Source organism: Nelumbo lutea, chromosome 2, assembly GCF_056320005.1.
Source record: "Nelumbo lutea isolate HS-2025 chromosome 2, American lotus-T2T, whole genome shotgun sequence".
Lineage (NCBI taxonomy): Eukaryota > Viridiplantae > Streptophyta > Magnoliopsida > Proteales > Nelumbonaceae > Nelumbo > Nelumbo lutea.
Genome location: NC_142685.1, coordinates 26,651,303 through 26,795,481, shown reverse-complemented (window position 1 = coordinate 26,795,481; position 144,179 = coordinate 26,651,303). Strand labels below are relative to the sequence as shown.

At 35.9% G+C, this 144,179-nt stretch overlaps 9 protein-coding genes and 3 pseudogenes across 12 annotated transcripts in view; 10 read left to right on the top strand and 2 right to left on the bottom strand.

Annotated features, from left to right (window-relative positions):
* The window catches only part of LOC148869393 (uncharacterized), an 8,711-nt gene extending 3,390 nt beyond the window's left edge, over window positions 1-5,321 (top strand). Inside the window, exons 4-6 of the mRNA XM_088969415.1 lie at window positions 1,867-1,946; window positions 2,185-2,309; window positions 4,972-5,321. Of these exons, the coding sequence (XP_088825541.1) occupies window positions 1,867-1,946; window positions 2,185-2,309; window positions 4,972-5,043 (277 nt within the window). The 3' untranslated portion in view covers window positions 5,044-5,321. The remainder of the gene's footprint in view (window positions 1-1,866; window positions 1,947-2,184; window positions 2,310-4,971) is intronic.
* Window positions 5,322-6,103: 782 nt separating this feature from the next.
* On the bottom strand, window positions 6,104-22,065 carry LOC148869392 (RNA-dependent RNA polymerase 6-like). The gene is made up of 3 exons (XM_088969414.1): window positions 21,930-22,065; window positions 18,298-21,107; window positions 6,104-7,139 (listed from the first exon to the last, which is right to left on the bottom strand). Exons 2-3 carry the CDS (start codon window positions 21,007-21,009, stop codon window positions 6,270-6,272), a joined length of 3,582 nt encoding a protein of 1,193 aa, XP_088825540.1. The 5' UTR covers window positions 21,010-21,107; window positions 21,930-22,065; the 3' UTR covers window positions 6,104-6,269.
* LOC148869391 (CBS domain-containing protein CBSX5-like) lies at window positions 21,857-29,069 on the top strand (annotated as a pseudogene).
* A 20,453-nt stretch (window positions 29,070-49,522) lies between these two features.
* On the top strand, window positions 49,523-50,921 carry LOC148869390 (heme oxygenase 1, chloroplastic-like; annotated as a pseudogene).
* Window positions 50,922-54,466: 3,545 nt separating this feature from the next.
* On the top strand, window positions 54,467-55,749 carry LOC148869389 (embryo-specific protein ATS3A-like). The gene is made up of 3 exons (XM_088968356.1): window positions 54,467-54,935; window positions 55,028-55,135; window positions 55,284-55,749. Exons 1-3 carry the CDS (start codon window positions 54,792-54,794, stop codon window positions 55,548-55,550), a joined length of 519 nt encoding a protein of 172 aa, XP_088824482.1. The 5' UTR covers window positions 54,467-54,791; the 3' UTR covers window positions 55,551-55,749.
* Window positions 55,750-63,715: 7,966 nt separating this feature from the next.
* LOC148869388 (putative carboxylesterase 17) lies at window positions 63,716-64,975 on the top strand. Its single transcript, XM_088968351.1, has one exon. It carries the CDS (start codon window positions 63,934-63,936, stop codon window positions 64,891-64,893), a length of 960 nt encoding a protein of 319 aa, XP_088824477.1. The 5' UTR covers window positions 63,716-63,933; the 3' UTR covers window positions 64,894-64,975.
* A 22-nt stretch (window positions 64,976-64,997) lies between these two features.
* On the bottom strand, window positions 64,998-67,912 carry LOC148869387 (protein BUNDLE SHEATH DEFECTIVE 2, chloroplastic-like). Of its 2 annotated transcripts, none has more exons than XM_088968354.1 (5): window positions 67,643-67,912; window positions 67,437-67,534; window positions 67,135-67,201; window positions 65,937-66,086; window positions 64,998-65,233 (listed from the first exon to the last, which is right to left on the bottom strand). In XM_088968354.1, exons 1-5 carry the CDS (start codon window positions 67,698-67,700, stop codon window positions 65,172-65,174), a joined length of 435 nt encoding a protein of 144 aa, XP_088824480.1. In that variant the 5' UTR covers window positions 67,701-67,912; the 3' UTR covers window positions 64,998-65,171. The 2 variants fall into 2 exon arrangements, with proteins under 2 accessions (XP_088824480.1, XP_088824481.1); XM_088968355.1 differs by having other exon boundaries at window positions 65,990-66,086.
* Window positions 67,913-67,960: 48 nt separating this feature from the next.
* LOC148869386 (uncharacterized) lies at window positions 67,961-72,933 on the top strand. 2 transcript variants are annotated; one of them, XM_088968352.1, is made up of 9 exons: window positions 67,961-68,096; window positions 68,372-68,499; window positions 68,687-68,759; window positions 69,960-70,042; window positions 70,387-70,425; window positions 71,046-71,116; window positions 71,190-71,304; window positions 71,462-71,538; window positions 72,677-72,933. In XM_088968352.1, the coding sequence occupies exons 1-8, from the start codon at window positions 68,051-68,053 to the stop codon at window positions 71,534-71,536; spliced, it is 630 nt and encodes a 209-aa protein (XP_088824478.1). In that variant the 5' UTR covers window positions 67,961-68,050; the 3' UTR covers window positions 71,537-71,538; window positions 72,677-72,933. The 2 variants fall into 2 exon arrangements, with proteins under 2 accessions (XP_088824478.1, XP_088824479.1); XM_088968353.1 differs by lacking the exon at window positions 70,387-70,425.
* A 9,091-nt stretch (window positions 72,934-82,024) lies between these two features.
* On the top strand, window positions 82,025-90,995 carry LOC148869385 (DEAD-box ATP-dependent RNA helicase 15-like). Of its 2 annotated transcripts, none has more exons than XM_088968349.1 (12): window positions 82,025-82,289; window positions 82,373-82,490; window positions 83,421-83,521; window positions 85,848-86,020; window positions 86,154-86,385; window positions 86,489-86,607; window positions 87,153-87,209; window positions 87,301-87,485; window positions 89,223-89,367; window positions 89,466-89,549; window positions 89,663-89,726; window positions 90,623-90,995. In XM_088968349.1, the coding sequence occupies exons 2-12, from the start codon at window positions 82,375-82,377 to the stop codon at window positions 90,631-90,633; spliced, it is 1,287 nt and encodes a 428-aa protein (XP_088824475.1). In that variant the 5' UTR covers window positions 82,025-82,289; window positions 82,373-82,374; the 3' UTR covers window positions 90,634-90,995. The 2 variants fall into 2 exon arrangements, with proteins under 2 accessions (XP_088824475.1, XP_088824476.1); XM_088968350.1 differs by having other exon boundaries at window positions 82,099-82,289; window positions 85,717-86,020.
* A 6,948-nt stretch (window positions 90,996-97,943) lies between these two features.
* LOC148869384 (putative polygalacturonase At3g15720) lies at window positions 97,944-103,894 on the top strand. The gene is made up of 11 exons (XM_088968347.1): window positions 97,944-98,136; window positions 98,225-98,322; window positions 98,437-98,571; window positions 98,795-98,935; window positions 99,625-99,792; window positions 99,959-99,982; window positions 102,108-102,315; window positions 102,448-102,529; window positions 102,970-103,078; window positions 103,297-103,413; window positions 103,495-103,894. The coding sequence occupies exons 2-11, from the start codon at window positions 98,320-98,322 to the stop codon at window positions 103,798-103,800; spliced, it is 1,293 nt and encodes a 430-aa protein (XP_088824473.1). The 5' UTR covers window positions 97,944-98,136; window positions 98,225-98,319; the 3' UTR covers window positions 103,801-103,894.
* Window positions 103,895-119,853: 15,959 nt separating this feature from the next.
* LOC148869383 (putative polygalacturonase At3g15720) lies at window positions 119,854-134,847 on the top strand. Its single transcript, XM_088969908.1, has 11 exons — window positions 119,854-119,928; window positions 120,012-120,035; window positions 125,462-125,596; window positions 126,366-126,512; window positions 132,003-132,173; window positions 132,261-132,371; window positions 133,022-133,229; window positions 133,336-133,417; window positions 134,176-134,284; window positions 134,380-134,493; window positions 134,623-134,847. The coding sequence occupies exons 1-11, from the start codon at window positions 119,854-119,856 to the stop codon at window positions 134,845-134,847; spliced, it is 1,401 nt and encodes a 466-aa protein (XP_088826034.1).
* Window positions 134,848-137,221: 2,374 nt separating this feature from the next.
* LOC148869382 (putative polygalacturonase At3g15720) overlaps window positions 137,222-144,179 on the top strand; it is an 11,627-nt pseudogene continuing 4,669 nt past the window's right edge.

Below are 144,179 nucleotides of genomic sequence, written 5' to 3'. Positions count from 1 at the left end.
CAGATTCAAGTTGATATTTTGGAATAACTCAAGGATATTGCCATGGCCTTAAGATGTTTATACTGTGAAGTCCAGAGTCTGTCGGTCATTTCTTTATACACTGTAAGGTTTCTTATACCCTTTAGCCTTTGGGTCAAATTTGCTAGTTATTTCAATTTCATTTTTAAATATAGTTATATATATTATTTAAAAAAATGGGTTCCTGAAAACACCTATAAACAGGTGTATCGGGACCCCAAAGATACAATACAATACACCTGATACGGGTTGTATCGTATTGAAATTTTGATCCTTGATTGAACCCTCAAAGATTTGAAAACCTGAACCAATAAGCAAGGGAAGAACATAAAATTTTGTCTAATCAACACATTTTCTTTTCTTCTTTTCCTATAACAAAAGTAGGGTTCAGCCCCTATATTTTTTGAATTTTCTTTCCTTTCTTCTTTTTCTCTCATAAAATGTTGATTTTTCTAGACTTAAACATGAAATTTATACTTCCCTTATGAAAATTATGGATAATTATTAAGGAAAGATGGTTATGGAACCTAGGGAACTACCCTAGGATATATGGTTTCACTTAAAAAAATTCCATTGCCTAGGCGACAACCGACAAGGTGCCCCCCTGTCACCTAGCCTCGCCTTGGCGCCTTGAAAACTATGCAGGTCACTAGTTAGATATTAATGATTTAGTTCTCTTTTTTCTGTTTTTTTTTTTTGAATTTTTAATCATTTTCATCATTAATAAAAACCATTGTCATTTATCACATTTATTTTGGTTTAATATAATGAATGTATAATATTAGAGATATTCCCATTTTCAACACTTTTCCAAGTCGAGCTCGAATAGCCAGATATTTGGCCCGGCTCAGCTCAGGGGTGGGCCTATTATATTTAGAAGGAGAAGAAAATACAAGAAGAATATTTTTGGAGATAGAAGAAGGGGAGAAGTTGAAATTTGAGAAGGTTGTTTATGAATGGTGTGGTGGTCTCTTAGTGGTTTCAGTTTCAAGGGGATAGGTTTGAAGGGTCTGTTGAGTCAGCAAGGGGTGGATTGTTGGCTACTAATCTGAAGATATATTGGTTTTGAGCAGGGTGTTGAGTCCAAAAGTTATAGCTCTGTTAGTGTTGTCTTTTAAATAATTTTAGATATGTTGAATGTAACCTTCTTGTTTTGTTTTGTTTATTTATTTTTTTTAATTGTTGGGTATGTTGGCATGCAGTATTTAGGGTGTTTTATCCTTTTTCGGTAATTTCTCATTACCTCACTCTCTCTCCACTTTATTGAGCTTTTATTTATTATAAATTATAAAAGAGAAGGTTTGGAGTTACTCTGCAAGAAAACTTGACCAGCAATTCTTTATACCCCAACCAATGGTGAATTGATTGATTTTTATATTGGTATGGTCAAATGTCAAAGCAACATCAATATGTTTATTTGGTTGGTATGCTTCCAAGCCTGATTATTTACAAAATTTAGAGGGAGTGGACCAGGAGTCATTTTGAAGGAAAACAAAGGATGCTTCAACAGAATTATTGGCCACACATTAGAGTGGATAAAACTAATTGCGGAAAATGAGCACTTTGGTTAAGCTTATGGCGATTCGACATTCAAAGTTTAAATTAGCTACTGGTGGATAAAACTAAACCATGGCTTCTGATAAATGTGACATCCCTACCCTCCCACAGGAAGTTCTCAATAATGCAAAAATGGGGCTTTCAAAAGAGAAGTCTGATTAAAAAAAGTTGGGAAGGGTACTTTAAGTTAATGTGGTTTTACCACCTGAAAGTCACTTGGTATGATTTGCAGAATATGCTGATTTCAGATTTTATATGACCATAGTTTAATGTGTTTCTCTTCCTTTTCAGGTCAGTTTATATTGTTTATTCAGTTCTTGGTGATGTCTGTATCTATGTTGTTGGCAAGGATGAATATGATGAACTTGCTTGTAAGTGTCTTTCTTGTCTCTATTTAAGAGAATAATGGTGCAAGGATGAGAAGAAGCTGTAATGCCTGCAAGTGCAAGAATACACACACTTGCAGGTTTGGGTGAGGATAGCTAGGACCTGATCAATGTGACAGCTTCTCCATCCCTGGGAAAATACTAGTTTGTTCTTAACAAAAAGATTCTGTTTTTTTTTTTTTTTTTTTTTGCCACTTATCATTATTTCTATCTGGTTTTCAAGTGGCAGAAGTCATCTTTGTTATAACCTCATGTGTGAAGGATGTATGTGGAAAACCACCAACTGAGCGCCTGTTTCTCGACAAGTATGGAAAGATATGCTTGTGTTTGGATGAAATTGTTTGGAAGGTAAGGGATGCGTCTTAGATCCATAAATCAATTTGATATTGGAAATTTCCTACTTGTCACATCTCTGGTTCTAGTTTTTTAGGAGTCTGGTGCTATTTTCTTATTCTAATTCCAAGTTTTAACACTATGGAGTGAAAAGGAACCCAAATCTCTGATTCAGGAATACTATATTTGGAAATCCTAAAAATTAAGTATCGTTGTGAACGTGCAACCACAAAAACAGAAGAGATCAAACACATAAAAGAGAAGAAAATATACAAGAACACCAAGATTTTACATGGTTCAGCAGTATGCCTACGTCTATGGAGCCCTGCAAAGAATTTCACTATTCTCAGAGAACAAGAATACAACCCTAATCGTGTTCTTTCCCAAATTCCATAAAATCCCTCTGTTTTTTTTATTACAATTAGAGCCTGAACTGAGAATATATATCCTGATACTAGTAAAATTATCAAAATGCTCCACTGACCCCAAAAAAACTTGTCGTGGTGCACCATATAGGAACCCAGCTACATAAAATTATATCAGCAAAATATGAGACATCTATACAACATTCATGTTCTTTGTCAACCATGTGATCCCAGATTAGGAAATATTTTTTTTTTTTCAATGGCCTGCTGGACCTGAAACAATTTATCCAAATTATATTTGTGGCACCCAAAGGTTTAAAAGCAAGAAGCACAGCAAAAGCCTCAAACGCAAAGTTATAAGGCCAGGTATATGCCTGAGCAATGTGAGCACCACTTCGGTAAAAGAAAAAAAAAGAAATAATTAAACATACAAGAATAGAAAATCCAAATTCTGAAAGAAATAAAATATTTCAAAATAGTCAATTGGTTAAAGTATCATGTTATTAAAATGAAAGTTTTAGCCTTGTAATTCAAGCCCTAATAGACTAAACAGTTTAAACTCTAAGGATCATAACTACACGCTACAAAATAGCAAATTGTGTTTGTAACATAAATTCAAGGTTAATTCATCAAAATATAGCAACAAGTTAAGAGAGGTGCACCTAGGTTCGGGCGAGGCACAGCCCACAAAATGAATCTTTCTTATGAGCTTACTGTACCCAAAACATGCATTTTAAAACATTAGTCCCACCTAACATATTTATTAACAAAGTTGGTTTAATTACCCTTATCTACTATGAAGTCATAGATTGAAGTCTGTTAGAAGTTAGCTTTAACTCATTTTATTAAATGATATATAATGTCAAAGGCGCTTTAGTTCATTTTATTAATAATTATAATGTCATGACCGTTGTTTAGTTTAACTTATTTATGACATATAATATTTAAAATCCCATCTGTTTACAGCCCTACCCTAAATGACTTCAGAGGACCAAAAACCCTTGGGGACCACACCTTTCTAGGTTCAGTTGACCACCCCGATACCATATATATTAAACCCCACCTTCCTACCTTCACCACCAAGAAGAGATACATTTTACCATTGCTCCCAACAATGGCCCCATCAAGAACACCACCAACAGAGCGTTGTCCCTCAGTTGAAAAAGAGGCTTAAAAGGAAAATAGACCAGTCCATACACCCATCTTTTTAATTTGTTTCCTTTGAAGTCTCTCTAGTTCAATACTTAGTTTCTCTTGATTTTTTTCTGACAATTTTCTTGCTGTAACTTTAATAGTCCCTTCAATATTCTCAAGTAGGTGTAGGGCCTGATCAGGGCTGATCCATTATCAGCCCTGCTTGGTTTTTATAAAAGAACCATAACTTCAGTGAGAGACTTTATAAGGTCTTAAGATCACAGAGCCTAAACCAAAGTATTTTGATCCGAGTCATCTGACCCAATAAGACCCAAGATTTCAACAGATTTTCTATAACATAACAATCTAACTGATCCATAAGTTCAACCCTCAAACTGGTTCATACATATCCAGCTTGTTAAGTACACTAATCAATCTGGACTCTTGGTCCAACAGCTTTGGTGAGAATATCAGACAGCTGATCCTTGGTCTTCAAAATGGCAAACAAATTTCCCCTATTGCATCCTTCCCATGGATGAAATGCATATCCACTTCAATATGCTTGATTCTATCAGGTTGTACTGGTTTATGAACAATAACTTGTTTTATTAGCAAGTAAAGTTTCACGGGTCCCTCTATAGGATATCCAAACTCATCATTCAACCAAAAGTACTCACAAGCGCTGTGAGACATGGCTGGACATCTGCCTCTGCACTGGGTATAGCCACTAGAGATTATTTTTTACTTTTCCATGTAACTGATTTTCACCTACAAACTTATTGCACCCAGACGTAGACCTCCTATCAGCAGCTAATCTTGCCATTTGGTATCTACTTAGGTTTCAACCTTCTAGTCAGGAAAATTTACAACCAGTAACAGTAAAACATGCAACCCGCAACAGCAGAGAGCTGCAAAAAGGGAAAAGAAACCATAGTACATAAATACATTTGACAGTCTCAGATTTCGAATCAAGTGGTATCTTTTGTTTCATCATTGTTTTTGTGATTGTCATCTTTGTCATGAAAGCTTTTATCACCAATTTCTATGTTGGCTACTCGTGTGGTTACCAATGCATCATTTTTCCTTTTTCTCACCATTCCCTTGTACGCTAATACACCATTAACATCTCCATCAATGTTAATCAGTCTGACACCGGCCTTGTTCTTTTCATTCTGAAGGGGATATTGGAGAACACAGACAAAGATAGAATCAGAAGACTGATAAGGTTAAAACCTCCTGCTGATATCTAATGGGGGAGCTTCGTCCCTGTTTCAGTGAAGATATTAACTCAGAAGCCCATGGCTCAGTTCTTCACTTCTCACTCTGATATTGATATCCCTAACCTTTGATACGTTAACAAAGTTGTGTAAAATATATTGCATGGTTGTTTTAATAGGTGGATAACTGGGTATACACTATGAACCTATTTGTTGTAAAATATTAGATTGATGAATTCTCTATAGACTTCAGTGAAAACTGTCGTCAATAAGGCTCCACACTTGAAAGGATACAGTATACTTTTTGTCCATTATCAAGGTTTCTGTTCGTTTTGCTGCCTGGTTTCAATTTTCAAGATTTTGTTCTCAAGCATGGTGCTTCAAAGTTAAAAAACGGCACTTGGCGGCTTTTTGAATTTCAAACCAAACTAATTAAACAGAGATCGAATGACCTAATTAGCCTACCAATGACAAATCTGAATTTGAAGAATGTAAATATGTAATTACTTCTCCCGTTCTCCTTACATCACAAAAATGACCTTTAATCATTCATGAAAGATATCAACATTAACTTTTCTTTTTCCCTAAGGCTGTATTTGGTTTGAAAGCAAAGGTAAGGAAAGGGAATGGGGAAGTAGGGAGACCTCAAACCTATACAAACGAAACACAGCCTTTTCCTGCCTTTTCTTTCAAACCAAACACAATCTAAAAAAGAATTTTTCTTTGTGATTTTATTTTGCAAAACCCCCTACCTATGACACACATACCCCTCTTTATATTGTATCAGATTCTCCCAATTGTCACTGTTATAAACACTGACAAATTTGTGAAATGGGAGAATCAATAATTCTACCACCTGGATACAGAACTAACCTTAGGAAAATTTTCGTTGTTTTTATTAGAACAAGGCAGCTGCTCTCAGACTCGAATCTACATTTTCAGGCTCATTAGCTAGATATTTTATTTACCATTGCACCAAACAATGATCCCTATTCTAAGCTTTTTTTTTTTTTTTTTGATAATTCTATCTCAAGTTCTTGATTCAATATTTCAACTCTGACTAGCCTATCATACTACAATTTAAGCGCATGTCTGGTTGCAAGTGTAAATCTTCAAACCACCAAAAATGTAATTACAACACAATAATGAACAGGTTGAGTATCCAGGAACAAAGGACTATTGGCAGAGTGGGGCCTTGAAGTCAGGACAAAAGACAATACGAGAGAAGGTCAAAAGCTAGGAACTGCCCCAGTTTCTAATCATATCCGATCAGCCAGATAGTTTGCAAGCGCATTAATAGGCTTTCGGGCATCAACATTTTCCATATCCCGATGCTTGATCTTGATTCTGACTAAGTAGTCAGCCGGTATCCATGCAAAACTAAGCATTGCAGGGTTGCTTTCATCCTCATGTTCCCTCAACTTCAGTGTTTTCATGATCCATCTAGGGTGGTATGTAACCTGGTACCATGCTGAAGCCTTCTGTTCATAGATGGTGTTTTTCTCATCATCCGTAAGTTGGAGTGTCTCATCAATTTTCTCAAATGCTTGCCTGAACTCCTTCTTTAGTGCATTATAAGCATTCTTAAGCCTTTCTTTTAGCTCCCCTCGTTTGCTGCTGTTGTACTTTGGCATGGACCATATATGCCCTGTTACCACCTCTTCTTCCCGGTTCACCTTGTACTGCCCCAAAAGAGTAGTGAGTTGTGCATCATGCAAGCACTTGAGATTCCAAGCATCTGCAAGATAATCTGAAGATCCCAGAACCTCAAGATGTACATCATAAGGAATATCTTCAGCTGCAAATGTTATCTCAGATTCTTCCACATCTTCGTCAGAAAAATCTTTAATTTTGCGATGGAGTTTCCCCAAGATCTTATTTGACTTGTAGGATTGAAATTCCTCTTTCCCCATGAAATCTGGGTACCTTTTAGGCTTTAGCTCTTGTGGCATAGTTACCACCTTACCGGTCTTTGGGAAATCGACTGCCGTAGCTGCAAGCTCTGCTAGCTTGATGCATTTCTCATCCAAGGCTCCATATTCACTCAGGTCAGCGTGAACCACGTGCGCATGACAAATAACACCAAGTTTCTCATTCACCATCGTTTTCATGAAAAAATCTATCAAATCCTGTAGAACAGACATCAGAGGTAACCATGAAAGAGATTCATCCAGTTTTCCAGTTGCGATTCCAAAACCATGAATGCCAACAACACAAAAATATTTATGAAGCAAGTTTGAAACTTAAGTGGAAGACCTGTCAAATTATGTAAATGCACATAAAGCTTGGAAAATGAGATTTGTCATGGAGAAAAAATATTGGATGTTAAATAATTTCATGATGAAGAGCACATCGTGGAGCTCAAGTGGAAGTCAGAGTTTTATCTCAACAAATGGTTTAAGGAATTTTTCGATTTGAAAAAAAAATCATAGCAAAATATTTTTCTTTCCAATTGGCCAATCAGAACTTAATATAATGACCATCCAATTTCACCAGATAGTTAGATCTGATATACAAATAATGAACAATTTTAGATCACTATGATGAAATAAAAAACTGCATCCTTGACTCCCTGTAAATAAAGCAGTAAAACAATGGTTAATGTTCTATTTTCATAGTTCAGGTAGAGAAAGGAGAAATGCCTATATTCTTTACAAGGTAAGTTTCAGATTAACTAACCACAAAATTTTCTGCTCATTACAAATTTAACTTGGATGCACTTTCAAGGCTCCGCATCTAATATTATATATTGTAGCAGGCAGCCAGTTATGTGATCCTCACTATGATTTTTTATAGGGAGCAAATCAGGTTGCCCAAGTTGAAGAATTTTATCTATATCGAGCTCAGGTTTGGGTTTGAGACTTATAAAATTTGACAAATGCTCAACCCAGTCCAACCCCAGTTGCAACCTTAATTTTTTATACATTTTTTAAAGAACTAAGATTGTGCAGGTGATCCCTCTCCATTTATTCATATTTCTGTTTTTTTGTTCATCTTTTTTTCCACCACATGATCGATCAATATTACTAAGTGCACCCCTCTCTTAACTTTTCCAATTCCTGAAACTTCTAGTTTCTCTCTCACACTCCAAAACTGTTTTTCCTTCAAATTCCACCTCCTCTCTCTCCTTTCTCTAAACCCAAAAGCTCACTCTCTTATATTAGATTTTGTATATGTTTTATTTTTTTGTTTCTGTTCCTCAGCCTGTGCACCCATGCAGATGCGTGTACTACGCATAATGATTGTGAAGTAATATTTCACAAACCACAAGATAACTCGTATATAACACTAGGGCATTGTTAATTGGTAATAAACAAAAAAATATATTAAAACTAAAAATAGCACAAACAATCAAGGTGATGAGGCATTACCCCACCAAACAAACAAAACAAAACGAAAGGCCAAACCTTAGTACCCTACAACCCTTTCTCAATACTGACTACCAAGCTAAACAATCAGATCTCCACCAAACTCTTTTCTCCAACCCAATGACAGTCAAAACTAAACCGCATTAAAACTCCCAAAATAACTGATGCATATCAATTCTTCACTCTCAGCCTTTTCCAATTGCATCCCTTCAAAAACTCCTCTATTTCCTCATTTTCTCTTGAACCTTTCCAACCATGTACCTAGCCTTCCAACTCCTTAAAAGTTAAAAGCTTTTTCCTTGAAAACTCCTCCCCACCCAGAAGGAAAAAACCCAGTGTCTGGCTAACTTGCACTTCACACTAAACTACTTTATCCGGTTAAAACTCTTCTCCACTGGTCTAGCTTGATCACGAATTGCTTCACCCTCTTCCTCCTATTCCTCCAATCAATCCTTCAGAGCTGATATCCTCAACCTCTCCTTGAAGACCATTGTTTTGTGGTGAATTCTCATTCCCCACTCACAAGTTATGACACCAAGAAGTTTGGTTTCCTAACTCTCCATTCTATAATTTATATCATCTATCGCACCATTCTCCTTTGGTGATGCCGCTCAATGTGATTCTCCTGGCCATCATTCCTAAGGGGTCCTCCATTCTTCCATGTTGAACAAGGGAGTTCTTTTCAGCCCTTAATTTTGATGACAATAAACTGAGTTTGATCAAATCTTGGATCATTCAAACCCTTCATTTTGCTTTCGCGTGCCCACCTGGTTCAACTAGCTTAAAGAGGAGTTTGAATTTTAGGCAGCTAAGATTTCCCCTAATTCTTTAATAACCTCTTTGAGATGGTTTACCGAGGCTTTCGAGACTTGATTTTGAAATTCAAAATTATGATTGCCCACATATGTCTGCCTCTACTGTCTATCACAATGGGTACAATCTTCTTCGTATGTGTCTCTTACCACCTAATCAAATGGTCCTCGAAGATTCAGCTCTTTTGTCTGTACCTTCATCCCTAAGTGCACCCTCTACCACTAGTTCCTTTCCCAAAACAAGACCCGAAAGTCTTTCCCTCTAGTTCTAGGTTAGTTGGTTGTTGGCCTTCCATTGTTAAGGATTACCCAACTCAGGTCGACTACCTCTTATTTCTTCTTTGTTTTAGCTACTTTGGTGCCCAATGTTATTGAAGATGTAATTGGCCAAAGCTTCAATCATTCACCATCCTCCGCATTCCCTTTCTTCTAGAAGAGAAGGCGGACATTGTTGACCACAATCGGATTAATTTGGGATACCTTCTTCAGCATTCACCACACTTGGCAAGAACTCCGGTTAAACAGCTACAACATACAAATGTCATCACACCATGTTTACTATTGCTAGCACCACTCCTAACAAACTTCCATTCTAAGCCATTTCCAAGTTTCCTTCGCTTATAAAAAATAATCCACCCTTAAGGAAACTTTTGCATATGTTCCCAACATCTATAGTCCCCCCCCCCTCGCCCAAGTTCATTGATGAACCATAAACTCTAATCAATAGGATGTTTGCTTCCCACTCTTCCTCGACTATGGTTTCCACACCCAGATACCACCTCCCTACCCATAGCCAGTAATTCTTTATTACAAATCCTTCTCTTGTGTTATTTTTGAACAGACTATTTTATATAGCAGGGCACAAGCCTTGTGAAAATATTTAAGGTACCTTATTATGAAATTAAAAGAGTTAACACACAAGGGCATATTTTTCTCTTCAAAGAATAAATTTTGAATTTTGGCTATTAATTTGAGGCAGTAGCTGATCCAACAAATAGTTTCCATAACATATTTCCATAACATATTTCCATTTCCACTTCTATGGGTAGCGACATGAAATTTTATTGGAATCGACATATTTCCCAGTGAACACTACCAGTACTATGTGGAGTCCAAGAGATAGTATTATAACATAAATTGGTACAATATTGCAAATAGACCTGTTCATGGGCTGGGTGGCCCGATGGGCTGGCCCGGCCCCCAGACGGGCTTGGACGTGGTTATAGGCCCACGGGCTTAAATTTGGGCCAAAAAGTCCAGCCCGCAATAAATTTGAGCCGGGCTCGGGTTTTGTCAAAATAGCCCAGCCCGAGCCTGGTCGGCCTGACCTAATATTAGACTTAAAGTGAGTAATGTGATTATGTCCATTTGAATAATTTTTTTTTATTTAAGAATGTAAAACTGTGTTCTAAAATATAAAAGAAAGGGGAAAAAAACCATCTTGTAGGCCCATTGTTCATTTAAATAGGAAAAAAAAACTATCTGAATTTTTAATTCTAATTTGAATAGGGAAAATTGTTTTTTTTTATTAGGTCGGGCGTCGGGCTCGGGCTTGGGCCTAGCATATTTCCCTTAATTACAAGTGAAAGCCCGACCCATGAATAGGTCTAATTGCAAATATGTTATGTAATAATTTTATTGTCTGCCTAACTTACATGATTACCACTTTGAGCTAGCTCAATATTCATTTCAAACATGAAGTTAAATATTAGTTTTTTGTTTGTGTGATAGATTATTTGGTTGATCTATTACAATCATTTACATTTTCTATGAGTTAAAATTTTTCTTTAACTCATTTTATCATGAAGCTCTGAATCTTAAAGTTTACAGGGCAACTTCAAAACATATTCTTTTGTCTACAACCTTAGTTTCTTAGCTTTGTTTAATGATTTGCAACAAGATAATAATTTAAAAAGGTGTGTTTATGCTTCTTTTATCATTTCATAAAATATCTTACTATATTTTGCATATTTTAAAATGTTTCCACCATGTTTATAATTTTTACAATATTTCCATACGATATTTCTGACATTTCTGACATGTTTCTTATATTTGGATGACCGACATTTCCACCGACATCGACATTTTAAATCTTGAGCATCAGAACAGGCTCCAATTTCACCATCTGTGTATTCTTGGAAAACAAACAAGTGAACAACACTTCATCACTGCCATTGAATCTCTACCATCGCTTCTTTGTTTGTGGAGATCATGGTGGCCACACAAAATTTGAACGAAGCACGGCTTATTGGCATGGGTGGCTTCAGCAATGCTTACAAAGGAGTGTACATCGATGATGAAACCACCCCCATTGCAATCAAGCATAGGATCCTTACTTCTAAACAAGGGGCTCATGAGTCCCAAACCGAGGTCAAGATGTTGTCAAAATATGAGCTTGGAAACAAACACCTTGTAGAGAACAGTGATGTGGGCCCCACAGCTGTGGCCCCACCCTGTCCGTAGGGTAGAATGTAGCTAGTCACAGCTGTGGTTATTTTTCTGTTCTGTTATCTCTAGTTTCAGTTTTATATTGTTTGTTATTTGTTAGCAGTTATGATGTAAACACCAAGGGCAGATATGTCCTTTCATGTAACTAGCATAACCTATATATATTAACTTAAAGTGGCGGCGGCAGAATATTGACATTCTGTTCTTCTCCTAAAATTCTGTGTTCTATTGCTCTTCCACCACTCTTTCCTCTACATCTTCACATTCTCTTCTCATCGAACCTGAAATCTCTTAGTGATCAAGACTGAATAGCAGTCTTGATAACCTACATGGTATCAGAGCCAAGTTAGGGTTTTTCATGTGAGTCTAATACCAGCCGACCACATGAGAATCTCCTAGGACTGAAAGCTGAAGAGGAGGAGTTCGCAGACTGATTCTTGGAGATCGTCAGAGGTACTAGCAGCTATTGGAAACTTGCTAGGGTTGCAGAGTGTTGGTGGTCAGGAAGGATTAGAGAAGACTAGGGTTCAGGTAACCCTAGAAGGCAGCGAACTATTTTTCCTTGTAAGTTGTTACTTTTTTAACAAAAGTTCTTTCAGAGAAGATAGGTTGGACCTATCTGGAGTGGAAGGCCGAACCATTCTAGCTCTTTCTCTCTTCGATTTCCTAGGGTTTTACAACAAACCCTGAACCGAACTGTGTTCTCTCTACTCTAGGGTTTGAAAGTGATCTGTGGCAAGCCCTAGTGGTTGACTGAACCCTGTGATCTACCTAGAGCTACTCTTAAGTTGATTGGTAGGTCCGATCAGATTCTAGGGTTTCTTATTACTACAAGCTCATCTATACAGTTTGGACTGTGTGACTGAATTGCTTCCTTTCAGGACTGATTAAAACCCCAACTTTCCCTAGCATATCTGTTTTGTTTTAAAGATGTTCTCAGAGTTCTAAGGGGGTTAGAGATCTACGGACAGCTACTGCTGTGTTGGCTAGTTGGTTTCAGATCAGAATTACTTCGGTTTTGTGCACATACACTGACAATACAGATCAGGCCTATACTGTTTTGATTGTGATTGGTGACTCAAGTACTGTTTTTGAGACTTGACAGAAATGGAGTCTAAGATTCAGGCAGAAGGCAGTCTTGGGAACATCAGTTATGGTGGTGTTTCTAAGATGGGTTACGATTGTAAAGTTTGATGGATCAAACTATTTGGAATGGGCCCAATCAGCCATGATGGCAATTGGCGGAAGAGGTAAATTAGGGTACCTCCTGGGAGATATGAAAGAACCTTCCAAGGGAGTCCCGACATATACCAAGTGGATGCAAGAAAACTACTTAGTTATGACATGGCTGTGTAATTCTATGCAGCCTCATATTAGCCGGAACTATTTGTGGGCAAAGACAGCCAAGGAGATATGGGATGTTATGAAAGAAACTTACTCCCAACCCCTTAATGTTGCCAGAGCATATGAATTGAAATGTGACGTGAACACCCTTAAACAAGGAGAGAAACCGGTATCAGTCTACTTCTCTACCTTGAAGTCCCTGTGGCATGAGATTGATCACTTAGAGACTCTTGACTGAGAGAGTCCCAAAGATGCTCAGATCCATAGAAAGCACATTGAGACAAACAGAGTGTTTAAGTTCCTGGCGGGACTGAACCCAGAATATGATATTGTGAGGCAGCAGATTTTGACTAGAGAGTGTGACTCTCTCTCAGGCCTACTCATTTGTACACAGTGAAGAAACCAGAAGGAAGGTTACGATTCAACCCGTATCAGCCTTTGTAGCGGCTACACCCAAATCAGGGGGTGATTCAGAAAAGGACAGGAGGAAGGAAGACAAGAAGGATGTAGTATGTGAACATTGTAAAAAACCCAAACATACAAAAGAGACATGTTGGAAACCGCATCCTCACTTGGTTCCTGCGAAGTTAAGAAACAAGAAGGGCACTGCTCATGTAGCCATGAACATTGATTCAACATCCTCATCTGGCACAAAAGGAACATCTTTGGAGATCTTAGCTGCAGTTCGGGCTGCCCTAATACAGCTAGAAAAGGAGGTTGGAAATTCAGCTCAACCACCACAGCCTCCATCAACCCCTGTCACATCTGCCTTCGCCCATTCAGGTACTCGAGCTTCAGCCTATCATGCCTCAGCTCCAGGTACTACTGAGCCTTGTTAGGTAATAGACTCGGGTGCATCTGATCACATGACTAGCTTGCCTTCACTGTTTACTACTTACCATTTGTCTTCTGGTGGAGATAAGGTATCTATTGTTGATGGCTCCTTGGTTCCTATTTCTGGGAAGGGTGACATCAAGTTTTCATATACTATGTCCCTATCATCTGTTTTGCATGTGCCTAAGCTTGATACTAACCTTCTTTCAGTCAATAGTACTACCAAGCATATGAACTGCTTAGTAACCTTCTTCCCTGACCAATGTGTTTTTCAGGACTTGGAGATGCAGAAGGTGATTGGGACTGGCCGTGAGACGGATGTGATCTATCTGCTCGGGGAGCGGTTCCGTCAGGGAGAGTCAGTAGAGAAGTTATCTTTTGTTTCTCAGAGTGTGAGTCCGGTTATGGTCATTTGTCCTTTCGATCTTTACAGAGTCTGTTTCCTACTTTATTTGTGTCTATTGAGTTGTCTCAACTATAGTGTGAAGGTTGTGAGTTTGCTAAGCATCGTAGAAAGCCTTATTTATTGAGTAATAAAAAGAGTGATAATTCTTTTGATATTGTGCATACTGACGTTTGGAGGCCTTATCATATCCCTTCCATGGGTGGGTACAGATATTTTTTGTTATTTGTTGATGACCATACCCATTTTTCTTGGGTTTATCTCATGCGTTCATGAGATGAGGTACCTTCCCTGACCCAAAATTTTCACCAAATGATTATAACTCAGTTTGATGCCAAGATCAAAGTTCTTCGATCTGATAACGCAAAGGAATACTTTGCCAAATCATTGACATCTTATCTTCTTCATCATGGGGTTATCCACCAGAGCTCTTGCCCTCATACACTTCAGCAGAATGGAGTTGCCGAGAGGAAGAATAGGCACATTTTGGAAGTAGCTAGAAGCCTCATGTTTACTTCCAATGTCCCTATTCGCTTCTGGGGGGATGCTATCCTCATGGTGGTATACCTTATTAATCGGGTCCCTTCCAGGGTCCTTGATATGCGATCTCCTTTTTCGCTTCTACACCCACGTAAGGACTTGGTTTCTATTCCCCTTATGACATTCGGTTGCACTTGCTTTGTTCAGCTTCTCGGACCCCATCCCTCCAAGTTCGAACCCAAAGCCTCCAAATGCATCTTCCTTGGTTATGCACAAACTCAAAAGGGTTATTGCTGTTATGATCCTGTCTCCAGGAGGAAGTTTGTCTCCATGGATGTCACTTTCTTTGAGGGGACACCCTATTATCCTCGGGTTGCCCCTCAGGGGGAGTGTAGTGAGAGTGGGGGTTTGAGTTCTTGTCTTCAGGGGGAGAGCAGTGAGAGTGGGGCAGTTCCTTTACCTATTCCATTGGGTGATGAGAACCGCAATGGTGAGGTTGGTCAGAGGGATCAGGAGTTGAGGGAAAGCTGCAATGGTGAGGGTGGTCAGCGGGATCAGGAGTTGAGGGTTTATCACAGGCGGTGCAGGCAGGTTGATCCTGATCATCAGCAGTCCAGACCAGCTCCAATCTCATCTGCAGCTCCAGGTCCAGATACTTCAGTCCCAGAGCCCACAGAGACTTCCCCTACAGATAATCTTGACCTTCCAATTGCAGTCTGTAAAGGGAAACGACATTGTACCACATCCACAGCCCACTGTATTTCCCACTTTTTATCCTATGATCGTCTATCTCCTACCTACAAGTCCTACCTTAGCTCCATTTCCAATGTCCCTATTCCAAGAACAGTGCAAGAAGCCCTATCCGTCCCTGAATGGAAAGATGCAATGCAAGTTGAGATGGATGCTCTGTTGAAGAACAACACCTGGGAGGTAGTTGATTTGCCAAAAGGAAAGAAACCAGTTGGATGCAGATGGGTATTTACGGTGAAGCATAATGCAGATGGATCTATTGAGAGGTACAAAGGTCGGTTAGTTGCAAGAGGGTTTACACAGACTTATGGCATAGATTACTTGGAGACATTTGCACCGGTAGCCAAGATGACTACTATTCGAGTTCTCTTGTCTCTTGCAGCAAGTCACACCTAGCCTTTATACCAAATGGACGTGAAAAATGCCTTTCTGAATGGAGATCTGCAGGAAGAAGTTTACATGTGTTTGCCTCCTGGATTCTATGATGCAGAAGTAGGTAAGAAGGTTTGCCGGCTCAACAAGGCTTTGTATGGTTTGAAACAGTCACCTAGGGCTTGGTTCGATAGATTCAGAGTAGCACTTGTGAAGTTTGGATATGTACAGGCCCAGTCAGATCATACCCTATTCATCAAGAGGGTGGAGTCCTCTTTGACACTATTGGCAATATATGTCGATGATATTGTGGTCACAGGGAATGATAGCCATGAGATTGAGTCTCTTAAACAGCTTCACCAAGAATTTGAGGTGAAGGACCTTGGTGTACTCCAGTATTTTTTGGGTATTGAGGTTGCTAGATCCAAACGGGGGATCTTTATATCTCAGAGGAAATATGTCCTAGACCTGTTGGCAAAAACTGGAAAGTTAGGTGTCAAGCCTGCAGATACACCAATTGAACAGAATCACAGGATTAGTGCCGAGAGTGGGGAGCTTCTGGAAGACAAAGTTATGTTCTAGCAACTGGTAGGAAAGCTCCTATATCTCTGCCTCACTCGGCCAGATATTACCTATGTTGTTAGTGTTGTCAGCCATTACATGCATTCTCCTAGAACCACACATCTTCTTGTGGCAGAAAGAATCTTAGCTTACTTGAAGAGATGCCCAGGTAGGGGCATACTTTTCAAGAACAACAATCACATGAAGGTGGAGGTTTATACTGATGCAGATTGGGCTGGGAGTGTTGATGACAGAAGGTCTACCTCGGGATATTGTGCCCTTGTGGGAGGAAACCTTGTCTCCTGGAGAAGTAAGAAACAAAGTGTTGTCTCCCGGTCAAGTGCTGAAGCAGAATACAGGTCCATGGCCAATGAAGTGGCTGAAATCCTATGGCTAAGATCTCTACTTGAGGAGTTGGGTATTGAGTATGAGAAGCCCCTGATGCTGTACTGTGATAATCAAGCCGCCATTAATATAGCACATAATCCAGTACAGCATGACAGAACCAAACACATTGAAGTTGACCGTCATTTTGTGCAAGAGAGGGTCTCATCTCAAGAAGTATGCCTCCCTTACATCACATCCAGTATGCAACTAGCAGACATTCTTACTAAAGCCGTATCAAAAAAGAAGGTAGAGGCGGATCTATCCAAGTTGGGAATGATGAACATATACTCCCAACTTGAGGGGGAGTGTAGAGAACAGTGATGTGGGCCCCACAGATGTGGTCCCACTCTATCCGCAGGGTAGAATGTAGCTAGTCACAGCTATGGTTATTTTTCTGTTCTGTTATCTCTAGTTTCAGTTTTATATTGTTTGTTATTTGTTAGCAGTTATGATGTAAACACCAAGGGCAGATATGTCCTTTCATGTAACTAGCATAACCTATATATATATTAACTTAAAGTGGCGGCGACAGAATATTGACATTCTGTTCTTCTCCTAAAATTCTGTGTTCTAGTGCTCTTCCACCAATCTTTCCTCTACATCTTCTTCACATTCTCTTCTCATCGAACCTGAAATCTCTTAGTGATCAAGACTGAATAGCAGTTTTGACAACCTACACACCTAAAGAGCCTCCACCATGAAAATTGGTGGGAATCTTGGCAGTGACTAGTGGGTAGAGGCAGAAGCAAGAAGAGAGGAAGAGGTAGGGGTAGTGCAAATTAAAATTCAACAATTAAAAAAACAAAAAGTAATCTTGAACCCATGGTCCCTCATTAGTCTCTGTTAAGTGATTCACACATGGTAAGTGGGCTTAACACGTACAGCTTAAGTGGAGGGCTGTAACAGGTTGTACAGCCCCCTCTACAGCCTTCCCCTTCTAGCTAATCCAGACTCATCTGAAGGCCTATACATGCGACACACTAATTCTTCAACACTTGTCACCTATAATACCAGGATACATATACAAGAGTGTCATATCATGTCAGATATCAATTTATAATGTAAATTTGCTATCCTGCCATGTCCAGCAACATCAATTGTCATACAGTTTTCACCTAGTGCAGCAAATGCAGGAGAAACAGAGCAGCAAATCCAGAATCATTTATTAGTTTCACCAGATCACCATCCTTTGAGAGAACCAGGTTAAGAAGCATTAGATTAATAGTTCCCCACAATATGGCAATCCTCAAATCAGGATCCTAGCCTTATTGTTATTCATCCAATCTATGAAAAAAAAGGAAAAAAAGAAGAATACAAAAAAGGTAGAATTTGAATAGAATAAGCTAATAGGCGGCACTAAATTTATGAAGCACAATGGACCAAGAAAAGTATGTCAATAGAAGAAATAAAGAGAATACAAATAAAAACAGTATTGGCACAATAAAAGTAACCTTGTGTGTAAAAAAAAAACATAAATAAAATCATATAAAACAGAAGTGGAGAATCTCCATGCAAGGAAAATGCATACCCGATGATTGACATCACGTGGCAGCTTTTTAACTTCTGCAGGGGAATAATCCATTGGGACCAAGCTTTGTTTGCTAGGAGGTATAAGATGTTCATCCCAAGTCACAAAGTATAGATCCCCATCAAGGTCACTTCCCGATGCTTCATTTGTATGTGGTCTGTCTCCCTTTTGAGGGAAAACCAGACAATCAATAAGATGGTGCAAGCTGGGCACATCTATGGCTTCCAGAATCCGAATGTCTCCTGGGTGAAGGCAGGGATTCTTTGCCATGGCCACAATCCCCTTAACAACTTGTGTGTTCTTCTTTACCTCAGAAAATCTAGAGCCGTGCTTTGAAAAACAATTTTCTAATGAAGGTTTCAACACTTGGATAAAGCACTGTCCTTCTTCAAGTACTGCTAGTTCATCCAAGCACCCCATCAACCACCTTCCTGAAGGAACAAAGATTCTAGATTTTTCCAAAAGGTCCCTCAGTTGGGCAGCTCTTATGCAGGATAGCATCCCTTTTAGATGAGGTTCCATCTGAGGCTTGAAACCAGCACTTAACATTATGGCTGCAGTATTCCCTTGCTCAGCACATGATGAGGTAACAACATCAAAAGCAACATCAGTGTTCTCAATCATCTGGTTTAATTTAGAAACCATAGAATCTTGCATTCTTGAAAACACATCATCAGGAACACATAAAGCTGAAAGCAAAGTTATTATTTCCCTGTTCAGATAACTTGGCTGGAAACGAGTCCAAGAGCAGACTTCAAGGATTGTGTGTCTGGACTCAAACTTGTTCATGCTTGGCCTCAGGGAAAGACGGATTCCATCTTCTTTTCCTGGCCAACAAACTATGACCCCCTTGCAACCAGCATATCGGATTTGATAGGCACAAGGAGGGTTTGCAGTCAATTGCAATTTCTCTGCAACTTTCATTGAAAGGTCAGGCGTTAGCATGCCAATTCCATCTGAAAATACATATCCATTCCTCTCGACATCTGGAAGCTCCAAGTTGACCTCCTTCAACGGAACCTCGACAGTCGCATAGGTGGATGAGAAGCAAAGTCCCATCCTAGCTGCACATTTGGCAACATTCCTGTTGGTGAATCTTCCCATCCACTTTTTAACCTCAATCACTTTAATGTTCTTATCTTCAGCAAAAAACCAGGCAGATCGGTCCCTCAACTGATTGGATGAGAATGCCAGAAAAGAATACTTCCGACCACAAAGAAAAAAACCATTGCTCAGGATGGTCTTCACTCTATTAAAAACAGTGGTTTTCTGGGGAAATGGATTTGATGTAATATCCCTAACGATAGGAGCAACATAATAGTTGAGGGCATTAGAACTTAGCTGCTGCATGCGTTCATCCTTGAAGCTAACTCTTAGGAACCTATTAGCAACATGTTTATATTTCCTTAGGACCCTATTAGAAAGCTCCACCTCTGGTGGAAGACAGTACGCTTTGGTCGGAGTTATAACTAATCTCCTCATTTCAACAATATCATCTGACCCCTTAGAAATCTTGATAAGTTTGGGGTTGTCTAGGAGACATCTTTGGGCATCTTTCAGACTCGTGTATGCATTCAAGACTGGTTGCCTATAAGAATAAATGTTCTGTAGGGCTGTGACATTCACATCAGTAGACTGGCTTCTCAGTAATTCAAAGAACTCATCTGACAATTGGTGTTGGTTGATAATACCTTTGTGAATGACAGCATTTAGCATGAATATTGTCTCAAAACTCATACCTTCTTTATGATCAATGCAAAAGAAGAACTCAGACATCAGCATCCCAAAATTGGGTTCATCTCTGATCCTTAGTGGCATCCTAGGAGACTCATCTGGTATCCGGTGTTCTCTAAGATAATTCATAGCTTTATTCAGTCTTGGACCAAAACGGGGTGAGATTGAGATTCTGTACGAGTTACAACGACCTATTACTCTGCTGGGTGTGAAATCTGTGGTCCTTATCCAAGGGTCCTCATCGTCCAACATATCAAATGGAACAGAATCATAGATGTCATCATCAGCAGTTCTGTAATAGATGCATGGGGATGATCTCAGATGCAACAAAATAACCAAAGAAGATCTGCCCGTATATTGTTTGATATAACTGATATCACTCACAAAGAATTCTAACTTGAAGTTGCATTTGATGACTACATATGCCATTGTGTCTTTAAAGGAGAAAGCAGTCTCCTTTGTAAAAAGGATCTTACAGGTCCGGTCAAAGGGATCAACAATAAAATCAACCTGAGGTGCCTTCCAACAAACAACAAATTCATCCTGGCCAACTAAAGATCCAATCTTGATGCAGGAATCGGGTATCTTTAAAGGATCTATTTTCCTCCTCCTCTGATTAAGAAGGAATGGACTTTGAGGCCCCAAATTCACCTTCAAAGGGTGGCGATTCAATACAAGATCACAACGTCCTGCAGCATCCAATGCTGCAGTTGCTGCCTCAGGAGATAGAAAGTGTACAAAAGCATGAGGCTTCACCTTCTCATAGCCATCTGTCTTCTGGATTGCGTCCATGTCTGTTACATCATAATCAGGGTAAGACTCTGGTGGTGTTGAGGAAGTCTTCAATCTACACCGCCATATAGTGCCAATTTCTTTCTCTAAGAAATCTGTGAGTTCTGATGCAGTGACATTATTGTCAAATCCTCCGAAACTGACTTGACTGATAATCATGTCATTTTTTGTTCCCTCTGATACCATTCTTCTTTTTTTGTGCGACAGCTTGTGGAAGTCTCAGAATTCAAACTTCAGCCAAAAAAGATTACAATGCAACTCTTTGCAGTTGGAACTGTCCTTCTCTGAAATAAAAACCAACAACTGATAGAGAAAAAGTTTCGAACTCCTTACATTTCAGTGAAATTTAAGCATCTGCATTGGCAAAACTACGGAAAAAACAAATGCAAACCAAGAAAGCAGGAAAAAAATGGGCATTACAAAATTAATAAGAATCAAAGTTGCAATTGTATCCAAGTTTACAGGGCCGACTTGCTCACAGGATTGAGCGCCATGGAGGCCTTAAATCAAGGAAGGCAACAGCCCTGTAACCCTGCATTATCACTAAAATCCCCGTTTACATATTGTCCTTTGTGTGTTTTTAGAGGGTTCGTGGCGATGGAGCACACGACGCTACCAATGCTCACATTATAGTCGCCACTTGTCATCTCTCATCAGTTCGCAAAATAATCAAATCTGAGCTTAATATGGCATTTCTAGGTTTCAGACCCATCTTCACCCATAACCTATATCATCATAACAACAACTCGATTCTCCACAGTTCTCAATAGAAGACGCTAGACGAAAAAGTTGTCATCTTCCCTCTAGAGTATCCAAAAAGAAAAGGAAACGAGATTCACTAGATTGCTTCATAAGAAAAAAAAAAAAAAAAAAGAATCATCTATTAAGACCCACGAAACCCAGAAGATCAAATTCCACATCAAAAATTTCAGAAAGAAAAAAAAAAAGAATGAAGAAGAAAAAAAGCGCAATAAATATCTTCCAAATTCACGCAAACCCAACTAAAGAAAAACAAAATATGAAAGAACTGATAATGGGAATCTCGGGCGAACATGGTTGGTCGAAAACAGGAAACGAGATAGAAGATAGAGCAGTGGTGGAACTACCTTGTTGGACGTTCAAGCGATCGCTGATTAAACCCCGAAGCCAATCTGGGTATGGTACAGCAAAGCAGAGTAGAGGAGAGAAACGGAGAGATAGAGCAGTGATGAGTGATGACTGGTGACTAAAGCAAAAAAGTAGCCTTTATATTATTATAGATATTCAAAAGAGAGGGACTGTTACTGATTTCCTTGTCCTTAAATCCTTAAAATAGAAAATAGTGGGGAATAGCGTTGTCGTTGTCGCCTTTTTGCTTTCTTGGTTCAGAAGTCTTGAATGGTGAGAGAACAGAACTGTTGAGACATGACAATCGATGACCCTTGAAACGCCAGGGATAGAATGGGAATAAAAAGCTAATTGACGCGGGAAGGACAAAAGTTGGACTCCATTGACCTCGCATTCTTGGCCTGCATGTAACTGTGAACTAGTTTATGACTTATGGGTTAGGTTATACTCGGAACAGAATCGAGTTGATCTTGAATCCGTCTTTAACCGACCATATCCCATCTGTTAGGGTAGTGTCTAGTTTGAAATTCTTACAATCGATGTCCATTTAGGTCGGTTTTAAGGTTTAGGAGTTTATCTTACTCAAATTATTCTGATAAATTCGCCTAGGTGGAATTGACTTTAAAATTGAATTGTCTTGAAATAAATTTTAAAATATTTTAAAAAATATGAAAAATTGAGTAAAAAAGTTGTTACAAAAGTTATGATCTCACTTGACTATTGAATTATTTAAGTGATTTTATTTTAATATTTGTATATATATAAAAAATAATATAAAATGTAACATTTGCAAAATTTAAATTATAATGATAAGTTTTCAACCATATATTAATATATTATGATAATCTACATATAAAATTACCCAATTTAATCGATAAAGATAATATAAGTTTTAAACTATATATTATCATGATTGGAAATCAAGTTTTTAAAGCATATGTTTCATTTTTTTCTTGAAGAGGGAGAGTAAAGAAAGAACATATTCCACAAGTAAACTCTAGAACTGATCTTTGTAGGGTAGGTTTTGGTTCCAAAAACCTGGAACCGACTGCTACAAAGTAGGTTCCAGGTTCTACCATGGAACCAAACCAAATTGACCCATATTCACTCCTAATTGTTATAATTATTAATAATGTAAAAGATAATATTTACAAAATTAAAATTATAATGATAACTTTTCAACCATATATTAATATATTATGATAATCTACATATTAAATTATTCAACTTAATTGATAAAGATAAAATAAGTTTTAAACTATATATTATCATGATTGGAAATCAAGTTTTTGAAGGACATGTTTCATTTTTTTTCTTGAAGATGGAGAGTAAAGAAAGAACATATTCCATGAGTAAACTCTAGAATTGACCTTTATAGGGTAGGTTCTGGTTCCAAAAACCTAGAACCGACCCTTACAAGGTAGGTTCCAAGTTCTACCATGGAACCAAACCGAATTGGCCCATGTTCACCCCTAACTGTTATAATTATTAATGTAATTGGGAGAAAGTTTTCCATTGCTTGAATGTAATGGGAAAATATTGGTCCCGAAAATAATATCTTGTTGCTAATAGTCAACTACTTCACAAAGATATTTTGTAGTAGTCAATTACCATCAGTATTCTACTGCTAGTAATCAACTATTTCACGAAAAGATTTCGTAGTAGTTGGCTATTATTAGTATTTTGTCCTAGTAGTTGACTACTACATGAAGAGATTTTCTATTAATCGACTACTACTTCAACAGAACTCCGAATAGCAACAAGAATAATTTAGAAATAATAAAAAACATTGACTATTGGAGACCTAGGTTAGTGATTTGTAAATATCGGCACAATTTGTTTTTTTTTTTTTGAAAATGAAAATAAGCGACATGTGACACTTGTCAAATTGAAAAAAAAATCATTTTTAAGAAAAAAGTATTTGGTTGATAGCAATATTTTTCTCATTTTGCCTATTTATACCCGTTATTTTTCATTTTAGAATTTCATGTTACATAAGAATGAGAAAAAATAAGAATCGAAGCAAACATGGCCTTATAAATTTCAACGCCCAATTAGCGCTCTCTCCCCTGAATGTGGAGACAAATCCCAGCTCAGCCCCACCATCGCCAATTGAGCTACCACTTCTGCCACCTCCCCCATCGTTGCCAACACCCATATCGGCCATGCCGACTCCGTCAATTATTCTCCTCGCTCCCGCAACGCCGATTCCTGGGAGGATGAGCCATTACACCTCCGATGCAACAAGAAGTTCAAGTTCAGGATTCTGCCACCTCCCCCATCCTGAACTTGATGTGCACCTACGGTGGTCACATCGTTCCTCGCCCTCACGATAAGTCACTTTGCTACCTTGGCGGAGACACCATCATCGTTGCTGTTGACTGTCATCTTCTCTAGAGGACCTCTCTCTCTGCTCATCTCTCTTGCAACCTTCTCAATGGCCGCTCCGTCACCCTCATTCACCATCTCCCTAACGAGGACCTTGATTCCCTCATCTCCGTCACCGTCGATGAGGATTTTGAAAACATGATCGAAGAGGATGGTGGACCTTGGTTTTAGGATCAAAAGGTTGGATTAGAAGAACATTTCTCACATACGATTGTAGTTGCACATAAACAAGAGGAGGGATTTTCTGCTTTGTCTTCTATAGTTGTTATTGATGTCGGCGAAAACCAGAATCGGGTATTCTTCTTCGACAATAATCCCAAATCCCAATGCAACAACAAGTTCAAGTTCAGGATTCTGGGCATGCATTGCCTCCACAATTCAATGGCAGCAACAACATCAACACCACCACTAGCGCATTAATTACCCGATGTGCATATCTTTTCAGTAAGGCATAACCAACCTTATAACCTGCCCGTGCACCAAAATAAAAGACTAACACACACCAAGATAGTCTCACATAAATACTGTTTATACAAAGGAATGAAAGAGAATGAAAGCATTGGCATAACGTCATAACCTTAACCTTCTTTGTTAAGCTTTTTGATGAGACAATTATAGTTGTTCATTCAACAGAACCCTTCTTCTTCGTTCATTTAACAAGGAATAACCGTTTTTGTTGGTTCGTTCATCCCTGTTATGTTCCGTTGAATAGGGAAGAGCCCTATGTTTTAATGTTTTAAAAGAAAAGGGTTAAATGGTCTCAAAAATGTTATAAAGGGTAATTTTGTTATTTTGAAAAGATTTAGGTTAAAAGTTTAATACTGTATTGACACATTTTAAAATTCAGACACCAAAGTGTAACAAAAAAAAAAAAAAAAAAACAAACTAAAAATTCCAGTTTTGGTTCTTTTGTGTTTTCCTCATTTCGGTTTTGGTACGGTTTTCCCTTAATAACTTTGGTTAAAAATGTTTAGATTTTATTCAATTTGGTTTTTGTATTCACATACCCCACCATTGTCTTTAATGGAAGGATGTTAGTTTTATACCAATATACCCCTACCTTGTCAACTGTCATTTTTTAATTTATGGGACAACTTGAAATTACCTTCTCCTTAGAGTTTATTTTGGAAATCTTGAAAGCCAAAACTTAATCATTGGAAAACCCTCTTCTTGGTAAAAAGTTCTTGATTCAATCTGTCTTAAAGGCAATTCCTATACATTGTATGAACCCGATCAAGTTTCCCCCATAAAATTGTTAATCAAATTGACAAGATTATTAGATGTATTGATCATAGGCTTACTATTGTTGTCAACAAATCCCTCCTTTAGAAACTTGCTACGTGGTTCCCTAATAAACAACGCAAATTTTGGACTAAAATCAAGAGATCGAAATACCTATTTTTCCCTTTTGGATTAAATAGTCTAGTTCTCTAATCTAGAAATCTATTAACCCTATACTCAAGGAGATTCAGCATCAAGTAGGTTATTGAGTTGGCCCTGATACTACCCAAAACATTTTTGTTTCAATCTCATCGCAATTTCTTGATGCTCCCTCAACCTTTACCAAGGTATCTTCAACAAACAAAAATCTCTAATTTTGTCTCTCCCAATAATTGTTGGAATCAAAGTCTCTTTCAAAAAATTTTCTCTGACCGTATTATGAACTTGATTCTTTAAACTCTTATTTCCTCACCAGATTAGATGTTTCTTCGTTTTAGCTGAAAGATAGGAATGAAGGTTTATCTTCAAAAAGAGCTTATATCGACTATATCATTATTATCATCATCCACTTAAGACTTCATTAGATTTTTAGAAGGGTTTGTTTTAAATGGACATGGAAGCTTTCCCTCGCTTTCAACTTAGGCTGTTCATAGAATGTCAAAAACCGACCCAACTCAATCTGTTGTGTTGGTTTTAATTTAAAAATATGGATAACTCGACTCATCGGTTCAGTTGCGGGTTATAATTTTGTAAACCTAAGTAAAGTGACCTGAACCGACCATATGAATGAATCTTTTTTTTTTTTTGCACAATTCCATTTTTTCAAAAAAAAAAAAAAACCTGAAAGTGTGCAAGTGGAATATGAAATCTTAGGCCTAGCCATGACAAGTTTGAACTTTTAAATACTAATGGGATAGTAATAACTTGATGAATTGGCTTTGCATCTATTATGTATTTTTATTTTATTACTTTTTATTCTTTTGTTGTGTTTTTGTACGAGAACTTGTTAAGTTGATTTGTATCTTAAATCACTAGGAATGATTAAAATTTCTTGGGTCGTGGGCTTTAATCCTTACCAATAATAGGTCTTGGTTCGGTTATAACTAAACAAGCCGGCCATTCGATAGTTTCTACTACAAGTCGGGTTTTTTTTTTTTAATTTCTTTCGGTCGGTTCCGGTTGGTTTAGTAATTAATCCGATATATTCAGTTCGATTGACAAAGACATATATGACTAAACTGAACCAACCTGTATACAACCCTATTTTTAACTTTCTTTTTCTAGCATGTTCTAAATGAATATCTTCCAACCAAAATTAAGTTGCATACGATAAATAATGATATAGTCCGTCTCCTTTGTGATCACAAAAATGAGACAACAAATCATCTCTTCTTTAGGTAAAGTAGCTAAGGAAATTAAACGGGGCTCCATTTATAAAAAGTTAGAGGTTAGGAAGAGGTTGTGCTTGGGTGCAACTTGGGTGGCTTAACATGAGCTTCGATTTACCCAATCCGACATTTTGCATAGTATGGCTCGGATTTCGGTCCTTATTAGGCCTAAATTTTTGGGGCTGTTTTATTTTCAGGGTTGGGTATGGAAGGGAAGCAACCGGGTGATTTTTCAAAAAGTACAGGGAAGGGAAAGTTTTTATTAAAATGAAATTTTAGGGAGATTTATATGATTGTCAAAAACATCAGGGAAGGTTTTTATATTTTACCCTTGTTTTTATTTGGTCCAAGGTTCAAAGTATCGATATATGCCGATATGCCGGGTGTATTGGCCTGTATTGATGCTTTTTTTTAAATTTATTTATTTTTTTCAAAACCAATTCAGAGGGGTCAATGTAAGTCCTGACTACTCTCTGAATCATGGTTTGGCTCGATACAATTCCTGGAGGGGCGTATCGGAAAGCCATTAACACAATATGTATCGGCCAATACGTATCAATACTTTGAACATTGATTTGGTCTTTATTAGATTGGATGAAATTTCGTCCAAATCCGATCAATTGGACAACCCTACTTGTAAGAGCAATAGCACATCGCCATATCCAGAGGGTAGCCAAAATCATCTAATGTGGCATTTATCTATTTTCTCTTTTTGGTTTTTGATTTTTTCCAACTCTACATAATTGCATGTAGCCATTTCTTTAAACAATGAATAGGAATCAAAGAGATTTATGTGTTTAATGTATTATCTTTCAAGCAATATAAAAAAGAGAGTGGAATTAATGGAGAGTTGGGCTTGGAGACTTCCCATCAACCATTTGAATTACCCATCTTTTAGAATTCCTTTGATACATCCGCTATTTTTTAAAAAATTGACAAAAACCTCCCTTTCCGTTAATAACCATGATGGAAAACATTAAATCGATGATCAAATCTTTCCACATACCTATTTTACCCTTTTATAAAATAATTTGCATCTGTTTTTTATTAAAATATGCCTATCGACATATTATTTAACAGTTGGAGTCCCGACCTCTGCCTTGGAAAACCAGCGCTAAGGTCTCTTTTGATCTCTGCCACCATTGGCAATGCGTTATTGGTGCTTAAGAGCTCAGGCAAGAACTATCTCAGCCTGTGGAGCTGCAATCACTCATCAAAGCCCAAGGTCGATTTTGAAGATTGTCGATGTGTCGGAAAGATTTGATGTTATCTGCTTTCTCTATAAAGAGGAGAACCTTGCGTGTCCTTCTTTTGCGCTTAAATCCATGATCTTTATTCTTTTTCCCAAGGCCGTAGGGATTGTGAGACATGTCGAGCCACATTTCAGGTTAAGATAAAAAAAAAAAAACATTAGCCTCTATTCAGATTTGCAAGGTGTACTTCTTTGACTTATTGCTTTTTCGCTACTTAAAATTTTCATGAAAATTCTCTGCCAATGGCCACTGCTTTTCAATTAAAATTTCCTTTGTTTTCCCTTCAGTTATGGATTGCTTCATGAATTTTGTTCTACCATATATTGATCTTCTCATATCAAAATTTGTCACTTATCATAAATGCAAACACGTTCATTTCTTGGGATTTATTTCCAATTAAATATCTCTTTTTTTTTTACTTTTATTATCAAACTTGTAAATTTCAAAGTTAAATAGTCAAGCAATTATTTTATGTTTCTCCATTTTTCTCATTTTTCAGCTTGTTAGATGCGATTTGTCTCATTCTCGAAGGAGCCCAGAACTTGATTGTTCCAATATAGAACATCATCAACAATAATTCAAGGAAAAAGCTCCTCCAAAAATCTTCATTCGGTCCTACACTCCACAACAGTCGAGAGTTCTACTGGCTCACTTAGGAGGACGTGATTCGGTTCCTCCTCAGCTCCATTGGTCTCTTCTCATCCATCACGACATGCTCGTTGAATCTCTTGGCATCATCAGCACTGAAGTCTTGGTCGTCTGATACCACGACCTGACCTACTCTGCTGTGGACTTGATCTCTAGTTCCCTGTCTCAGCAGACATCTGTGGCCGTGGTGGATGACAACGAGAAAGGGAAAGATGACAATATGTTGATAGGCGTATTTTAATAAAAACATATGCAAATTAATTTGTAAAAGGGTAAAATAGGTATTTGGAAATATTTGATCATCGGTTTAACATTTTTAGTCATGATCATTGATGGAAGGGAGGTTTTTGTCAATTTTATTTTTAAATAGTGAGGAGGTTTTTGCTAAAGTGAAACTATAGGGAATGTTTTTATGATTGTTAAAAACTTCAGGGGAGGTTTTTGTATTTTACCCATATAACTTAATTAATTAAATTTAATTAATCTTAACTAATTGATAATATAATATGAATTAGCAAAAAGTTTAGTAAAATTAAAATTAAACAAAATTGTTAATTTTAAAAAATATTTATTAATTTAAAATTCACTTAACCTTAGGGGTGATTATTTTTAGTTAGACTCGCATTAACAGTTTTGACATTTTCAAAAGATAATTGATGATTAGTTAATAATAGAGACCAATTTGATACTTTTTGAAAGTTTAGATACGTAGTGGCACATTTGAAAGTTGAGGGTATTAAAGTAGAATTTTCGCATCATTTTATTAAATTTGTCTTGGCCCGAGGTCTTACTTTCTTTTTTATATATTGTAAAAATAAAAAATAGTACAAATGTCGCACATTTGGTCTAGTGGTATGATTCTCGCTTAAGGTGCGAGAGTTCAATTCTCGGAATGCCCCTCTTATCTATATATTTTTTGTCTTTTCAGAATTCAATATAACATAAGAGGCCAGCCTGAAAAATTTAGGTTTGGGTCTAGTTTTGTGTTGAGGCCCGACTTCTCCCCAGGCCTGTAACAGGCCCGCAAATTTCAGATCAGGCATGAACTCAATACTTCAAACTCGAAACCAGGTCCGGCCCATCCGAGACCCAGGCCTAGAGTATAGCCCATGATCACCCTTACCACCCTCTCTTGCCATTTTGGACCAAACAACCATGTTACCAACTTTGATGCATCTAGGAATGGGGAGGGTTTTTGCTTGGTTGCAAGCATTGCTAGAGATCATTTCGGGAAAGTCTTAGACATCAAGGCTTATAAGTAGGGATGGCAATTTTTCACCCAACCCACTGAATCCATCCAACCCACCTAGTATCTAATCCACCTAACTCGCCCATTTACTTAGCGGGTTGTGCGATCAACCCACCACTTAATTCGTCCATTTAAATGGGTTACGTTGGCTTGGGTTGTGAATAACCATTGGGTCAACCATTATAGACATAAGTATTAATTCCTTAACTTTTTTTAATTTTCTTCATTTGAATTAAATGATTTATAATTAATACATAAATTATTGGCTAAATTTAGTTTTGTCTTGAATCAACACACTTCACCCAACATAAATCCAAATCAAGTTAACTCGAGTTTGGACCAATTCAACGCGGCCTGACCCGACCCAACATATACCGATATAGGCCGACCCGAATCCAAAATAGACATTGGGCTAGATGGTTCGGTACCGCTTGCTTTGCCCCAGTTTGGGTCGTCAAATCCAACCAGTATTCACACAGACCGACTCGACCCAGTACAAGCTGATCCGGGTCGACCCGAATCCAAAACATTTTCGAGCGGGATGGTTTAGTGTATGCATGCTTTGCTCGGTCTGGACCGTCTAGCCGACCAATATCCATACAACTTGACCTGAATCAAGACTGCCCGATTTACTTACGTTGACCCGCTTCGAGTTAGTCGGTTTGATCCCAAACCTGTGCACAAACAAGATATGGTCCAGTCCAAGTCAATCCACTATTGATTGAATAGGTCCAATCTGGTCCGATCGGACTAATCCAAATTTAAACAGTTCAACCACCCTTGATGTGATTAGCTCGAAGATAATCCAATTAGATAGTTCAAGTTGGTCTAACCGGTTTGAACCTAAGTGGTTTGGTCAAACCTAAAATCCGAATATATTCAAATGGCTTCGCTGCTTGTGTAAAAATAACATGCATGTAATGTGATTTGAATCTTCATCACTTGTATAAATAGTAATTACAATTACCACCAAGCTATGACCAACTTATTTGTTAAAAGAGAGAGAGTTTATTTTTTAAGTCCATAAATATAAGATTAATGGGTTTGGGCGGGTTGGATTGGGTTAAAGCAGGTTTGGGTTGAACCCAACCTATTTAATTTTATATAATTGGGTCATTAATGGGTTGGTGGGTTAGATGAATTGGGTTGAAACTCAACCCAAACCAAACCCAACCCAACCTGCCCAATTGCCACTGCTACTTATAAGCTTGGCATTGCTTCAATTAACAATGCAGAAACTTGGGTGGCGTGGGAAGCCCATAATTTGGCCTTGAATTTTAGAGATTATCCTATTGTTATCGAAGGTGATTCTAACCTTGTCATTTCTTGTCTCAAGTAAAAGATCCCAGCACCTTGGAAAATAAAACACATCATCAAGAACAGAATCAAGCTAAAGGACGAGTTTCAAAGAGGTCTGGCGTATAGGCATATCTATCATGAGGCAAATCAGGCGACTGATTGGCTGGCGCACGAAGCTCTATCTGTTTAGTTTAGCTTCTCTTTCTTCCCTTCTTTTTTCTATTTGTGTTACTAATATTTGGGGTCGTGCTACCCCCGTCTTGTATAGCCCCTTTTGTTTCTATAAAAAAAATAGTAACCATGTCCAATACCTCCTTTTTTAAATCCAAAGATATCATGGATACATTAAAATTCAAGACCTCCGAAAGAAAGAAAGAAAGGGAGGACTGCCCAGTAAACAGTCTAGCTAGCAAGCTTCACTTACGAAGAAAGTCACTCTGCAAATCACCCCAGCCATCCTCCGCTGGATGCGAACCATAAATAATTCACAAGGTCGCCGGAAAATACTAAAATTGAAGGACTTAGACCAACTGTCAGGTTCAACAGATTCAGTTTGATTTGGATTTCAGAACTTTGTGACGTGTGATTTGAATCATTTATTAACTCTTTAAGCTTTATGTAGGATAATATTATCTTTTTCATATACAGGTATGTATATATGGTATAATATAAGATTATATAGATTTTAAATATTCTTTATAATTTTTATTATAAAATTCATGGTTTTCATAATTAGACCGGACCAGAAAAAACCAGGAACTAGTTAGGTGACTGTTGATTTTGGTTAGCAAACCGCTAAACTGGGTGGTTAACCGTTTGAATGGTTTTGATCATTTTTATTTTTTTATTTTTTTGTCAGAACAGGCCAAGCATTTAGTTCGAACAGTCAGATTATTTGACACAGTAACTGGATTCCTGGACGATTCGGTTTTAAAAACCATGATAAAATTTAATAAAAAGAATCAATTTTAAAAACTATTATTTTAGTAATTTGCATGGATGAGATGGATCTATTATCATGGTCAGCCAGTCCTAAAGGCCGTTAATGCACTAAGAAACCTAGCCCGTCCCGGCCCATCATCATCATCATGTATACTGTACCAACATATTATTTATAACATATCTTAAGTCTCTTTCTTCTTGGCTGCTCTGCAACGAGGTTTTATCTGTTTCCCTTCACTGATCTCTTGTCAAATCGTTTTCCCCTCTATCTTATCAACGTCTTCTTACAACAATGTGAAAAGGAAGAAGTGAATGTACAATTTAAAAATTTAGGGTCGGAATCGGAATAAAAAATGATCTATCCCCATGGTTTGTTTGGTTTCAATAGGAAATGGAATCAAAAGTAGAATAAGCTGGAATGAGATTTTATTCCCAAAAAAGGGAGGGAGAGAGAATAACCATTCTTTCAAATGAGGGAATATCATTCCATCAAAAATGGGAATGGGATTCTAATTCCATCCAATCCAACAGTAGAACATTCTGATTTTGATTCCAGACTCCTATTCTCAATTTCTAATGAACTAAATGGGCCCTTAGAAGATGAGGAGTTTCAATGCTTTGAAGGTTTATTACAAGTGGATGCTCCCATGCAATAGTAGTAAAGGAGGATGCCAAGATTGATGGTGACGGGAACAACTGTATGATCATCAAGCTAGATTTGGAGCAGCGAATTAGTTCGTGTTGTGGGTTTGAAGGATTTCCTGATGAAAGCTTGGGACCTTGAGGATACCTCAAAGGTAATAGACTATAATGTGAGGAAATCCTTTCCAGTTAAATCCAATCAAAAATACAATCCATGATGTTGGGTCCAAGGAACTTTAATGGAGATGTAACCAAAATGGAGAAACATGAAGCAAACATGGGCTTGTTCTCTTCCATGTTAGACGCCATTGAATTTTGGGCTACCCATGCATTCAAAATACATGATGGCCAATGTGGCCATGACTAGGAGAGAGACCCCTCCCCCCCACCCACCCCACCCAAGTCCTAACGTTAAATAAAATACGCACTCCCAAGAGTTTTTCTTCTTTGAAACTAAAAATAGCAAGAAGAAATAGGAGCAGATCCACAGATTTTATAAGTCGTACTATGTGCACATTGTTAAGGCAAATGGGAAGTCTTGAGGTCATGGTTAGACTAGGTAAAAGATTTATGGGTGGACATTTTATTCTCTTATAACCATGCTTAGGGGTGTCAACTGGACTGGATTTGGTCCAATTCGATCTAGTCCATTGTGAGTCCATTACAAATGAATCAGGTCCAATCCAATCCAATAAATATTTTGGACTATTTTGGGTCAGTCCAATTTAATGTTTGGATTGTCCAATTTGTTCAATTTTGTTTTAATTTAGATTGGTATCAACCCAAACTCGATCTATTATATTGATACCTATATTCTTATCTTATATCAATGGACCAAATATTGGTTTAATTCAGTCTAATCCAATATAAATTTATTACGAATGGACCAGGTCCAATCCAATCTAATAAATATTTTGGACCAGATTGGTCCAATTCAATATGTCTTGTTGGTCTGTCCAATCTGTCCAAATTGTTTTTGGACTGGACGAGGTCCAATCCAAACCCGGTCCATTGACACCCTTAACCATGCTATAGCTGTTCAAGTTACTGAATAACTAAAATTTACTGTGGGATTTCCTTTGTTACTACCCTCACTCTAGTAGCGTTGGTTGACAAAATTTCCATATGATGTATAAGATTTCTCCCCACTTACCTACAATCTTTTGGTGTTTTGAATTCAATTCTTCAAAGATGGTAACTTGGCTTCCTATTCACATATTTGTTACATTAATGGCTACAAATATGAGATCACATGGCCTTTTAGTATAGAAACGGCTTGACAGATTTACTAGCTACGCTTAATTGGATCCATCTCTTCCCAATTCCCATCCACAAGGGACTAACACCTTCCCATGATCGCCGGTGACCATTCCTCCCTCATGGTTAGATTATTTTCAACTATCAAGCATGGTAAATCTTTCTGCCTTGTATTCTGGACATGGGGGGAAATTAAGCTTCATGGACCAGTTTTAGTCTTCAAGGGAGAGACAACACAGTGCCTTTAATCATAGAATAGAACGGGCGAAATCATCTGTTCAAATGGGGTCTCTCTAACTTTGGGTAGATTTCATTTTGTTGGGAAGAAACTAAGTTTATCCACAAACTATTTCTCCCAAAAATAAAAAAAAAATAAAAAAACTTGTTGATATTCAGATAGCACAATTCCAAGCAAGATATCAAATACCACAATTCCAAGCAAAGAGAGACACACACGATATTTAACATGGAAAACCCCTCCAATGTGAAGGGTAAAAACCACGGGGCCAAGAAGACCCAACCAAAAATCTCCACTAATAACTTGAGGTAACAATTACAGCAACTCAAACACAATATACTCACAAACTTAGAGCAAATACAGATTTTCAAACATACAAACGAGAATACCAAAAGCGGTGAAAATAACAGTCAGAAAAACTCACAAACGCGGCTACTGATTAGGCCACAACATGGTGACCTTCACTACTCCAAATCAGATCTCCACCGTTCAGATCGTAGGTCTGTGATTCTAACAATCCCACCAAATTTCAGCCAAATCGAACCACAAATGACCCTTGATCAGAATAATTGATGAAGACTGATGCGAGATGTTTTCTTTTCCCGAACAACTACGAGTTGTTTCTGTTCGACCTCAAATAACTGGCGATTCAGAGCTCCGATCAAAGATCCGACCGTTCAGAATGAAGAAAAATGAATCCCCCACTTACTACCCAAATTTCTACTCGATCGGACGGTGGATCGGAAAGTTCAGGCCATTTGATGAACTCTGCATACTGAGAAATCTGCACAGTATTTCGATTTTTCTCTTTTCCTCTTTCTCTTCGACACGCTGCGCGCAAAAATGATCTAACCCTGGTTTTTGTTTTTCTTTTTTTAAAAAACAAAAAAAACAATTGGCTGAAGGAGAGTGGGCTATAATATGGGTCAATATCCTATAATGGGCTGGGCCCAACAATTCTCCCCCTCCAGCCCATGAGAGAAGGGAGACACTTCAAAAAAGGCAACTATGCAAATTTAGGGCCGGCTGCTCCGACACACAGTTCAAGCTTCTCACGAGGCACCACTTTTGTCATCATGTCAGCAACATTTTTGTCAATGTGAATCTTTTCAAGTTCAATCAACTTTGAGTTCAAAACATCTTGAATCCAATGATATCTTACATCAATATACTTCGATCTATTATAAAATGTTGGATTTTTACCAAGATAAATAGCACTCTGACTATCACAATATAAGACATACATCTGTTGAGTGAAACCAAGTTCATGCACAAACTTTTTCATCCACAACAACTCCTTACATGCTTCAGTAATAGCGATTAACTCAGCCTCAGTCGTAGACAATGCAACACACTTCTGCAACCTAGACTGTCAGGCCACAGCTTCCCCTGCAAAGGTAATCAAATAACTAGAAGTAGACTTTCTAGAATCAACATCCCCAGCTATGCCTGAATCTATAAAACTGCAAAGAATAGTTTTCTCAATTCCAAAACAGAGTTTTAAATAAGAAGTACCCCGAAGATATCTCAATATCCACTTCACAGCAGTCCAATGTTCTCTACCTGGATTGGATAGAAAATGACCAACAACACCAACTGCATGAGCTATATCAAGCATTGTGCAAACCATTGCATACATTAAAATTTCTACTACAGATGCATAAGGAATATGTTGCATTTCTCATTTTTCTTTATCACTAGAAAGAGCTTGCCTAGTACTAAGCTTAAAGTGTAAAGAAAGAGGTGTACTTACCACTTTAGCCTTATCCATTTGAAACCGCTAAAGTATTTTCTCAATATACTTCTCTTGAGATAACCACAACATCTTGGCCTCTCTTTCACGAGCAATATGCATGCCAAGTATATGTCTTGTTGGTCCCAAGTCTTTCGTTGCAAAAGACTTACTAAGCTCATTTTTCAACTTGTCAATTCTAGAACAGTTATGACCAACAATCAACATGTCATCAACATAGAGCAATAAAATGATAAAGTCATTATCAGAAAACTTCTGCACAAAAACACAATGGTCTAAGGTTGTCTTCTTGAATCCCTGCTAGATCATAACAGACTCAAACTTCTTGTACCATTGCCTCGGGGCTTGTTTCAACCCATATAGACTTTTCTTCAATTTGCAGAATAATCTTCTTTACCCTTCACCACGAAACCTTTTGGTTGTTCCATGTAAAACTTCTCCTCCAAATCACCGTGAAGGAAAGTAGTTTTTACATCCATCTGCTCAACCTCTAAATCAAGACTGACTGCCAAACCAAGAACAACTCGGGTAGAAAACATTTTGACAACAGGTGAGAAAATCTCTTCAAAGTCAATTCCCTTTTTCTGACAATAGCCTTTGACAACTAATCTAGCTTTGTATCATGGATCAGAAGTAATCTCCTCAGTCTTTAACCTGTAAACCCACCGATTTTGCAAAGTTTTCCTGTCCTTAGGTAACTTGACCAGCTCAAAAGTATTGTTGTCAACCAAAGATTTCATCTCATCATTCATAGCGACAACCCATTCTTTCTTGTGCTCAGACTCCATAGCCTCTTTGTAGCAAGCAGGTTCTCCCCCATCAGTGAGAAGCACATATTCATTAGACGAATAGCGAGTAGAGGGAATATGGTGTCTAGAAGACCTTCTAAGTGGGGCAACAGGTTCACCAATAACACCACTGGCAGAAGCATCAATATCATCAGCAACATCATCATCATTATCTTCAACCAAATCATCATGAATATGATTCTGACCATCATCATGATTACCAAACTCAGCTACACTAGGCGTATGTGTCTCAGGAACTGGATTAAGATCAACCAATCCATCAGTACTTGAAGACTCTGATTTCTCCGCCTTATCAATATGCTCAATGGTCTGATCCTCCATAAAAATAACATCACGTCTTTTTTACAAGCTTCTTTTCAACTAGGTCGTACAATCTATAGTCAAATTCATCATGACCATAGCCAATAAAGATACATTGTCTTGTCTTGACATCTAACTTGGACCTTTCATCTTTTGGCACATGCATAAATGCTTTACAGCCAAAGACACATAAGTGGTCATAAGATACATATTTTCCGTACCACACCCTGTTAGGAACATCAGCTTGCAAAGCAACAAAAATAGATAAATTAATAACATGTGCAGCAGTATATAAAGCCTCACCCCAAAAAGATCCAGGAACTTTGCTTTTGAAAGCAAACATCTAACTCTCTCCATCAACGTCCTATTCATCCTCTCTGTCAGGCCATTAAGTTGAAGAGTCTTAGGGGGCGTCTTCTGGTGTTTAATGCCCTACTGCCTGCAGTACTCATCAAATGGTTCACAATATTCACCACCATTATCAGTGCGAATACATTTTAGTTTCTTCCATGTTTCCCTCTCAACAGAAGCATGAAACTGCTTAAAGACACCAAGTACCTAGTCTTTACTCTTCAAGACATAAAACCAAAGTTTCCTTGAATGATCATCAATAAAAGTAACAAAATAAAGTGCACCACCAAATGTTTTTGTCTTTATCGGACCACAGAGATCTGAATGCACCAACTCAAGCAACTCTAATTTCCTAGAGGGAGGATGGCTCTTGAAAGAGACTCTATTTTGTTTCCCAGCCAAGCAATGAGCACACTTTTCTAACCTTGCACCTTTCAAACCTGAAAGTAGATTCTTCCTAGCCAAACAATCAAGTCCCTTCTCACTAATGTGGCTTAGTCTTTTGTGCCATAACACTGATGAGTTATCACACTCAACTACATTTACACCATCAATGGAAACTAAAGTCTTGGTCCAGTACAGACCATAACACTTCTTTCCACGTGCCACAACCGAAGAACATTTTGAGAGTTTCCATTGTCCATTATCAAAGGTACTAACATAACCATCATCATCAAGAACACTGGTAGAAATCAGATGCAAACGAATGTCTGGTGCATGTTTGACATTTTTCAAAATCAATTCAGTCTCATTACTTGTTTTTAGACAAATAGTGCCAATGCCAATCACCTTTGACAAACCATTATTACCCATCTTTAAAACCCATAATCACCTGGAGTATAAGATGTGAAAAAATCATTTATCGATGTAACATGAAAACAGGTACCATTGTCAACAACCCAACTTGTCTCATCACAAGCAACATTAATCAAATTCTCATCATAGACAATCACAAGATCACCTACAATAGTGGTGGCAACACGATCATCATTGTCATTATCTTTATTTTATTGCTTACCTTTGTTACCTTTATTGTCCTTCTTCAGTTGAAAACAAAATCTTTTGATATGTCCCTTTTTACCACAATAGTTGCATTCAAGGTTTTTGTACTTAGACATTGATTTGTTTCTAGCCTTACTTTTACCTCTATTACCTTGTCCTCGGTCTCTATCATTGCTTCTCCCCCTGTTTTCAGTAATTAAAACCTATGATTGAGAAGATGATGCTTGCTGAGTTCATCGTCTGACTTCTTCATTCAAAACAACAGTTTTTACATATTCCAATGTCACTACACCACCAGGAGCAAAACTGGACAAAGTCACGCGCAAATTTTCCCAAGAGTCAAGTAGAGTATTAAGCAACCAAAGTAGCAAAATTTCACTTTCAAATTTAATACCCATGTCGGACAATTGATCAAAGCACCCCTAAAATTCACTTATGTGATCAGAAATAAGAGTACCTTCCTTGTACCTCAAATTCATAGCCTGTTTCAATAGAAATAATTTATTGTTCCTAGATTTAGAGGCATACAAAGTCTCAAGCTTATCCCACAAGGTTCTGGCATGTGAATCATTAGCAATATGATTCAAAACATTATCATCTACCCATTGTCGAATAAAGCCACAAACCATCTCATGTTCAAAAGCCCATTCTTCATCAGATTTATTTTTGGTTTTTGAGTAGAAAAAACTGGTAAATGTAACTTTTTCACAAATAGTAGATCCTTCATTTTTTCTCTCCACTTGTGGTAATTGATGCCATTCAAACTAATCATTCTACCATAATTAGGCTCCATCATGCAATCAAACAAGTTCACAAACAAATAACTTGGCTCTGATAACACAATTCCAAGCAAGATATCAAATACCATAATTCCAAGCAAAGAGACACACACGATATTTAACGTGGAAAACCCCTCCAATGTGAAGGGTAAAAACCACGGGGCCAAGGAGACCCAACCAAAAATCTCCGCTAATAACTTGAGGTAACAATTATAGCAACTCAAACACCATAATATGTTCACAAACTTAGAGCAAATATAGATTCTCAAACATACAAACAAGAATATCAAAATCAATGAAAATAACAGTCAGAAAAACTCACAAACTCGGCTACTATTCAGGCCACAATATGGAGAGCTTCACTGCTCTAAATCAGATCTCCACCGTTCAGATTGTAGGTCTATGAGTTTTGAACAATTCCACCAAATTTCAGCCAAATCGAACTAAAAATAACCCTTGATCAGTGTAATTGATGAAAACTTCCGCGATATGTTTTCTTTTCCCGAACAACTACGAGTTGTTTCTGTTCGACCTCAAATAACTGGCGATTCAGAGCTCCGATCAAAGATCCAACGGTTCAGAATGAAGAAAAATGAGTCCTCCACTTACTGTCCAAATTTCTGCTCGATCAGGCGGTGGATCGAAAAGTTCCGGCCGTTTGATGAACTCTGCATACTGAGAAATCTACACAGTATTTCGATTTCTCTCTTTTCCTCTCTCTCTTCAACACGCCGCGCGCAAAAAGGATCTAACCCTAATTTTTGTTTTTCTTTTTTTGAAAAACAGAAGAACAATTGGCTGAAGGAGAGTGGGTTATAGCCCAACACATTTAATATAAAGAAGTTGGAATGTTTATAATCAATTGGTGGTTATGTATATACATGATGCTGAACCAGAGATTAAGGCTGTGTTTGGTTTGATGGATAAAATAGGGAAAGGAAGGAAAATATAGGAAAACCTTTACAAACCTTATATATAGGTTTTCCTATTTTCTTCATAGCTTAGAAACCAGTTGAAATGGCACATGAAAGGTGCAATAGATGTACATGGTTTTATCATATGGCAACCTCAAATAAATGTCACAAGAACTTTGTTTACTGGCTCAAGGACACTACTGGATGGTGGTCCTCTTCCGAGTATATAGGTCGTATTGTCAACACTCTCTTCTTACTTTTAATCATTATTTTGTTCCACTTATCTTGATCTTAGTGACTTCTTGGGGTTCGCTCACTAAGTACAATCCCATACAAATGATTTATTGTGTTAAATCCCTGAAGTTGTGAATGCCATAAGCTCAATTTTCAATTTGGTAAATTCTCTATAAATGAGATAGTTTGCATAAAAGAGCAACTCATTTGCTTTTGTAAATGGTTTAGGCAAGAAATCAATTCCCAAAAGTTTAAAAAGAGAATTAATTGCTTCTTTTTTCGGTGTAAAGGTGATACATTCCTCAGATTCTTATCTTGGTGGACCGATGTTTGTGGAGATGGGTAGGAAATATTTAACAAACCATTCATTCTGGAGAGTGAAAGGAAATGGTAATAGGTGGGATGTAAACATTTTGCAAGATCCTTGGGTGCCATGGAGATGGAGGTTTAGATGGTCAGTCACTTTCTCTCTTTGGATTTGTATTGGAATTCCTCTCGAGTAACAAGCCTAGTTAATCATGATACTATATGTTGGCGAGAGAATGTAGTTTAACCATTGCTCTCTCAACTTATACAAGATGTGATAATGAGTATCCAGGTCCCCCTCCCTCCCTTCAGCTACTAACTTAAAAATTTGATTGATTTTCTAGAAATCCTTTATGGCTCGGTTCATGATTCCTTTGTATTCAAAAGCATTCCTTGAAAGCAAACTCCTCTAATGGTGAAACCAATTTCAGGCATTTTCATTTTGAAGTTTAGGCAATATAAAGCCATTTCCTTGAGGATCAAATTATTTATTTCGAAGAGATTTCATTCAAGGTTTTTAAAACTGATCCGGAGAGCGAACTGGTCAAGAGTCCAGTTCCAGGGTTAAAAAAATTAAAAATCAGGTAAAGCCGTTGGAATGGTTCAACCACTTGAATTAATGCGGTTTACTGACCAAATCAACATTTTTTTTTTGCAAATATCCAGTTTAAAAAAAAAATGGAACCGGTCACTCTGATCACCCGTCCGGTCTAATTTTGAAAGCCATGATTCCATTGACACTACTGTATTCAAGATACTATTTGCCAATTATTTGTGAAGTAGTGCAACCTATTGGTAGTATAGGTCGAGCTTAAACTTGAAAACTACAGCTTGCCTTCGCCAAACTATGGTGGATTGATTGATGTGATGGTATGGTGGGAGATGGGATATAATTTAGGTGTAGCCTGCATGCACTTATTGGGGCTATTTTTATTTTGTTATTGGGTCAGGATGTGTGCATCTTTGACAAAAAATGTTTTGACAAATAAGATATAATTCTTCTTCTCATCTCATGTGCTCAAATACCCACCAAGTAGCAATGGTTATTCGAATGGGGAAGGCCTCATTTGTAGGCCTCTTGATCAAAACCTCAACATGGTTGGTTTAATCTAGTTATAAATTGACTTAATAGAAAAACATGAGGCTCGAGTTCGAGTTGGATAAGGAGACATTTATTATAAAAATAAAAAATTATACATGTAAAATATTATATATATATATATAATACAATTATGTATATAAAAAATTATATATTATATATAATATAAGCTTGATTATACTCATTAGTTTCATGAGTTGAGCTTCATTGAGCTCAAGTTCAAATTGATTAACAAATAAATCTATATATTGGATTCGAATTTGGGTTCAAGCACAAGTTGATTAGTAAAGAAATCTATATATTGGGCCCGAACTTGATTTGAAATTCTAATTTGACTGAGGTGAATTGATTTTTCACAAGCTCGAATAGTTTGTAACAAAGTAAACTTGTGTCCACCAATAATCACCATACCTCTTCTTGGTAGATCAAATTTGTTGTTGTGTTGTAGCTTCAGCGTGTGGCTTATTTTGAAGGTGATGCTTTAAAAATTGTCAACCTCGTCTAGTGGGTTCTGATGATTTAGTCATGGTGTATACACACCTTCGTCTTAGATTGTTGGAGCCTCTTATTTTGCCTTCCTGCTAGGCTTCGTTTATGGTAGCAGTTGATTTTTAGCTGAGGGAGATTGATAATTGGTACCAGTTGATTTTTAGCTGCTTATCTACACTCTATAGTGCATCGGAATTTATAGTATCCCTACATGGATATAAGTAAAGGTGTAAATTGGGTCGTACCGTGCTGGCCCGTGGATTGTCACGGGCCATGCCATCCTCCCTGGTAAAAATTTTAGGGGTTGGCCTGGCACGGCCCAGGCCCGCATGGGCCCATGTTGTGCCATGGGCCAGGCTGGCCCATGGGTCAAGCCTTGGCCCAAGTCGGGCCATGGACCGGGCCAAAGCTATTTTTGTCTATTTATTTAAAAATTTGAAAAAAACTTAAAATTTTAATTTTATATGAATTTTGATGTATACAATTGTTTTTATATACAATAATTACATAAATTAGTATAATAAAATAAAAAAATGTTTATTTTATTAATATATTATATAATATATATATATATATGGGCCGTGCCACGGGTGACGGATAACACGGCCCGCTTGATCGTGCCATGCCATGCCGACCTGTGGACTTCAAACCCTAGGCTCAGCATGACGCGAACCATTGTGCCGGGCCTAGCACGGCCTGTGGGCTGTCATGTCGTGCCATGCCCGGCCAGTCCACAGCTCTAAATATAAGGCAAGGTCGATAAAGCCCACTAGAGGTATAAGGTAGGGAGACCCTTTGTTTCTATACATTGATATTATAGCCATGCAAGCATTATCTATGGCAATCAAGAAGGCAATCCGAGAAAAGAAGTTCCAAGGTATTGAAGTGAATAGGGAAGGGTCGATGACCTCACATTTATTCTTTGCAGATGATAATATGCTCTTCTTGCGGCTTGATATAGTTTAGAATTAAAGAAGATTTTGTAGGACTACTGCGATACTTTCTTTAGGTTAGACAAACAGTTTTTCCTATAAATTGGAGGTTGTCTTTATCTCAAACACTAAGAAGGTTTAGGAAAACCATTTATAGAGTTGTCCTCAAACTTGTGAGACGAGTAAGCATATTGGATTACTAGCCACTATTATATTGGTTGAAGGAAAGCAGAGATTTTTGGCGTTATGTTAGAACAAACTTCAACAAAATTGTGGGGGTGGAAGAGGACTTTCTTAAGCCATTCAAGAAAAGAAATCTTGATCAAGTTTGTAGCCACTACAACTCTTACACATGCTATATATGTTTGTGTTTAAGATCTTGGAGGGAGTTTGCAAGAGATGAATAGTAATTGTGCGGAAGAAAGGAGCATACAAATGGTATTAGGTGGGTCATTTGGAAGAGTTGTTGTAGAGCAAAATCCTTAGGTGGGCTAGGTTTTAGGGGTTTTCCCTTTTCAATATAGCTCTCCTTGGGAAAACAACTTGTAGGTTAATGAAAAACCTACAGCTTTTGGTAACCAAGGTCCTCAAGGCAAAGTACTTGGGAAATGGTGATATGTTTTAGGCTCCAAATCCCTCTTGGAGTAGTTGGTGGAGCATATGTCATGGTTTGTAGTTGATTGGAAAGTGGACATCATGGAGGATTGGTGATGGGAGGGCCATTAATATATGGATGGATGGACCCCTATATTTTGTCATTGCCCAACTTCAAGGTTCTATCTCAAAGGCCCCTAGATGTATAATTAGAAATGGCAAGGGATAGGGTACTTGTGCAAATTGTCCTAGTCATTTCCAAACTGCTTATATATCTCCAATTTCAAACCCTTTTAACTTTTTCTCTCAATTTTCCAAACCCGTTCCAACTCGCCCCACCTGTTAAACTACTTGACCAAACATTTTTTACTAAAAAAAAGTTTCTTAATGCTTATAGTGTGACTTGAACACAAATAAATTAATGATAGCACCAAATTTCTTTGCACTACTTTAAGGTTAGCATTTTTGTGTTATTTAATGAAATAAAATAAATTTTATTAACTTTTGTGTTCATCAAAACAGACAATAGATATATATGATTAATAATTCCAACTAAAAATTAAAAGAAATAATATTTAAAATTATCACTTTATAACTAAATGAAATAAACAATCTATCAAATCCAAATTTACATCAAATGATGATTTTAATCCCAAAAAATTCATACAAATAAAATATTAATAATAGAATAATTATCTTAGTACTTAAAATTTATAAATCCGTGCATGATATATAATATAATAGGTTCATATTTATGCATCCTGGGTATCGGGTATCAGATACCCTAAACTCAAAACTCAAACCCGTCTCAAACCTTATAGTGTTTTAATCTAAAATCCCAAACCCGTTCCAAACCCTATAGGGTTTTGATAAACGGGTTCTATTAGGATCAGGATAGATTCAATACCCAAAAGTTCCTGCAAAATTACCATCCCTACGTATAAGAGAACGTGGTGATTGGCTCAACTTATTAAGAAAAAAAACCCTAAAAGGAGGAATGAAAGCAGACTAAATGAGTTATCTTCCCCCGAGGAAATAGCAACCATACAAGATATATAGGTAGGACCATTTGGGATGGCAATAGCAACCATACTTATAAATGAGTTATTTTCAGTGGACAGGGCATAATAGGTTGTTATGGAAGGAAATGGAAACTTGAATTCTCATCGAAAGCTACAAATTTTATATGGAAATCATGTTCTAGAGCTTTGGCTGTTAGGCACGAATTAAGTAGAAAAGGTAATGGGGAGTCTCATTTTGTCCTAGATGCGAGGGGGGAGATAGAATATGCTATTTACCTGCTCCTTCATTGTCACTATGCCCGAGTAGTGGGTTAGGTCATGGTTAAATGGAAAAAGTGGAGATAGGTATATATACATGAATATGATAAGAACTATGAAAAGTAGGAAATTACTTAATTTTCAAAGGGAAAGATGGGCATTGTACCGATTTTGCAAGAAGGCGGTTCGTTTTATGAAGAATTTTCTCACAGTGGGCATGGTAATGAGAGGGATAGCTCTTCATCTAGCTCGATATCATGTTGGAACTTGTAACTATTTCAAATTTGTAAAAGTATGTTTGGAACTTGTAAAAGATCATGGATCTTATGGATGTAATTTTTAGTAAAATAGCTTCAAATACATTCAAATAGTGCTTTTTACGTTAGAGCGAAACAGATTCCTTGAAGGACACGGTGCAAAGCTTGGTCAAGGTAGACATGGTTCCAAATTGATGAATAAGCATATAGACCTAGTCTTCGCATAAACCCTACAGGGTCTGCTACAGAATGATTTTATTTAGAAAATAAAAATATCAAAATATTTTTTTAAATAAATAAAATTTAATAATTACCTACATACACACAGGTCAGTAGCCATGTTGAGAAGTGCAGCAGATACACCAAGCAACTGAAATTTTTTTCTCATAGAAAGGCATGAAGGAATTGGTATTTGGTAAAACATTGAAAAGGACTTCAACTTATCAACACAGATGATTTTGTTTTCTCCGGAAAAAAGAAACAAAGCATACATTATTGGCCAACAGTCATGCACAGTTTTGGTGACCCAATTATTGATAATTTGGCAATTAGAGGCATTTATTCAGTTAAAGGAAGCTTTCTCAAATCTTGTAAGGAAAAACATAAAAAAAATTATAGAACAATGAGAAATGAATTAAGAAGGATTCTGACATCCTTCATCACTTTTCATCCGACCCCTTCATTGTAGGGAAACTTATACAACTTTTATAAAGGCTTCCTTTCCCTAATTTTTCCTTCAAACCAAACACAAAAGTAAAATTATTCCTTTGAAAGATGAGATCAAAGTTATATTAAAGGAGGAGGAGGCTTCCTCAAAACAAAGAGTTATAATAAAAATAAGATAACCGGCAACCAGTTATATATGGCTGTTTATATAACAAAATTGTCCTCCCTGATCGGATTGTCCCATTAACTGTAATTAAGTTTTTATTGCATGCCAACAAATCTTCCATCAAAAAATAAATAAATAAGAAATTAAGCATCAGATCTAAAGTTTAAATAAACAATGGTCCAATTAAATAAGTACATCCATAAGCACTTAAGCATCGGGTCTAAAGTTTAAAGTTTAGATGAACAATGGTCCAAATACATCACATAAGGACTATGTACATGAGAAGAATCCCAATTGTCGCTAGTTGAATGCAAGCCATCGGAGGTCAGTGAAATAGTGAGGACGCTACCAGTGGCCTATAGAGGAGGAACATAATATTTGAGATGAACTATAGGGTTCCAAGAAAAGGAGAAGGAGAAGAAGTTTATCCGAGGTTATTTTCTTGTCGCCGGTTGGATGCAAGCCGTTAGAGGCCAATGAAACAATGAGGACGCCGCCAGTGGTCTATAGAGAGGAAGAAGATAACATTTGAGATGAATAATAGGGTTTCAGGTCTAAGAGAAGGAGAAGAAGCTTACTAGAGGTTTTTTATTTGCTGCCAGTTGAATGTTTCACTATCGGAGGTCGGTGAAAAAATGTAGACGCCGCTGGTGTTCTTGTGTTTTTCAGCTAGAGCTTGGGTGAAAATGGGGGACATAGAGAGTTCAAATGAAGGGGGAAAGAGGTTTCGATTGGTTTTGTTTTTCTCCCACCCGATCGAAATGGTCTAACAATGGGAACGGTTTGCATTTAATGTTACTTGGAGTAACCAAGGTTCAAAATATCGAAAACACCGGGTGCATCGGAAAGGCAATTTTAAGAAATGTATTGAGATACGCCTTGGATACGCATGCGTATTGGAGAAAAACTAAGATACAAATAGATACGCTTGGAAACACTATAAGTACTTTAATAAATCATAAAAAATACATCAATAACACTAAATATAAAACATCAATGAGGTATATATGCATTACATTAATATATATTTTAATGGTTTTATGAATAAATATATTGTAGTTAATTATAATTTCATTAAAAATCCTATGCTTAATTATAATTATTGAGTTTTAATGTTTTATGGGATGGGAAAAACCCAACTAACCTATCCAACCATAAAACATGCATTGGCACAACTTCTAAGTGAAAATATAATCAATAATTATTTATTATTTATTTCCAAAAAAATAAATAAACATTATATAATATATTCAAATAATAATTATTAAACAAGAAATTCCAATTACTTTGTGGACATGATAGATCATCCATAGAATTATAATATATTCAATCATTGTGATCAAATGATAAAATATAATTAATTATTTTTTAATTCTAAAAATATAAAAATAAAAAATTAATTATTAAATAAGAATTTTCAATTGGTCTATGGATATGATAGATCATCCATAGAATTATAATATATTCAATTATTTTGGTCAAATGATAAAATATAATTAATTATTATTTATTTTTTAATTCTAAAAATATAAAAATAAAAAAAATACTAAAGAAGAAATTTCAATTGCTCTATGGATATGGTAGATAAATCCATAGATCTAAAACATATTTAGTCTTTATAGGTAGAGAAAAATTAAATTTTCAAAATTTTTATTAATTTATATTTTCCCCAAATATCTTCATGAAATTTTCATAAATTTACTAATAACGCAAAAAAAAAAAAAGGATTTTGAATGTAAGAAATGTATATCAACATAAATTTAAACATTCAAGAACCACAGCCTTAAGTTTACAAAAACAATTTCCTTTTTGATTTCGTTTTCTTGGTCTTGCCACTCAACCATCTCAACATCCTCTTCTTTATGAAAGGATGATGCTTATTCAAGATGTTTCTTGATTATCCGGCATTCTGCTCCATAAAGTATCAGGTGGCCTCGAAGCTATATTGAGGAATTCCTTTTCAGTTCAACTGCAATACATATCAAATAGATAATACTCTGAAAAAGCATCCTAACTTCATCCACCCAGTACTAACTATACTGAAAACATTTCCCTCGCTGTTTCACTTCCTGTGTATGGTTTAACTAGATTTGTCGAATTTTCACTTTGAGAATCTATTGGCCATCAATTGAGCTCTACAAGTTTGAATTTTTTCCTTGGGAATTTAATATTTAGAAGACAGTAGAAAAAATAAATTACAATTTCGCAATCTAACTGGTAAGGATTTTGAAGAAAATAGTGAAAATGAGGTTCAACTTAGGAGCTTATAGGTTGTTCTGAAAAGATGCAACTTTTTCAATAGCCTGAGAAATTTGTTATATAATGGGTGTATACTTAAATAGATGTAGTTTTGAGATCTACTTGATGAACTTTTCAATGTTTCTGAATGATTTAGAAATAGGATGTTCTCTTAATGTTTAAATATGCTCTGAAAAGGAAGCTTCTATGGGGATCGATATTGAGACTGAAAACAAGCTCAAAATTACCAATAATAGTTCTCAAATTACGTACCTAAGATGAGACATATGACTCTTGGTAGAAGTAGAATGGAAAAAGAGGATTCTTATGGCCAACAGCAAATAGTTGAGAGAAGGCTTGTTGATTTGAGAAAGCATGATAGGGAAACATTAATAGTTAATTAATGTGAACAACATAATAAATATGCAAGCTAAAAGATAGGATATTCAGTATTGTGCTGTAAAAAGTTTCAGATATTTTTTATCTGATACATAACAATATGACAGAGATATGTGCAAACATAACTAGAGGCTATCTGGAGATTTTTTTTCACTTTTTAATGAAGCTATCCGGAGAATTTTAAATAGATATGCAGTCAATAAAGGTACATCATGATGAAGCTTTTTTTCTTCAGTTTTTGAACTTGTATGCAAAAGTTGGACCTTTGCCAAATACCCATTTTGATTTCATGATCTGGATCATGGTTAATTATTGAAAACTCAAGTTACATGCACCATTTTTGGAAGCAAGTTCCAAATTAAGCTATTCCTGAATTGGTTTCATGAAGATTTTCTCAGATTGTGTCATTGTGAAAGCATATTGACTTCAGAGAACTGTGAAATAGGTGGTTATGGTTTTCTTTTTTGTGGATTAAAAATAGGTTTTACCTAGGTGAACTATGTCCCTCAAAAAATTTAGAAGTGAACATTATCTCCAACAGTCAAAATTCCACACAGGAGTTGCATCTCGCTGTGCAGGTCAAGCCTGGGTGAATGATGATTTCTACTTTATGCATGGAATTAATCTCAACAGTAAAGAGGCATTCTAGTTCATAGTTCAAGAAATAGATTAAACCTAAATGTTTGTAAATTTTGTTTATTAGTCTTTCTATTTAGTGATTTTATGCAAAAATCAATCTTCTCAATGCTTGGTTGTAGACGCTGAGTTTAGAAATACTGGTTTGGAAAGGTCAGAGAAATTGGCTAAAGATTTGGAGTGGTTCAAGAAGCAAGGCCATGTCATTCTAGAACCATTCCTGGGCTCTCTTATGTTTGCTATCTTAAAGACTTATCGGAGAAGGATCCCCAAGCATTCCTTTGTCATTTTTATAATGTCTACTTTGCTCACACTGCTGGGGGGAGAATGATAGGTAAAAAGGTAAAAATCATGAACTGGAAATGTACCAAACCCTGATCAAGCATGCATGCATGTGACCATACTCTTCTCCATGGTTTGACACACTGAGGTGGCTATCCATAATGAGTTTCCTGTTTCTCCATACCCCCTTCATTCCATATTGGCATGCCTTGGTCCTATAACCCTTTGCCACTTGCAGGAGTTGTTTATCTTCACCCATAGTCCCATACTACTAATAAAGTAACTGGTTCAAAATTCTTGATTGCTATTATTTACTGGAGAGGGTGAAAAACATGGCAGCCTGATGCTGATGTGGAAGGAAACTATGTGGTTGGTTGACCTGGGGCCCCTTGTTAGATAAATGTTTTGGATCGGACATTTCACCCATCTGGATGAGTGGCTGCAGCCTTCATGCTGGCAGCTATGTAAGATTAACTTCTATAAATTTTTGTTTTCCTTCCCTCTCATATTGACCCTTCGAAGACCCTTTTTGGTTCTGTAGATAATAGATAAAAAACATACATCCAAGATTATATGTCCTTGTGATAAACTCTTTTCATCCATTCTCTTTTTAGGTCACTGAGAAGATACTCAACAACAAGGAGTTGGAATTATACAAGTGGGATGGTGATCTTTCTGAGCTTTTGCAGAATGTGAGAGAGAAGCTCAACAAAGTTGCTGAGGTAAGTTCTTTGCTACTGTCCTTAATTCTTCTGTCAATTACCTTTTGTATGTGAGGTTTCTCTACTAGCAAACCATTCATGTTATTTAGAGCAAATATATATACAAGTTATATACAGTTCTAGCTCTAGTCTATATATTTATCAAATGTTCCTGGTTTTACTCAGGGCTGGCCTAGAGAAGAGAAAAACCATTGTTTGGATGAAACTGAAAGATCGTTTGAGTACTCTGGAGAGATCCTGCATTTGATATTATCATGATCTGCAAATCCGTTCCACATTTCTGCTATCAGGATCATGTGCATGTAATATGATGGCACAAGCTTTAGCATTCTGTTTATGCTTTCTCTTTTTTCTCTCTCCCGTTTATTTCAGTTTGTCCTTTGTGCATAAGAACTTAAATAATAAAGTAATGATATAATTAAATAGAATAATTCTCTTGGCAGCTTTCAACTGTTCTAGTCTCCTCTTAATTTTAATTTCTGTGTAAACATGAAAGTTGCTCCTTTGTGGATAAGAACTTACATATGTGATATAATGAAATAGAATGATTCTCATGGCAGCATCTTGAAATATCACAGGCACTGTAATATGGGAAATAATTGTCTATGGGATCTATCATTTTCAGTTTCAGTCATTTGATCTGACTGACCTAGTAGCATGTGAGGTTTCTGGTTGGCATGATTTAACCAGTTAAGCATTTTAAACTTTCGCTGAAGAATCGCTGAGCCCACTGTTTCTGTATCTGGGCTTGGCATGTTCAACTCTACCCATTAATGATCAATTGTTTCTGTAAAAAGTTGCATGTTCCAGCGTTCCTAAGCATTTGTGTCCAACCAATTAATGCATTCCTGTCTAGGCCAGAATGGTTAATTGTTCATCTAGAGACACATTTTATGCCACCATACCTGCCAATATGCCATCTAGAGAGAGAATGGACTCACTGTCAATATGCAAGTTTGAACTATACAACCTGAGCCCAGCCTGAGTTTGGTTTACAAGTTTAACGGTTTAACCTAAACCTGGTCTGACTGGAATTGGGTCGGGCTAGGACAGTGTTGGGAAACTTGGAGACCGGTGCCTTCTAAGTTCTCACTCCTGTGATTCGCCAAAGCCCTAAACCCCACTTGGCATGAGAGTTTGTCCGAGCAAAATTAGCTGTCCAAACTTGTAATTTTTGAATATAGAGAATCCATGAAAGAACTACTAGTTTTTGTATGTCGCAACGACTTTGATCTGAATTACATCCCAGTGAAAACTGGAAAAGATACTTGGGTCGCTTAGACTTGTTTATGTAGTAACGTTTCAGCAAAACGTAAGAGGTGTTTATCAAACCCTTTCAAGCACTCACTATGGTGATATTTGGCAATGCCATTTTCTGAGAAAATGGTGGCACGTAGGCGTCACATCAGAGAAGACGATGCTAAAAATAATGCTCTCTTGTTTAATACCGTTTTTTCAGAAGCAGTGCTTACAACTCTAGCATCTTTTTTTTATGAGAAGATGGTGCAATGTTACCAGCACCAATGCCAAACACCTACTATATTACTGCCACTTTAGGACTGGAAAATTATCAGAAACCACTGGTACTGGTTTGAGTTCAGTTAAAGTAAAAGAAAAACAGGTGGTTAACTGAACTGATCGGTGTGTATATACCTAGTTGTTTGGCAACAAGGCGTTGCACAAGCAATCCGTTTCTTGAAAATTTGCGAATGTCTCGGAAAACACAAACAACAGATTCCACTAAAAATGCAGAAAAATGGGGATGTAGGCTGATGGGGCGTTTAAAGTGATTTGCATTACAACTGTGTAACGTCTCAAGTAGTCAGTTTTTTTTTTTTAATTTCAATATCAGAATCACTCAGGCGATTCAAGAAACACCATTTTGATGTTTCAAGAAACCCCTCCTTTCCCAAATTACAAGACTAATTGATGGAGCGCGATCCGGCCGGTCTTAGCTGTCCACGACCTTGCTTCTGAACGGGGTAGCAGGGAACCTGAAATGCAGGAGATGAGGAAGCTCCGGGGGGGAACCCGGTGTAGCGGCTCCGAAGCTCAAGTTAGAATCCTTCAAAAGCAAGATAATACTAGATAGCGCAAAGTTTGCATACCTTGTTTGTTGGGGGCAAGGGGCTCTTATAGTCACTTCGCGCACTCGCTCCGAGGCCCTTGTCAGGTCGGGTATGATTACCCTTGTGCTTGTCAATTCGGTCGTCGTCCTTTCTGCTGGGACAGAACCGTTACTGCCTAACTGTCTCTCTAACTGGAGATGGCGGTGTCAGTGGCGGTGGCAGGTGGCCGTTTAGAGTGCGGCCGCCAAACGTCAAATCCCAAGTCAGTCAGGTGTGGCGCCCTCGGGCACGGACTTCCTCAATGTCAGGCATGGTACGACTTGTTTGGTTTTGGTGCCCAGAAGGTGATGCGGAGTACTGAGCGAGGCGAAGTCTTGAGCTCGGAGGTATCTATAGGGCAGGTCAGTTCGGCGAGGTGTATCCCGAACTGTTACAAGGTTGGCCAATTCGGTGAGGTGTATCCTGAACTGTTACAAGGTGGCCAGTTCGGCGAGGTATATCCCGAGCTGTTACAAGGTTGGTCAGTTCGACGAGGTGTATCCCGAGCTGTTACAAAGTTGGCCAGTTCGGCGAGGTGTATCCCGAACTGTTACAAGGTGGCCAATTCGGCGAGGTATATCCCGAGCTGTTACAAGGTTGGTCAATTCGGCGAGGTGTATCCCGAGCTGTTACAAAGTTGGCCAGTTCGGCGAGGTGTATCCCGAACTGTTACAAGGTTGCCAGTTCGGCGAGGTATATCCCGAGCTGTTACAAGGTTGGTCAGTTCGGCGAGGTATATCCTGAGCTGTTACAAAGTTGGCTAGTTCATATTACTCTGGTTTTGGGCCAAGGGTGAGTTCGAGCCCCCCGTAGGTAGTTCGGTCTGTTGGTGTCCCCTTGTTCACGCCTTAGGCTTGGCCCCTTTTGCCGAGATGTTGTTTCTGCCACGTATCAGATAACAGTGAGGTCGGGCCAAATCTTCCTTCATCACTAATAATTACAGAACATTTTTTAAGAATCAAGAGTGGCGCATATGACACATCAACAGAAACGGAACAATTATGAAAGGCATTGGTGCCAATTTATAAATAAAAAACATAAGTTGACTTGTATAATCAAATTTAACTTTTATGCCCTACTCCAAAATCAAGGCAAGTGTAGAAAATTATTTATTTATAATATAATATATTTATAATAAATTATATATATATATATATATATATATATTTATAGTATTTATATTATATCTTTATATATTTATTTATAATATATATTGTAAGCATAAAAAACTGAAAAACTGAGGAATTGAACTGATCAAAAAGCAAACGAATGGACCAGTTAAACCACGGTTTGATGAATCTAAGCATAAACACCTCTACTCAGGAGTAATCATTGTTAACCCGGTCTGCAAATTTCCAGGCTTGGGCCTCGGTCCAATACTCCAGGTCCACTCCAGGCCTAGCCCAGGCCGCAATATATTTAGTGTATTAAAAGATATAGGCCCAAAACCCGGCCCAGCCCATACTCACCCCTCTGGGGGCCTGGGGCAAGTGCCAAGTGGGCAACCTTGTCATCTTCTTCTTTACATGACAGGTGACACTCTCTCGTCTTCGTCGGTGAGATGAGAGAGCCCGTGAGTCACTTATGACGTGGCAGCATCTGAAGTGGGCTAGCCGGAGAATTCCGGCGAGTTCAAACACATGTGATACGAGTTGGGTCTTTTCATTACATGTGGCTCCTTAACGCCTCGTTAGTGTCTTTTCCAAGTCTCGAAGGATAGATAGAACATTGGCTCGTTCCTTTACTCTCAAGTCTCAATCGTGTATCCGTTTTCGTCGATGGCTCGGTTCGGACTTCGGACACTACCACTTGATCGTGCTTTAGATGGAATTGGTTCCATTGGTGGGCGTGGGCCTCTGTATGTCGCCGCCATGGATCAATGTCCTCGTCCTCAGTCCTCATCAGTCCTCATCAGTCCTCATCAGTCCTCACGCCCATGAATGAATGTTTCTTCGAAATCTATCCCTATAAATGAACACATAGAGAAAGAAACTACTACAGTCTACAGCGATCGGTTTTAATGGCTTCCAAGGTGGAGATGGTTAAATCAGTCTCATTTCTCCTGTTCTCGCTTGCTGTCTTCCTCACTTCCTCACAAGCCAAGTCCATCATTCAGCAGTCTCAGCCTTCCAGATCTTTCAGTCTGAAGATCCAAAACACCCAGGTACCAGACATCAAATCAAGAAGAACACCCCCTTTTTATCTCTTTCTCTCCCTTCGTTCTTTGCTTATCTCTTCTGTTTGCTTTCTCTACAGAGTCTGAGGAGCTGCTCTTATACAGTGACCATAAGAACCAGCTGCTCCTCAACATCATACACCCGAGACAGAATTAGTCTCGCTTTCGGCGACTCTTTTGGTAACCAGGTTTGTACTGCCGTGCCGATCGATCATTCTTCTGTTTCTCTTAATCTTCTTCTCTGCTGGGATCAGGAACTAACACCAACCCATTAAAGAAAACTGAATTTCGAGCAATGGGTACCTTTACTAAACAGAATCTAATGATGGCAATTAGGTGTACGTTCCGAGGCTGGACGATCCATCGACGGGAACGTTCGAAAGGTGTTCGACGGATGCGTTCAAGATTAGCGGACCCTGTACCTACCAGATCTGTTATCTGTATCTGTTCAGGACGGGTTACGATGGTTTGAAGCCGGAGTCCGTGAAGATCAGTGGCTCCTATGTTAAGACTGTCACATTTTATTACGACACTTTCATTCCTAACGGAGTTTGGTTCGGATTCAATCTCTGTAACGATATTTCTACCTCTGCTGTGATGTAGTATAGTAGCATAGTACTGCACGATACTGCCCCATGTAATTAATTGTTATGGTTGTTGTTTGAGTAAATTAGTCCACACTACACAAACTCTGCAACAGGCTGCTTCTGGTGCCCTATCTCTTTTGCTTCTGAGCTTTCTACTTATCTGAGTTTTCTCCCAATCTTCTTTAAATAAAAGAAACTTCTCCTTTTTGAAGGAAGCTTGTTTCTTTTTCTGTGGGATCAAATTCTTGACCTATGTCAGTTTTTGCCATGTTTTCCTTCTTTTTTGAAAATATCTACATTGAACTGTGTTTATCAAGATGCTGTTTGGTATGGAGCCATTTTCTCAAGAGACGCGTCAGGCATTTCAGGTGGTTTCTTGATTTCACTTTTAAGTTTTAGCTCGATTTCTGTTAAAGTCACTTATATTGTTATTTTTTAATGTTCGAAATCGGATTCAGTCGATCAGTCCCTGTGGTAGTGTTTTCACTTTTCACCTTAGTGGCCCTAATGGCGCCTAGGTGTTTTGAAACAGGAATAAATTAATAGAAATAAATAATAGAACTTTAGAGCTTGCACTGGATTCAGGGTTGTTTGGTTCTTGGAAATAGGACTCTAGAACTGGAATCCTACCGTTTGGGTTGGGGCAGAATGGAATCCCATTCCAACTCAGGGTCTAGTGGCATTCCCCCCGTTTAAGGTAACAATCATTCCTTCCCTAACCATTGGGAATAAGAATAACAGGCAGGAGGAATAAACAATTCGGATTCCAATTCTAATGGATTTTATACTTCCAATTTGGATTTCTATTCTGATTCGAACTATAAACCAAATGAACCTTCAGTTTTACTAAACTAAGGTTGCCAATGGATCAGATCGATTCAGAAAAAAATTATCTGATCTTATCCCATAAGAAATCTGATCAATCTGAATCCGACAAGAATTTGTCGAATTTTTAAGAGTATGATTCGAATTAGAATTTGAATATCTTATCGAATAACCGATTCAATTAGAATTGTAATAAAAATTCAATAATATAATATAAATAGTATATTATTTATATAATATAATAATATAATAAATAATGCATAATATATAATTATATAAATAATATATAACATTTCATAACCAACAGACCGGATCAGGTCATGGTGGATCAGATTGGGAAAACAGATCAACGTTTTCGGTCTGATCTGATTTATTAGAAATTTAGAATCAAGTGAGATATCCGAATATGGCTGATCTGACTTATTTGCAACCCTGTAAAACCGTTGTTGGATGCCAAACACCACTCAAATAAGTAATTTGGTTTCAATCCAACTCTAGATGGCACACTCCGTGAGCACACTCATTTTTCTATTTCTCCTATGCCCGTCTTTGGACTCCGGATCTCCTGTCGACGCCTACCCACAATACATCACCCCATGTGAATTGGGAACATCTCTCCCTGTATAATACTATGCAAAAGATGAGATGTTCTCCATGTGTGGCTGCAATAAACGTGGGTAGGGTTCTCGTAGGCAGGAGATCTGGGCTCCCGTTTTTGTGGTTCTAACCCTTTTTATCAAATTTACCCAAACCCACCTAGCTTTAATTGTGAATAGGGTGTCAACGGTATTCGAAAATCCGATTTTGAATTCGATATTTGACATAATCGAATCGAATTTGGATAATTCAAATATCTAAATGGTTGAATTCGGATATCCTATTCTTACCGAATAGTTAATTGGATTCGAATTCGGATACGACCCGATTCGATTCGATAAATATTTGAATCCGATCGATTATTTAATTCTTATATATAATATATAATAATTAAGTTATATAAATAATTTATATATTTATATACTTTATATCAATAAAATATTTATTTTATATATTTATTAATTATCTAAAATAATTAATTAATCAAATTTGAATCGAATCGGATATTCGCATATTTAATCGGATTCGAATTCGAATATCAGATTTTCTAATCGAATTCAAACTCAAACATTGCCTTATCCAATTCGAATTCAATCCATTTACACCCCTAATTGTAAATTAACAAAACTCCACCTATCTCCTCCTCCTCACAGAGCGTGCCTCACATTGAACTCACAGCACATTTCAACCGTGCATTGGAACATCTCAGTAATTATAAATTTTTATTCATGGGGAATTGTTTCCTATGCATGCTGAAACATGCTTGAGATCGATGTGAAGTGCATCCTGTGAGGACAGATCTGAACTCTAATTTGGCCATCTCTCTCTCTCTCTCTCTCTCTCTCTATTTATGTATCTATCTAAGGGTGGCAATTTTTAACCCAACCCGTTGAACCCACCCAACCCACCTAGTATCTAATCCATCCAATCCACCCATTTACTTGGTGGGGTGTGTGATCAACCCATCACCCAAGCCACCCATTTAAATGGATTGAGTTCAATCCAAACCCGCTTTAACCCAATCCAATCCATCCAAACCCATAAATCTTATATTTATGGACTTAAAAAGCAAACTCTCTCTGTCTTAACAAATAAGTTGGTTGTAGCCTAGTGGTTATTGTATTATTATTTACATAAGTGGTGAAGGTTCAAATCACATTACATGCATGTTATTTTTACATAAGCGGCGAAGCCATTTGACTATGTTCGGATGGGTTTGACCGAACCACTTAAGTTCAAACAAGTTAGACCAACTTAAACACTTAGGTTCAAGGTTGGTTGAACCGTTTAGATTTGAATCAATCCGGTCATACCGAACCGGTTCAGTCAATGGTGGATTGACTTGGACCGGACCATATCAGGTCTCTGCATAGGGTCGGGACCAGACTGTCTGACCCGAACTGGGTCAATGTAGCTAAATCGGATCGATTCGGGTCGGGTCGTGTGGATAGGCAAAGCGCGTGGAGGCCGAATCATCCCACCCAAAACTGCTTCGGATTCGGGTCAACCCAAATCGACTTGTATTGAGTCGGGTCAAAGTGTGCGAATATTGGTTGGACCAGATGGCCCAAATCGGACAGAGCAAGCGGCACCAAACCATCCTGCCCGGGGGCTATTTCGGATTTGTGTTGACCCGGATCGGGTCAGACTGTGTTGAACTGATCCGGACTCGGGTCAAATTGATTTGGATTTATATTGGGTGAAGTGTATTGATTCAAGACAAAACTAAAATTTGTCAATTATTAATAATAAATTAATGCATTAATTATTAATTATTTAATTCAAATGAAGAAATTAAAAAAAAAAGATAAGGAATTAATACTTATGTCTATAATGGTTAACCCAATGGTAGGGGTGGTAATTTTTAACCCAACCCGTTGAACCCGCCCATTTACTTGGCCGGTTGTGTGATCAACCCATCGCCCAACTCACCCATTTAAATGGGTTGGGTTGTGGATAGCCATTGGGTTAACCATTATAAACATAAGTATTAATTCCTTATCCTTTTTTTTAATTTTCTTCATTTGAAATAAATAATTTATAATTAATGCATTAATTTTCTATTAATAATTGACTAAATTTAGTTTTGTCTTGAATCAATACACTTCACCCAACATAAATCCAAATCAATTTGACCCAAGTCCAGAACAGTTCAACAGAGTCTGACCTGATCTAGCATATACTGATCTCGGTCAACCCAAATTCGAAATGAACCCTGGGCGAGATGGTTCGGTGTCGCTTGCTATGTCCAATTTTAGGTCGTTCGGTCCAACCAATATGCACACACTCCGACCCGACCTGATACAAGTCGATCCGGGTCAACCTGAATCCGAAATGGTTTTGGGTGGGATGATTTGGCCTCCGCGTGCTTTGCCCGATTTGGACCATCCATCCTACCAATATCCATGCACCCCAACCCGAATCTGACTGACCTGATTTAGCTACATTGACCCAGTTTGGGTCAATAAGTCCGGTCCCGACCCCATGCACAAATCTTATATGGCTCGGTCCAAGTCAATCCACCATTGACTAAACCAATCCGATCCGATCGGATTGCAGATCTAAACGATTCAACCACCCTTGAACCTAAGTGGTTTAAGTTAGTCTAACCGGTTTGAACCTAAGTGGTTCGATCAAACCCTGAACCCAAGCATAATCAAATGGTTTTGTCGCTTGTGTAAAAGTAGCATGCATGTAATGTGATTTGAACCTTCACTACTTATGTAAATAATAACTACAATAACCACCAAGCTACAACCAACTTATTTGTTAAGAGAGAGAGAGAATTTATTTTTTAAGTCCATAAATATAAGATTAGTGGGTTTGGGCGGGTTGGATTGGGTAAAAGTGGGTTTGAGTTGACCCAACCCATTTAATTTTATATAACTGGGTCATTAATGGGTTGGCAAGTTAGACGAATTGGATTAAAACTCAACCCAACCCAACCCGCCCAATTGCCACCCCTAATCTATCTATATAATATGAAATTAATGTTGTCATTAATGATAGAAATAAAAAACAAAAGAAAATAGAACTGGTATTTGAACCGGGTCAAATGGTTCAGTTCAACCAGTTGGATCACCAAACCAATTACAGGTTGAAAACATTGCTACAAGTCTCATTTTTTAGGGGTGTTCTGCAACAATAATGTTTTAGTATTCATTTGTTTCCACATTTATGCTCTTGAATTCTGGTTTCATTTTGAAATGCGAAAACAAGGCGGTGTTTGGTATTGGTGTTGCAAAGCCATTTTACCACCACATAAGCATTAAGTAGGGGTGTAAGTCGGGCATGCAGCCGGGCTGGGAAAGCATGGGATTATGGTCAACCCAGGCTCAACCATAAGATTTGGGCCTAAGGCCCGAGCTTGAGGTCAAGTCCAACCTTCCTAATTCCAGTTCAGTTTGCACTACAATTTGATGCACTTAGGTTAGGCTTGGGTTTGGGTTAGTTAATTAACCCATTCTAAAATTAACATGTATGTATGCATTTGTGCAAATATGTATAGTCGGACTAGACTCAGGCTTGATTGGGCTGGATTTGGGCTACTTAAGGGCTAGGCCTGAGCCCATCCTTAGAACCAAAAATCCAAGCCTAGCTCATGTAAAATTTTAGGCTAAATCGTTTTAGGCTCGAGTTTAGCTCGACCAAGTTACACCTCTAACGTTAAAGATCAAAATATCAATGCACCTGATAGCAACAATTGGGTATTGGTGTATATTAATGAGACCGATGCTTTTGCATTTTTGGTATATATAATTTTATTTTATCAGCATGAGAGGGATGCTTTCTATCATCCCAAACTTTCAAAACCCCCAACCCTATGTGTATCAGTGTATCCATGCACCACCATCAATGTTTAAAAACTGACCTAGAACTGGAACCGCTTTGGGCACTGGTTTCTGGGTCAGCAGTTCAACTGTTTGGTTTGAACGAATGACCCATTCCAATTAAAATAAAATAATTAAAACAAAAAAATAGTCAAAATTGTTGTCCGAATCGAACAAGTCACTGGTTCGACAACTTAAATCAGTAGGTTGCTAACCAAGTCAATGGTTTTTTGACCAAGGAATGGGTTAAGGGTGGAATTGCCTGGATGGTTCTTGGGCCAAACGGTCTGACCGTTTGGGTCAACAAAGGTTTGAAAACACTGGCCTCCATGACCACCAATATGGATATTGATGGAGGGTGATTTGGCCCAACCTCGTAGCATGGGTACACATGGGCATAACCTTGTTCAAGCGATGACTTAGCGTGACAACACAGCAGGCACAACCGCAACTCGATGGGAAAGTCACACCGAGTTCAATCCAGCAACCCAGTGGGATAGACTACTTGCCGGGAGCCGCCTAGCCCGCACCTCCTCCCCGGGGCTAAGGCACCCCGAGCTACCTCCGAGCTCGGGGCCCCCTGACCTTAATATCCTAGCCCCACCAGTGGACCTCAGGCCACTCCTAGACAGGAACACACCGGCCCACCTCTAGATGCCCTGAGGTGAAGACACCTCGAGTAAGATAGCTCGGCATAGCTTGCCACAGGTAGCTCGCCGCTTACAGGATAGCCCGGCACAGGGTAACTCGTGAAAGAGTAGTTCGATATATCGCAGGAAGATCTCCTGCTTGACCACCGTACCCGACAAATCTGGGGACAGTAGCCATGTCCCTCATCAGACAGCGTCGTGCCTACCACCTTTTTAGGGTGCCTTACACCTGACAGGTACGTACCCTGCAATGACGGCCCTGTGCGTGCGACCTCAGCCCTACCTGTAACGGCTACGGTAGGCTGACAGTGGCGGTTATACCTGCCCTATTAGAGGCCAATGGGCCTAATGCAATGGAATTCTGTTATAAGGAGTCTATTCTTAAAGAATGATGTATCTTTCAATCACTGACGCTGTTTGCACTCTTAGCCTTTACCTTCTCCTTACTTCTTCCACAGAATACTAACTTAAGCGTTGGAGTGTTCCCACCGGGCAAACCCCCGAGGATTCTTCTTCTTCTTCTTCATCTCAGGTACCCTTTGGGAACCACGCAAGTGTCAGCTAGGAGTGACCGGATTGCACACTATCAGATATTGTTTCAATATTTTGATCCTTGTGATCAAATACAAATATTTTGTATTCTTCTTTTTCTTATATTATGTAAAATTGACTTTTGGAGGAAATATCATATAGACATTTTTGGTCAAAGTGTTGTATGGACATTTTATCTAATGCGGTGCTTAAAAGTACTTATCTATAATAAATAACGATAAACAATTTAACATTGTACTCCTATGCCCAAAATGTTTTTCTTGTTTTCTAATGCCTAAATCAAGTATAGGCAAACACACATGCAAACATTTCTAACGAACACCCTCTAAGTTGGTTTTGTTACAAAAACATTCGAATTGGTTGGAGACATAATTAGGCACACCGGGCTGGGCAACCTATCACGAGTGAACATATCAATGTTCCCTACTCATTTGTATCACGAGTGAACATACCAGTGTTCCCTACTCATTTTTTGTGATAGGTTGCTCAACCTCATGTACATGATTTTGTGTCCGGCCCATTTGGTCCCATTCAAAAAACAATACATGCGTTTGGAACTATTAAAATAGTGATTCTAAAACAAAGCCAAATTTTATATATAATTTATAGAACATGATATTGAATAACTAAATAATAAATATTTAGGAATGTCAATTGACTAGTTTTGGGTTGGATCCAATCTAAACCCCATTTGGTCCCATTCAAAAAACAATACATGCGTTTGGAACTATTAAAATAGTGATTCTAAAACAAAGCCAAATTTTATATATAATTTATAGAACATGATATTGAATAACTAAAGAATAAATATTTAGGAATGTCAATTGACTAGTTTTGGGTTGGATCCAATCCAAACCGAAACTAATCAAATTGGATTTGAATGGCCCAATATAGAAATTGGGTTGGACTAGATCCAAATAAATTCGTCCAAACTCCTATCGGTTTGAGTTGGACTTGATTCAAATATTCACAATAGAAACAAAAAGCAGAACAGTTTTGTGTTTTACAGGAACTGGTTGATGGAGCATATGTGGGGGAAATTTTGCAAAACAAAGCTTTCTGAGATCAAGAAGATTAATAGTCTATCTTGAAGAAGATTAATCTATAAAATGAACAAATTAAAAAAAAAATACATTTTGTGAAGAAGCTTCAATTTTAATCAATGTTTTCAAAACCGACGATTGGATCGGAAAAATCAGGAACTGGTCACCTAACTGATTCCGTTTTACCCCAAAACCGCCATTAGGCCAAAAAGCGTTGATTTGGTCTGTGAACCACTGACCCGGGCATTTGATTTTTTATTTTTTGTCAGAGTGGGCCGTCCTCCATTCAGACCAAACGGTCAAACTGTTAAACCCAAGAACTGGACCTAGAACAGTTTCCTGTCCGGTCCAGTTTTAAAAACCTTGATTTTAATGTTCTGAATTTTCTTTATTTTAATATATTTTTGTAATTTTAATTTGAACTTCTACTAGGATGGTTGTTGGATTATATAAAAAATTTTGATATTTTATTCGGTTTGAATTGGGTTGGATCCAATCCAGTGCATTTACATTTTAATGGATTGGATTTGGACAGTATTGGGTCCGGTCCATATGTAAATGGATTCACATTGGACTGGATCAGGTTGGACCAAATCCAGTCCAATTGACACCCCTATAAACATGTTCTTTAAATAAAGCTCAGTCCATAAATACAGGCAAAGCACATGACAAGAGTCATTTAGATAGGCGTCTGTTTGCCGATCTGAAAGGCACCGAGATTTTCACTGGATTAATCCGGATGCAACTTTTACATGACCAACCTAACATGCAACCGATCACTTGAATATAACTTACTACTATTAAAGGGGGCTAATGCGACTCCCTGATATACCTATATATTGCTTGTTAACTCCTCCAATTTTTACAGGAAACCATTACAGCTTATACCAACCCAAGAGATAATGGCCATTGTCGCAGAAGCACCAGGTTTTCTTCAGGTCTTCTCGGATGGGTCGGTAAAACGCTTTGCACCTGAAATCTCAACTGCCTTGCCGGAACTGTCCAATGGATACAGATCTAAGGATGTGATAATTGACCCATCTAGGCCAATTTCTGCCAGAATTTTCCTTCCTGAAACCAAAAACTCCAACACTAGACTTCCAGTTTTAGTTTACTTTCATGGGGGTGGCTTCTGTATTGGCTCCACAACATGGTTTGGCTACCATCACTTCCTAGGAGACCTGTGTTTTACATCCCAGTCAATTGTAGTCTCTGTGGACTACCGCCTCGCACCAGAGAACCGGCTCCCCATAGCCTGTGATGACTGTTACTTTGCACTTGATTGGCTCAGCACCCATGTCTACACTGACCCATGGCTAGAGCAAGCAGACCTCTCCCGTGTGTTCCTCTCAGGCGACAGTGCAGGAGGAAACATCTCTCATCATGTAGCACTCCAAGTGATGAGGAACAGACCCAACTATGTTACAGTGGTGGGGCTATTGATTATTCACCCTTATTTTGGGAGTGAGAGGAGGACCGAGAGAGAGATGGCTGTTGAAGCAACTGGGGATGTGGAGATGAACGACATGTTCTGGCGATTGAGCCTGCCAGAAGGGTCAAGCCGTGACCACTTCGCATGTAATTTTGAGATGGCAGAGCTGTCTAAGATTGGATGGCAGCAATTTCCAGCAGTGACAGTTTTTGTGGCAGGTTTGGATTTTCTGAAGGAGCGAGGTGTTATGTATGCAGAGTTTCTGAAAAGGAAAGGAGTGAGGGAAGTAAAGTTGGTCGAAGCTGAAGGAGAGTCACATGTGTATCATGTGTTTCACCCAGAATCTGAGGCAACTCGCTTGCTCCAGCAACAGATGAGTGAGTTCATGATTGATCCTAAGAGAAGGATATCTTCAAAGATAGGCTTGTAGTGGTACTGTTCATTTAGGTTACAAGTAATTACACAACTAAAATCTCAGCACAGCAGAATTTCTTGTGCTGTTTTAAATTTTATATGGAGAAAGTAAAACCAGTATAGCATCATGAAAGGAAGGGAACTCAATAATAAAAATTATTACACAATAAAGGTACTTGTTTAGATGAATCTTAAATCTCAAAATTGGTTTTTACTTTTTTTTATCCTAGACAACAAACAGAGATTCATCCACCAGATCTGACATGTACATACTCTTTTAGCCATCAAAACTACTCATGAATCCACCGACAAAGCCAGCTCCGTTGCAATTGCCGCATAAAATTTCTTTCTTACCTCTGCAAGGAATTTTATAAAGAGATTAATTTACTGCCATGATGAGTGAGAACACATATCTATGCCCCAAATTTTGTACCAATTGCCAGGTTGGAAGCAAATTTGTGATCAATGCATCTAAAAGAGTAGGAAGAAAATGATGAGAAGGCATCCTTCCTGCCTCTTCTGTAAATGTCATGGATGAGAGAGTTGAGAATTAACCACTATGAAGAAGTCCAAGCAAGGAAATATTCAGGCCACCAACATGGTTCAATATTTTATAAGTAGAAAACTTAACAGGGTAGCTCACCAATTAGCTAATAGGGCTAAGTCCCTTAACGAGGAGGTGGTTTGGTGGGCTGCCCCCTCTTTTTTGGATCTGGACAATGTAGTTTGGTATATTTCTTCAATTAAAGTTTTCTTCTATAAAAAAAGATATGGTTCAACAACTATAACCATAGTACCATACAATAGTCAATTCCTTCAGACAGCAAAACTTGCCAACAGTCAAAAATGATAGGTTTAGAGAGGTCAGATGGTTAGCACCACCCAGAAAAGGTTTTAATGTCTGACCCATTCCATCACCTTGTTAGTACCAGAAGGATGCTTCTATGGTACATCTAGCATTTTTTGCATTAACCTGTCATTAAAAAAAGGTAATGGACAAACGTTCTTGTCTCCAATATGGGAACCAACATTTTTAGCCAAAATCTTCATTTACAGTACCTATTAATTTCAGACTTTCAGTAAGGTTATGGCAGCCGTAATGATGGTAATACCTGCAAAGCCAACACAAACCACCAGCTTTAAACTGTCCATTGAAGTGGTCAACTGAATTTACTCCAGTACCTTTACATTGGGAACACAACACTGCACCTGGTAGTTAAATGGGAAAAAATATAAACCAGTGTTAGCAAACAATATTCAAGCTTTCGGTAAATAACAACCCAATGAAATGGAAGCATATGAATAATTAGGTATTGATAACAACCCAATGTTGGTCCCAGCTATCTGGGGTCTTGGGAGGGGTAGACTGGATATGGTCCTAAGTTTGCCATTTTTTTGCACAAAGTGGTTGCTCTCAGACTCAAACCTGCATATGCTCGGCCAAGATTTTGCCATTACACTGAGTAATGGCCCCTTTGTGCAAAAGTTATGAAGCATTCATTTCTGTATTAAATATTTTGAGAACAAAAATTAAATGTGGTCCATGTAAAGCAGGTATTTTCCACCATCAGTAGTTTTCTTTTTTCTTTTCCCCTATTTGGATAATAGACATGAATCACAAACAAGCACCACAATGCTAGACTGTGCATTCATCTCAGACATAGTGTGAATTAATGGGAAAACAAGGAATGGGTGTCATAATGTACCATACTTTATTCACTACTTCATGGTGTGGTCTGCAATTTTATTATAAGGAACTTCACTGCTTATTCATGGTAAACGTCAAAAATATTGCAAAAAGCTCTATATTCCTCCCTGCATCCCTCTGACTTGAACTCTTGCTTCCAATAGATGGTTACATCCTATTTATTAGCAGTGGTATAGATTGTATATCATTTGTGTAATTGTAAATGTAAGAAGCAACGTTTTTCCTCTTCATCAAGAGTCAAAAGAAATTTGTTCGGTAGATGTACATCATGCAAGTTTCTTGAGATAATGTATCATTTATTCACGAACTTTGAATTCACCTGATAACAAAACATTAAATATGTCCACCAATACTTCTAGGGTTTTCATTTGGCATCAGTATGACTCAAAGCCAATGAGCTAGAAGCAATTAACAGAAAAGTAAACCAATACATAATTAGGAGGATACTAATAGAACTGTTGCAAACATTCTGTAATTTCCACAAACCCAAGACTATATTAGCATGAAATTTTGGTTAAAAGATACAAACAATAACCTGAATTTGCCTACCGTTTCCATCACAATCAGCACAGACTATGCTCTTTGATTTCGTGCTCTGATTACCACTGTCTGCAGCCTGTCAAACAAACTACTTATAAATCCAAAGAGAAAGAGAGAAGATAACAAAAAGCTATACGCTCTTACTACAGAAAGTCGAGAAGCAAAGCAATACACTCATTTTTCACAAACATATTAAAGAAAACCACGAAACAAGACTATAAATCACTGTGAAAACCACAAGTTCACTTGAAAGGAGTGAACCAAACTAGTATTTGAAGGTGAAAAACAGAAAGAGAGGACAAATCACGAACCTTGACCTCAACCGATTGAAGTCTAGCATTTCGAGAGTTTCGAAACACGACATCGACCCGAAGAGCCTCTCGACCATTGGTAGCGCCGGTTAATAGCCCTAAAAGATTCAAATTCACAGACTTTAAGAAGAAAGAAGGGAATCATACTAATACTACGGTTTTAAGGTTTGGGAGTGGAAGAAGAGAAAGGATAGAATTGGAAATACCTGGTTTACTTGGAGATTTGAAGGAAGCAGCAGGCGAGAAGCAGAGGGCGTTCGCCATTTTAAAGAATCTGAATTCCCTTCTCTGTAGCTAATTCGATGCCCTGGAATGAATTTAAAATATTACAGAGAAAAGGAGATCACTCACTCCAGTCACTCCTCAAGTGTTCAGTTGGTGGTGGCAACGAACGATGGTCGATTGAAATACACAGATAAGGCTGTATCTGTCTCACCGGCACGTATCTTACCTATAAAACATCCTTGTACTTTATTATTCTACCATGGGTATTTCTGTAAATAACCCTCTTTACCGGGAAAGAACCACAGCCACTGGCCACTGCTGAAGCCTGAAGGAAGAAATAAGGAGTGAGATTTTTCAGAAAAGGGAAAAACAAGGAGAAAAATCCAAAAATGGCGAGCGCTCTTTTCTCGACTTCTCTCTTTGTCTCTCCTCCGAGTAAGTATTCCTGTATTCGATTTTTAGGTTCTCTCTCTGATCTCTTTATAGTCTGACCTCTCTATGTGTATCCTGCGAAAACTGTAAATTACCCCGTTTATTAATTATGAGAGAATTTTTTAAATAATTCATTCCTTTTTCGTTCATGGACTGGGATGTCGCAGATTGTGGTCTGTGTAAGATAGAATGTTCTGAGGAAAGAAAGAGTATCTAGTTTTAGTTCGTTTAGCTGGGAATTATACCATATGAAGCAGATTATTTGTCATTTCAAATAGGTAGAGAAGTAAAAGGATATAGAAGGATTCTTCCGAGCTCGTTCTACGGAAATGTTGTACATCTCACGAGCTTGATAAGAAGAGAAGGTAGTCGCAGCTCTGGGAGATGTAACGTGGTCGCTTCAGTGGTTTGTAATACATCATCCTTCCATATTGACTGTTTATTTTCTATTTCAAGTTTTTAAAATTGTTGAGTCAATAAGAAAAATCTTTGACTGGAATATCTTTCTTAAGTGAAGGCACCAACTTGGGAATTCTTATTTGATCAGTGAGATCATGCGTCTATTTTGATTGGTTTCTCTGCGTGCTTGGCAGCTAGGTAGAAGGGTCAAGAAGAGAGAAACTGTGATCCCCGATCCAGATTATCGAATACCGGTTGTTTTACTGGGTGAGTGGCATAGGTTATACTGGCATTTTATCTGAGTTAGTACAAGTTACCGACACCTTTTAGGAAGTGAAATCTATTTTACTGAGAATTATGCTCCCAGGGAAGATCTAAGATCTAATTTCTCATTCCATCCAATAAACACCAGGATATTTTATATGTTATATAGAAGGATCATGGGGGATGATGGCACCCCAAGAATATTAAAAACTTAATAGGGAAGAACTAAAATACAATAAAAGAACAACTTTAGTAGTTCAACAGGCTATCAAGATGATTATATTATATTCCATTAACAAACAAGAAGATCACAATGAGGCAAATTCAACAATAATTCTAAGGAGAAACTCTCTTCCCAAGAATGATTCTTCCTCTCTGAAGCAACTTTCCCAAGAGAAACATTCTTCAAACAATTTCTCATCTGACAAAAGAATCCCTACACCAAAACCCTTATAACAGTATAACCAAGGTTCAAAATTTCAGCACGAAATGCCCAATATTGGCACCTTGCCAAGACACCTTTTTTAAGGCTAATCCCCAAACCTCCCCCCTACAAAAAAAAAAAAAAAACTAAAAAAACTAAAAAAAAGTGATCCATGTGGTACAAAGTACCAATACACCCCTTCCGCCATATTGGGGTGTTTTGATACTTCGAACCTTGAATACAACCCTTTACACAGGATGCAAATTGTTAGAACCCCAAAACCTGTAAGAGGAAATACCCAGTAAGAAACTTATGAAACTCTCATCTTCCACAAAGTCTCTCATGGAAGACCATAAATCTTTTATGAAAAAGTATTCCAAAGTACATATTTAAAAATGCACAAGGAACCTTTTCCTTACACCATAAAAATATAAAAATTAAAAAAAAAAAAAATCAAGAGGAAGTGGCTTCAGTTTCCAAATAGGAAACTGCACAAAAGAGACTTACTTGGCTTGGAGTTCAATGCACAAAATTCAAGCATTTTTTAACATATTCTTTTGTCAGATGATATAGGTAATATGATCTTCTGGTTTATATTTCTTGGTTTGGCCCATGGCTATGACCCCTAACTTTGTTTTTTTCAGTCATGATGCCTAACTAGAGCCTTGTTAGTTGAAATTTGACAGAAAACCTTCAAGTCTTTCAAGTAATACTGCCCTTTCTGTTGAACTTGTGGTGTACTTTTGTTGTATATTATGTCAAATTGTTAATATGAACAGGTTTATCTGGTGGGTTAGTGTATACAAATAATCTTCTGCCAGCTGCACCAATTGGTCTCCTTGGTTTGCTCCTATTATTCCAGGTAATGATAATGAAGACAGAAAAATTGTTCCCTATAAGATCCTTGCATAAAACAACCTTTCTATAGTTTTGTCCCACGTTATTATGTTTGATATCTATAACTTTTTGGCCCACTAAAAAAGGGAGGAGAATTTTTTGATACATATTCGTTGTTTTATTTATTTATTTGATAAGTACATATTTGTTGTTTATGACATACAAATTGGATCTCCTTTCTTTGCACAAGAATCCTTCATTATGTTTACTTATCTTACAGTGAAAGGCAGATATTCTTGTGTTCCCAATAATAATGTGATACAATTTCTAGTTCTTCCCCAAACTAACATGTTTATCTCCTGTTTTCAGACAACAAGAGTGAGATTCGTATTTGATGAAGAGGCCCTGGTTTGTGCTCTCAATCATCTTAAAGCAGCCCCATCCTTAAACACATATGCACAAATGCAAGGGGTCTTGGACCATAGAGCTGAAAGGCTGAAGATCTAACATATTTGTTGCATTATGATTCTCTTTGGCATTTTAGAGCCTTTTCATAAATTTTGAATTGCTGTCTTCAGCTTCCGGTATCAAAACTTAGAGTAGCTAATCTCAAGTAGTTAATGTAAGGTTTTGTTGATTTGCATTGAGTTGGATATAAGAACTTATGAGTAGTGCCCCCATTTTATTCTTAGTTCATTTTGTCCTGCCCACTAAAAGGGACTCAGTTGATTTGAGTTCAGTTGATTAAAGGATGGCAAAGCTTTCTCAAAACCTGAGACATTTTGATCATGTATCATGAAAACTTCAATACCAGACTGCACTCCCTTAATTTGAATAATATGATCCATGAGTTTTGAGTCATTTTCCACTCAGGTCTTTTTTTGTACTTGCATTGAATTTTGTCTCTAAACCTTGATTTAGAAAACTTATATGGGTTTTTTATTTCTATTTCTTTTGATATCTGAAACTTGTCTTGATGAAGAAGAGTTACTTTTCTTACCACTAATTTGATCTGATTGTTATTTTAGGAGGTAAAAGTAGGTAACCAGCTTCAGGAGTCAGGTGAAAATGTCTTTGTTGGTGGAAAGAATCGTTGGAAGTGAGTTAATTTTCTTCTCCAAATAAAGGTTTGGGATAATTCTTTCTACCTTATATTTTTTAACATTCTACAGATATTCAACTTTTGTGAATTGGGAACTCTGGTGGCCGAACTTTCCAGTCTTGGTGTATTTTAAGGAGACACAAACAAGGCCTGAAGGACAAGTACACTTCTTTCCTGTAATTTTTGTAAGTATCTAGATAAGCAAAGTATAAGATGCCTTTGTTGATTCTTCAAGTTTTGTTATTAGGCCACAGGCCTACAGATTTGAGATTTTTATCTCCAGAAGGAAGGATTTCATCTATTTTGTCTCCTCTTATTTTGTTTTCTTCTCATTTCACATAGAATGGCAAGCAACTTTATGATGTTATGGTTGAGCGAGCTGGTCCTTCTAAGACAAGTGGGCCCAATAATTCTTGAAGGTTTGTACTTTGTTTTCTGAGCTATTGTGCCATGTCTCAGACTGAATGTGTTAAGATTTGAGATATGGAGTTACTAGGATTTTAATCGTTTGTCATGTTAGATTTTACAAATTGAGAGATGTGGTATCTAAGTATGTTTAACAAAATTTACATAAAAAATATACAGAACAATTTCATGATCCAGTTGATCTAACTATGATTATATCTGATCTGAAAATGTTTGGACTTTGGGTGGTTTGGAAAATGAGCACGTGTTGCTTTTCTAGACTTTCAACATTTCAAAATAACAAAAATCAAAAGCGATGAACATCTAAAATCATCTCTATCATGATGAATTAATACTTATGTTCTTTTACTTTCACTTAAGTAACCTTATATATTCAAAATGTGGAATAATATGGTTATAGGTTAGATAGAACAGTTGATTGCCACAATTTTTTTTTTTTTCTTTTAAGAATAAGAAGAAGAAGCGCAGCATTCATTTCAGAAGCAAAATAGGGGGAGTGCTGTACATGAGAGGATGTACAGGACAGCACATACAAAAAGCCAAAAGAACAAGAAAACCAAAAGAAACCCCCAAAATTACAATGGCAAAGAGTTTCCACTATAAAAAAGAGTAACATAGTGACAGAAAGTAATTATCTGGCCAAAGGTTTGTTATCATTCTTCCAAAACCAGTGTCTCTCAATGGATAAGATAGTATAATTTTCATGGTTTTCATCTTCACAAAGAAAGTGGCATTTGTTTCTTCAGTTTCTAATTCCTTGCTTTTATGTTAGATATGTTCATCTTCTTAGGACAGAAGTTGGACATTGTGGATGGTTGACAGTTGCATGAAGGAAATTTTAGGAACATTTACCTCAACCTTCTGTTTCTCCAAACATAGCCTCTATTCCAAGCGTGGCACCAATTTTTTTTTATCAGGTTTCTGTTGGCACAGCAAACCTCATTGATTCTAGCTAAATCCAATAACAAATATGTCCTATTTTGTATGAAATGTTCTCTGGTTGCATGACTTTTCCATCATTAATAAATTCACAAGTTTCCATGAGAAATACTTTCTTGCACCAAGCAATAAAGGATTTGCAGTAACACCAATACTATCTTCTCTCATTGCTCTTTTTTCTCTCCCTTGCAGATAGAGACTGATTATTCTGGTTACTTATTGATTCTGCATTCCAGTCTATTGGACATCGTCTGTCTTTTTTGCCAACAGAAAAATCCATTGAATTCTGCATACTACAGATGTACTACATGTGCACTTTTAATTTTGGTTCACTCATTCAATGAAGCTGATAAACATTAATAGATGCACTTTGTATGTACTAGATGTAGTCCTTTAGTCTTCAAGTTTCTTTGCACATATTAAATGAAGCTGAAAGACATTTATAGATACCATGATTTCCAAGCCTCTTCCCCCTTTACGTGGCAGATGGTTCTACCCTTCAAGGAGTTCACTTGAACAACAACCACATAAATAGAAAGTACATGAAGCCCCCCACCCTTACTTGGTAGTTAGATAATAAACATCTGCTTAGAGTATTCATGCTAAGATGTGCCACTAGTCATGTTGGTGTTTGCTTGCAGACATACACATTTTCAAACCCATGGATTGTAGTTGTACTTGTACAAATAAAAGAATGTACAATGCAAAACCTCGTATATTGTATTTCTAAACCTTTGTATTTGTACTGTACATATTTGTATTTGCACTCTTTCCATATTGAGCCTTAGTGGAAACATTATTGCTAGAACCATATTGGTGTATGGTATAGAATGGAATAGAGGTGCAACTTGGGTGGGTCCATCCCAACCCAACCCAAATTTTTGCAAGGGCTGGCCCTGAGATTTTAGGTTGCAGGCTGGGCTTGGGCCATAAAACTTAGGCCTGAGTCGCCTGACCTAAAAGATGACTATGTAAAAAGTATATACATAAATTCTTTCAAGCCCAACCAACTTTCCCAAGCCTAACTAACTCAACATAGCCCAGCTTGAGCTTGAGATTGAGCCCAAATAGGTTGATAAACTTGGGGTTAACCTTGGGTTGGGCCAGGCCCACACTTGAGTTTGCAGCTTTAAGGTTGGGCCTGGATTGACCTTCAACCCCACCCAACCCAAACGAGCTGCATCCCTAAACATAATGGTGAAACAAGTTTTGTGTAACCGATGTCTTATAATTGGGATAAGGCTTGGATGATAATATGATGATATCAGTGTGTGAATTACACCATATAGCTCTGCTATTCATATTTACATAAACAAACCATGTTGGCTGGTTGAGAAAACTATAGAAAAGGTTGGAGAAAATTAGAGGGAGGTGCCCCATACTTTCGGGGTAGTAACACTTAAGGGCCTCAACTTTTTCACTTGTGGCAATGAGGTATCATGTACTTTCAGAAATCAACACTCAAGTCCAGGCATTAGCATTTCATTAGTTATCTAAAGCACATGATGTCATGTGCACCTTGAAATATTTAAAAATCCCAAATATGCCTTTTGCATATTTTATGAGACCATTTTGCCCTTTTATCAAATCTCTAAATCATTGGTTATTGACCCTTTGTTTCCCATTGAAGCAACATAGTGATTTGCACATTAACTATGTCCATTTTTTCATTTTGCAATTTTATTCTCTCTGAATCACTATAATGCCAATTAGCAAACTTGGACTTGAGTGTTGATTTTTCTAAGTATAGGGCAAGGTTCAAAGTATCGATACGTATCGGCCGATATGTATCGTTCCGGGACCCCTCCGATACGCCCCTATTGGGTGTATCAGGGGTCTGACCGGTTCAGGGGGTGGAGGAGCCTTAAACTGGCCTCCCTGAACCGGTTTCAGAAAAAAAAAAAAAATGTAAAAAAAAAAAATAGTATCGATTTGAGACCCTTGGTATAGGGTACTTCATTGTCACAAGTGAAATTGAGACCCTTAAATGTCATTATCCCCAAAGTAAGGTACTTTCATGAATTTTCCCAAAAAGCTGTGTTTATTGTAAAAAATATCACAAATGCAATTTATGATATGAATAGGGATATGATTAGAATCACTTGGATACCCTAGAATGATTATGATACATGTAAATATTCTACAATGCATCAATAAGACATGTATACATTAGGAAATTAATATAGATCTTATTGATACTTAAAATATTAATTTTAATATGGGGTAAATTGCTTATACCCTAGTCAAACATTTATACCACCCCTCAAGTTTACCTAACAACTTACCCTCCCCAACCACCAAACTATAGATTGGATAAGACAGGAATTGTATTTTACCAAAAAGGCATTTAATAATAAAATATTTAGTTTGCATTTCAAAACTATGTTTTGAAATTGATAAAAATAATTTCATTTATAAGCATTAAATTCAAACTTGTCATTTCAAAATTTATTTTATTTTAATTTTTATGAACATGTTTTCAACTTTTTATTCCCATCTTAATGTCGCATTAAGGCTCAGTTTGGAAGCAGTAGAAATGCAAATATGTACAGCATAAATGCATACAAAATATAAGATTTTGCACTCTACATATTTGCATTTATACTCCTTCCAAACTCAGCCTAAGGAGTATAAATAAATAACTAGTATTTTGTCGGGGGTGACAAAAGGGATGGCAAAGTGGGATTTAGAAAAGTTTAAAATGTCATTTAAACACTTTCTGTCACTAATACCGATAGTATAGCTAAATCTTTGGATTTAAATGCTGATATTAGTCAAAATGAGCAAATCGGGAACTCTATATGGTTGGAAAAGAAATATCAGACTTTGGGCAATTGAAGTGGCCCACTAATTGAAAACTTCTTGTGGAAGTGTTGCCGGAATGCTATCCCGATCTGGGAGAATTTGGAAAAGAAAGGCATCTCCTTCTACAATGAATGCCCCATTTTCCATCAGGGTCCAGAGTATATAACTCGTGCTTTGTCCTTATGTAATCATGCAAAATCCTCATGGTTCAGGAATTTTTAAATTACAGGTTTGAAATTTAAGATCTGCATCTTAATTTCTGTATGTGGATTAAAGCTTGGCTAGACAAAAGCTCACTTTTTCTACTTTGTTTGTGTGGACAATATGGAAAAATAGACACGGGTTTGTGTTCAAAAATATTTCTCCAGAATGCAATGAAGCTTTGGTCTTTGTTATTAATAGGATGCTGAGGGAGGGAAATCTGACTTTTTGACCAAGCTTGCAACTTTCTCAAGTAGTTGATCAAACTGCTCTTCCCTCTTTTTTGGTAGCCCCTTTTATTAGGTCTATAATGGTAAATATCAATGGTAGTTTTGGACTTGGGTAAAGCTAGCTTTAGTCCATGATCATCAAGGAAAAGTTCTTGCTGGTTTCTATGATCAAGCATATGTTTCTTCTCTGGTTCAAGCTGAAGCCATTACTATTTTAAAGGGGTTAGAGCTTTTGAAGCTTCTAAGAACCCTCATGTGTTCTATGAAAGTGATCGTCTTAATCTCAATCCAGCAATTTGGAGTGGCATTAGTATGATGTGATGTTCTGGAGGCTATCAAGAACTTGTCTATCTCTTTTCTCCAATGTTAATAGGGTGTGTAATGAAGTTGCCCATGTGTTGGCTAAGCGGGTTTTGTAGAGTTTGGGATTTTTGTCCAATACAGAACCTGGCTAACCAAGACTGGGATAGACCTTAAAGATTCAAGACTGTTAAGGACTGAGCAGTTAGAAAAATATTTTTAGGGGGAAGAACAACTGTTTGAAGGTTCTCATCCTCAACCAGGTAATTTGGTTCTAGAAATCTTTAAACACTTTAAAATGGTAAAGCATATAGACACAAATATCTATATCTATATCTATATTATATATAAAGGTTTGAATGTTGTATGAAACACTTTTTGGACTAAAATTACCTTTTATTTCTTTGTTTGAAAAAGGGTATAAAAGTCATTTACCATAGTTTTAATGTCACCTTTAATGGCTATTATAATGAATGCATATGTGTATTTAATCTATCTCTAAATATGAGGGTTGAAAATGTAATTTCAATTATTACTTTCCACCTCATTTAATCATCTCTCTTTAAGTCTTATACTTAAGACATTAAAACTCATTTTTTCTTATTAAATCTTATATTTTAAAGTTATTTTTCACTAATAAATGCACTAATTAGATTTATGTCAATATTTTTAACAATATAAAGTCATATATTTTAAAACCGACTCAAGAACAAAATCATTCTTTGTCCAAGTGGTGGCTAAACAATTCAACCATTCAAATCAAATTGATCAACCTATGAAGTCATAGTTAGGTAATAAAAATTTTAAAATAAAAACAAATATAGAAATTTACAAAAAAAAAAATGTAGAAAAAATATACACATTTATGATATTTTTATTAATCAAATTATAAAAATAAGTGTAATAAACAATAATTAATACAAAAAAATTATAGAAAAATTTGAATACATCTTTAATTCTACATTTACACTAATATTAAAAATATGAATATGATTGTGAAACTTTCTTTTTAACTAAAATCAAGATTTTAAAAACTGGCCTAGGAACAAAACTGCTTTGGCTTTTGATTTCTAGGTCATGAGTTCAATTGTCAAGTGTGAGCAGGTCAAATCGATAAGATGTAAAATATAATGTAACTTTTTACTCTCATCATTAGATTAGGATTATGTTAAAGTCCATCGTATATATAACTATTATGAGGGGGGAGTGTGAGACTCTGAGAAGGAGGTGGTTGGTTGAAACTGAGAAGTTAAAAAAAAAAAAAAGAGAAGAAGAAGAAGAAGAAGAAGCCATCGACAGCTATCTCTATGTTCATCATTGTTGTTTCTACAACACCATTTGCCCTCTTCTTACATCTCTCTAAATCTCTCTCAAATCTCAGATCATTTGCTTCATTGGTGACTTTGTGTATCTCATATTTTAATACAAGGTCAGTGTTTAATTTCTCACTTCTTACATCAATTTTTTAATATTGTTACAACTTAAAAATAGTCATAGAAATGAGAAAACTCAAAATCAAAATAGAAAAACTAAAAGCCCTAACTAAATTTGGCCATCGAGAATAATTTGAACATGACTATGAGATAAGAAAGTTTTTTTTTTCATTTTTTATTTTCTAAATTCTATTTTAAAACATGGAATTAATCTGAAAGAAACACAAGAACTGTTAATTGAGTCGAACATTTTAACAGTTAAACTGTTCGAGTCAACGGTTCTCTAACCATTTCAACAACTTTTTTTAAAATAGTGGTTCAGGGCCAAAACGAAATCGATGACTTGACCGATTCTCGAGCCAAAATGGTTCAATCATTCGGTCTGGTCTAGTTTTTAAAGTAGTGACTAAAATACTCATTTTTTAATTTAGTCTCTATTTAATTGTAAGGTTTAAATTGTAAATTGAATTACTTTTTACCTCATTCCCTCTACTTAAATCTTACATTATTTTGATAAATGAACAAAAGAAAAAAGATACAACAAAATCATAAAATACTACAAAAAAGAAGAGTTTAGCCAAGTAGGTAGGCATGCCAATGATACTTGAAACTTCATAATCTGATCTGATTACCATATATTTAGATAAGGTGTTTATGTAATCAGTTTTGAATTTTGCAATCTACATCTGATTAATAATAAAAACCACAAAAATATAAAAACAAAAAAATAAAAATACATAAAGTTTATAGAAAAAATTGGATATATTATTACTATAATTATCATCATCTAGAATTGTCACGTGCACTACACATACACACTTGTTAATAAAACTCAAATTTTAAAATTAGGTGGAAGAATAGATTGATAGGAAGAGCTTACTTCAAAGTAGGAAGGCATCAAATAACAAGAGATCTAGTTCAAGATAACAACAAAGGTTGGGTGGCAACAATAATGCAAGGGGTGAAAGCCTTAATGGTGGTAACTTCCAACTTGGATAAAAACAAGAAAGTAGCCAACAATACAAAAATTTAGAAGGTGTTTTACAATGTAAATTGTTTTTTCTTGTTGCCAATTCCAAAAATAAGTTAAAACCATATTGTTTGAAAACAAATTGTTTCTTAAAACAAAAAACACAAGCATGTTCTTGATTGTGTGTGTTTTTTGTTTTCAAAATTGAAACCAAAAACATGTTCTTGAATATGATTTTAAAAACATGTTTTCATTTGATTATTTAACATCATGCTCCATAAAACGTATAACTTCAATACTAAAAAAGTTGTTTTTATTTTAAAAACCAACATTTTGTTGGTTGCAAAAACATGTACTACTTTTTTAAATTAACTTGTTCTTCCCTTTGAAAACAAAAACAAAATTCAAGAACATGCTTTTTTTGTTGATGTAATGATTTAAAAAATAAATGAAAGCAAAGGCTATGTTTAGATAGACTTCTACTTTTGTACTTTTAATAGTACCAAAGTACGAAGTACATAAACTGTTTTTACTTTGGTATTTTTGTTGTGAAATCGTTTGGGTAAAAAAATTGTAAAATATGTTTTACAAAACAGAAAAACCATTTGTCGTTTGGTAATAGCACACTAACATGGTGTTTGGTTTCGTGGGTGTTTATTCAATAACTGCTGCCACATAGGTACCACTTCAGCAGTTTCTCTCTCTTGCTCTTTCGTACGCATCGAGAATCACAAAAGTGGATTTCGATTTTTGTGCACATCAACCATTTGTGGAAGTTGTTTTTTAAAACTTCCACAAATGGTCAGACATTTTTCATTGTTACGTCGATGCAAAGCCTAGTGGTGCCTAGTTGTCATAAATAGCTATAATTATTATCTTTCTCGATTTTGCAAGCAAATAAAATACAAACGTTGAATGAAAAAAATGTAAATGGAACCAAACACATAGTAATAGTCATGTAATTCAACTGATCTTATACGTGGTAAATTTCACAGTACCCATGATTAGCCACCTGTATACATTGAATAGGCATACATAGGCTATATGTACATATCATGCATGCACGTTATTTTTACAAGTGGCAACCACTAAAAATTGACACTTGACATACACCTACTAATTAATGACACGTGACAGTCATTACATTAACTATATATAATTAATGAAAACATTAACAACCATATAAAGGTATAGTAACAACTAATCATCCATATTGGCATAAGACATTTGTCTCCAACATTATAACAAACAATAGTTTAGAAGCTAACCACTTACCACTCACCAACTATATATAATTAATGAAAACATTAACAACCATATAAAGATTCAGTAACAACTAATCATGCATATTGAGGTTTGGGTTTTGGTCCCCCCTATGAATTTTAGTCAAATCTAATGGTACGCATACTGCTAATTATTGTGTAAATTTTGTTTTTTCTTTCACAAAATAAAAGAAAAAGCAAAAATAAAATAAAAAATAAAACTAAAACTAAAACTACCCACTTATAATATATTAAAACTAAAGAAGCTTAAGAAATAAAAGTACTTTAAAAACTAAAGGAAGAATCATTATCGAATATAATTCGATATGAAAGCTCATTTTTCAAATATCGTTCGATCTCATTGCTAAAATGATATTGTGACAGTGAAGCATCATTATCGAATATATATATTTACATTTGCTATAGATCATCGGTTGTAAGAGTTAAATAGTTGATTCAGTGAACAAGCAACAAGACTTCTTATTTTGAGTACAACTTTGGATTTTAGGGATGCTCATAAATCCTTCAAAGTTGATGATATATATAGTTTGATTGAGAAGTTTTATCCTTTATATTTTTTTTATTAAGAAAAAAAATCAATTGAGATATCAATTGCAACACTATAAGCTTAATGTGCCCAATCATCCAAATTTGTAGAATTTGTCCATCATTGGTGATTTATGTTGATGATTGGTGAAAACTAAAACATCAAAAGTTTATCCTTTAATTGATAGATTGATTTTACTTATTTTGACTATTCCCATTTTAATAGCAACTACTGAGTATATTTTTTTAGCCATGAAAATTGTTAAAAGTAGGTTTCGCAATAAAATGAAAGATGACTTTCTCACAGATTATTTGATTGTAAACATTGAGAAGGAAATTGTTGAAAGTTTCACGGTAGACATGATTATTGATAAAAAAGTGACGAACCCAACTTAAAAAGTGAGGGTTTTTTTTTTTTTTTTTTTTGTATTCATTATACTCTTAGTCTTTCATGATAGAATATATAAATTATTTAGGTACCTAATTATGTATTTTATAATTGATAAATAAAAGAATTCATTATGATATATATAATCATGCATTAAATTTAATTGGATTGGTATTTTATAATCATATTTAAGTATAATCATGTATTAAATTTAATTATGCATTCCTATTAAGGTGGGAGGGATGCCCAACTAGTGCTCATTTTTCTTCTAATTAATATATATATATATAGTAACAAACAAACATACATTATATTTTGAATGAAAGATAGAAACATAGCACAAACAAAAAAAAAAAAAGAAAAATAACGAATTTGTACTTAACTAGTTACTTTCAGCTTTTGCAATAAATAACTTCAAATAATAGGAAAAAAATGTGTTTGTAGTTTGTATTGAGTATGGATTCCCATGGATCATCTTTTCCACCAAATAAGAATTCATACAGATCAACATAAACAATAAGCATTCATATCATGCATGTATCTACAATAAAAGTTTAGCATTAAGGGATGTATACATTAGGAAAAAGGAAGTATGCATTTAACCATATAACAAGCACTAATAGTGGAATATTATGAGCATTCAATGGCAATCCTCAACATATAGGTATTCAGATGCACACAAAAAGATTAGTGGGTGGCTGCAATAGTATAAGATAAGAATGATATGAACCCCACATATACTAGTTCTGTAATGGAAACAAATACATTCATAAAACCATGATCTTGTTCATTGTATAAGAAAGGGAATGCCATAGGAAAATAACAGATAGTATAACAGTGCAGCTGTTAAGTAATGGGAAATAGTAATTAATAATGGGAATGCCAAAAACAGGGGAATCACAATTCGTTGAAGACAGGTTGTTAAAACAAGTTTCATGACTAGTTTTGAACAGGTAGAATGCATAGCTATAACAATCCATTAAACAAGCAATAAACATTCCCATAATTAATTTGAGCAGCGGTCAACAATGGTGATTTCGGTGGAGACGAGCCATTGAATAGTGGAGAAAATGGAGAAAAAGCATTAAAAAAGGGGAAAAGATGAAACTGGAATTCATACCTTTGATTTCGACGAAGAAGTAGCAGTATTGCCAACAGACTGTATTTCCGGTGGTGATTCCTAGTGGCAATTGGTGGTCAAAGATAGGTGATGACGGAACAAGAACCCACAACGACAAGAAGGCATGCATAGGACTTGAAGACAGGCAAATGGGAAGAATTCGGTCAAAGGATTTTATGGAAAGGGTGATCACACGTGACTACTATTGGCACGAAATGAAAGCACAATTACCAATTTAGCCAAAAGCACGAAGTAATAAAAATAATTTGACTGCGTAGGATTTTCATCGCCGTTCCCGTTTATCGATTGGAAGGGCAATTTCGTACATATATATATTTTTTCTTGCATCGCTGGTTCCTTTATTTTGGCCTCTTCCAAACCCTAGCCTTCTCTTCAATCTCTCTCCCTCGTTCGCTCTCACGTAGGGATAGTGAGGGGTCTTCTTCTTTCTGTTATTGTTTTTCATTTTTTCCACTTTTCTTTTTTGTATTTTTTCTCCTGCAGACGCTTGAAACTCTCTAATCTAAGTTAATCTCTTTCGGATTCGAAGGTGAAGTCTTCAAAAACTCATGGAGATGTTCAAACCCTAAGTTGTTTTGGGGATTCAAATTCTAACCTATTCTCTTTTATCAGAAATGGGAGAGGTAAGGGAGAACGATGCTTACGAGGAAGAGCTTCTCGATTACGAAGAAGAGGAAGAGAAGGCCCCTGATTCCGTCGCGGCGAAGGGTACCGGCGAAGCAGCAAAGAAGTAAGTTTTATCTACTTTTTTCTTCTTTGGTGATTTCGCTTCTTCATGTGTCTTCTTCTTCCTTATGTTTTAAATTGTTTCTTTCGGGAAGTTGGGATTTTTATTTTTATTTTTTAAATTTAGCACTAGATCTTATGAGTTTTGGTTTTTTAGCAATTCTGGACTTGATTATGCTATTTATTTCTCTTGGCGTTTTTCTTATTTACTGTTGAGCTTCTTAATTCGTCATGGAATTTTCCTTTTTTCCTCAGTGACAATTTGTTCGTTTTTTTTTTTTTTTGATGTGTGATTTGTTTGTTTTTTCGATTTTTGGGGTGGCTTTTTCCGTTTTTTGGTAGGAAATGTTTCAGAAATCGTCCGTTTATAGTTTCAACTACTGTTCTGATTGGTTCCTTGGAATATATTTCTGGTGCTCTTTTTCCCGTCCTTTTTTTGCTTGTAGATGTTATTCCATTTCACTGTTAATTTTCTTAAAAGCGTTCGGTTGTCAAATTTCTTATTTTTGGATTGTGGGTTGCAGTTGTGTAGTGTTTCATTGCGATTCAGCAATTTGCCATTATAACCTGCGAATTTTGATTTTCCTGTTATGTCTATTTGTTGGTATATATGGCAAAGTTTGCCACTTACACAAACATGTCTTTGTAGAACATGTTTTTTCATCTGTGATTCTTCTTTGTAGCATAAGACGTTAGTTGATACCCTTGTATAGTGTACGAGGCTTGAGTTGTGAGCCTCTTCAGTTCCAGTGTTAAATGCTCGGGGTTACTTGACACCGCCTTTTGAGCTTGCACCTCACCTTTAAGAAAATGATATGTGCCTTGCTAATGTGTGCTAACATGGTGGGAGCAATTTTAAAATTTAGTTTTGATTTTTCCTGCTTTAATTGGTAACATAAATTGATCCCCTAACTTCTGTACCTCTGTTATATAGGGGCTATGTTGGAATTCACAGTTCAGGGTTCAGAGATTTCCTTTTGAAGCCAGAGCTTCTTCGAGCTATTGTGGATTCAGGGTTTGAGCATCCTTCAGAAGGCAAGTTCTTAATTATCTCTTTATGCAACTAGAAAATCATTTAGATGTATATTGGTAAGATTGACTTTGTCTTGTAAAACTAAAACATGGTGCAGAATGATCTCACAAATAGAATGAGATAACTAAATTTAGTTAAAGTTATGGTTCTACAAGCTCTTAATTATAGTTTCAGAAAAAATCTGAGTAAATTAATATTAAAGAAATGAAAGAGAGGTGCTTAAAGGAGCATGTGAAAGGTTTGGTTGTTATTCCATCCTTACGTTGAGGTCATGAAAGAGTTGATATTGTGGAATAGAAGGTTCAATTCAGTAGAGTGTATATTTTCTTCAGTAATGTGGAAAATCAATATTTGTATGGAAGATATCTTCTGGTTTCCAAAAAAACTGAGTAGAATAATATTAAAGAAATGAAAGAGATGGAATGCTTAAAGGAGCATGTGTAAGGTTTGGTTGTTTAATTCCATCATTGGATTGAGGTCATGAAGGAGGTTTTATTGTACAATAGATGTTGAGTTGAGAAGGTGCTTATTTTCTGTGGTAGTGTGGAAAATTGGTCTTTATATGGAAGCTATCTTCTGTTCTTTTTTTTTTTTTTGCTTTTGATTTTTCCTTGGAAGTGCTTGGGTGATAAGAGAAAGTGAAGGCCCAATATAAAGAAAGGAATAGAAGGGAAATCTAAAATATATTTTCCTTGGAAGTGATTGGGCCTTGTTTTTGTTCTAGTGATAATGTTCCTTTAAGCTTGGATCAAATACAGGAGCAACCATTAGTTAACATGCTTATGAAATGGTTGAAAGGATCTCTAACACCTCGCACACCCGACATAGATAAAGTACATGTCACTTTATTACTTCACACACTAAACTCCCTATTTTGGTGGTAATCCATGGGATCAACAAGGTGTTTTTTTTTTCATATATTGGGATTCCTTTTTGGTATGGTTTGGACAGTATGTCATGGTGCTATCCTATAGGGATCCACACATAATGAATGTAAAGTATGTAAGGTATGATACTGGATATTGGATGGGCACTATCTATAACTAATCAGGAGTTATGATACCTATAACTAATCAGGAGTTATGATACCTAGATACCTATACATGCCTTGTGTACCCGTGTCAGATATGATACTGGATATTGGATGGGCACTTATAGATGTACTTGTAGCATTGCTAGTACTAAGTATGTAAGATGGTATGCTTTAACACAATATACTATAAAAAAATTTGCACATGTTAGAACTTTCAATTAAAATTGGCAAGGTGCAAGTCTTGGAGAATGACAATTAACTTCAAAAATTAGATTTAAACACATGATATGAGGATTTCACATGCAGTACCTGTTATCTGTATCTATGTTCCAAGATTTTAAGAAATGGAGAGTTGTTTCCCTGTTTACTCCATCTGTTTCCATTCTGTATCTGTATCTGGGCATCATAGACTGGAAGGATTTTGGAAGGAAATACTGAATTTCAACGACTTGGTGACTTCCTTGAGTTCATCAAAGCATCTCTTACAGCTAACGACTGGCATATATGTTTCTGCATCTTTCTTAATGTGCATCAACTGTACCAGATATGGAAAATATTTTCTGCATTATATGTTACAAGTCATTCCTCTAATTGTTAGATTTGGAAAATATTCTTTTTTATTTTTGCTTCCTGATTACATACAAAATTTAATTTGTTTGATTTATCTGGCTTTGTTCCTTAAGCTTCAATAATGGGACTATAAGACTATTCTCTTCATGTACTGCGTCATGTCTGCAATGAATTTCATGTATACAGCACCGGAAATTTCTACTTTTAATTAGACTAATGTTGCACTAAGTTGCTCCCTCATATTTTGTGACACATATATTAACTGTTTTTTTTTTTTATTGATGCACATTTGTCAACTGTTCTGACCAAGGTAATGATACCTATTTGTGGTTCATTTACCAATAAAAAGTGATGAAAACAAATATGGAATTCTTTATTGTCTTGTCTGGGCTAACTCCCCATTGGAAGCTGTTAAACAACTCAGATACCTGTCTAATTATTTTGGTGTATTTGTGAGTCATCTTTGGCTTGTTAATGAAATACTTCAGTGTTATGTCTCTTTGTTAAGATGCTTCATTTTAGATTCAGTTTTCCCATTTTTTTTCTCTGCACAACTTGTAGGATCCTCTGATTTGTATGGTTGATGATTTTCAGGTAACACTGCTTTCATACTCTTGATTTCAGAAGAGAAAACTTCTTTGGTAAACCTTTTATTAAAAGGATCTGGAAGGACATTTTTTACTTACTGAGAGTTCCAACTCCAATTTTATTTGGTTCTTCATCAGTGCAACATGAGTGCATCCCTCAGGCCATTTTGGGAATGGATGTCATCTGCCAGGCCAAGTCTGGGATGGGAAAAACTGCTGTTTTTGTTCTATCTACTCTGCAGCAGATCGAGCCTGTTGCTGGCCAAGTTGCTGCACTTGTTTTATGCCACACAAGGGAATTAGCATACCAGGTTGGTTGTAATACATGGTTCTTCATTTTGATGTGTATTTATTGGTTTGCTTTTTCATAGCTAAATTACTGTTTATAGTCACTATATTTTTTGTTAATACTTTGCATTTATACTTGTTGACTACTTACTCCAGATCTGTCATGAGTTTGAGCGATTCAGTACCTACTTGCCTGATAATAAGGTTGCTGTTTTTTATGGTGGTGTAAATATCAAAACTCACAAGGATTTACTTAAAAATGAGTGTCCTCACGTTGTTGTTGGAACACCGGGGAGGATATTGGCACTAACAAGAGATAAGGACCTTGCATTAAAGAATGTGAGGCATTTTATCCTTGATGAGTGTGACAAGATGCTTGAGTCATTAGGTATGTATTTTACTTTCTCAAGTTTTGAACTTCAGTAATTATGGATAATCTTATATCTCATTTATGCTGCTGATCTCATTTAATAGATGTACATATTCTGCAGACATGCGGAGAGATGTACAGGAGATTTTCAAGATGACTCCTCATGATAAGCAAGTTATGATGTTTTCTGCAACACTCAGCAAAGAGATCCGACCTGTTTGCAAGAGATTCATGCAAGATGTAATGTCCTATGGCCAGTATTCCTCAAATTTAGACGCCATCCATTTTATTTTGCCAGCTTTCTGCAAGAGACATGTCATCGATAACAGCCACGATAATTCCAGAACGGCTATTCTTTCCCTGAGCACTGTCTTTTGTAGGTAGCTTTACTGATGGTTTAGTAGGGTATATCAGGTCAGGGGTGTTTGGGGTCGACTGATTTAGGGTTGTAGCATCTCTTAATCTGCACTTAATTTCCTTGGGTGTGTAATGTTTGGTCAGTTGTGCTTTTGCGTTATTGCTGTAGCAATTTTTCCTGTTACTTTAGGCTACTGGGGTTTTGGAGGCTCTTTTGGGTGCAGTTTCAGTTGCATAATATTATGATTTAAGTTGAGCAAGTGAGTTGCCGATGCGACATACGTAGTGTCAGTGCGGAGGCATATTACTTACATTTCGAATCAGAAGGACTGTCAAGAGTTGTTCGTTCATCATTCATTTGGTACTGGATTCTATTATCCTGAGGAAGGTTCCTAATCTCCTTTAATGTGACATTTGTTCCCTTTCAGCCAATGGAAATATATGTTGATGATGAGGCCAAGTTGACCCTTCATGGTCTTGTACAGGTATCTTTTACACACAATAGATGCATCCCATTTTATTCTTTTCTACTGTTTGTGATACTTCAATCTTACTTTGTTTTTGTTCTTTATGCAGCACTACATCAAATTGAGTGATCTGGAGAAAAACCGGAAGTTGAATGACCTCCTTGATGCGTTGGACTTCAATCAAGTTGTTATCTTTGTTAAAAGTGTGAGCAGAGCAGCCGAGCTGAACAAATTACTTGTGGAATGCAATTTTCCATCAATCTGCATCCATTCTGGAATGTCACAGGAAGAAAGGTTAGGAATAGTTTTTCGGAGGTTGAAACAATTGATGCTAAAAAATGATCGGTTAGGTTTAGTTTTTTAGAGGTTGAAACTATTGATGCTCAAAAATGATCACTCTCAACCCATCTCATTAATAGTTTAATGAATAGGTGTTATTTGGTTGAACTGCTTTTATCTAGTTTCTTGTTGCTTTGTTAACTGTTATGATTGTATAGTGGTTCTATCAAAAAAATGATTGTATAATGGTTTTTCATTAATGTATAATTTCAAGTGGACTAGGATGCTTGCATGGGTGCAATTGCTTCTAATAGGGAACACTATTCTAGAAGCCATGTGAGATTTGCACAAAATACCTTGAGACAGCCTTGGAGGATCACATTCTGAATCTTCTGTCTCAAAGTGTGGCACATCGGTCATGGCTGGAGTCTTGTCCAACATGGTGCTGCCATCTGTCGCATGCTTTTTTTTACCTACAAATTGATTTGATTTACTTGCAGGGATTTGGAGAATAGTGTCACATCGAGACCATTATTTGAAAAGGCTTAAGCTTTGAGGCGTGACCACGTGAGGCGTACACCTTGAGGTGAGACACACAGATGTTGCCTCAAGGTTTAAGCCTCACAACTTTGATGTGAGATCTAATTCTTTGTCAGAATGAGGCGTAAGCCTCTAGCCTTAAGGTGTGAGGTGTAAAAAGGCACAAGCGTTAAGTGTCAATGATTATTTAGTAATTTAATGCAAAAAATATATATTTTATGCATTTTTATAGTTTAAAATACATGGAAGAAGTGCTTCAATAATCATGAAGAGTAAAAATGAAAAACCGATAGATCAAATCAAGTTCTATTAGTTTCTGTTAGTGTTTTAGCAGAGTTCAATGTAAAAAGGGTCATGAAATGTAAATGTTTATAATTGTTAGTTGATAAGTTATTTTTTATTTAATGTTTAAAAGCTGAAACTTATTGCGTATAAACTTCTATTTTATGGATATTTGTACCTTCTATTATTCTAACTTGATATATTATATGTTATCTATACTAATTTATAAACTTAAATTAAAATTTTTCTTAAGCTTTTTGGCTTATGCCTAGCAATGCCTCAGTGCGTTATGCCTCACTTTTTTGGGCCATTAAGCCACAACTATGCCTTTAGCCTTTTAAAACCATAATGGCTTTTGCCAGTACCATGATAACATGTTGGACTTCTAAGTTGTGGAAACTTTAAGATCAGATTTCTTGGGAGAAAAACAATGTTGGATTGTTGGATGTTACAAATAAGGTTGGGTTCTTTATTTTTTCTGATTTTCATAGATGCTTTTATTATTCTCATGCAAGTTTAGAAGAATTGCTTCATCTTAATGAGGCATGTTTGGGGCTTTAAGCTTTGGGACAATTTTATTTGGGACATAGAAACAAGCACGGGAAATAACATAAATCAGGTTGCAAGAAGTGGCAGGATGGTATTCTGGGTTTTTATGGGAAGGCAAAATTATGAATTGGTGGAAGTACATAATTTGTACTACTTCTGACGTTTTAGTTGTGATGCAGGATGTGAAAGCATAAGAAGGCACCTGATTGTGAAAAATATGATTTTGTTCCCTATAATTATTTAACTTGTAATGTTTTCTAGCAAGGTTTGTATAGATACTTGATATTTGAATATGAACGACATATGAAGCGGACTTCTTGTGGAAGACTGTCTAGATTCCTGTTAAAATGTTTCAGCTTATGGTAATTTATGAAATTGTAGACTGACACGCTACAAAGGATTCAAGGAAGGGCACAAAAGGATTCTTGTTGCAACGGATCTGGTTGGCAGGGGGATAGACATTGAACGAGTTAACATTGTTATCAATTATGACATGCCAGATTCTGCTGATACTTACTTACATAGGGTTGGTTCCTTTTGTGAACTTCTTTTTGATGGTTAGTGTGTTATCCCGATATGTAATTACTCTACTAACGTTTTCCATTTTTCTTGAATGTGTAAAAGGTTGGTAGAGCTGGTCGTTTTGGCACTAAGGGTCTTGCAATTACATTTGTTTCATCTGCTTCTGACTCTGATGTTCTCAATCAGGTAAGAAAATCTACTAGTTAATTGGACTGCTCAGTGCTCACGCTCAAATTCCTTTTCCTTGCCCTCGTGAAAAAATTTCCAAAGATCTTAGTGCTGCTTTTTTGTTTGTGCAGGTTCAGGAGCGGTTTGAGGTAGATATTAAAGAGCTCCCTGAACAGATTGATACTTCTACATACAGTACGTTTCTTTTCCTTTTAGTTAACGAAGTACTTATTGTTATAAAAATGGAAAATGGGTTTATAAAGTACTCATGGGTTACTTGGATTTCATGCCCCTCATCTTTAATCAGTTTACTTCACTGTTTTCGAAACCGGATTGGACCGGATGGTCAGACCGGAAAAACTGGGAACCAGTCACCTGACCGGTTCCGTTTTCCTCCAAAACCGCTGATTTTGGTCAGTAGACCGCTGAATCGGCTGGCTAACCGTTCGAACCGTTTTGACCATTTTTCAAAATTTTAAAATTTTTATAAGTTTTTTTTTAATTTTTAACCCAAACAGGCCAGCCGTTCGGGTAACGGTCGGACTGTTCGAACCGGTAACTGGACCCCTGACCGGTTCATTTTTAAAAACCTTGGTTTACTGGCTCCTAAAGAGAGCAATTACCGAGATTATCATATTAAATATTAGAAGGGATGAGGAAGGCAAAGCCCCCCTCATACAGAAAAAAGGAAAAAAATACAAAGTGGGTGATGGAACTAATTTGATAATATTTCTTTTTCTTTGATTACTTCTATATACTAGTAAACATGAATGTGCATCTGCACGTGACAGTATCTCCAAGGTAAAACTATTTATAATTTATGGGCAGTTTTTGAACATTTATAAGTGGGCAGGATCATAACTGTTATAAGTGGACAGTTTTTGAACAGTTATAAGTGGATAGTTTCTTAACTGTTACAAGTGGGCAGTTTTTGGAGTAGAGTAAGGACATATATGCCCTTTTTTTATGACCTTTGTATGTTGCTTAGATAAGGGGTAAAATGTCTAATGAAAAATCCAGAAAATGGGGCTATTCGCTCTTTTATTAGTTAGTATAGAAATATATTGATGCGTTTGTTGTATTTTTTGCAGTGCCATCTTGATGTTCATTGAGCAGCATAAAAGCTTCAGTGTATATTCATCAGAGGGAATAGAGCAGGATTGCATTGCTTTAGTACAGTAGTATTTGGTGCACAAATATTTAAGGATGTTGTTATTGATCTTAGTGCTCCGGTGTAGGTTAACTTCATTTGTTAGAACTTAAAAGGATGCAGGGAGAAAGGCTATTTATCTGTTTTGCGTAATTAATATGGTGGTTTAGAACTTGAGATGTTGAGAACTTGAGATCGAGGAAGGTTGCATGACATGCCATAAAGAGTTAGTTGAACAGCTTATCTTTAATGTACAACTAGACTACAGATGCAGCTTTGCTAGCTTTGAATTATTGCCACAACTTTTCACCCAACTCGACTGGAATATGTATTGCTGTGTGACATCAAGTAAGCGACTAGAGTACAATTTTACAAGCATATCTTCATAAACAGATTGATTGTTTAAGATTAAAATTTGGCACCAGTACATGTTGCCCATTTTTGAGCAATCTTCTTGATTTCGTTAAGACGTGATAACCGATGTGGTTTGTTGTTCGCTGAATCGCATTGACGGTTGTATCATAATCAGACTGATAAACTCAGATTCTTGGTCTCTCCAAGTTGTGGACTAGAGGGGTGTCGAGTCGAAGTTTATATATACGCTTGCGAGTGTTGTCTTTGCCCTCCCTGAGATCCCAGAGTTCCAACTTCTGTCTCCGGGTTTAAAGCTGCTGGATCAGAAGCGGTTTTTAACCTTTTATATCTTGTATTATTCTTGTTTTGTCCGAACTTCTGATTTTTTTAATCTTGTATTATATTATCTGTCATTTTTAAAATTTTTGTTATTTAACTATGATGTGGGTTGACTGATTTAACCTACACTCCTTGAATAGGAAAATGGTTTCGTTGTTAAGTTGGTGTTGAATTTATATTTCATGTTCATTAATAAAAATATTTATTTATCGTACTTGTTTTTTTTGATGATAAGTATATAATTTTAGAGATATGCTTATTTTTTTATAATTTTATTTATTTTAAACTTTTATTATGTAATTATGAGATCATTGGTTGCCCATTTGACCCAAATATTTGAATAACATATCTGCCGTATGAATATGAATAGAGCTGTAAATCGGGTGGTGCTTCATATGGCGTGGTACGAACTTGGATTGGCCCACAGCTTGGCACAATGGTTCGTGGGCCGTGCTAGGCTTGGCATGATCATGCGGGCTGTGCTTGGGGTTTTAGGTCCATGCAGCATGATATTGCATGACTTAGCGGGCCGGTACAACCCATATATATTATTTATATATATATATTATATTTATATAAATTATAATTATATAATAATATATAGTATATAATATATTAATTAAATAAATATTTTTTAATTTTATTATACTAACTTGTTTAATTATTGTATATATAAGCGATTGTATACACAAAATTCATATAAAATTAAAATTTTAAGTTTTTTGTCAATTTTTTTAAATAAATTGTTTTGGCCTAATGCATGGTCCGATCTGGTTCAAGGCTCGATCAACGGGCTAGGGTTGTTGGTTGTGTCGGGCTGACCCTCAATTTTCATCGGGGAGGGCGGCGTCTCGTAATGGCCCGCACTTTGCACAGGTTGCCCACGGGGGCCACTTTACACCTCTAGATATGAAGATGGCTTAGTTTTTATGGTTTTCTTTTTCCTTTTATTATAGATGATTCATGTTGGGTTTGATATACAAGTTTTGTATTCTTAAAATTATTGGGTATAGCCGTATATAGGGCTGTTCACGGGTCGGGTTGGGTTGGTTTACTAGTCACCTAAAGATTAAATCGAAACCAACCTGATCAGTTTAGGTTAGTTTGGGTCGGTTTTGGTTTTAATATATACATTTTCGAAATATATATTTTAGCTATATATATATATATATATATATTGGAAACATACATATTATATATAATATTTCAATGAGAATATATTTATAGATAACTCGGTTTGGTTCAGTTCGGTTGAAAATTGAAATCGAACCGAACTATCAGTTTACCCATCTTTCTAACCCCAAACTGATCGGTGGTGAAGAAAAACCGGCCAAATCAAGTTGCGCCGGGCTGGATTGGTCGGTTTGAATTTATTTGTGAACAACCCTAGTATAGGCTAAATAATATAACTAGTGTCAATAGCAAATTAAAAAAGCAAAATTTGAAGCTCATATCATATAAGAATTTTAAAAGAAAATATATAAATCAAATTGATGCAAAAAATAATATTTATACGATATAATATTATGAGAGAATAACGCCATTTAAAAAAACGCATTACCTAATTACTTTATGGATATATAGATGGAAATATCCTACAAAAAAATCAACTAAAAATAGATGATCCAAACCATATATATATAATAAAAATGCCAATACATCTATTATAACCTATTATGAGCTAGGGAATATTTTCCTTGAAAAGCTATTAACTAAATCCCAATAAATACCTACTTCCCCCTCCCCCTCCCATCCCCACCCCCTCCCCTACAAGGGTATACACTTCTAAAATGTATGTTAAATTAATTTTACTTAAATGTTTTTTTAAAATACCTTAAAGTTATTAGTTGTAACTATAATTTTTAAATTTTGAGTACTTAATGTGGTTTAGGTATGTAATTAGATTAATTCAGTTAATAATCTATTTAATTTATCATGATTAAATCAAATAAGTTGACTAAGACAACTAATTAAATTATACTAAATTAATTTGCTTAACTTACCTAATTGAATATCTAAAAACGTTTTTGAAGTTATAATTAGACAAAATCTATAAACATTCTATGAAAATTGATGCAATATAGTTTTTGCATTGTAAATATTACAATTGAAATCATATCACTTCTTCTTCTTCTTCTTCTTCTTACATGCCACACAACCCCCTTCCTCCCCGACACCACACTCCAAGTCCTACACAAGCCACTCTCTCCCGGTCTCTCCCCCTAATTACAACAACGAGTCCTATGCAACTCCTCTCTTTCTCTCTCATGGCACCACGCCCCATCGGTTCATCGTGTTCCACATGAACCCCCCTCTCTCCCCCCTCCCAGGTCCACATAACCTCTCTCTCTCTCTCTCTCCATTTTGATCAATGTGTAATATAAATTAATTAATTGATATAAGCCCACTTGATTAAATTAAAGATATTTTGAGAAATAAAAAAAGTAACAGAAAATAATAAAAAATATAAGAATTAAGTGATTAGTGATAGTAGAAATAATAATAAAAAATATTTTAACAAATGTAAAATAAAAAAAAAATCATGTTCTTTTGCTTACATCGAAAAACAATAATAGTCATAAAAATATGTTAAGGATGTTAGTATAACATTAAAAGTACTGAAAATAATGAAAAAAAATATTAAAACAAAAATAATAAAGTTGTTAAATTAATAATGGTGAAGAATAGGTTGTCGGCCTTGTAGCCAAAAAAGATCCCATTTTCTGAACTAACTTATGTTAAAAGGTTTTTTTTTTTTTTTTTTTTTTAACGACCACTTATGTTAAAGTTAAATGAAATTAATTAATTAATTTATTATTTAACGTAATTTAATGTAAGGTTTAAATTATATTAACATACTTAATTAAGCTTTATTGTAATGCAATAAAATAATTTGTCATGGTTGATCTAGTATCACAATTTATGTAGTTTACTTGGTCCAAGTTGTCGTTATTATTATTATTATTATTATTATTATTATTATTATTATTATTATTATTATTGAATGGCTTTCATGCAACCTGTTTTGGCCATTGGATCATATCACTTGCAATGGTCTAACAATACCATTGGACTTGCTTAAACGAAAGTACCCAAAAAACGTTTAATTAATTTTGTTCACCTCACTAATGATGGGATAAATTATATAAATAAATAAATATAAAATGAACGCTGCTCGCAACATTTTGGAAACAGTTGCCAGCTTATTATGGGAAATGGAATTTTTGAAAAAATTAAATTAAGTATAGAAAAAAGAATGAAAATTTCTAAGATTTGGAAGAGAGATTTTAGAGGATTTAAGATACATTTTATTATTTAAAACCAATTAAAAAATACCAAAAAATATTATGTTATGACGCTTGTAATATATAGTATATCTAATATTTTATATTATATAATATACAAGATATATTTTATGCACAAACATGACAAATATAAAATATTTATTAAACATTTTATATATAAAAAACATAAGCACAGGGGACAGAAAATTTTCTGTCTCAACCAATAGAAAACTGCCATGCCACCTTCTGCATTTGAAACTTAAATTTAACGGAGTTAGACTTGATGACTGGACTCTCCAAAATACATTTTAATTTAATTTGTTTACCGCCCAACCCATTCCCTTCTCTCTCTCTCTCTCTCTCTCTCTCTCTCTCTCCCTCGTTCATTCCTCTCTCCTTCTTACCTTCTTTCTCTCTTTCGCCGCCCCTCCTCCTCCCCCTCTCTAGTTTGGAAATAGGCAAACTCGAGAAAAGAGACATGGAGCAAAACACCATTGGTCGATGGGATTATTTGATTGATTTTTACATGTGTCGCTCTAGGACCGAGAGAACTCACTTTTGTAAACATTTAAAAATTAAATTTAAAACTTTAAAGAAAAACATTTAAAAAAACTTGGAACAAAAACCGTTTGTGAGATTATTTGATGGATTTTTATATGTGCCATTCCCAGGACCAAGAGAACTCTTATAAACATTTAAAAAATTAAATTTAAAACTTTAAAGCAAAAAAACCATTGATCGGTGGGATTAATTGATGAGTTTTTACATGCGTTGGTCCCCATAAAAGTCATAGATTGGAAAGAAACTTTTTTCGTTAAAATTTTCGCACCCGCACTCTATCTACACTCGTGTAGATTCCATTTTTGTGAAGCTAAATATTTCATTTAGTGAATGGAGACAAATGGACCGTGTATATATATAGATTTATTGGTAAGAAATAAAAATACTTCAGATAAAAGGAAGAACAAACTGAATTTAATATAAGTGAAAATTGAAAGAAGTGAAAAGTAATAGCTTAAATTAGGTGTTTTGGTCAATAAAACGTTCATAAATCTCTTTATTCAATATTCAGTAAATCTTAGATTTAACAATAGAAGATGAGAATTAATACCTTAAATATAAGACTTAATAAGCTAGAGGGAAAAAATGAATTTAATATAAGTGGTAGTTTGATTACATTATGGTTTTAGCCCTTATAATAAAGAGAAGCAAAATCAATTCCATAATCTAAACCTCATTGACACTTTTTAATAGTATAAATATTTGGCTGAAAGTGAGTCATCCTTGGTAAACTAGTGTGCTCATATACTTGTCTCTTGGCTGTTAAGGGGCTTTAGGAAAAACTGCGGCATTATGTGTAATTTGATCATTTTTTTTTCCATCTATTGGGGGGATATGGAAAGAAAGAAATAATCTAAAGGGAATGGTGTAAAGGTCAATAGTGATTGGAGTAGTGTTACAGAAGCACAATCCTCTTATAAAAAAATCTTTATGACTGTCATGGGACAGTGGAATTGAAATATACACAGCAGCATAGCAGGATTTTTAAATTAAGAATTAGTGCATTCACATATTAGCTGCACGTTAAAGTTAGATCTCAACCAAGTATGTTAAAGTCTGCTTATCATTGATTCAGATCTCAATGCTTACTAAAATATGGGCCATAGTGTGTAAATATTACAGTTAGGCTTCAATATAATTTTAATGGAATTTGAAGGATTTTTAATTTTTATATTTCTGTAATGGGTAGTAATCCATTATTGTTGATACATAAAAGGTGAAGGTTTTGTAAATGATTTATATGAACTGAATGAAGGTGCCACCGTAACTTGTTTGGATGTCCCCTTTTCCCCTTCGTTAATAAAAATGTGAAATGTAAAATTAGTCAATATTTAATTTGTGCTTTAAAGTAATCTTTATTAATGTAGATCAACTTACTTATACATTCATCTAAAAGAGTTTTTACATGCATGACCCCAACATCATTCAAAATTTATTTTAGAAGAGGAAAAAAGATCATATATAGAATTTACACTCCCAAGATGCTTCCTTTTTCTTTCTAGCATCATTCCATTTGGTTGGTAGGTATAGTATTGGTTAATTGGTATATATTATTATTATTATTATTATTATCTATATGACAAATTATTATTATTTAGTATTATTATTAGGGCAGTGATGTGGGTACATTCATTATTTTTTTTTCAGAGGCACACCCCAAATCATGATTAGGGGCATTAACTCAAAACCTCCCCTATCTTTTGATCTTTACCATTAAAATTAATAATGGTTTCTTTGTCTTTTTACTAGGGAATAGGGATGTTCATGGTTTATAAAAAATTAGTTAATGACTACCCCATTCTGAAAACACAGCAACTATTCCAACATATTTTGTTTGGGACCCGGCCATAAGGCCATTACCTACATGATAAATTTATATTAAGCTCTATATTTTATTTAGTAGATTAAATTAGGTTTTATTTTGCAATTACTAACCCATTTTATCTGAAACATGTGACAGAAAATAATATTCATGTATTGAGCAAGTCTTGCACATTTTGAGTTAGAAACTAAATTAGATTTGATTTGTTACTGATGGATTAATTTTTTAGCCTCTGTTAAAATTTAATTATCTTTGTTTTTTTTCTCCGAATAGGATGCTAGCTAAGCTACCTGTTTGAAGGAGAATCCATGGATAAGCTGTTCAACGGAGATGGTAGAACACGCCAAAGATGACGAATGACAGTTCTGTTAGGGGAGAGTCTCTATATACTAAGGGTGGATAGAGGTGCTGCTATTGGAAGTTGAGTTTGCAAAGAACGATAGAAGACTAGGTAGCAGTGTGTTTATCCGGTTATGTTCGATAGCGCTTGGACGCGCGGGAGATGGGAGCTAGGGCGATTAGTGAGCAGGTTGTTTGACATTGTAGGAATAAAGCCGGAAGGTGTCCGGTGAGTGGTTGCTGGTTTTCTGTGGGGTGTCTGGTTACAGGAGCTGCAGTGATCTTCGGCAGTCTTCCAGCCGATACAGATGGAAATGAGAGAGAGAGAGAGAGAGAGAGAGAGAGAGAGAGAGAGAGAGAGAGAGAGAGAGAGAGAGAGAGAGAGAGAGAGTGAAATTAGACACTAGTCAAAACATGTTGGTACAGGTCAATATTATAGATTTAGAGGGGAATGTAATTAGACCCAGTCAAAGACCATCCAATTCCATAGGTTAATACCAGACTAGGAATCCACATCCATTGGTTAATAACAGATAAAGGAACCAATTCTGGATTTTTTTCCCAAGCAAGCCGTTAACGTGATATATAAATATAGAGTGCTTTCAAACCAAAGACAGGATACCCCTACAGAAGGAGGCATTCAGAGCTGCATGCAGCAGAAGGCATGGCTGTGTGATTACACTTCTCAACAGAGTTAAAAAAAGTTGTCTATTGTGGTGTCAAGGCAAATAAAATCACGACTTTGAAGCAAAACTAGTAAGGAATTAATGCCAATTAGATAGGTTTGTTATAAGAGGCGATAGAGCTAAACTCTAATAGAACAGATGTAATGTTTTGCATGCAGGTCGAACTACATTGTCTACATTTTACATTTGAAGGAAAGGAGTGTTAGAAGAGGGTTGCCTGCCTTCTGTTAATTTTCCTTCTCAATTAATTATAATGGTGAGAAGCTTCTAAATCCTTATGGTATCTCAACTATAACCAACAATGGAACCTTATTAAGGTTGTGGGGATACTTATTGGGGATAAATACTCCATGTTCCTTCCATTTTTCAGGGACTTTTAGCTGTATTATTATTTGTTCTCGGCCTTTGTTCTATGCCGGTTTGCTTGGATGCTGCTGGAGATTCAACAAGCTTTAGTGTTTTAGATTATGGAGCTGCTGGTGATGGCCAAACGGATGATTCCAAGGTAAACCATTTAAGCCTGTGTTTGGTTTGAAGGAAAAAGTAGGGAAAGGAAGAGAAAGGTAGGGAAACCTTTATAAATAACTTTTCCTTCGCACCAAACATATATATAGCCCTAGTCTTTTTAATTTTCATTTATTAATTTGGGTTGCATGGGCCTATAACTTATGATCGTATAATGTCTTCTGAAGCAGAATATCATATAATTATATGAATTTTCATTACAGGCATTTTTGGAGGCTTGGAATGCAATGTGTTCTAGTAAATCAACAGATATTCCTATAATGGTTGTTCCAGAGGGAAAGACATTCTTGGTGAAGCCTGTAAACTTTTATGGTCCTTGCTTGGCCAAGAACGTCAATGTTCAGGTAGACTTATATCAAACACTTTCATGTCTCAAAGGGAAGCCTTTAATCAATTGCTAAATACTTTTTCCGTTAACAGTAACAGTAGATGAAAAATACTTTCTATAAATTAACACAAATTGGACTTCTCGTTACATGATAATAATTTGACCAGCATATACTAAACCCATCATTGTTTTTGAGTTGATAAGCTGGTTGCACTACATGGGTGTTATCAGTTATGGTGTGGCTTAACCAAAATCTACAGATGTGAATTGATTACTTCACGAGAGAAGAAAATTTGGCTGCTCAGGTTCTACAGCTTGGGCTGTCAATAGGGTTTTTACTATAATATGACACAAAGAGAGTCCTGTTACATCAATTCATGCATTCGGCATGGACAACCAATGTTTAGTTGCGGTGCCCACAGCACCCGAGATAGGGGAAAAAGGGTTGTGGCTCAATTTATTCTTAGTTTGCTGGTCTTTTTCTTTCTGCTATTGGATTTTGGAACAGGGCTGGGTCTTGGGAAGGCTAGGTTCTTGGGTCCTAACTGGGTCTTGTATGTGTTAGCCTAAGTTTGGTTTTTGTTTTGTTGTGGGGTAAGGTGCTTTGTTGAGCCTTTGTTCTTGGAGTTTTTGGCCCATTCGATTCTTTAATCATCTTTGTTAACGTTGAGCCTTTGTTTTTGAAATGATTTAATTTGTATGTAGATAATGGGAAGCATCATAGCACCAAACACGATTAAAGAATGGGAGGGGATCGATGCAAGGTGGATAGCGTTCAATAATGTGAGTGGACTTAGCGTCAGTGGATCTGGTACTATTGATGGACGGGGTTCTGACTGGTGGAATAATTCATGCAGAGATCATCCTGGCAAGGTGGGTGTGTTATTACACTTACTATATAATATATATAAGAATGGATAAGATTTCTTATTATGTTTTCAGTTAGGTTTCTATTTCAAATTGTTTTTCTTAAATTAATTAACTAACTCAACTGTCGTTTTTTTTTTCTTTTTCTTTTTTGGGAATTTTCCCCTTTCAGGGATGCACAACTTTGGCACCAACTGTAAGTAATGCATGCATGCATATCAACATATATACGTATAGTGAATTTAATGGGTTAGTCTAAATGTATAGTGTTAATTTGTGCAAGTTTAAGTATCGAAGAAAAATTAAGATACATATAAATATTCATGAAAATATTATAAATATTTCAGTAAATCATAAAAAATACATCAATATCACTAAATATAAGGTCTCAATGAGGTGTATTTACATTAAATTAATATATTTTAATGGTTTTAAGAGATGCTAAATGTATTAAAAAAGCAATTTTAAGAGACGTATGGGGATACGTATGTGTATCGGAAAAAAATTAAGATACCCATGGATATACATGGAAACACAATAAATGCTTCAATAAATCATAAAAATACATCAATACCACTAAATATAAAGCCTCAATAAGGTGTACATACATTAAATTAATATATTTTAATGGTTTTACAAAGAAATATATCATAATCAATTATTATTTCATTAAAAAAACCTATGCTTAACTATTATTTATAAGTTATAATTCTTAAGTTTTAAGGGATGGGAAAACCCAACTATCCTATCCGACCATAAAACATGCATTTTCACAATTTCTAAGTGCCAATATAATTAATAATTATTTCTTATTAAGTAATTCTTATTTATTTTTATTTTCAAAAATTATAAAAATAAAAATTAAATAAACATTATATAATATATCCAAATAAAAAATACTGAAGAAGAAAATTTTCAATTGCTCTATGGACATGATAGATCATCCGTAGATCTATAATATATTTAATCATTGTGATTAGATCATAAAATATAATTAATTATTATTTATTTTTAATTCTAAAAATATATAAAAACAAAAATAAAATTTATTAAAAAGGAAATTGCAATTGCTCTATGGATATGACAGATAATTCATACATCTAGAACATACTAAGTCTTTATAGGCAGTAAGGGAGATAAAAAAATATTTTCAATTTTTTTTGTTATTTTATATTTTCTCAAATCTCTTCATAAAATTTGTATAAATCTATTCATTACACATAAAAAAGTGATTGTGAACATATTTAATGTAGATTAACATAGATTTAAATATTTTCAAGTATTCAAGGAAAAAATCATTATGAAAATTTGAAAAAAATACATATTTTTGTAATATGTTTTAAAACTTGAAAAAAAAACTTAAAAAACATTGATGGTTCACACGTGTTTTTTGCATATCTAGCACTTTATAAATGAGATTTGTAGTGTGGAGCCATTTGTGGGTGAAAGAATGCTTATTTTAGGGGAAAGAAGCTTTCTTTTTCTTTTTATTTCTTTTTTGTTTTTTTTCATATCCTTTTTGTAGAATATTGATCGATACACTACCAATATGCCTGATACACCTCCAATACAATCCAATATGGTGGAAAAAAGACAATACTACTAAACCATATCTTGTATCAGAATTTGAAAGATACAATACAATATGCCCAATATAAGATGTATCATATTGAAATTTGAAACCTTGGTTGTATCCTGGAGAAAAACTCTGACTGAGGCGACTAAAACATAGGGATGCTTGGATCATCATAGATCTTTCAAGGGTGCTACTTGGCCATGAGACCAAACCCAAAGCTACCAACCCAGAAAATGTTGGAAGTTTCTGAGTTGAAAAGTATTGAGTTGGGGATGAAGCCCTGTGCAACCACAACCAATTCCAATGTACAAAAAAGGTTATATAAAGGAAAATGAGGTAAAGAAACCTTGGGCATCTTGAGCCTTATAATTTGGGTTTGATGTGGTCAGGGTTTTTGAAATTAATTGAGCTGTGTTGGATTAGGTTCAAGTTCTTCGGATGGGCTAGTGTTAGCATCAACTTTACGTTACCTCCATTACCTGTCCTAAATTGATCCTTAGCTTGGTCATCCCTTGGTAGAAGAATGCTTGTAGACATAGAGTTCATCCACCATTATCCTAGAGTTGTTTGTTTAATTTACTAGAATTTCCTTTCTTGGTTTCATGAAATTTATTTTTTTGGCTCATGATTTGGTTCACCCAAATATTGGTCTAGCTTGTCATTTATTTATTCACCTATTTACTTGGTACTCAAAATTAAGAAAAGAAAACTGATGATGAACAATTTGTTAAAAAATGTTACACAGTCAATGAAATTCGAGAATTGCAACGAATGTCATCTCAGCAACCTTCGGTTCGTCAACAGTCCACAGGTTCACATCCTGGTGTACCAGTGTAATGGGATTTACATTGATGGAATTGTTATTAGGTCTCCAGAGAACAGCCCAAACACTGATGGCATCCACATCCAAGCAGTCGACAATATGTTCATCCAACGTGCAGACATTGGCGCTGGTAATCATTTTGATATTTATATCATCTTTCCTAGCTTACCCCTTTATGCTTCTCACTGTTCTACATTCTCCGTTCTACCACCCTCAATTTCTGAATAAAAAACTTATTTTGATTTTTTTTAATGCTAAATAGGAGATGACTGTATCTCCATAGGGGATTTCACTTCCAATATTAATGTCAAAGATATTATATGTGGTCCTGGCCATGGTATAAGGTAAGTTTATTCCGAAACTGGTTGACCCGAGAATCAATTCTGTTTTACCCTAAAATCATTTCTGTGCCAAAAATTATTGATTTGGTCAGCAAACCATTGATGCGGGCGGTTTAACCATCGACATGTTGATCCAAACAAAGGTTTATTAGCCTTTTTTATTTAATTATTTTTTTATTGTTTAAATTGGGCCGTCCATTTGAATTGGACGATAAGACCATTTGACCTGGTCAGATTTTTAAAACCTGGTTTATCCCTTTTGATAAGTCCAGCTTGAAATTCGATAAACCTAAACCTATATTCAAAATGGGTTAGTCCCCAACTTGAAAGAATGCCGACTACTAGTTCCTTCCATCCTAATAAATAAAAAAATTATTAATTTTTAGGATTAAAAATATCAATTAATTTTTACAAACTAACCATTTTTTTACCGGTGAAAGCAGTATTGGAAGCTTGGGGATGGGAGGTACATCATCCAAAGTGGAGAATATTAATGTCAACAATGTTACTCTCACCAATACCATGAATGGTGTAAGGATCAAGACATGGGAGGTATGAAATTAGTAACCCATCCACAAGTAATTAAATCTTCACTCTTTATCAATTGGAGAAATGTCTCTTATAATTTGATGGTTCATTTAGTCGTCTAATAATGATCAATTTCATGGGCTTATATAAAATTCTGAATATTCAATACTGTTAATGTGATTATATAATTCTTCTAAATCATCAATATCTTTCGTTCTTTTCTCTTCAACTTATTTCAATAGGAGGGACAAGGATACTGTCGAGGAATCACCTTTGAGCATATCAGGCTCACCAATGTCCAAAACCCTATCATCATTGATCAACACTATTTCTGCTGGGTAGCTGGATGCAAAGACCTGGTGAGAACTCAACTCAACTCAACTCTCTCTCTCTCTAGATCTCAAACCGAATCATTAATTCTTCTTGTTGTGTTTATGAAGCCAACGGGCACTCACATAAGCAACGTTACATTTTCTGACGTGATGGGAACTTCAAGCACCCCTGTGGCCATCAATATGAACTGTAGTTCCGCTGTTCCATGCAGTGAAATATCCTTGGATTCAGTACAACTTGTGTCTGCAACTTCTGGACAGAAGGTGACCACTAATTGTAAAAATGTAATCGGAACTGCAACTGGACCAATCCAACCCATTGTTCCTTGTCTCACAAATAAAGGCTCTTTAAAATCAACATGTTCAACCTTTCGCTGTGCAGTTACTGGGTTTGGGTTTGGGAAAACTCCTTAGGGAGAGTGAGAGCCTGAGAGAGCAATTACTACAATTCCTGTAATGGGTGTTTGTATCTATGTGCTTTTGGAGTAATAAATCGAATTTACTCTAATCTCTTGTCTTTTTTTTTTTTTTTTCATTTTAGTGGTTACGTTCCATCTTTAATAGAAATATAGTTCTTTGGAGTTCTGCTGCATATCGGAGCGCTGTATGACGGGCATCGTTCCCAATTTCTGCAACCACCTCTCACCCATCAGAATTACTCTGCAGACGAACTTCATCTTTATTCTTTGTAACACAAAACTGATTATATGTTCAGTAGCACCAAAGAGTGGGCTAATCTAGCCTATAATTAATTGGACATTGTGGGTGTAATGTTTCTATTTCGGCAGAGGATTTTCCTCTGAACCCTACTCTCATTTGTTCCATTCAGGATTGAGTGCGTGTGGACTTGAAGGGATTTTTCCTTCGAATCCCCTCATTCTGTCACACGTTGTCAGGATCTGATATATATCAACCAAACTGATAACCAGCTATTCCCTAATTTCTATTTTATTTACATATTTCTTTTCATAAAAGAAAAGCAAAGAACTTTTTAAAAAATTAATAAATTTTGTTTAATTAATAAAAACTAAGGTTAATTAGTTGCAGAAATGGAAAGGTGGGAAGAGAGAGAAAGAAGAAAGTGGAGTAGAAGAAAAGAGAGAGGGGGTAGGTGGAATAAAAGAATAAGAAGAAAAGGAGAGAGAGAGAGAGAGAGAGAGAGAGAGAGAGAGAGAGAGAGAGAATGGCTCTCCTTCCTCCCCTTCATGCCATGTCTGCATGGCTCTCCTTCCTCCCCTTCATGCCATGTCTGCATGGTTTTCCTTCCTCCCCTTCATGCCATATCTGCATGGTTTTTCCTTCCTTCCCTACCATTTATTTATTTATTGTTTTTCTTTTATTTTCTTTCTCTCCAAATTTCAAAAGTAACACTAGCACACATAATAAGATTGTAGCAGGTTGCTACCTCAGCTAAAAAGCCCTTCACGAGAGACATTTGTTTTTCCAAAGAGTCTCCTGTTGTTAGTATGATGTCTTTTCATTTTCAAAACAAAAGAGGTTTTCTAGATGCACCAAATTAATGAATGCAAGAAGTTTGAGGCTAATGACTAAAACCCTAATGGTTGTTCTCAAAGAATTAATTCATTTCCCAGCAAACATAATGGAAGATCTTCGAAATCAAGAAGCAACGCATCCAAGGAAAATTTGATGAGGGTGTGTGACCGGTGCAGCTGGTTTATCGGGTCATAACTCGTTATGAGGCTACAAGAAGATGACTACTATGCAGTTGGTTTCTTCTTTGTTTTTGCACTTTATTTCTTACAGCGGTGATGTTGATGGTGCTGATTTTGTTTGTTTGACGATTATTACAGGCAACCCTAAAAGGTCACTACCTCTGATCCAATAGAGCCATGTTTAGTTCACTGTTCAGGGCCTCATTTTTTTAGCAAGAATGAATAATATTAGAGCGTTTGGTTACAAAATTCTTGTCATTGGCTTCATTCTTGTCAGAATGAAAAATTGGAGTAGCTTGCAACATGAAAAATAATCATGCCCCATCTTGCCAATTTTCTTTCTTTAATGAAAGTCTATGCCAATGGTTAAAAACCACTAACATAAATACACTTTTATGAAAGCATCTTCTCGAAAGCACTTTTTCAAAAGTAATTTTATGAAAATTACTTTTACGAATGAAAATACTTTTACAAAAGCACTTTTATAAAAAATAATTTTATGAAGAGTACTTTTACAAAAGCAATTATACAAAGTACTTTTATGAACACTTTTACAAAAGTAATTTGGAGCAACGTAAGGCATTTGTTAGTTTGAAAAGAATTTATTTTTCAAGAAAAAAGTATTTGGTCAATAGCAATATTTTCTCATTTTATCCATTTTTACCCATTCTTGTCCATTTTAGAATTTCATCTTGGGCAAGAATGAGAAAGAATGAGAGTTGAACCAAACATGGCTTAGGCATTTGCAAAGCTATACTATAGTAAAATGGCAAGCCATTTTGATTGTCTTTTGCCCAAACCAAAGAAAAAGAAGTAGAATTTGTGCAACAAATCAACAATGCAACTCCTTTCTTATTTTTAAAATTTCGTTTTTAGTATATTTGTTCTTCTTTAGATTAGTAAAGGGGTAGTCAAGATACGTTAGGAGTGTTTATTAAGATAGTTAATTAACTCTACTATGCTCCCATTTAGGAGTATTTATTTTTAAACATTCATTGGAGAAAGCACTTATTTTAGGCCAAGACTACACCAAGAAGCACTTACATGTCTTCGAGAAATAAGTCTGAATAAGTATTTTTTCAGAAAATAAGCCTGTTTTGAATAAATTCAAAATTTTGGTATTTTTCAAGTGCTTATTGCATTTTCTGGTCTATCTTGCCTCACAACTTAATTTCAAAATATCTATATTGCCCCCATTTGAAAGAAGCACTTTTCACCAAGCACTATAAGTGTTTATTAGGATAAGCACTTATTTGTCCAATAAACATACCCAAGCAGGGGCTAACTTAACTAGCTTGAGAGCCAATTTGAGGGGGATTCAACATTGATTGAGTTGCATTGAAAGAGACACTTTGGGGAGGCTACTAAAGATAACTTCACTAGAAAGTCAATTTTGTAGCTCATGTAAATGTTTTTTTTTTGACTTTATGGTTTTTTTTCACCAAACATGGCTTCACGACTTTCTGTGTGGGGCTTACCTTCCAACTCCAGAAGTCATGTGAAAGCCCTACCAAACGGGAACTAAGACAGCCTCATTGGAAAGTCAAATTTTCAATCCATGTAGCCTATTTTCAGTTTTTTTTTGCCAAACATGGCTTTATGGGTTTCCATATTTTTCAACTCATGTAATATTAGAAGCTACTTCATGCAAGCCCTCCCAAATGGACACCAATTAAGTTAACTTAACAACTTTATTAACTTAGCATACCTATCTTAAATGAAATAAACTTAATTAATAAAATTAATACAACTATATATATAAATTAATAAAATATTAGTTTAAAATGCTTTGAAAGTAAAATTAAAAATAGTAAACATGAATAAAATTTAATTATTCATAAAAATAAAAAAGTATAAATTTAAATCAACAAAACTAACGAAAATAATATGAATTTATTTAACAATAATAAAAATAAACAAAATTGTTTTTATTAATAAAATTAACAATCATTCTGGTACCTTGGTTCAATAATTCATAATAAGTGAGAGATTAAGGAGATTGTCACCAAGAGAATTAGAACAAGTTGGGAAGGGAGGGGTGCATTTTGTGTGAAAGTGAATATCATTTAGATTAAAAGGAAAATTCTATTGGCAATTGTAAGACAAGCTAAGTTGCATGGAGTAGAGTGTTGGGTGGTTAAGAAACAACATGTTAAAAAAATGAGAGTGACAGAACTGCAAATTCTAAGATGGGTGAGTGGAAAAATAGAAATGATGGATTAGGAGTAGATCCAATAGATTATAAAATGAGAGAGAGAGAGAGAGAGAGAGTGTAACTAAGATGGTTCATACACATGCTTAGAAGGCCACCAACACATCCAGTTAGAAAAAGTGATCTGTTACAAGTGGAAGGGACTAAAAGAGCTAGAGGTAGACTAAAAAGGACATGGATAGAAGTAGTAAGAAATGATTTAAGCACCAATAATTTAACAGCAGATATGGCTTTAAATAGAACAAATTGGCAAAATAGGATTCATGTAGACAACCTCATATAGTTGGGACAAGGCATGGATGATGATGATGATGAAAAAAATTAACAATCACTAAAAAATATTAGTTATACAATTACTTTTTAATTTAAACTCTATGAAAAATTTAATAAGTGTTAATAAAATTTAACATAAACTCAATAAAAAAATTAATAGAATTTAATAAATATTAATAAAATTTAATTACATGGAGGTGCAACTTGAATTGTAGTTAGACTAGCTAGACATAACCTAAAAATTTCATGGAGGTGCAACTTGGATTGGATCATCTCAATTGGAAATTTCATTGTGTTCATAAACTTCAATTTTGTTTAAGAAAGGTCGTGCATCACATAGCTCCTGACTAGTAGAAAGATAAAAAGAGACACAATGGAATAGAGAGCGATTAAAAGAGGGAACTGATGAAGATCTTGCTCTGCTGAATTGCTACCGCTGTTGGTGCTGCTTGAAAGAGGGGGATAATGATCACTATTCAAATTTGGTATGATGCTTTCAAAAAAAATTGGTAATGATGTGTGAGAATGTAAGAAAGGACAATTAGGTCAGAAAAAAAACCATTTTTTTGTCCCATTTACTGTTTTTACCGTTTTTGTGAATTATATGATTTTTTTCTTATAAATCATCAAACTTTATTAAGCAGATATCTAATGGTGACTAGTGAGAAACCCTCTAATTCTTGAGAACCTAAAGAAAATTGGTTTACTTCATTGTTATTCTATAACTCTTAACTTTATTTTCATATTAGTAAACTAATGTAGGATTTACATACAAGAAATGGACATCACTAACAAATCAAAAGCCTTGACTATTGAATTATGAGTCACTTTTATATATAAGTCTCTTTCTCCTCTCATTCCTTTCCAATGTGGGATTCTCTTCATTCCATACATTACTCACATGTGAATCTCAACAATCTCCCCCTTACATGTGCCAGTCTCTTCCACATTGAGTATTTCATATTGCCCCTCGAACAAAAGCCATTATCATATTACTAAGCTTGACATTCACCAACCAAAGGCCCTTTGTTAATGACCATAGGGAACTAACTATGGAAGAACGTTCCCATGGGTGGAGTTACCGTGGGAGATCAACCACTATTACCAACTATTCGATCATGGGGAAGCATGCAAAGCTAATAGGAGTTACCACGTACATCATGGGAGATCAAGACTTTACTTGTCTTATTCTTTTTGTATAATCTCTCTTCTTCTTCCTTTCGGAAGCTTGAGCAAGGAAATTAAAACCCACAAAACAGTGGAGACAGCTTTTGTAATGTTTTCTTTTCTTCAGTTGTTTAACTATAAAAATGAGAAGAGAAAGTAAATACTATGGATATGAGCATCCTCTTCGAAGCTTTTCAAGTGATATGTCTAAGAGCAAATCAATGGCTGTCAATGCTATCTGATTATTCCCTTTTTGGCTATTATTTGTTTGACATGGAGTGAAAGGGAAAGTAAATAAAGTTTTTGAAATTCCTTGACAAATTTTCCTCAAGTTTCTCGGTTCTCTTATTATCTGTGAAACCATACACAACCTTAGTGGGTGGGTGGGTATGTTTGAAATTATAAGTATCAATACACCTTGATAGTTGAACCTTGCTGGCCTTAGCAAGGCCTTTCCTTGAAAATATCAAAAAACAGAAAAAGTTTATACATGATGCGATATGATATGCCTTAATACGTGACGAAATTTTGAACCTCGTATAAGGGCGAGGGAATTGTCACAACTCAAGCACACCGGGATTATACATGTTCATGTTTTATTGGGTAACATTGCATGGGATAAGCAGTTGTGGCACAACAAATTGAGATTCAACTTCTTGATTTTCATTGGTTTTATGTTTTCCAATAAAAGAAGAAGAACGAAATTATCATATCAGTAAGAAGTTTTTTATTTTTTTGTTTAACTATGGGTGGAAGAGATTCTTGCAATACATTTGAAACTTTTTCCCTTTTTTACAATGAAAATTTTATTTCTTTGCCAAAATAAATTAGAATGGTGTTGCTCAAAACCCAGAAATGTAGATTCAAATGGCACTCAAAAATGAAAGAAAAACAATGATAAAATAAGTAAACAGAGAAGACACACAGATTTATGTGGTTCAACTTATAGCTTATATCCACGAGTGAAGGAGTAAAAATCCACTATGAAATCAGCAATGGAGAAGAACACAGAGCTGTGCACTCACAAACTCACTCATAGAAAACCCTATACCCCAAATACACCCAAAGCCTCTCAACTTCTCTCACAAGACAAAAGATGAAATTAAGAATACAAAAGAACCTCCAAAGTACATAGCTCATCGTATTTGGTTTGAATCCATAGCTGAATATGGATCGGATCCGTACTGCAATAGGGGCACCGCCCCCACAACCCCAATGGTGGTTAGTAATGGGCTACGGGCCCCTACGCTTCCACCACATACCACTATGAAAAATTTCCTTCAGACTCTTAACTTAATTCAGAGGTGGATTTGTAAGGTGGATCGCCACAAAAAATTCAAGTCACAACCATAACAAATGGTTTTTCTAAAAGATATGAAATCATTAACATTAGCCATGCCTTATCCCAAATATATGGGGACATGAATCCTGTTTCCCCTATAATCTGTTCAATTTAAAGTCATGCACCCGAGAAAGTATAAACTAGCCTTTCTCACCATGTGGACAATATGGATGGAGAGGAATAAAAAACAGTTTCAGGATAGGTCAACCAGGAAGGTATAATGAAAAAGCAAGTATGGGTCATATGGAAACTATCAAAACAAAACATATTTAAGATAAATTTTGATGCTCAAGAGAGAGAGTGGAAAGAGCAATCATAGGGTGAGTGATGAGAAACAACCCGGTGCCAGCCTAGTCCAAACACAACAGAGGCCATAGACACAAGAGAAGCTCATATATGGCAATCCAAAGTGGGGCAAGCCTAAACCAAACTAAAGGAGATTCAAATAGTTTATAGGGAAAGATCAAATTAATATCCTTCTACATAACACCCATACGGTAATTCTATTAAAAGTGTAAGCGCAAATTGCAGGGTAGAGGTGGCAAAGACGGAGGCAGCTAGAGATAGTAGGGCGCCTTTGAATGGAAGAAAGAGCAAGAGAGATTTTGAAGAAGATGGAGCTTGAAGATTGCTTGAAAAGAACCAAGAAAGGCTAACCAGAGTAGAGGTGGAAAAGATGTTTTAAAACTATTGGAATGGTCTAGAGGAGGAGCAAAATGAGACTTCTAATCTTAAACACCACAGTAGAAATAATTAAAACCATATCTCTGATAAGAACCAAGAAAAGGAAAACCCTTGCAAAGCAATGGATGAATGAAATGCTAGATGTTGGTTACAGCAGTATACAACAAATAAATAAAGGAATGAGGCCATGGTAACTAAAATATGAGTCACTAAGGCTAAGTTTGGGAGTGCTTATTCAAATGAGTTCTTATTTTGGTCTAAGACAATCACACCAATAACCACTTATTTGTGTTTAAGAAATAAGCCCGAATATGTCCATATTCTTCAAAATAAGCACTTATTCAAGAAGCCCAAGTTTTGAACTTAATTTCAAGTGTTTATTCTTATTTTTTGGAGATACCTATTACCCTTGTTCGAAATAAGTGCTTTTACACCAAACATTCATTGTGCTTATTGGGATAAGCACTTATCCAACAAGTACATATTTATCAAACAAGCATTCCCAAACATGGATTAAGGTCCTATAATTCAAGTATCTGCAATAGATTGTATCCAATATATATTAAATGTCAATTTCTACCAAATATATGTCAACTTACTTTGAAGAAAAAATTGATTCTGTACAGGTGATGTATGATTTTGTTTTGAGGAAACAAGTTGATGGATGAATGAAGCCAATGTTTGAATGAAAGATGACTAATATAATCCAACAAATAATTAATTAGATAGGGAAATAATGGTCATGAAATTCAATTTAAGAAGCTGTAACATGTCATTTTCAAGGTTTGCAATAGCAAATAAGGAGAATCCAATAGAGATTATATATTCAATTTCACGTAACATCTAAGAATGGAAATTCTATTTAGGAAGATATATGTCATCAAAGTTTTGCAAATTCCAATACTAGGTAAAATTCTAGGCATAATAATTAGAGAAAACAATCGCAGAATTGGTATTCATATACACAAAGTAAATGATAATTGTGAAAAAGAAAATAGAAAAAAGAATTCAATTTCTACTTAATCATCAATTAGTATAGGTCAAGTAAAAAACTGGTCATAAGCATGACACCATAATCGAGTTTCAGATTCGAACTTCCCTAGGTTGAAAAATGTTGGAATCCTGTGGTTGCCTTGCGGTCTGATGTCTGTCCATGTAGAGGGTTGATGGTGGTTGGTGGACTACAGGAGTTAAAGTTGCCAATGTATTAGGAGGTTGCCATGCTGAACGATTCCAATATGAAGAGAAAGCCCGAGAGATACAGATTTTTTAAGTACTTATGGAATAATCCATAAGTACTTCCCATTAGGATTGAAGTAGAATATAGAGGGAACAAAGATTTTTTTTTTCTTGAGACGATTGCATGTTATGTTGAATAGAGAAAAACTGTTGAAAATGAGGAGATTTGGTGAACGGAAAGAGCCTAAATGTTGAAGGGGGAGGGGGATTATAGAGGAGGTAGGTGGGGGCCATTGAGTTTGTAACTTTGGATTTTAGGTAGATATTTTTTTCCTAAATTTTTGCATGAAGAAAAAGCATGGAGATTGGGAAGGAGGAGAAAAAAAAGGGAAGAAGGGAGTGGAGGAGCGAGAAGAGAGGAGTGAAAAGTGGGGGAGGTTCAGAAGGAGAGAAGGAAAAAGCGTCCGGATCTCTGCCCACGTCTACCTACAACACACTATCCCCGTGAATTGGAAACATCTCCTCCTGTATAATACTATGCAGAGGATGAGATGCTCTCCATGTATGGCTGCCATAAACGTGGGCAGGATTCTCATGGGCAAGAAATCCAAAGTCAAGAAAGAGGGAGAGAGGAGAGAGAAAGGAAAAGAGGAGAAAACGGGAGACAGAAGCTTGCAAATTGAATTGAGTTAAAATGTGCAAATTTTGTTTTCATTTCCATCTGTGCATGCTTTTCCTTTTCTTTTTGTCCTATTTCTGTTTTAATGTAATTAATTGGGTTTAACTATTTTTTCGCGCATTGTAATGCCCAGAACCAAGGGCGTGTCTAAAGCTTTCCTGCTCCGCCTCCATTTTCTTTTTCTTTAATTAGCGTGGTGCTATATAGGCAGCATTAGATCCCAAGTCTCTGCGACAATCAGCAAGAGATCTTACCAACCAGCCAGTTGATACCTTGTTCAAATGACGCTATTGAAATGGGTAGTTTTTCTTTTCTTTTTTTTCTTTCATCTTTTACAATTTGAATTCGGATTAATTGAATGCAATGGGAATGCATTGGGAGGGGGGTGTGGAACCAATTATAATGCCCCACATCAGTTATAAATTCTAAGTGAAAGTTTTTTTTTTTTTTTTTGCAAGGAAAAACTGGAAATTCATTATCAAAAAGTTAAGGGAACATTTGGATCCCTTTACATGGTTTCTTAAAAAGGTTGGTGAGGTTTACTGAGCTGGCATAGCTATTTACAAAAAAGTTCATATGCCCAGCTCTCTTTGCCATTTCATGAGCTAGCAAAATAAAATCCCAGCTTACATACATAATTTTTATATTATCAAAAAGAGATAAAAGTTCCAAAACTTGTCTTTACATGGGCTGGCATAGCTATTTACAAAAAAGTTGTAGAGAGCTTGCTGGTCCCACTGTATCTAGTTGCTTGTCCATTTGAGCTTTGTTAACACTGCTTTGGCATCTGGAAACAAAAAACTTGTCTTTACACCCATATAAAAAAACTTTCTTAGTCCTCTAATCACAACCCATTGCTCAACTGTTGCTAGGGATCTTGCCAAACACGGTTCCCCTTCTACAAGGATAAGATTAGACCTGTGAGTGAACATATACAAACTAGTAGATGCAATTTGTGTGAATGGGTTCCATGAGCCATCAACAAGAATGATCGGAAATTCTGATGATAAAACTTGTTGTAAGTCCTTTTCTGATTGATGATTTGATGGTTTGGGGAGTTTGAGTCCCGATTCTTTGTAACTACATTAACTTTCAGCCTTTCTCAATATTTGGATGGGGTCTGTGTTCACTTTGTTAAATAGTTGATCATTTCTTGCATCCCATATGCTTTTGAAAATGGCACATATCTTTGCAATATAGTTATACTTTATTTTCCAAATGGGAATTGTGTTGCCACCACTACTGAATTAGGTTCACTTGGTCAGAATTCAAAAGGATTTCTGGCACCAAACCAACTTGAGCTTGCATCCAAATTACCCTAGAGAGAGGGCATTGCAGGAAAAATGTGTTCTTGGGTTTCTGGAAAAACTATACAGAAAGTGCACCCAGTTTCTTCTCTTCTCCTACAGCTCCATATTTTTGTCTTAGTTCGAACAATTTTATGGAGAACCTTTCACATGAAGATTTGGCATTTGTGGGAGCATGGACTTTTCTGGATTCTTGGCCAACTTAGAGGTCTTATTTATGATTGGAGTGGAGTTTCTAAGAGCGAGTGATAAGTTGAATTTACTGTAAATTCTCCATTGCTCATATTCTTCCAAAGAATTCTATCAAGCTGTTGCATGTTCATCAGTGAAATACTTAGAATGGCTTTAGTACTTCTTTCTTCAAACAAACTGTTGAGGAGGTTAGCATTCCAGGTCGGTTGATTTGTGATTAACTCATTAACTTTCATGTGGAGGAGTTCAGGGCTCTCAGTTCTTTTGGTTGGAATATTGTTCTTGATTTGAGGCACCCATGGGTCCAAGAAAGCTGAGATATATCTGTCATCTCCAATCATCCAAAAAATGTGATTTTTTAGTTCATTTTTTAATCTAATAATACATTTCCACCAAGGAGAGTCCGAGGCTTTTGCCTTTAACTCAAACAAACAATTATCCTTGAAGTATTTTTCTTTTAGTTGCTAGGACCAAAAACTGTTCTTGGAGTTTAGGATTCTCCAAGCTGACTTTAGCATTAAGGCTTTGTTCATCAAGGAGAGCTTTCTTATTCCCAAGCCTCCTAGGGATTATGAAGAGCAAATTGTTATCCATTTGAGGTTACAGTTTCTTGATGTGATTGCACTACTAGCCCACCAGAAGTTTTTTTGCATTATATCCAAAGTTTTACATAAGCTTGGGGAGAGGAGATTTGTTTGCATGATGTACACTAGTATGCTCTACGTAATTGCCTTGACGAGTGTTGTATGACGTGCTTGGGACAAGGTTTTTGCTTGCCGGTGCTCTATCCTTTGGGTGAAGCTATCTAATAGATGATTTTTGTTATGGCTTACACCATTTTCTCCATCTGTAAGCCAGGTTCCCAGGTATATTGAGTTATAGTTTATGATTTTCGTTTTGACTATACAACTTAGCAGTTTTTGGTGAGTTTTGTGCATATTTTTTCTAAACATCACACTTAATTTAGTAGTGTTAACATGCTGCCCTGAGATTTGCTCAAAGAGCTAGAGGGTGGTTTTTATATGATGGAATGAGTCTGGATCTACTTTGCAAAATAAAAAGCAGTTATCTGCAAACAGTAGATGGGTGATGGGTTGTGAATTTTTTGAAAGTTTTATTCCTTGGAGCTTTGAGAGATTTTCTTCCCTTTTTAGGAGTGTTGAGAGAGTTTACATTCCTATGATAAAGAGGTAAGGTGAAAGGGGGTCTCTTTGTCTTAAACCTCTTTTGGTTTTAAAAATACCCATTGTTGTCCCATTGAGTTTGACTGAGAAGGATGTTGTGGATATACACTACCAGATCAGATCACACCAATCTGAAGGAAATCCCATTTTTTTCATTGACTCCACTATGAATTTCTAACCCATCCTATCAAAAGCTTTTGCCATATCAATTTTCATGGTTTCCCATTTCTTCTTTCCTTTATGGGTTTAAAGCTTGTGTGTGATTTCCTTGGCTAGAATGACATTGCCTGTGATACTCCTCCCTTTAATGAAGGCAGCCTTGTTTTCTTGGATTAGATTTTGGAGGAGTGGTTCCATTCTGTTAGCTAGGACTTTGGTGAGGATTTTGTACAAAATATTGCTTAGGCTTATTGGTCTGAAATGTCCTGCTTTTTCTGCACCCCTCTTTTTTGGTATAAAGATTAGATTGGTGTGATTTAATTTTTTTAGTATTCTCTTTGAGTGAAAGAAGCTTTATATCATTCCTATAACATCATCACCCATGAGGTCCCAACAGTGTTGGAAGAAGAAAACAATGTAGCTGTTAGGCCTAGGAGCTTTATGAGGATTCATTTGGAACAGAGCTATCTTGACTTCTTCTTTTAGGGGGGGGGGGGTAACATAAGCTTCTAACTTTCTTTTGTTGGCATTTGATTAAAATGGAGTGAGCTTAAGAGGTTTGGGTCAAAGGATTCTTCTCAACCCGAGATTTGAAGGAGATGTGCTGTGAATTGGGTTGCTATGGCTTCAGGTTCAGATATCCATTGGTCTTGGTTATCTTTCAGGTTTTCTGTTGCTCCTCATCTCCTTTTGTATTTTGCTCTCTGGTGAAAGAATTTGGTGTTTTTGTCACATTCCTTTAGCCATAATTCTCTAGATTGAGTGGTTGTTCCCCACACCAGCTACACAGCCATTATGTTCATGTATTCCAATCTCTTGTTTTATTTCTTCTAGGTGATGACTATTGCTATTAGTTTTGGTTCCTCCTTTATGAACATCAGTTGTATCAATTTTGGACCCGATCATGACTCATGAGACAAGGTTTGTGCGTGCAAACTCTAGTATGGTTAGATAGTTTCATAGTTTGGTAGTTTTGTCTATTAAAGAAAGGATGCTTTTAGGGTGAGCAAATGGGTAAGTTCTACCCAGAATCAAATGGAACCGACCCTACACTGTCTATTGTAGGGTACGGTCTGGTTCCCAATTCTTGGAACTAACCCCACCCAGGTCGGTTCCAAGGTCTAGGGGTTTACTCTATCCGAACTGACCTGAAGAACTGGCTTTGGAACTGAACTTGTCTTGAAATAAACCCCAAAATATTTTTAAGGATGTGAAGATTTGAGCCCAAGCATTCATGGTTAGAAAAGAAATGGTCTCACTTGACCATCAATTTACTTAAGTGATTTGATCACTTGTTTTCATTTTAATATTTGTATGTGTATAATAAATAATGTAAAAGGTAATATTTATAAAATTTAAATTATAATGACAAAATTTCAACCATATATTAATATATTATGATAATCTACATATTAAATTACTCAAAGTTTTAAACTATATATTATCATTATTGAAAATTAAGTTTTTGAAGGACATGTTTCATATTTTTTTTCTTGAAGGGGGAGAGTAAAGAAAGAATAGGTTTTATCGGTAGACCCTGGAGCCAACCCCAAAACCGCCAAGACTAGAACCGACCTTCACAGGGTAGGTTCCAGCTCCAAAAACCTGGAACTGATACCTACATGGTAGGCTCCAGGTTCTGCCATGGAACCTAGCTGTTTTCGGTTGCCTAGGATACAGTAAAGAATTCTAAAGAACAAACTGTTTCATTAGGTATAGAATTAGCGGAGAAGTATGGACAGGCCCAATGCAAATTTTTTATTTCCACTGCAAAACTACAAACATTGAAAAGATCAAAAACCCATATTCTATGCATCCATACCCGTCTGTGAATTGACATCAATTCCAAGCTGACACCTACCCAAAATGTACTTTGAGCCTACAAATTCTGACCGTGGGCTGAATCGTCATTGTTCCTAGAATTAGAACTGTTGGCTCTGGAGTAAAGGACTTTTAGGAGCTAATCTATAATTTTCCAACTATGACATGATGACAGAGAAGCAGCGATTTGATTGGGTGGTTTGGGATCATTCTAGGGTTTTGATTGATTACAGAGTTTTGAAGATTGGGGAGAGCACCATCAATACTGCTGAAGCCTGGACAGCCAAGAAAAATAATTTGTGTAGCTTTGAGGACCAATCATATGAGCACCATCATTGAGGGAGATTCCAAGCTTATTATTGATTCAGTCAACAAGTTGAAATCCTCCCCTTCGTGGACTATTTCAACCATTATGGAAACATCATGGACAACTTTGGTGGTGAGTCATGGGCCACACGGGTGAGTCCATCATGGAATGATGGAAAACTGTGGTAGTGAGTCATGGGCCGTAGGGTGACACCATTGTTGAATATTTCAATCGTCATGGAAGACATGAGCCACAGGAGTGAGCCTATCTGCTTGGATAGATCGTTCAAGAGATTGCGCCTCGATTGTTGAGGATATTGAGACACATACATTTGGGGAAAAAGCATTGAACCCATACCATTTCTTGTCACTCTTTCATATCCCTCTCTCTTCATTAAAAGAGAGAACGAGTGGGCCTATTAGAGACATGAACTTCTCCTATTGATTGATTCTAATAATGATCTAGAGAAGGTTTCAAGGGACTAAAATCAATGGAGAAGCCATTGATTATTACCCTTAAGTTGTGTTTGGTTTGAAGGAAAAAGTATGGAAATGAAGGAAAAGTTAAGGAAACCTTTACAAGCCTTGTATAGCCTTAATGGATGCAATTCTTATATTATTGGATTTTGCACATGGTTCTCTTTTACATTCTTAAAAAAAAAAAGTTGTATGGTTCTATTGGGGATCAAGCAATTTATCCAGCCAATAGTTACCAGTAGATTCGATCTACAAAACTTGGTTCCAATTTGGGGACTGATTTGGGAACATCCTATTGTTTTAGGCAAACATGGTAAATTTAAAGTTAGAAGAGATAGAAACCCTTTATATAGGGGACGTTTGGAACCATGGCTGTTTTTCAAAAAAATGGTGCCACGTCGGATCCACATAGGCATTTCAACAAACACCCATGTATCTCATTGTTTGGTTCAATCAATTATTAAAAAATCGGGCATGCCTCAAAAATTGGGACCCCTCTGATGCATGAAACGCCAAATTTGGTGTTTCATGCATTGGCGAACCGTTTCCCCCGACAATTGACTGATGTGTATTCTATGTGGTGCTTACTTGTTAGCACACATGATGAAAATCACCTTACCAAATAGCATAGTGTTACTCACTATCTACGTGGCATAAGTTTTTTTTTTTTGTGAAAAACAGGTCTTGGAAGAATGAGAGTTTTTTCTTGAAAATCGGTCCCAAAAAATGCCCACGCTTCCAAACCTCCAGCGACATGTACTAGTGCATCAATAGGTATTCCTACAATGGTTGTTCTAGAAGGAAAGACATTCTTGGTGAAGCCTTCAACTTTTAATGGTCCTTGCTTGGCCAAGAACGTTAGTGTTCAAATAGCTAGCTATACACACACACACACACACGCACACACACACACACACACACACACACACACACACACATATATATATATAAAGTGTAAAATACCATAATGAAAAAAAAAAACTTTTTCATTGTTAGGGGGCATTCTTTTTTTGGATTTTGAGAGAGGGGAAAGTTGGTCAATGGGGTTTTGGTTCCCATTGTCCTAGAATCTCATGTTCTTTTTTTTTTTTCAGATTTATGTGGAGACTAGGGAAAGTTTATTTTCCTAGGTAGATAAATAATTTTTTCACCTAGGGGGAAAGTTGCCAACACTTGAATGAGACAAAAAATGCCCTTTTTAATTATGGATTTTTATGCCTAAAATGGCAATTGCCTTATTTACATGAGAAATAAATCAACATGGGTAAATGCACTTACCCGGGTAAGTGTTTCTCAGGTTCAAAGTATCGACACGTATCGGCCCATATTGGTCGATACGTATCATTTTGGGACCCCTCTGATACGCCCCTATAGTGGGTGTATCAGAGGTCTGACCGGTTCAGGGGGTAGATGAGACTTAAACCGCCCCCCTTGAACCAGTTGTGAAAAAAAACTAAAAGCCTGAAACGCTGTATCGATTTGCCCGATATGCCCATATTGGCATATCGATATTTTGAACCTTAACTGTATTTACCCGGATAAATAACTTACCAAAAAGTGAACGGAGTCTTAATATATTTATAAAATACCTTAGACAGAAATATTAATATATATTAAATTTATATAATATAATTATGCTTATTATATAATGTAATAAGCAATGTTATGGAGACATGGAAATTTGTTTTTGCAATGGTTTAATTTGTATGTAGATATGGGAAGCATCATAGCAGTAAGCACGATTAAAGAAGGGGAGGGGATGGATGCAAGCCTATGGATGGCATTCAACAATGTGAATGGACTTTAGCGTCAATGGATCCGGCACTATTGATGGACGGGGTTCTGACTGGTGGAATAATTAATTCATGCAGAGATCATCCTGGCAAGGTGGTTTGTTTTTAGTACAGTTTGCTTTCCTCTTTAATAAACTAATTAAGTGTTGATGCTTTGGTGGAATTTTCATCTTTCAGGGATACACCTCGTCAGCACCAATTGTAAGTATTGCCCTGTTTGATATTGCATGCATATCATCAGCATACCTACACAAAGAAAAGGGTTCAACTATGAAACCGAAAAGATATAATATCCAAGAATATCGGAGTTGAAGTAGTAAAATTTAGGATATCTTACCCTAATTCGTCCCACTATTATTATCCAAGAGTTTTTCTTTTTGTTTACTAGAATTTCCTATTTTGGTTTCATGAAATTTCATTTGGCCCATCCTTTGGTGCGCCCAAATCTTGGCGTTGTCATTTATTTATTCACTTGGTAATCCAATTTAGAAAAGAAAACTGATGAAAATCTAACTTGGAATCTATGTCCCTTCATTTTTTTTTTTCTTTTGATTAATTACTTGCTTTTAGCAAACCAAGAACTGATTCTCCATACCAATCTCCAGTTTTGAAAATTAAAACATGTTAAAATACCTTTCTAGATGTATTGATTAATTATCTTCTTTAATAGCCGATGGTGGACCTCATTGTAGCCTTGCCAACCTATGTAAAAAGCCCAACTTCCCTGGAGAAGTTCTAAATTGAAAACCAGTTTCGTTATTATTTTCTTGGTCTGGGTTCAATATTGTTAAATGAGCAAAGACAACCCTGTTTCGGTTCAGCTGCGGCGATTTGAGTTTCAGGATGTGGAAAGTAGTGAAAGATACCACTACTGTGCTTTACCTTTGAAATAATGGGTTTATGTGTTTGTTTTGCCGAAGATGAGAAGGACGACCACGATAGTTCCTGCTGAGATTATTTTTAGAGAAGGGAACGAATAGGGATATATATTTCAACTGTGGTTATTTTGAACCTGGAAGGATAGACAAGTAAGAAACCCTAATGGCATTTTGTCAATTATCTCAACCTCAGTCATTGAACTAACTAATCTGACATGGCATAAGAGGAAACGTGGTCCAATTAAATGTGTCTTTAGGACTATTGTTATTCAGAAGCAACTAATAAATAGAGCTCATTATGAACAAGAAAATCTTCTGCACTGAATAGATGCTGTGAGAAGCACAAAGCTGCTGAAAATTACAGTCGATAATGGGAAATTCATGCCGCAACGATTTCAAGGAAGTCATTCCATTCCCAATGCAACCATCAAAATTAACAGGTTATTTAGTGAGAGGAGGCTTTGAGTTTTAGCCTTTAGGTTGGCTCCATCAAGTTTTGCAAAGTAAGCAGCTCCTTTGTATCAAATATTTTATTTAAAAACATTTAATAAGATTGATTGGGGTAATCTCATGCGGACAATTTCTTATCACTAATAATGATCTAACTGAAGTAAATTTTAGAAAATAAAAACTTTAAATAATATTCCTTATTTTAAAAAATTAATTATTTTTAACATATATATTTATAGCATTGTTATGTATATCAAATATAATTGGACTTGGTATTTAGCAAATTTCTATGAGGACATGGTGGTGAAGCCTTGCAGCAAAGGGGGTTGCAGTACTAGTATTAGTACTCTTGAGTAACTTAGTCTTGCTTGGATTTCTATTGGGTTTTATTTCATTTGGGTCTCTGTTTTGTTTGAAGGGCTTAATTAGGAATGGCAACGGGGTGGGTTTGGGGGAGGGATCATATTCTCCGTCTCCGATCCTGATTATAAAAGTAATCCTGGTTTCCGTCCTCGATTCCCGTTGGAGATAAAATTTGTCCTCCATCCTCGGTCCCCGACGGGATGGGTTCCCCGTGGGGACTTGAATACGCAATTTTTTTAGATACCAGTATTTATTTGAAAAATAAATTTACTTAAAATAAATAAAAGTTTTAAATTATAAATAAATTTTTAAATATATTTTGATATATATATATATAATATATAAATAGTATAATATAAATAATATAATATATATACATATATACATAATCGAAGTCTGAGCGGAGTGGGGACCTCAATCTCCATCCCCGACCCCAACCCCGATCAGGAAAATTACCAGGCTTAATTAGTTGATGGTGGGTTTCGAACTAGGTTTTAAATGTAGAACAGAGTGCCATAGGGACCAGGAAACGAAAAAATTGCCATCTCTAACCAAATCTAAATTCAATATGATTACTAAACAAATATATACAAAATTTAACATCCAAATCAAAATAGTTAGAGTGGACGCCATATCGGATATCAAATTTTTAGAGTTCAGTGACAGCCTTACTTTACACGTCCATCAAAGAAGAGTTTTGTTTGTTCAAAAGTCTCTCAAAGAGGCGCTCTATACCACAATAGTGCTATCGAATATGGTGCTAATACTAATAGGCATTGGATTAATCTTTCATTTTTTAGAGATAAGAAGAGTAAAATAAATGGAAAAAAAAATAAAAAAAAAAACTAAAAACCCAAAGAGAAAGAAGAGTACTATGCTGACATGTTTCTCTATGTTTACACATACAACAAAAAAATAAGGAAAAGAAAGAGCAATTACACTACATAACAAATGTATGTCGCGCATTTTCATTGTGCACTTAATTTGGAGGAATTAGAGTACTTTATGGATGTGGTGTCTCTATGTTTACACATACATAAAAATAAGGAAAAAAAAAAGAGAAATTACGCTACACAATTGTAGATTTCCTACATTATTATTGTGCACTTATATTATGATATATCTGACATGTTGGACATCAAAAGTTCAATTTTTATCTTCACAAAATTGTAACACACTGTTGAGCCCGTGTGTTTTGATGATAACAAATTCATTGAAAGTACTAATGGTGTATTAAGTATGTGGTTAATCCAAGTTACATATGCTACAAGAATTTTATTGAAAAGGAATAAGTGAAAGCATCGCTTGATTCAGCTGATTAAGTCTAGTAAGGCTTGGCCCCATCCTATATCTCTTATCATAGCTACAAAGCCTAGCCCAACTACCCATGATTAGAACTATTCATGGGCCGGGCTGGGCTGGGCTTGGGCCGGGCTTTTACTCTTCATTAATGGAAATATGTTAGGCCTAAGCCCGATCCCGAAGCCGGACCTAATAAAAAATTAGATTTTTTCCCTATTCAATAATCAATATAAATTAGAATTTATTTACATTAAAAAAATATAAATTCAAAATTTATTTACATTAAAAAAAGAATATAAAGAAGGGAAAAGGGATGTGGAGAAGAAGGGTTCGATTGGAAAAATAAGGGAAAGAGGTGAAAAAAAGAGGAGTATTCGACTAGGGTTTTTAGGTTTAATTATAGGTCAGGCCGGGCCGGGCTTTTTGGCCCGAGGTTAAGCCCGCGGGCCCATATACCTGTTCAAGCCCGTCCGGGGGCCGGGCCGGCCCATCAGGCCACCTGACCCATGAACAGGTCTACCCATGATTACCTTAAATTTAGGGTTGCATGTTGGGATGCCAAATTTGAAGAATTTCAACTACATTAAGCTTCCATTGGGGTTCAACCTATTGAAAATTTATCAAACTCCCAATCCAACAAAACCCAAGTTCCACCCTACTTTGGATCCTAGCTAGGGTCCATTTTATGGTTAGTCTTGGTTTGGCCTTGTGGGCTTTTGTGGTGAGGAAGACCCCTCATCTTTCTAATATAGACTAGTAAATTAAATGTGCACATGACAATTTCATATATTAATAATTGTAGTAACAATAATAGTATCAAAGATGTGTCTACATCTTTTTATAAATTTTCTATATTTTTCCATATTTGTTTATATTTATGCTTAATTTTAAACTTTTATTATTTAATTATGACATTACAAGATGGCTTGTTTGACATAACACAGAAAATAGTTTTATTTCTTTGTCAATTTTAAAAGTTTACTCCATTTCTATGATAAATAAAAACAAACAATTCTTGTTTATGACACTTATTTTTGTGTAATATGATGAGTGCATAATACTCGGGATGCCTCCTAATTTTGTATAAACTTTTTATGTTTTTTATAGCCTTTAGTATTTTATCTATTTTTAATTTTGTATTGTTTAATTATGACATTATGGGTTAATCTAGACCATTGAATTTCTAAACCATTCTCTGAATGAGAAATATTTTTCTTTGTAAGACAATTTTAAATTTTGTATTCCATTTACATTATCGATAAAAGTAAATGGTTATATGACATATCAGAGATGTGCCAAATTTTCTTCAGAATTTTTTTAATTTTCTATTTCTATATATTTTTTTAAATTATATCATTTGATTATAGCATTATGGGTTGACGCAATTGAATTGGATAGTTGACCCATTTGGTTTTAAATTTTGTATTTCATTACGTCATTAATAAAAAGATTTTTTGTTTATCACAATTATCTTTTGTGGATATGAATTAAGGTCCCGTTTGGTTCATGGGAATAGGGGTCTGGAATTGGAATTGGAACCGAAATAGGTTATTCTGATTCCAACTGTTTGGTTTAGCGGAATCAGAATCCCATTCCCATTCCTGCTAGAATGGCATTTCTCAGTTTGAGGAAATGGCCATTCCCTGCCCCTCCCCTAGGAATGAAATCCCATTCCTGTCTAAACCAAACAGACCATGGGAATACACCATTCTGACTCCAAAGGATTTTGATTCTGACTACAAACCAAATGGGCCCTAATACATAATATTAGAGATGTGTCTAATTTTTTTTTCTATAGTCTTCTATAATTTTTGTATTTTTTTAGAAAAATATTCTTTAATATGGCATCATGGATTGGTCCCAATTGATCTAGAGGGTTGAACCATTGACTCGCCACTTAGAGAGGAAAATGATTTCATTCCTAAATAAATTTTAAATTTTCTATTCCATTTGCATCATCAATATAAACACTTCTTATTTATCATGCTTATTTTTTCTCAATATGACAATTATATAATATTTAGTGTTCTGCCCAAATTTTTCTAAAATTTTCTTTATTTCAATATTATTATCTATTTTTTAATTTTTAATATTAATTATGACATTGTAAATTCACATGTTTGACCCAAATGGTTGAACTCCTTTAGTCCTTACAAATCACCTGAAAAGCCAGTTTCGTTTCTAAGTCAATTTTAAAAATGGATTTGTTAGTACAATTTAATGGTGAAAAATAAAAATACTTTAGATATAAGATTCAACCAAAGATAATGAGTATATCCTTAAATGTGGATCTTAACGAGGGAATGAAATGTATTGAAAAGTAATAATCAAATTCCAACTTGGAGAAACCAAAATCCAACTTGTCCATTAAATATCAATAAGAGAAAAAGGTAAGTATATAATGCAATGCATTAATTGCTATAACTTAGAAAAAAAAAACTGCATAAATAGATATCAATGAGAAGAACCTAACTATAGTTGCAAACTTGCAACAGTTTCGCTGAATTCAGAGATAGAATGGTGAGAATCTATCTCTCTCCCTATATATATATATATAATGTGCAGTTTTTGTTTTCTGTCTCAATGGCTAGATATTGTTTCTTTAATTTGACATGAATATGGTTTTGTATGAAGGGACTCTTCACCGTTTTCTTGATTTTGGGCATGGCTTCGTTTGGATTGAGTGGTAGATTCGATGTCATGAAGTCAAGTACTTTCAATGTGGAAGACTTTGGAGCCGTCGGCGACGGCAAAACAGATGATTCGCAAGTAAGCTGGCTGTTTCCCTGTATATTTTGGCTGTTTTTTTAGTTGTGAAAACTTCAGATGGACATGCATATATGGAGAGATAGCATAGAAAAGAAAAAGATGCATGCAGCTGAAATCATTTTACAATTTATCGCTATATGGGTTCTATGATACCGGAAAGATAAGATATTGGAAAACTTAATAGCTTATAATCAGCTCATATCACAAAATAGGTGATCGTCTATCAGGTGGTATTAGTCAAAATTTTCCGGGTGGTTTGATTGGTCAAAACTTTTCTGATATTATATCATTAATTTACTTTCATTTTCCTAATTTTTCCGATGTAATATGGGTTCCGCAAGTTTGAATTGAGAGGATCAACTCATCAACAATCCTCTGGAAAATGATGTACTGGAAAATCAAAGATAATGTTAGTTTCCTTCAGCTACTATTCACCTTTTACAGTATTTTTCCATGCATGCAACCAAACGAGCTCAGATCTACTATCCGCTAGACGCTACAATTAATCGCACATCAGAAACATCTCAGGTCTACTATCCAATGCGCGGCTGTAGTGTCTTGTGGGTAATGCGTGGATAGCAAATCCGATCTCTAAGCAAATATGTTGAAATAGATTTTTCATTGTTTTTTTTTCGGAAATTATTTGTAGAGGTTCAAATTCAATTAATGGAATTAATTGACTATATATATATATATGTTGAGTATTTGTCTTTAGTAAATAAGTTTTATGCTAGTGCGTTATAATTTATAAATGGTTTGAAATCTGAAGGCTTTTATGAGAGTGTGGGAAGCGGTGTGCGGAGCCAACTCAGGTATTAATCACACGATTCACACTCTTGTTATACCTGCCAAGACATTCTTGTTGAAGCCTGTGGAATTCAACGGACCCTGCAAAGCCACTGAAATTGAGGTTCAGGTAACGTAAGAGTAATTAATATATATGGCTGCTATTTATTTCTCCTCTTTTCAAAAAAAAAAAATTTTTGCATTTTAAGCCTAAAGCTATCGTAGCAGTTTTTGGCTTTACAAGGCGGGCCTCACTCAGATAGAATTTGGTGAAATTCCTTACGTTAATTATAATTAATATTAATAAATTGATATTAATCATTATTTTTAGAATAAAATTATTAATAAAAAATAATAATTCAAATAATAAAAAACAATTTTTATCGTAATAATAATATGATTATTATTTTATGAATAAATAGTATTATGATAATAAGTCATATTTAATATATTAAATAATATTTTAATAATATATATATATATATATATATATATTTAATTTTAGTAAAATATGAGTGTGTTACTAATAATAAATTATGAATAAAATGTGAAAAGAGCATTTTGGAGACAAAAAATAAAAATGTTGTTAGGGAACAACCTCTTGTCTAAAGTCCTTTGCTTTTAAGTAGGGTGATCATTCTTGGTCTAGCCTAGAAACCCAGCTCGGCCTAGACCTTAAATTTCTGGGCTTAGGCCCAGGTTTTTGCATGGAAATCCGGCCCATATATAAATATATAATTTTTATGTTATAATATATTATATTATGAATTATATATACTTAATATTACATATTTTATACATTATATTTATATGCAAATATATTTTATTTTATATGAAACATTTACTATTTTATATAAAACATAAATTTTTAACACATAAATATTCATGAGTTGACACACGAGCCAACACATGAATCAAATCAAGTATGAGAGTTGCCCTTCTAGACAAGACCTTTTTATGGATGAAGGCCTTTCTTTATTTTCATTCTTGAACAATGAAGACTTGGGATCAAAGTCATCAAACTCAATTCTAACACTCGCTATTGAGTATTATTCCATGTTCTACATTGCTCAAGAATAGAAATGAACTAGTAGGGAAACGTGCGGTGTGCAAACTTTGTTAGGCAAAAGCTAAACAATAGAAACACATTACAGTAAATAATTGGTTTATATTTTATTTTTTTAAATAATCAATATATTTATATTTTATATATTTATTTTTAATATTATTTTGTAATACAAAAATAATAATAATTAATTTCGATTAGGGTTGTTCATCAAACCAATGAAACCGACCAAATTGACCTAACTCAACCTGAGTTGGTCACTTTCTAGTATTTCCATTCAGATTTAGTTCAGCAATTTCTCAACATGACCATGTCAGGTAAGTTTCGATTTGGCCATTTGTAAATCGATCAAAATTGAATCAACTCGATCACAGATATATACTAATATTTATATTTTAAATATAACATTTTAATACAAAAAAGTGGTAAATTCCCTTATTTCTTAATCTAAAAATTTTTTATATTTTAAATTTAATTTTTAAAGTTTAAATCTTTTGAACCAACTAACCAAATCAAAAATCGATGCAAATCGATACTAGTGCTTTTTAACCCATCGTTGACCCGGTTGATTGAACCCTTCAAACCATCACCGGCCATGATTCCAAGTTTGATTCTATAAAGTTTAAATCTTTTGAACCAACCAACCAAACCAAAAATTGATCCAAACCAAAACTAGTGTTTTTAATCCATCGTTGACTTAGTCGGTTGAACCCTTCGAACCATCACCAAACATTGATTCTGGGTCTGGTTCTATTGAAACCCACCCTTTCGGTAAAAAACCATTGACTTAGTCAGAAATTGACCACCTGAATGGTTTGATCGTTGATCCATTCGACCTGGTCACCAAGTTGCAAGTTGCACACTTAATGTATGTGAAAAATTTCAAAACCCATAACTTTGCACTCCAAGTCCGATTAAGGTGATCTTTTTTTATTATTTTGGGTAACTTTTCGATATCTATGCATTCCAAGGTTCCATGGGTGACTTGTCCAACTAATTTTGTGAAAACCCCCTTTTTGTCCTCAAATCAAAAATTTTAATATTTTTTATAACTAAAAAACTAAATAAAATACACGTATATAAATATATACACATTTATATATGCATATATATATATATATATTTAAATTTATAAAATGTTGATGTGGAACAATCTGACCCGTTCCACCAAGACTATTGAATTGGTAGCTACAACCCAAATACAAAAGTGGGTGGGTCTCTAGGTCAGTTTTTAAAACACTAACCGGTACAACTCAAGTTGTTCAGTTTTCACTAATGGTTAGGTTAGTTTTTAAAACACTGACTGGTACAACTCAAGTTGTTCAGTTTTCACTAATGGTTAGTTAGTTTCAAGTGACCAACTCTCCAACCCGACCAAATTAGTTTGGTTGGCCAAACAATTTGCAATTGAATCGAACCAAACCAACCAGTGAACACTTGTAATTTCAACTAAATTAATAGTATAATCTCTAACAAATAACAATAGTTTAATCTCCAATAATTATTGAAAAATTATAACAAAAATACACAATTATTGAAAATAAAATTATAACAAAATTACAATAAATAACTAATAAAAAGCTAAATACCTCTAACTTCTTTAATCTATTTTTTACTATTTCAATAATAGTTAAATTTATTATATTATTTAATAATAGATAAATTATTTATATTTTATATTCTTATTATTAAATCTATTATAATTAATTATGTAGTTCTGATAAATTTTTTAAAGTTATTATATAATTTCGTTATTTAATCTACTTTTTATTTTTTAAATAATGTTTAAAATATGATTTAGAAATTAAAGTTATTTACAATATCATTATTTCTACTTTTAAGAAATTTTTAAATTTTATTACATAAGTTCACTATTTTAACTATTTAAAATTCAGTTATAATCAATATTTCATTATTTAAAATATTTAGGTAGAATATTTAACTAAGATGTAAAATATTTAATGTTTTTGTTATTTAAGTTTTATTTATTTTAAAGTTATTACGATTGAGCTATTTTTAATATTTTGTTACTTAAAATATTTTTTTGTTATTTAAAATATTTAACTATTAGAACCTTGATGTACACATTTAGACGCATTGTTTGCTAACCGTTGTTGACCCGGACAGCCAGACCGTTTGGCCCGATAGTCGCCAGGAAACCAGTTCAGTTTCACCCTTAACTTGGTCCTTTGCCAAAAACATTGATTTGGTCCGTGACCCACTAACCCAGGTGGTCAAGCCGTCGACTCATTCAGCTCGAATTGAACAATCAAACCGTTGACCCAAAAAGCTGTATACAGAATGGTTCTGTTCTGGGTCAGGTTTTAAAACCTTGTTTAGACCTATGTTCTCCAAAATTTTGAAAAAAGATTGAAAAATTAAAATAGCTAAAAAGCCAATGCAGGTGACTATGTGTTTAGATGAGACATGTTTGTAGTTAACAATTTTCTAGGAATGGGGTTAACCACTCCTATTTTTTAGTTAATGAGCTTACCCACTCTAACTGTCCTAATTTCTTGGGCAAAAAACATTGGAGATTGCCATGCTGACATGGCAACTCCTAGTGCTTCTATTTTGCACCCCTCTGAAATTGCTAAACCAAGTTTAGGAATTAAATGAGGCCCATTGTCTTTATTTTTGTATAATAGGCTCAAAACTTAGCTAAGCCTAACCTAGTTTGGGTTTGTACAGTGCCTTTTTCATCTATTATATGTTATTTAATTTAAAAATTTTAAATAATTAATTTTTTAATTAGACTAAAAAAATCCCCTAAGCCTGGCTCAGGCCCATGTAAGGCAAGGTCTGGGCTTATAATTTAGGCGCCTAAGGTGCATACGGAGCCTAGGCCGAGGTTGAAACCTTTATCATGGGTGCTAAACCCAGCCCAGTCAATGATCACCCCTACTTTCAAGACATTAGATGTTGAAAACAGACCAAAAGAACAAGGCCTAAGTAGCTTCTTTAAAGAAGCTGAGAGAACTACAGTGCTCCCAAATGGGCCCTTAGTTCACAATACCATAACTTAAAAGGCTCTAAAGGGGCAGTCACATGTGTCAGGGGTTCGGTTATGGGGTCAAACGGTCTAACCATTCGAACCAAATACTCGGCCCATTCTGACAAGAAAATAAAAAAATAAAAAATGATCACAACTGTTCGAACGGTTAAACACCCGATTCAGCGGTTTGCTGACCAAAATCAACAGTTTTGGATGGAAATCCGGTTTTTGAGAAAAATGGAACCGGTCACCTGACCGATTCCTGGTTTCTCTAGTCCAACCATCCAGTCCGATCCGATTTTGAAAATCAAGTAGCAAAGCTTTGGTTTAGCTGATTTGAAGAAGCCACTAAAAAAAGCTTGGACAAAGGCATTTTTCTGGGCTGAATGATTGCAAATCTGGGCTTTCCAGGTAGGGGTGCAACCATGCAAGTGGGTACGATTTTATCTCAAACCACATTTTTGCCAAAAATAAAATATAATATAACTGTTAACTTGGTCATCAATCCGATGAATGATCAAGTTAACCATTCACTCATTTGACCCAGTCTTTTTTTGACGTAGACTATTGAACTATTGACATGCCACCTAGACCAATCAATTTTTGAAACTTTGGTTTGTTATTAATGTTTTCATCGTATAGTGGAATCAGCCGGTCGGAATATTGGATTGGACCCATCACTTGACCAAGATTTCATATCTATTTTTAGATTTTATATATTTAATTTTAAAACCTTGGATTGACCCATCATTTGACCAAGATTTCATATATATTTTTAGATTTTATATATTTAATTTTAAAACCATAGATTGACCCATTGTCATAGAGGGTTTGAACTGCTGATCCACGACTTAGACTAACAAATTGTTTTATTTCTGAGTTAGTTTTTGAAAAATTAGTTTTTATACCATTACATTCATGGGGTATAAAGTTAATTACTGAAATTTAGTGGTGGAAAACAAAAATGCAAAAAAGAAAGGAGTTAATGAGAGAGAGTAGGATGAACTGAAAAAATATAAGGGTATTTAAATCAATAAAAAGACCTAGAAACATTCGATGTACATTCTCACATTAAGATTGACATTGTGCAAAAAAATTGGGTTAGGATTGATTAAGTTAGGTGTTATTTGGCAAGTCTTTTTTAAAAGATCTGATAGCCAAAAGATGTAATAGGAATCACATGAAAATCTTGGCACCTCAAAGACCGTTTGGTTGGAGGCACATCTTTTTGTGTGAAGACAAAGCGAAAAAAAGCAAAAAATTCCATTTCTAGCTTCCTGAAATAAGCTCCAATTGAGTTTTTTGCATCTTTTTGGTGCACATTCCCAAACCAAATGGAAAAAGATAAAAACACAGATTTCCAGACTTTTGAATAGCCAACAGCCCACATAGAAAGATATGCCAAACGGGGCTTTAGTCTTAATGCAGTAAAGCCAATCCTAAAAGCTGAGCTGACCAAACTGAACCAATATATCCATTAAAAAAATGAATATATAATTACACACGAACCATCATTTTGCTATTAGATTGAAGTTATATTTCCACCACGGTGAAAGCAGGTTCTAGGGAACATAGTCGCACCCAGTGACAAATCAGCTTGGAGTGGCTTCGGAATGGATAAATGGATTGCCTTCTCCCATGTAAATGGTCTCACCATCAATGGACCAGGACAAATCGATGGCAGGGGTTCTTCTTGGTGGTCACAACCTTGCACATTCAACGAATTAAATGTGTGTAAAATATTTTCATTTTTCATCCATTTCCTTCATCCTCATTTTAATTTATTTGGGTTTAACCATTATACCTATATTTTTCAGGCATTCGAATGCCAACGACCAACAGTAAGTGCAAAACATTCATTCTTTTTGTTGAAGAGCTCTTGGCTGCCCACATTTGACAGCCTCTACTGCCTACAGGGTTCTTTCCAAGTGAGACATTAGTCCATGGGTTCTATAGGAAAATCTTATAATCAATCAACTGATATCATAAAAGTGGTAATTAATCAAATTCTAATCATCTAAGTTAAAAGTTCTTCCGGTATCATACCTTTCCGGCATTTTTTCCTTAGAATGGTTTCAACAAAGTTACTGTTTCAAAATGCCAATTGGCTGGTTGGCAAGGTCCCCTGCTTCTTGCAGCAGAGACTTAGGATTAAATCCCCACAGTACCAGGATTGCGGGAGTTATGGGTTTGGGGATAGACTACTACCCCAGCTGTATAGGCCCATGGATTAAAAAAAGATACTGTTACATGAGATTCATATACACTAATGTATCAAGGAGGGAGAGCCTTGTACCAGGAGAGGCTGTTGAAAGTAAACAACCAAACGTTTCAAATCCGGATCTGCTCCTTACATTGCATCTCAACCACGCATTGGAAATATCTGCTGTACTTTGTGTTATTCATGGGGAGATATTTCCAATACATGGTGGGATGGGGCTGTGAGGTCAGTGTGAGGTGTGCTCTGTGAGGAGTAAATCCTAATTCAAACGTTTCCCCCTTTTCTTTAGCACGGGGCTATTGCTAGAGAATCACATGGAAATGGGCTTTTTGAAGTATGTGTTTGGTAATGATCCAGGCACTACAATTTAACGCATGTAATGGGCTTCGACTAAATGGGCTACACCATGTAAACAGCCCGAGAAATCATATCTCCATAGAGAGCTGCAGTTATGCAACCTTGTACCAACTCCAAATAAATTCCCCAAAAGACAGTCCAAACACTGATGGCATTGACATATCCAATTCCACCCAAGTTAGAATCATAAACTCTACCATTTCAACGGGTAAGTTTCCTTCCTTTTGTTTTATCTGTTGTACTGTAATTAACCTTTCTTTTTCTTCTAATATGAACTAACCTGACTGTTATTACTTAAATTTCTTTTGTTATAGGTGATGACTGTATTGCTATTAATTCCGGCTCCTCCTATATCAACATCAGTTATGTCAACTGTGGACCGGGTCATGGGATAAGGTTTGTGTAACCCCGTTATGGTTCAATGGTTGCTTGAAAGAGTGATTTGGTAGTTTTGTCAAGTGTAGGAAATGCTGTTTTCGATTGCCGACTAAATGGGTCTCAAGACTCTCAGGAGTCAAGAGCTAACCACTTTTCCCATGTTTCAGGAGTCTGAAACAAAGGATCATATAGATTGGTAGGTCTGACAGGGAAGATTAACTAGTCCATTTCTTTGGTGGAACCTATTGAGATGTGGGTATAATTTCGCCCACAGACTATAAATAAGGACCAAGATGGGGACCCGAGAACCTTGATCCCTATTATGCCTCAAAGTTTCCCACTTATATTATTAATATCTTTATAGTTTTGCCACCCCCACCAATCCGGCAGTACCCAAATAACAACTTGCTCAGTATCATCACTTAGAGAGAGAGAGAGACCAAAATCACTTATTATGGCAGCATTTGACAAGTCTTTCTGCAGTCTTTTGGGCTTTGGTAAGATCAGAAGACCGAAAAACTAAAAGATAGAAAAACCAGAAGACGTGTCCGTGGAAAGACCGAAAATGACACCTATATTTCAAAAAGCCCAATAGGCCGAACCACTTAAAATGGTCATTATCATCTATGCTCTGGAAAATCTTTCTAAAAGGACTTGCCAAACAGCACCTATATTTTTTGACAGCCTAGAAACCAGCTAGCTTGCATTATTACCTATTTTTAATAGGGTAATTGAAAATATATAGCAACAAACTACCTTCTTCTATTAATTTGTAGTATAGGAAGCTTGGGAGCATTAGGATCTTATGCCACTGTGGAAGAAATACATGTGCAATACTGCAATTTCTTTGGAACAGAGACTGGAGCAAGGATCAAGACATGGCAGGTAATGGAGCTCTCATGGTAGAATTAATATGATCATTAAGCAAGCACTTACATTTACATGATCCTTTCACGTTTGCTACTGCAACTCTTGTCCAGGGGGGATCTGGGTATGCTAGGAGGATCTTCTTCTTTGAAATCACAGTCACAGAAGTGGATATCCCTATCATCATTGATCAGTATTACTGCCCCAGCAGGAATTGCCCAAATAAAGTAAGAAGGCTGAACTAAATTAATCAACACAGTGGCTTTATTTTCTGAATATTAATGTAATTAACAAACTAGCTAGATTGACGATATTGAATGTGTTTGTTTGTATGTTGACTTGGAATGATGATGAAGACCTCAGCAGTTGAAGTGAGTGATGTGACTTACAATGGAATTCGTGGGTCTTCAACCAAGGAAGATGTTATCAGTCTTTGTTGCAGCGAGACTGTTGCTTGCAGAAACATTGTAATGAACTTCGTTAACCTAACATCAACAGCTCCAGGAAAAGAAGCTCGCTCCTACTGCTTAAATGCTCATGGAAGATCTATACATACAAATCCTCCTGTACATTGCCTATAGTAAGTAACTATGCTGTTGCTTAATCTGTTTCTAGAGGGGAATGCCAAAGAGAGTTTTGGGTTTGGCTTGGTTTAGATTTGGCAATTTCTGCCTTCCCTTTTATGCGTCCTTTATCATGTCCGCAATCAAATATTTGAAATTCTCTCTTTGATTTTCTCTTCTCTGCTCTTCTCCAAATTAGCGAGGAATTTCACAAAATTTGTTAAGAATTTCCCTTCAACTTTTTGTTTTTCTTATTTTATATCAAACCAAACATAGCCTTAAATTTTATTTTTTCTTTTTTCTTTACTCAAAAAGTGTTGTATATGCAGCAACAAAGAGGAGATGGTGATTCTCGTGGGCTAGAAATTAAAGTTTTATACCTTGGAAATCATGATTTCAGAGTTGAAACTGATGGATTAAGCATGGATGTTAGTTTATCTCTTTAAACCCAGGTAAAATCATCGGTGCAGGTACAGAGACCTATTTTTGGTGTAAACAGGGTTCCACATGGTTGAATTGGGAATTGAAGTCACAGATGGATGTCATGTACCAAGAAGCTTGATGTTTTTAAAGTTCAGCTTGAACAGAAATTGAGGGAAGAGGATAAGTGGTTTTATATTAGTCAATTAGTCAAGTTCAATGAGGGATAGCTATTCTAGAAGTATAATGGATCAGTTGGACATGGGAGTACTTACAGTTAGAGCCTAAACTGTCTAGGTGTAAACAGGTTCTGTTTCTTGCCTCACGCTCATGTCACGTCGAGGTACTGCAGAAGAAAAAACTGCCAAATCCCAGTCCTATATCATCTCCTCCATTTTCTCCCTGTTCTCGATACATCTTTTACTGTTAAAAGGTCTAAAATTCATTACTGGCATGCCCACAAGAGAGAGTAGGGCCATAGGATGTGGAGTGCATGAAAAGACACAAAACTGTAGTGCACTAGAATACAATCCACAATCTCTTGTAAAGGTCCCTACCCTAGGAACTCTCGCCAATACAAAGCATCCTCCTTACACTACCACTAGCAAGACTGACTGCTAGAGCATCCACCAAACTAGGAATCCAAGTGACTGTTCACTGTATAACGTCCAGGCCAGCAGGCCCTTTCATAAACAGTATTCATCAAGAGTACCAAAGTGACTCACAATGTCTATTAGTAACCTTCCACCTCCGCCCTAGCAAATTCCAAGGCAAACATCAATACAAGTGCCAGCTGAAAAGTGGCCAAAACCTCTTATGATCAAATTGTTGGAGCCTACTGTCTGTAAGAAGACTAATACAGTCTCCTATCCCAAGGAAACACAAGTCAAAGTTGAACCCAATTACCCCTGGAGGAAAAAAGAAAACAGATAGGGTGGTAGGGATGCTGGTGTCTATTTATCTGAAAAAATTGAGTCATGTCCAGTTAAGGGTGACCCAGTTCAATCCATTTATAATTGAACAAAAATATGGATCCACGTATCAATTAGTAAAGTCAGTTTGAATGTTACCTATTCACTAAATAGTCAAAGATTGAAGTATTAAAGATGAAGGAACCTAAAATGTTTTGATCTTTTAGTTTAACTTATTAATAGAACCCAACATCTGGAATCAACCAGAATTTGATCTGAATCTAATCTAAAATCTAATGGATAATATTTTCTTAAAATTTGGTTTCAGGTGAATCTTTTTTTTTTTTTGATCAATAACAATAGCTTTATTAAGAAACAAAGCCAAGAAAGGAATAGGGAGAGATAATCTCTCTTAGCTCTCCCATAAAGGTACAAGCCAAAAAACAAGAAAATTAGCAATTACAGTTGAGCCCAAAATTAGGATCCAGGTATATCTGATTTGATCCATGCAATTTATTGCCCTATAGGGTGGTGATTAAAAGACCTGATTTGTCTATGCATCTAGGGCCATGCAATAATCTGCTATCTCCTATGATATCCACAGCAAAATCCCTAAACTCATATCTGGTCAAGGCTCAAGATACAACAAGCAACCTTTGTAGTAAACTTTACAGCCTTCTCTGGAGTATCAGTGAAAATCCTAAAACTCCGGTCCTCCTAGGTGCTCCTTAATAATGCTGCCTGTGAACATCTCTACACTATATTCCCTTCCCTGGTAGGTTGGTAGGTATAGGATGTTGGGCTAAAACATACTTAGAAAATCAATAATGGGCTGCCAGAATAGGATGCTGGTAGGTATAGGTTGCAAATTCAGTCTTTTGCAGCAGTATTGGATAAGAAAAATAACCATTTATTTTTGAACTGGCCAATTTATAGGTTGTCTCTTTGTAGGCTTACAACATCAGCTATAGCATTGTTATTCTAATTTTGGACCACCAGAGAGAAATGCTTTGGAGAAACTTAAAATAATAGAAAATCATGGTAAATTTAGGACAACCAGTATGGATAGGCATGTCTCTGGCATTTCCAGCTTCCAGGAAGAAGATTTTGTCTTGATGGATGAGGATGTGGTTAGACTATTGCACACAAGAAAAAGAAAAACGAAAAAAACAGAAATAATCTGTAGAAAAATCCGATTAGAATATTCATCAGAATTATATCATCTTAACACTCAATTTCTCCAACAATAAGCAAAGCCCAAATAGAATTAGGTACATTGTGTGAACATGAAATAGAGAGAAAGAGAGAGAGATACAGAGATACCTGTGAATCAAATGTTGCCGATGTGCGACTGAGAGAGAAACCGCAATAGAGAGAGATTTACCTGTCAAATGTGACTGTGTGCGAGAGATTATGAACTTCAAACTTCTATTTAAATCAACTTAGACAAAGAACTGAGATTATGAACTCTATCAAGGGTAAATAGATTTGATTCTCATCATTTTTTATTAGAAAATGGAATGAGTGAATAGTACACCAAAAAAATTGGTGAACAATTTAGTAAGAATCAGCAAGTCAAGGAAATACTGAGATAACCCAAGAACCAAGTGCCAATCACAAATCCATAAAATGAAAAGAATAACAGAGCGTTAGAAATTAAAATATCAACTGTCAGAATGAAACAGTGAGATATAATAAAAGTTGGGGTAGGTTAGGTCAATAAAATCATGTCATATTGTTTACTGCTGGATCTGGATCTGGATAAAAACTAATATCAAGTCGGTATATCACTACTTGAGAGAATGAATCCTCAAGACATCTTCGTGATTGATCGATTGTAGAAAAAAAACACCACGAGATTACAGAAAAAATAATAAAAGTTCCACAAAATTTACGGTGCCTTAGTTTGATAAAAACAGTTTGATTCTGCTATTTCCCCCTTTTCTTGGGGTCTTGAGCCCTAAAATTTTGAAGTATCATTCATGGATACATGAATTTGAAAAATCTAACCTCAAGTCTCTATTGGCAAACTACTAGCGTTCAACACAAATAGGATTTTATTTCTATCAATGCCCGATGAATATGAAAAACTAACTTTTTCATTTAGAAGGAACACTATAAGAAAAAGAAAAAAAAAAAAAAAAAGCAATGTCAAAATACCGACGGAAAAGTTTTTCTTAACCTGGAATGTGAATAACCTGAGATAGATCAAAAGTTGAGGAAAGTTTATCATATACGGATGAAGGTTTTTTCCAGATATTGATTATGGATGATAGTGAGATAGAGAACTAATTATTAGGTGCTCTGTACTCCACTAACAGACTTGCTCCTAATATCTTTCAAATGTTGAAGCTTGACCTCTTCACAACTCTGGCACTAAGGTTAGAACACAGCCGGTATTCATACTCAAACAAAAAGCAACAAAGCAAAACGAAGCATGCTCATGCTTACCGAGAAAAAGGCGGAAATCATTAGGCTGAAAACTGTGACTAGCTCTTTTCCATATGCAATTATTGAGTCACTACCAAACCAAATAAAAAATTCTGGGTTGGAGAATTACCTTCGTCTCTACGAGTGAAAACATGATTTTGGCAGCCGAAACCCACGCTGTTGACACTACTGTTGCCGATTGTGCTGTCCGGTGGATAGCACAGAGAAACTGATAAAAAACACTTGATCGGGTTAGGTCAATCGCAGAGAGATAGAAGGGGGGAGAGAGAGAGGTGTCAACCTTTCTCAGATGCCGTCTGTTAACACCGGCGTCGCAAAGTACCGGCAGGAGAGAAGTTGGCGGAGCTCCAATTGAAAGAGGGAGAGAAATAGAGAGGGCGGGAAGAGAGAGAGAGACTATAGAGAAGGCGGGGAAGTGAAAAAAGGGGAAGAGAAGAGGAAGAGCGTACTTTCTTGCCGCAATATTTTACAGCGGCAGTTATAACTGACTGCCGCTGCAACAATTATTTTTAGCAGCAGCCCCTTATTACTATCCGCTAAGCATTCCTACGTAACAGTTAAAATAGCCTAAGCTATTTACAAAGCCATGAATTGTAAGTACAGATTAAAATAAATTATTTGAAGAAGAACGGATATATCCGATGCAGATTTATGATTTTCACTGTATAGTTATAAACATTCAAAATTTCAATAATTTCCGCGAATTGGCCACTTACCCTGACAGACAATACTTTGAGTCTAAACCCTGACTCTCATTCTCCTTAAATCATGATTCTTGACCTTAGAAGTATAAATTATGAATGACAAAATAAAAAATAAAAAGACAAAAAACTCCTGACCCACATGAATATAAAACCTTGCAAGTGCAAAACTTGCAAGTCGATGGTTGTATTGTCAATTATAATAACAATCATGGGCATTTGTTGGTATATAAATTTAAACTTATTGCAGATGTTGGCCCAAGAAATGCATTCATTAAGGCTAAGTATGAAATTGAATGGAAAGGACCTGTTAGACAAAAAAGAGGGTCTAGGGGAACATGGTTGAGCTCAAGCCCAAGATGGTGTAGGGGTGGGGTCCATTGTAAATAGGCATTAGTTCCATGCCACATAGCTATCCTTAAGCATCCCACTAAATTAAATGTAAGAATTGAATATTGATGTAAGGCTCACTATATGTAAATTAGAGATATTTTCTCTTTGATCACATTAAATTAGAGTGATTCTTTCAAATCAAGAGATTCTCTCAAAAAAAAAAAAAAGCAGCTTAGTGGGGGTCATTTAAATGGCTATAATTACACCAAAATTAATTAAGGAAAATCATGGCTGAATAAATTACTTTTATGTGTGAGACCCAACTAAAAAAAGGCAAAAACTAAAGACACCCAATTATCTCACATTAGTATAATTGGAAGAAAATAACAAAATATTATAAAGTTGGCAATGAGAAAGATTTTCTCTCAAATCATGCCAAATTTGAGGGTTCACCCAAATCAATTTGAGGGATTTATTCAAGTGAAACCCAATTGAATGGCAATTACCATAGAAAAGGAAATATGGTTAGCTAATGGATATAAGAAGGACTAGCCTAATCGGATTAGGGGAAATCCATCAACCCCTAGCCAAGTGGCCTCTTTAGCAAGGCCCGCCAATCAATGTTGATCGGATTAACTCAATTTTGGTGGAAAGGATCATGTTAATAGAATTGGACAGGGCATCTCAAGTTAATCTTGTGGGCCCCCTCTAAATTAAATAAAAACGAAAGGAAGTCACCATGTCAAAGGATTGGCTTTCCTTCCAAATACGATTTTAAGGAGAGCATGTTATTTTACAAAAAAAAAAAGAAGATAAAAAAAATTAGAGAAGGAAAGGAGATGACAGAAGAATCTAAAAGAAGTCTAGCTCCCACGTTGCTATTAAAGTTTCAAGTTAAATGTTGTTAGCCACGTGTAAGGTTTAAAATTTCGATATGGGATTTGCATGGAAATCAGACGTTTCATCTTTTTTCATGCGTATCGGTAGCGTATCGACGAAAAAAATACAATCAAAAACTAAAAAAAAAAAAGGAAAGTAAGCTTCTTTTCCCCGAAAAACATTAAAACCATTAAAATGGTAAATAATTATTAATTATATTTTCGCATAGAAGTTATGACAATGCATGTTTTATGGTTGGATAGGAGAGTTGGGTTTTTCTCATCCCATAAAACATTAAAACTTAAGAATTATAATTTCTAAATTATAGTTAAGGATAGGATTTTAATGAAATTATAATTAGCTACAATATATTTATTCATAAAACCATTAAAATATATTAGTTTAATGTAAATACACCTCACTGAGGTCTTATATTTAGTGTTTTTTATGAATTTTTACGATTTATTAAAGTATTTATAGTGTTTCCAACCGTATCTATGTGTATCTTAATTTTCTCTGATACACATGCGTATCTAGGGCGTATCCCGATATGTCTCTTAAAACTGCTTTTCTAATACATTTAGCATTTATGATACTTTGAACATTGGCCATGTGCATGTCAAGAGGCATGCTCCACTGAAATCATTCTCTTCATCTTCGGTTCTCTATTCAGCTTCCCCCCTTCAGCTCCTCAATTCTACTCCATTGGCTCCATTTCTTTTGACAAGAAAAAGGAAGGGACGACTACATCCAAATCAAGGAAGGAAGAATCAAAACTTCATCTCATGAACCACTGAAGATTTAAAGCTAGTACAACTCCATGCTACATTAGTTTGGGGATTTCGATCTTCAAATTCTCACTGACAAAAGCCGTTTGTCAATTTACTACAAAGTCAAAATCTTTTGTCAAATTCTTTCAGCCAAGGAAACTTCCATCAAGTTGCCACATCCAAAAGAAAAAAAAATTCTCTTACAAGTAAAGGTATTTCATTCTTATTCTAATAGTTGATTGATCATGAGAAAAAATTTTTCAATTGTTGTTTGCTTCTCATAATCATGAGTTATTGTAGTGACTTTGGATTTTGTCCAAGACAAGAGAATTAGAGGGTGTTCTTCAACAAAAAGAAGAAAAAGAAAAACATTTCTCAGAAAAAAAAAAAGAAAATCTCTTTGGATTTGTCTTCATTATTTCTTGTGCTCCAAATTTAGCACGAAATTTGTGTCGACAATGGAAACCTCTAGCTTCTACGTTTCGATCTATGGTATTTACTTACATGAAATTCGAGGTAAGGTAGTTTCCTTGCCATTTCCTCAGAAAATGGCCCAACCAAATAGGAAATTCAAACCTCTACCAAAAAAAAAAAAAAAGGAAGTCCAAACCGTTAGGGTCAAAACACCAACACACCACCACCATGTCGATATTTTGATCTCTTGGCTTTGAATATTGCATCTTTCTAGAGGGAAATACTTAAGTCAAATTAGTATTGGCGTTTATGTTTTGGACTTCAACATTATTTAGGGCCCATTTGATTCACATCTAGAATCGGAATCGGAATGATCTATTCCCATAGTCTATTTGGTTCAGATAGAGATGGGAATTGGAATAAGCAGAAATGGGATTTCATTCCCAAAGGAGGGGCAGAGAATGACCATTCCCTCATATGGGGGAATGCTATTCCAGCATGAATGGAAATGGTATTTTGGTTCCACAACCAAATAGTTGGAATCAAAGTATCCCATTCCAATTCTGATTTCAGATTCCTATTACGGCAAACCAAATGGGGCCTTAATGTTTTGGTGCCATTTGCAAAAGTATCCTAAGATAAGATGGTCATTCCCGCTCAATTTACTTGGTTTCTTTGTATGTATAATAGTTAGAGGTGCTCATGATTTAGTTAATCAATCATAGGCTATTTTTTGAAACTGAACCAATACTATCGGTTTTTATAATTCTCTGAATCACCATCACCTATTTAAAACTGGTTGACTGGTTTCGATAGGTTCACTTTTTCAAAAACCAAATCATTCCTTTGGTTTTTCAAAAATTCTGAATTGAAGCTGAATCGATCAATTTGATTAACTGCATATCTTGATTCAATTTTCTTGGTTCGATTCATTTTTTGGTTTTTTATGGCCACCCTTAAAAGCAGTTGAACCTGACCTTACTGTCTACTTCAGTAGTTTATTTGCTTCATTTCCGTGTCTAATCGGAAGGGGTGTAACTCGAGTTGGCCCAAATTAACATTTTACACTGCTCCAAACTTGGGCCTTCGAGACACGCCCATTCAAAATTTGACAAAATCCCAACCCGAGCCCACCCAAATTGTATTTGTCTATTCTTGTTATCTGGTCTTTTTGGATGTACCGTGAGCATTATGACAATGAAGACTTTAAAAAATTCAAAGGAAACTGAATGCAATCAAACATGGGCGGGTCTCATCTAGTTTTAATTCTAAATGATCAATATCCGAGCAGTTCCAGATTTTCTACTAAGGCTTAGTTTGGAACGAGTACAAATACAAATATGTACTGTGCAAATACATATAAAATATAAGGTTTTACATAGTACATATTTGTATTTGTACTCCTTCCTCTGCGTACTTTGAGTGAGAAGAAGTGCTTGTACTGAGCTCTTCATTCATTTAGGTTCGGGGGCTGGAGGTCTTAGTGTGCATTAAAAAATTTCTCAGTTAATAAATGGATAAGTTTGTCAATTTATATCGAAAATTTGGCTTTTATACACTTGGGACATAGAATTAGGGAATTTGATTCACCTGATCTGACAGAAAGATATAAGGGTAAGTTTATTTTTGGCTGATTTAAGTGCAGTGGATTTTTAGGAATTAAGAAGCGATATCCATGATTATGAGGCCATTAAAAAGTGAGAATAAAAGATAAGACATGCACTAATCTAGACATAAATACCATACCAAAAATAACAAGCTTCGCAGAATCAATAGATCCTACAAGTTCAAAGCCTGCTATGCTATATTGCTATATATACATGACATGGGAAACAGGTTTCATTGTGACAGTTTTATTCGTTTTACTGCTTAAATGGTAATCCCTTCTATTCCTAGCTACTACTATTATTTTTTTGCTACCAACTACAATGATAATCAGATTTATTGTCATGATTTTGGTTGCAGGAGTTCTTCACTACTCTTTTGATAAACTTATGTGCAATTTTGCCTGTATTGAGTAGTAGATTAGCTTCTGGAGCATCAAATTCTTTTGATGTGGTAAATTATGGAGCCGTTGGAGATGGCAGAACTGATGATTCCAAAGTAATTAACCCTATCTATTTACACTCAGTACAATTTTAGCATGTGTGTGTGGTATAAAAGGAATGGTGTATGTTTAGCAAACACCCCCGCCAAGATACTTAGGCTGAGTTTGGAAGGAGTACAAGTGCAAAACCTTATATTTTGTATTATTTTGTATTATTTTGTATGTATTTATGTTATACATATTTGCATTTGTACTCCTTCCAAACTGAGCCTTAGGAGCTATTCTACTATGTTCTTTATTTTTGTTTTTGAAAATTGGCATTTTACTACGTGAACTGTTTTCCTTGTTGCCGATTTCAAAAACAAATCAAAACCATCTTCTTTGAAAATAGTTTGTTTCTCAAAACAAAAACACCAAAAAAATA

What these genes read in the sequence shown, in the direction of transcription:
- LOC148869392 (XM_088969414.1), bottom strand. Translation starts at nt 21,009, where the DNA reads ATGGTATCAGAGGGAACAAAAAATGACATGATTATCAGTCAAGTCAGT. An exon ending in CACGTGATGTCAATCATCGG is followed by an intron (nt 7,140 to 18,297) that starts GTATGCATTTTC and finishes TCTGTTCTACAG; the next exon opens with GATTTGATAGATTTTTTCAT.
- LOC148869389 (XM_088968356.1), top strand. Translation starts at nt 54,792, where the DNA reads ATGGCTTCCAAGGTGGAGATGGTTAAATCAGTCTCATTTCTCCTGTTC. An exon ending in TGAAGATCCAAAACACCCAG is followed by an intron (nt 54,936 to 55,027) that starts GTACCAGACATC and finishes CTTTCTCTACAG; the next exon opens with AGTCTGAGGAGCTGCTCTTA. An exon ending in GCGACTCTTTTGGTAACCAG is followed by an intron (nt 55,136 to 55,283) that starts GTTTGTACTGCC and finishes GATGGCAATTAG; the next exon opens with GTGTACGTTCCGAGGCTGGA.
- LOC148869388 (XM_088968351.1), top strand. Translation starts at nt 63,934, where the DNA reads ATGGCCATTGTCGCAGAAGCACCAGGTTTTCTTCAGGTCTTCTCGGAT.
- LOC148869387 (XM_088968354.1), bottom strand. Translation starts at nt 67,700, where the DNA reads ATGGCGAACGCCCTCTGCTTCTCGCCTGCTGCTTCCTTCAAATCTCCA. An exon ending in CAAATCTCCAAGTAAACCAG is followed by an intron (nt 67,535 to 67,642) that starts GTATTTCCAATT and finishes TGAATCTTTTAG; the next exon opens with GGCTATTAACCGGCGCTACC. An exon ending in TTCAATCGGTTGAGGTCAAG is followed by an intron (nt 67,202 to 67,436) that starts GTTCGTGATTTG and finishes TTTGTTTGACAG; the next exon opens with GCTGCAGACAGTGGTAATCA.
- LOC148869386 (XM_088968352.1), top strand. Translation starts at nt 68,051, where the DNA reads ATGGCGAGCGCTCTTTTCTCGACTTCTCTCTTTGTCTCTCCTCCGA. An exon ending in AATACCGGTTGTTTTACTGG is followed by an intron (nt 68,760 to 69,959) that starts GTGAGTGGCATA and finishes TAATATGAACAG; the next exon opens with GTTTATCTGGTGGGTTAGTG. An exon ending in TATTTGATGAAGAGGCCCTG is followed by an intron (nt 70,426 to 71,045) that starts GTTTGTGCTCTC and finishes TTGTTATTTTAG; the next exon opens with GAGGTAAAAGTAGGTAACCA.
- LOC148869385 (XM_088968349.1), top strand. Translation starts at nt 82,375, where the DNA reads ATGGGAGAGGTAAGGGAGAACGATGCTTACGAGGAAGAGCTTCTCGAT. An exon ending in CAAGATGCTTGAGTCATTAG is followed by an intron (nt 86,386 to 86,488) that starts GTATGTATTTTA and finishes CATATTCTGCAG; the next exon opens with ACATGCGGAGAGATGTACAG. An exon ending in GCAAGAGATTCATGCAAGAT is followed by an intron (nt 86,608 to 87,152) that starts GTAATGTCCTAT and finishes GTTCCCTTTCAG; the next exon opens with CCAATGGAAATATATGTTGA.
- LOC148869384 (XM_088968347.1), top strand. An exon ending in ACGTGCAGACATTGGCGCTG is followed by an intron (nt 102,316 to 102,447) that starts GTAATCATTTTG and finishes AATGCTAAATAG; the next exon opens with GAGATGACTGTATCTCCATA. An exon ending in TAGCTGGATGCAAAGACCTG is followed by an intron (nt 103,414 to 103,494) that starts GTGAGAACTCAA and finishes GTGTTTATGAAG; the next exon opens with CCAACGGGCACTCACATAAG.
- LOC148869383 (XM_088969908.1), top strand. Translation starts at nt 119,854, where the DNA reads ATGGATCCGGCACTATTGATGGACGGGGTTCTGACTGGTGGAATAATT. An exon ending in ACACCTCGTCAGCACCAATT is followed by an intron (nt 120,036 to 125,461) that starts GTAAGTATTGCC and finishes TTTTGTATGAAG; the next exon opens with GGACTCTTCACCGTTTTCTT. An exon ending in CAAGGATCAAGACATGGCAG is followed by an intron (nt 134,285 to 134,379) that starts GTAATGGAGCTC and finishes ACTCTTGTCCAG; the next exon opens with GGGGGATCTGGGTATGCTAG.